At 39.2% G+C, this 121,896-nt stretch overlaps 3 protein-coding genes across 12 annotated transcripts; 1 reads left to right on the forward strand and 2 right to left on the reverse strand.

Moving 5' to 3' along the window:
* Positions 1–28,941: 28,941 nt before the first annotated feature.
* METTL18 (methyltransferase 18, RPL3 N3(tau)-histidine) lies at positions 28,942–31,390 on the reverse strand. 4 transcript variants are annotated; one of them, XM_057725696.1, is made up of 3 exons: positions 31,149–31,234; positions 30,604–30,777; positions 28,942–30,296 (listed from the first exon to the last, which is right to left on the reverse strand). In XM_057725696.1, exon 3 carries the CDS (start codon positions 30,092–30,094, stop codon positions 28,973–28,975), a length of 1,122 nt encoding a protein of 373 aa, XP_057581679.1. In that variant the 5' UTR covers positions 30,095–30,296; positions 30,604–30,777; positions 31,149–31,234; the 3' UTR covers positions 28,942–28,972. The 4 variants fall into 4 exon arrangements, with proteins under 4 accessions (XP_057581679.1, XP_057581680.1, XP_057581681.1 ...); XM_057725697.1 differs by lacking the exons at positions 30,604–30,777; positions 31,149–31,234 and adding an exon at positions 31,302–31,390; XM_057725698.1 differs by lacking the exon at positions 30,604–30,777 and having other exon boundaries at positions 31,186–31,297.
* FIRRM (FIGNL1 interacting regulator of recombination and mitosis) lies at positions 31,373–71,353 on the forward strand. Of its 5 annotated transcripts, XM_057725687.1 has the most exons (24): positions 31,373–31,531; positions 34,478–34,517; positions 35,684–35,772; positions 37,446–37,550; positions 38,255–38,395; positions 39,963–40,128; positions 41,847–41,931; positions 43,574–43,712; positions 48,615–48,695; positions 50,104–50,168; positions 53,068–53,216; positions 53,489–53,618; positions 54,701–54,887; positions 55,734–55,816; positions 56,175–56,226; positions 57,488–57,577; positions 61,560–61,745; positions 63,526–63,648; positions 64,745–64,840; positions 66,283–66,396; positions 67,996–68,100; positions 68,736–68,816; positions 69,724–69,843; positions 70,998–71,353. In XM_057725687.1, exons 1-24 carry the CDS (start codon positions 31,421–31,423, stop codon positions 71,184–71,186), a joined length of 2,727 nt encoding a protein of 908 aa, XP_057581670.1. In that variant the 5' UTR covers positions 31,373–31,420; the 3' UTR covers positions 71,187–71,353. The 5 variants fall into 5 exon arrangements, with proteins under 5 accessions (XP_057581670.1, XP_057581674.1, XP_057581672.1 ...); XM_057725689.1 differs by lacking the exons at positions 31,373–31,531; positions 34,478–34,517 and adding an exon at positions 31,576–31,818; XM_057725688.1 differs by lacking the exons at positions 31,373–31,531; positions 34,478–34,517 and adding an exon at positions 33,578–33,596.
* Positions 71,354–71,359: 6 nt separating this feature from the next.
* SCYL3 (SCY1 like pseudokinase 3) lies at positions 71,360–120,265 on the reverse strand. 3 transcript variants are annotated; one of them, XM_057725693.1, is made up of 14 exons: positions 119,984–120,264; positions 114,807–115,024; positions 98,699–98,884; positions 96,748–96,861; positions 94,753–94,809; positions 93,556–93,658; positions 92,232–92,343; positions 90,320–90,397; positions 87,830–87,969; positions 86,993–87,177; positions 76,665–76,836; positions 74,071–74,229; positions 72,567–73,255; positions 71,360–72,056 (listed from the first exon to the last, which is right to left on the reverse strand). In XM_057725693.1, exons 2-14 carry the CDS (start codon positions 114,969–114,971, stop codon positions 71,997–71,999), a joined length of 2,220 nt encoding a protein of 739 aa, XP_057581676.1. In that variant the 5' UTR covers positions 114,972–115,024; positions 119,984–120,264; the 3' UTR covers positions 71,360–71,996. The 3 variants fall into 3 exon arrangements, with proteins under 3 accessions (XP_057581676.1, XP_057581675.1, XP_057581677.1); XM_057725692.1 differs by having other exon boundaries at positions 119,869–120,263; XM_057725694.1 differs by lacking the exon at positions 74,071–74,229 and having other exon boundaries at positions 119,869–120,265.
* Positions 120,266–121,896: the final 1,631 nt, after the last annotated feature.

Genomic DNA, 121,896 nt, shown 5'->3' on the forward strand with positions numbered 1-121,896 from the left:
ATCATTATGTAGTGTCCTTCCTTGTTTCTTGTAATAGTCTTTACTTTAAAGTCTAATTTGTCTGATATGAGTATTGCTACTCCAGCTTTCTTTTGGCTTCCATTTGCATAGAGTATCTTTTTCCATTCCCTTACTTTCAGTCTATATGTGTCCCTTGGTCTCAGGTGGGTTTATTGTAGACAGCATATATAAGGGTCTTGTTTTTGTATCCATTCAGCCAGTCTGTGTCTTTTGGTTGGAGCATTTAATCCATTTACATTTAAGGTGATTATTGACATGTATGTTCCTATTACCATTTTTTAATTGTTTGGGGTTTGTTTTTATACGTCTTTTCCTTCTCTTGTGTTTCCTGCTTAGAAAAGTTCCTTTAGCAATTGTTGTAAGGCTAGTTTGGTAGTGCTGAATTCTCTTAACTTTTGTTTGTCTGTAAAGCTTTTGATTTCTCCTTCGAATCTGAATGAGATTCTTGCTGGGTAGACTATTCTTGGCTGTAGGTTTTTCTCTCTCCGGACTTTCAGTATATCCTGCCACTCCCTTCTGGCCTTCAGAGTTTCTGCAGAAAGATCAGCTGTTATCCTTATGGGTTTTCCCTTATATGTTATTTTTTGCTTTTCTCTTGCTGCTTTTAATATTTTTTCTTTGTGTTTAATTTTCGTTAGTTTGATTAATATGTGCCTTGGTGTATTTCTCCTTGGGTTTATTCTGTATGGGACTCTCTGTGCTTCTTGGACTTGATTAATTATTTCCTTTCCCATCTTGGGGAATTTTTCCACTATAACCTCTTCAAATAGTTTTTCAGACCCTTTCTTTTTTTCTTCTTCTTCTGGGTTGCCTATGATTTGAACGTTGTTACGCTTAATGTTCTCACCAAGGTCTCTGAGACTGTCTTCTAATCTTTTTATTCTTTTTTCTTTTTCATGCTCTGTGGCAGTTATTTCCCCCATTCTATCTTCCAACTCAGTTATTCGTTCTTCTGCCTCAGTTATGCTGCTGTTTATACCCTCTAGAGTATTTTTAATTTTGGTTATTTTGTTATCTATTACTGTTTGTTTGCTCTTTTGTTCTGATTCCTTATTAACTGTTTCTTGTATTTTCTTTATTTTGTTATTGAGATTTTGGATCATCTTTACTATCATAACTCTGAATTCTTTTTCAGGCAATTTTCCTATATCCTCTTCATTTATTTGGTCTTGTGTATTTTTACCTTGTTCCTTCATCTGTGACATATTTTTTTGTCATCTCATTTTCCCCCCACTTTGGATGGGCGGGATTGTGTTCCTGCTGGGTCTTGGTGTTAAGTTGAGAAACTCTGGGAGACCTCACGGTAACGGATATGCCCTGGGAACTGGGTTTCCCTGTTAGTCCAATGTTTTGGACTCAGAGCTCCCACCTCAGGAGCTCAGGCCTGACACTGGGCTTGTGTATCAAGATCCCACAAGCTGTGAGGAGCAGGGAAAATGAAAAAAAAAAAAATTAAAAAAAAAAAGGTAGGAGAACAATAGCAAGCTAAAAAATACAATAGTAGGAAACTAACAGATGTGTTAGAAAAAATTTTAAAAAATTGATGAAGTAAGTCAGAAAGAGAAAGACAAATATTGTATGCTAACTCACATATACGGAATCTAAAAATGGTACTGATGAACTCAGTGACAAGAACAAGGACGCAGATACAGAGAATGGACTGGAGAACTTGAGGTTTGGGAGGGGGCAGGGGGTGAAGGGGAAGCTGAGACGAAGTGAGAGAGTAGCACAGACATATATATACTACCAACTGTAAAATAGATAGTCAGTGGGAAGTTGTTGTATAACAAAGGGAGTCCAACTCGAGGATGGAAGATGCCTTAGAGGACTGGGGTGGGGGGGGGGCGGGGGACTCGAGGTGGGGGGAGTCAAGGAAGGGAGGGAACATGGGGATATGTGTATAAAAACAGATGATTGAACTTGGTGTACCCCCCCAAAAAAAAAATGATGGAGCAACAACTGGAAGGTAAAACAACTGCAATATCCTAAGTGAGGAGGTGGGAAGAAAAAGAAAGAAAAAGAAAAAAGAAAAAAAAAACAGAAAAGGCCTTGGCTGTGGGGATGTGGCTTAGACAAGGGTGGGGGGGGGGGTTGTGCAGGGGGGTGGAATTAGGCAATGGGCTGAGCCTACCCTTAGAGGAGGCCCTGGGGGTGGTGGGGAATGGGGCTTAGGTCCAGTGAGGTGGAAGAGCCCAGAAATGCCTCTGGTCCTGGAAGCAAAGGACCAGGTCAAGGTACCCAGCGGGCTCCCTGGGCCCAAGCTGATGAGAGAGATGCAAGCACCTGCCCTAGTCCTCCAGTCTCGGAGGGTCCCTCCCCCTTGGGTTCTTTTTTCCCACCTCCTCTCTCCTATCCCCCTAGAACCCTTACAGCTGCAGGGAGCACTGAAAGGCAGGAGACCAGACTCTGATGCTCAACAGGTTTCCCAGGGCCAGCTGGGCTAGGGTAATGCCTACCGCACTTCCCCAGATCTCCCAGTCTGGTAGGGTCCCTGTCTGCCTCTCTTCCTCTCCCCCGCCCCACCCCACACTCTCCTAGGTTCTAGGCAGCTGGAGGGGGCCTAGAGAATGAAGGACCAGGTCCGGGAGCCCAGTCGGCCTCCCTGGCCAAGAGAGCAGGTGAAATGCCCTCCAGCCTCCCCCAGCCCCCAATCTCAAAGCCCCCACCCCTTCCTGTCTGCCTCTCCACCTCCTTGCCCATCCTCCCTCCTTCCACACCCCCAGGACCCAGGCAGCCTGGAGGGGGCCGTGGAGGGTGGAGGACCCCGCTGGGGAGCCCAGCAGGGCCCCAAGCCAGGGAGCTCAGCAGGCCCCCCGGCCTCCTGGGCGGGAGAAACCCAGTCGCAGGTTCCCAATCTCCCCAGCCCCCAGCGGTCCCTCCAGGCAGGAACCTACCCCTCCCCCAGCCACCCCCCAGGGGCGCCGGTCCCATCAGGCTTCCCCTTCCCTGCCCCCCTGACTTCCCCCAGGTCCTACCTGGTTGCTGCAGGGTTCCTGCGGTCTGCTTGGGCCTCAGGTTCCCCGCTGGCCTCCGGTAACTGTTCTATTTGTGGGGAGACGCGGTCTCCGCGTCTTCCCACGCGGCCATCTTCAATACAGTAGCCTTTTGCTTGCATCTCTAGTGTAGCACTCATTTCAAGCCCTTTCAAGAATAATATCTATTTCATCTCTTTTCTACAGCAATTAGCACAGTGGCTGATACAAGAAAAAAAAAGGCTCAATAATAGCTGGGTGAGTTAACTAATAAAACCACTGAAGGTAAGAATATCAGATCTCATAGAAAGAAAACTATAGCCAAATATTGACATCATCCTGAAAGCAGATTCAGTGTATGCAGATAGCATGTATTTAGAATGTAGGAAATGTGGGTTTTATGGTCAGTAAGAACACATCTTTGTCTTATCTTACCCAAACACATTATCAGTTCCACATGTCATTGAGGATTTTTTCTTCTTTCTTCTTTTTTTTTTTCTGTTGTAAGCACTCTTTCTGTTCTTCACTTTAAGTAATTCTTATATAGCTAACTTCAAGTTCATTAATTCTATTTGGTCATCTGCAATCTACTGTTAAGCCTACACCGTGAATTTAAAAATTTTAGACACTATATTTTTTAGTTCTAGAATTTCCACACTTTTTTGTAGTTTCCATTTATCTGCTGAGATTTCTTATTTGTTCATTAATTATGACCATATTTTCCTCTACATTATTGAGCATAATTATAATAGCTGGTCTAAAATCTTTGTCTCAGTTTCCAACTGAGTTATTTTGGGTTCAGTCTCTATTACATTGCCTTTTTTAAAAGTGTGGGTCACATTTTCTTGTTTATTCATATGTATAATAATTTTTGTTGCCACCTGGACATTTTGATGTGTTCTTTGTGGAGATGCTGGATTCCCTGAAGAGTATGGAATATTTTTTCTACCAGGCAGGTAACTCAACTGAACTCAAACTCCAAACTCTCACTCCTTCATAATGGGCAGCAGCAGAAATCTTTGTTCAATTCTTAAGCCTTAGCCACATGCTTGACATCTACCATCCACGTGGTAGTTCATGAGCAGCTAGAGATTTGGGCACATTATATACAGAATTGGGGCTCCCTTTCTCTGGATTTCTCCTTTTCTAGATTTTTTTCCTTCAGCTGCTATGGCTGCCCTGAACTTTGCCTTCTGATTCTTCAGGTCAGTAAGATTTTGGATTTTCTATCTAAGTTTTAGCCTGGTCTGGGGCAAAAATTTGAAAAAATGGGAAAAATTTTCATCTTGGTGCTGTTCCCTTCTTCCAGGTGTAGACAGCCTGCCTCCCCAATGTCTACCTGCTTAGGGTTGCTCTCCAGAGTCCAGAGTTTATGGGTGTTTTCTTTTGGAGAGTTGGTTTGATAGGGACTACTTCCCCATAACTGGAAGTTGGAATCCTCTAGATATAACTGGCCTTTGAACAGCATTCTTCTTTGGAAAGGAATTTTAGCTACTTCCCTGTGTACTTCCTTAGATTCTGTTTTCCTCAACCATAATCTTTTTATTTCCTTCCTTCATAGTCAGCTACTTTTCTGCCTGAAGATTCAGTGATTGTTATCAAGTTCCCGCCATATTGTTAAATATAATGCCCCCTTGTATTTATAAAAATGAATGTATATTGTTGTTTATTAGTGAAAATGGTATGGTATAATAGAAAAAAGTACTGGTCTTTGCAGCCAGGGAATCAAGGTTAGCATCTCAGATTCTCACTTATTAGCTGAATGACCTTGAGAAACTCATTTATTCTGGACAAATAACAGTTTTCTAATTTGTAGAACAAAGTTAATAATACCTATTTTATGGATTGATGTGAGGACACGTGATAGCTAACATAGCCTGGCCTGGTGTCTGGCACAAGATAGGTGCTCAAAAAAATAGTAGCAATAGCATTTTTAATATTAGGCTTTATTTTTAGAGCAGTTTTAGGTTCATAGGAAAATTGATCAGAATGTACAGAGCTCCCATATAGCTCCTCACCCCTCCCCATGCACAGCCTACCCCGTTATCCATAGAACCTACCACTCTGGGATACATTTGTTACAACGGCTGGACCTACACTGACACCTCATTATCACCCAAAGTCCATAATTTACCTTAGGGTTCACTCTTGGTGGTGTACATTCTATGGGTTTGGATACATTTCTGATGATATATATCCACCATTGTAGGATTATACAGAATAGTTTCACTGCCCTAAAATGCTTCTGTGCCTCCAAACCCATGGCAACCACTGAACTTTTTCTGTCTCCATAGTTTTGATTTTTCCGAAATGTCATACAGTTGGAATCATACCTTATGTAGTCTTGAAAGATGGCTTCTTTCACTTAGTAATATACAGTCAAGTCTCCTTCATATATTTTCACGGCTTGATAGCTCATTTCTTTTCAGCACTTTTCCATTTTCTGAGTGTGCTGTAGTTTGATTATCCATTCACCTTCTGAAGGACATGCTGTTCGTTTCTGAGTCTTGACAAATATGAATGAGGCTGCTATAAACATCTGTGTGCAGGGTTTTATGTGGACATAAGTTTTCAATTCATTTGGGTGAACACCAGCAAGCAGGATTGCTGGATCAGACGGTAAGGGTATATTTAGTCTTGAAAGGAACTGCCAAAGTGCCTTTCAAAATGGCTACACAGTTTTGCACTTCCACTGGCAATGAGTGAGAGTTCCTGTTACTCTACATCCTCACCAGCATTTGGTGTTTTCAGTGTTTGAGTATTATATTTTGTGTAACTTTTCCTAGGTTTTCTTTTTCAAGGAAGATAATAGATGACAGCGAAAGGATATATAATGACAATGCTATCTTTTATTTGTAGTCCATCAATTAATGAGATGCTCTGGCTACAGCTGGTATTATTAACTCTGATCCTCCTCTCCTGCCACCACCACCACCACCCCTGCTGGTGACATACACAAGAAGGAAAGGAAGATTTCCTATATCTCATGCTTGCACTGGCTGTGCCCCTCTTAGGCTCCCTGTAAGTGAAGCATGACTTTTGCTTTAATTAAATAAAATATTGGTCTGAATTGCTATCAAACTATTTGAAGTGCCATATCTCCAAAATTAAATTGTAAGTCTTACAGGGAAAAGCCTGTATTTAGGAATGCTAGTGTGACACCATAGCACACATCATAAGCCCTTGTGTACTGATACAGGAATTGACTCTGAATTAAAGATCACTCCCACAGTAGCACATCCACATCATTCATTCCTCATTTCACACCAGCCCCTGATCTGTGAAAAGTGAATTGAATCAGCCTAGGAGTTAGAGGCGGATGACTGTGCCCCACAATTATGGTTGTTTGAGAGTCTCCTGTGTTGTCAGCTCCCTCCCAGACCTCGTCTCCTTGTGGATAATGTGTGGCACAAGAGGAAATTCAGCAGATAAATTTGCTCAATACACAAATTCTTTATCACCTTTCACAATTCACAAGTGAAATTGGACAGAACATCCAATGCCTTATAAATTGTCTGGTATAAAGTGGGCCCTAAATAAATGTTTGTTGAAAAAAATGAATAAATGAGTAACTCAAGGAATGAATTTTTACTTTTAGATAATTCAGTAGGCACAATAACGGACCTCCCAAAACCCCCAAACTCTAATTCCCAGAACTTGTGAGTATGTTGCATGACATAGCGAGAGGGAATTTCCTGATGTCATTAAGGGTACAGACCTTGCGACTGTGAGATTATCCTGCATTACCCATGTGGGCCCAGTCTAATCACATGGGACCTTCAAGGCCAAAAACCGTTCCTGGCTAGGTTGTAAAAGGATGAGACAGAGGAGAAAAGAGAGGAGATTCAAAGTGAGAAAATGAGCTGGCTTTGCAGATGGAGGAAGGGGGCCACAAACCTAAGAATTTGAGTAACCTTGAGAAACTGGGAAAAACCTGCAGCTCACAGCAAGCAAGAAGTTAGGGACCTGAGTCCTAAAACCACAATGAACTAAACTCTGTCAACAACTCAAACGAGCAAGGAAGTGGATCTTCCCCTAGAGCCTTCAGAAAGGAACGCAGCACTGTGACCCCTTGATTTTAGCCAGGTGAGACCTGTGTCAGACTTCTGACCTACAGAAGCGGAAGATAATACATTTGTGATAATTTATTACTGCACCGATAGAAAGCGAATACATAAAGACTTAAGTGAGAGAGAATGAGCTCTCCCCAGAAAATTTTGCAGGTATCTGGGCCTACGCTGGACAAACTTCTCAGAAGATTAGCTGATTCTACAGCAGACTGTTGTGTCTAGTCCTCCAGTCTCACTTTCTTAGGCTCACTGTATGTCTGGTATATTCATAGGAAAGTCAAAGCTGGATCCTGAGTAGCTGGGAAGAAAAGATGGGATTGGAAATGAGTTGTGCTCCAAGCAAGACGACAAGTGGTAGGAGTGTGGCATCTCTCTCCTGTGTAAGGCTGCAGCCTTGTGAGTGTTTCCCCTTCGTGACTGTTGTTGACAGTCCAGTAACCTGGTGGAACTTGGATCCTGTGAAGGATATAACAGCAATAATGTCTCTGACTTCCAAAGATTCCAGTGTCCCACAGCCCTCGCTGAACAAAGCTGGTTGGAAATGAGCTTAAATGGGGAATTTCCTGAACATATTCCCTATTGTTACAAAGCTGGGTTGGCTTCCTCACCTACAATTATGCCAAGCAGCCGCACTACGCAGTCTCTAGGGACATGATATTAGTGATTCCTTTCAAATTAGTGACTTCTTAATAGACTTTTATACTAAATGCAAAACAGTTGATGGCTTTTCCGCCAGAAGTGGAATTGGCTGCCCAACTGGAAAGGAAGACGGGAAGAGGGTGATCTCCAAGAAGCCACGAAGTGCATTGGCACCTGACTCTGCATTGTGCATTTCCTTATTTTACTTCTCAGCACTGCCGGGGCCTTTATTTCAGAACATCAGTTTGACGAGTATGAAGTCATGTCTCTGAGAATTTGATCGAAGGAAAATTTGTTCCTTGGACAAGGAAGAACTAGTTTGGGGTCTGGAGTCATGCGGTTGACCTAACTAGGCAAGTGTAGTGAGTAACCACATCGAGTTATGACTCTCAAATTCTGTTGAACGGCCAAAGTGCTGACCAGAAACAAGTGTTCTCTGGCCCATCTCACAAACAACTTAAACATTCCCTTCAAAATTTTTAAATGTAGACACTTAGTATCTAAGTCCTCAAGGCGCAATTATTATCAGCTAGACTCCTTGGTGACTTTTACAAATGTGTACACATTACTATACCTGATCCAAGCCAGCAGTCTATGCCACATATGATTGATTGGCGGTCTCCACGCTGCTAAAATACTTATCATAAATACAGTAGAATTCATTTGTGGTTTTGACCCAGATGTAAGGCTAGAGCCTGCCCAGAATAAGTCTGTGTTTTCCAATCTCCGACTACATAGAGGGATTTGAGTTCACCTGGCAATTTAGACCTGTTTATATGTGACCAGCTAGTCTATTTCACTTCTCCATGCCTTAAGCATTAATGTACCTACCAACGCTAAGTCACCTGCTCTTAACTTGACAAAAAGTACCCCAAGCTAGGACATCATTATGCAAATACTCAGATAGCAATAATTTTCGATGGATGTTAATGGTCTGTCTCCTGTGTTTGAGAGAGAGGAGATAAAATGGGCCTATCCAAGTGACGGATTTCATGTGGGGATAAACGAGAGAGAGGACTCTAAGGTGGCTCTCAGTGTCTGGATTGGGTAGTAAATGGTTATTAGTGAAGACAGAAAATATAGGAAGATAACTGCTGTGTCGGGGAAGATAACGAACTCACATTTTAACACGCTGAGTTCCAGGATGTGAGGCATCCAGGGCAATTCACCCAGCAAACAATTGGAATCAAAGGTCAGGAGCTTAAGAGGGAAATATAACCTAAAGCTGGTGGGATTGTAAAATGGAATAGGCACTCTGGAAAACAGTTTGTCAGTTTCTTTCTTTTTTTTTTTTTAGAATTTATTTTATTTTATTTTTAAATTTATTTATTTACTTATTTATTTATTGGCTGTGTCGGGTCTTCACTGCTGCACACGGGCTTTCTCTAGTTGCGGCAAGTGGGGGCTACTCTATATTTTGGTGCACGGGCTCCTCATTGCGGTGGCTTCTCTTGTTGCAGAGCACAGGCTCTACGTGTGCAGGCCTCAGTAGTGGTGGCATATAGGCTCAATAATTGTGGCGCATGGGCTTGGTTGCTCTGCAGCTTGTGGGATCTTCCTGGAGCAGGGATCGAACCCGTATCCCCTGGATTGGCAGGCAGATTCTCAACCACTGCGCCACCAGGGAAGTTTCAGTTTCTTAAACTAAACATGTACTTACCATACAACCCAGGAATTGAAGTCATTTCATTCCCATAGAAATGAAAAAAAAATCTGTTTGCCAAAAACCTATAAATGAATGTTTGTAGAAGCTTTATTCATAAAAAACTAGAACCAATCCAAATGTCCCTTAGCAGTTGAACAGTTAAGCATATATGGTATATCCATTCAATATATACCATGGAATATTTACTCAGCCATAAAAAAGGGATGAAATTTTGCCATTTGCAGCAACATGGACGGTCTTAGAGGCTATTACACTTAGCAAAATAAGCCAGACAAAGAAAGACAAATGCTGCGTTATTACTTACATGTGGAATCTAAAACATAAAACATTTACATGGATATAACAAAACAGAAACAGACTCACAGGTATAGAGAACAAACCAGTGGTTACCAGTGGGGAGAGGGAAGAAGGAGGGGAAGAGAGGGGTAAGTAATTAAGAGGTACAAACTACTATGTATAAAATAAAGAAGTTACAAAAATATCTTGTGCAGCACAGGGAACGTGGCCAATATTTTATAATAACTTTAAATGGAGTATAACCTATAAAAATATTGAATCACTATATTGTATTCCTGAAGCTAACATAATATGTAAATCAACTACACGTCAATTCTTTTAAAAAAAGAAATGAATTGTAGTTATGAACTACAATTTGATTAATACAGGCAAGAACATGGGTGATCTTAAGGTCATTCTCAAAACGGTACATGTTGTATGATTTCATTTATGTAACATTTAAAGTAACAAAATCCTAGAAACAGAGAACAGATTGATGGTTACCTATGATTTAGGATGGGGAGTGGGAGAAGTGGGTGTAACTATAGAGGGGTAGCAAAAGTGAGCCTTGTGGTTGAAAAGTTCTGTATCTGGATTGGGGTGGTAGTTACATAAATCTACACATGTGACAAAATTACGTACAACTACACACACACACAAGCATACAAAACTGGTGAAATCTGAATCAGCTCTATGTATTATAGCAATGTCAACATCCCAGTTTTGATATTGGACTATAGTTATACAAAATTAGTTGGTTTTAAGTAATGGAGATTACCTTCAATAATGTGAATGAACTTCAGCCAATAAGTTGAAGGTCTAACTTATTACAGGCAAGAACATGGATGATCTTAAAGTCATCCTTGAGATGTGGTTTCCCAGAGAGGAAGAAATTCTGCCTCAAGAGTAGCATCCAATCCTGCCCGAGTTTCCTGTCCACTGGCCTGCCCTACAGATTTCAAACTTGCCAGGCCCCATGAACACGTGAGCCAGTTCCTTAACAGAAATCTCTTTGTACCTGCTGGTACAATGATAATTAGAGCAGCTTCATTTGTAATAGCCACAAACTGGAAACAACCCAAATGTCCGTCAATAAGTGAATGTATAGACAAATTGTGGTTATCCATAAAATGAAATGCTACTCAGCAATGAAAAGAATTAAATTATTGATACACACAGCAAGGGTGGGTCTGAAAACAATAACAAAGTTAGACGAGAAGGAATACATACTGTATGATTCCATTAACATGAAACTCTAGAAAATGAAAACGAATCTATAATGACAAAAAGCCAAACAGTTGTTGTCTAGGTGGGGATGGGGGTGAGGGCTGCAGAATTTGTAAGGAGGAAAGACGGATTTAAAAGGGAGCACAGGAAACTTTGAGGGTGATGGATGTGCTCATAATGATGTTCGTGATGACGTTTTGTGGTTGTACGCGTACGTGAAAACTCACCAAACTGCAGGCTTTAAATTAAAATATTCTGTTTGTCATATATCTGTTCTTCAGTAAAGCTGTTGGAAGGAAGGAAAGAAGGAAGGGAGGGAGGGAGGAAGGAACTTCATAATCTTAAAGATTTTAGAGTCTTGAGACTTTGTGCCTATGAAGAACATAGGGAGAGGAGTCCACGAAGGCACCAGAAGTCCAGCACATTCACTCCTTTAAGGGAAGGACTTATGAATCATCACCTCCCTAAGGTGTTGCATCGCCACCATTGGTGGCTCTTCTTCTCCTCTGAATACTCTTTTCCAAGCCATTCACCTAATCTAAGCCTTCCCCTTACACTTCATGAGAGACTCCCAATTCGTTTCTTTACCTCCAGTTCCTCCTCCTCCCGATGCATCCTGCATTCTGTGACAAGATACATTTTCCTTAAATTGAATTTGCAGCCTATTACTTGTACCGTTAAAGAATTTTAACATGTTTCCACTATCTATGGATAAAAGGCTCTGACCCCTTAGCCTGGGTATCAGAGCTCCCCCCAAGCAGACCTCAGGCTGATTTCATGGCGCTGATTCCACTGCAGGACTTGCGCACTCACTGGCCCTGTGCCGCTTGCTTAAGTTTGCTCTGCCGCTGACTGTTTCTAGAGTACCGGCCTCTCTCCTTCTGGGTTACTCAACTGTATTCAACCTGCAAAGCCATCTTCTTATCCCACCTCCTACAAAGCCTCCCTTGACTGCTTCAGCCCACAATGATTTTTACCTGTTCTGAACTGGACACTCTTCTGACTCTTTAATTCACATTTACTCACAGGTGATCTTATATGCCATGTAGACCTGTTTACTTTCAATTTTCATTCAATCACCCATCCATTCAACAAATTCAACAAATATGCATTAAATTCCAAGTCACAATAAGATTACTGCCTTTAAGTAGATTACAGACATGTTTGAGATCTTATTTGCTAACTGACAAGTAGAAAAATAATTATAATGTAGTATGTTTTGTGATAGGAGAAGGATAATTGCACAGAGCAGGGGAAACAATCCAGTCTGGCAGCAGAAGAAAGATTCTTGTAAAATTAGAGTGAACTGGTATATATGATGATATTTGCTTGTTTTTTCGCCTTCAGTTGCCTGCCCTAAAGAAATATTCCATTCTTAAATTCAAGGATATTTCCCGGTTTAAATCATGTCTGACTTTGACTTAGAAATATGCTTATGAAACTTGGTAATTAAAGACCAGTTCCCAAAAACAATAACTCCTTAGAAAACATGCAGTGAACAGCAAAGGGGCCCAAAGGCAGAGGTGTAAGGAATGAAAAGCCATCAGTTTGCATAGGAAACACCTTGCTTAACCTAACCTTCAAAACTTTTATTACTACATTAGTCACTACAACTATTTTCTGATTGCTATGGTAATAGACTATTTAAAACAAGCCTTCATTAAGAATTGTCACACCATTGTCGCAGTTCAAAACCATCAGTGTTTTTTCTTGTTACGGACATTTATGGAAACATCCAATTCCAAGAAGACAAGGAGACCTCTGAACTTTCTAAATGAGGACTGCAAGGTTTCTGGTCTGAATAGGAAGCAGTTTGGCAAGATTATCAACCACCACCACCACCAGGGAAATGAACCCCAAGCTAAGAGTTAAAAGGTAAGTAGAAATGAGTCAGGCAAAGATGCACATAGAGGGAGAAGAGCATCCAAGGAAAGAGAACAACATACTTGAAAGTCCAGAAATGGTGAATAGTTGACAGTACATGGTCCAAGTCAAGAAGAGTTCAGAGAATCTGGGTAGTGAAAGATAAAACTAGATAAGGACTCGTAAGCCCTGGACCTTATCCTAAATGCAATAGGGAGCAGCTGAAGAATCTTTCAATCAGTTGTTCAACAAATACTGATTGAGAGCCTCTTATGTGCAGGCACCCTCCTAAGCACTGAGGATACAGCAGTGAGTAGGACAAAGTCCCAGATCTCATGAAACTGACATTTCGGAGAGGAAGACAGTAAATAAGTAAACGTATAATTGAACAAAGTGATTTCAGATAATCGTATCTATTGTGAAGAATATAAAACAAGGTATGGACAGTGAGAAGGTGAAGGAAAGAAATCTACTTATCTTTGGATGGTTAGCATAGGTCTCTTTGAGAAGGTGACCACATTTGAACTGAGACCCAAAGGATATCAAGAAGCTCGGTGTGCAGAGATATGGGACAGGTGTTTAGAGTGGCTAGTAAGTGCAAATGCCCTGAGGTGGGAGCAAGCTTGGCCTGCTCAAGGGACAAAGGAAAGACCAGGATGCCTGTAGTGCAGTGAGCTAGGAGGGGGGAAAGTGGTATATGCTGAGGCTGGGATTATAAAGAGTCCCTTATAGGTCATGATAAGGAAATTAGATTTTATTCCAAGGGCGGCTGAAAACCATTAAAGGTTTTAAGCTAGGGTAGGAGGTTTGGTTTTGTATCTTCGGTTCAATAGATATATTTCAAAGTGGCATGTGACCACTTGATTCAGAGTCCGGGTTTCTCTATAATAAAATCCCTTTGCCAAATGCAGACTTGCTACTGGCAAGAGTGAAGCAAATGAGTGAGTAAAACTATTGTGATGTGGGAGCATTTTCCTCTAGGAGTTCAGTCTTGATAAAAATGTCAGTGCAGTAATTGCACTCCTAGGAAGGTTACAGAATCACCTGAGAGGACCTGCAAACCATATCTGGGCAATAATGTTGGCGTTATTTGAGGTTGCAGGCAGGATGCCTACATTCTGATGTACTTGGGTAAGTAGCTGAGCCAGCCAAGGAGAGGTTGGATGATTGAGAAACAAAGGATTCTTGGTTAATCTGAAGACTTCATTTGGAAACCAAAAATCTTTTAACAAATAATCTTGTGGACCTTGAGCTACATATTTCCCCTGAAAAAAAAAGTATGCATTTTTTCCAGCAAAATTTTGTTGGGGGTTATGTTACTGAGGAATGAACTGAGATGAATATGTGGAAATGTTATTTCATGGCATAGAAATCTGAAGACCTGCAGGAGATTTAAAAATTCCAAACCTTGTTAGGACTTTTCACAGGATTGTGAAATTATCAAAATGCACATGAATCAAGTTTTAATATGCTGTATGATGGGTGGATGAGGCTGTCCATTGTACCATTTCTTTCTTTAAATTCTCAGGCATGGTTTGGCAGTGCAAAAACTCTGTAACATTAACATTCAATAAAAAGTAAATATATGGAAAAAAAAAAAAGATAATTATGGAGAATTAATTATGAAGAGTCAGAAATAAATCAGGGGCTATTTCAGTAGCCCAAACTAGGATTGGATTAGGATTGTAGCAGTGGAAATAAATAAAAGTGGCACATATTTAAGGTCTATTTTGGAGGTAGAGGTAATACGATTTGTTTATAAATCATTAGTAGGAGTAGGGAAAAGGGAGAAATTAATAATGTTTCCTAGGTTTGTGCCTGAGTAACTGAATGAATGGGAGCTAAGAATTGAGATAAGGAAGTTGGGAAGGAGAATAAGAATCACAAGCTTTGTTTTGCCAAATTAATTTTCAGAGGCCTATTAACTGGGCATATACCCTGAGAAAACTATAATTCGAAAGGACACATGTACCCCAATGTTCACTGAAGCACTATTTACAATAGCCAGGACATGGAAATAATCTAAATGTCAATGACAGATGAATGGATAAAAAAGATGTGGTACACATATACAGTGGACTGTTACTCAGCCATAAAAAGGAACAAAATTAGGTCATTTGTAGAGATGTGGATGGACCTAGACTTTGTCATACAGAGTGAAGTAAGCCAGAAAGAGAAAAACAAATATTGTGTATTAACGCATGTATGTGAAATCTGGAAAAATGGTACAGATGAACCTACTTGCAGGGCAGGAATAGAGACGTAGATGTAGAGAACGAACATGTGAACACAGTGAGAGAAGAGGAGGGTGGGATGAATTGGGAGATTAGGATTGACATGTACACTACCATGTGTAAAATAGATAGCTAGTGGGAACATGCTATAAAGCACAGGAAGCTCAGCTCAGTGCTCTGTGATGACCTAGATAGGTGGGAAAGGAGGTGGGGTGGAAGAGAGGTCTAAGAGGGAGGGAATATAGGTATACATACAGCTGATTCACTTTATTGTACAGCAGAAACTAACACAACATTGTAAAGCAGTTATACCTCAGTTAAAAAAATATACAAGTGAAGATTTCAAGCAGGTGGTTTCCTATGAGTGGAGTTCAGTAGAAAGGTAAGGGACAAAGAAAATAACTTGGGGATCATTGGCATATGCATGGCATTTAAACCCATGAGAGTAGAGGAGATACTTACTCTGAGTAGATGAAGACAAGTGATGAAGGCCTAGGACTTTGGGATGCATTTAGGTGGTTATCAGAGGAATAGGAACTGGCGAAGGAGATTGAGACTGAACAGGCAATGGGGTGGGGAGGAAAATCAGGAAGGTGTAGCATCATAGAAGGCAGGAGAAGGGAGGGTTTTTTTTTTTGTTTTTTTTTTTTATTTTATTTTATTTTTTTGGGGGGTACACCAGGTTCAATCAACTGTTTTTATACACATATCCCCATATTCCCTCCCTTCCTTGACGCCCCCCCCCTCGATTCCCCCCCACCCTCCCTGCCCCAGTCCTCTAAGGCATCTTCCAGAGAAGGGAGGGTTTTAACAAGGTAGTCATCAACCACTGGGCAATTGAGTAAAGTAAGGACAGAAAAGTGACCACTGGATTTGGAAATATGGAGTGAAGAGCACTTTGTGTAGTGTGGTGAGACAGAAGTTCAGTTAGAATAGGTTGAGGAAATAGTAGAAAATGAGACAATGTAACATTCCAGTAGGGACAATATTTTGGAGAGATTTTTCTGTAAAAGGGAACAGTGACATGGAGTCTTAGCATGGCTTGTCTTTCCATGGGAAATGTAAACAGTTTGGGACCAGGGACAGTATTTGATTCTTCCTTTTATACATACAGACTACTTAGCATACAGCTGTACTCTTAAGTGTATTCTCAATTCTTACTGGCTGAGCAGCTAGGTAGATGGATGGATGGATGGATGACATGATTTGCCAAGAAGAGAACACTGGCAACAGATATAAAGCAACACTGGAGATAGGAGGCTTTAGATTTTTGTTCTAACGTTGATACCAGTAAAACATTAAAGTAAGCACATGAAGGGTCCCTAGAAAAATGGATGCAATTAGTTGCTTAGAATTTCAAGAAGTGATCATTTATATTAATATGTTTCTGGTGGAAAAGTTTTGGTGTTTCATTGGTTGTGGTTAATATCTTGCAAAGTTGTTTCCTGTTCAGGATAAAAAGCTGGAAGCCCCATTTGGAAAGTCCCAAGGTTCACTGGGGTCCTTAGGATTAACTGTTTCCAAAACTCTGTCCGTAATAAGAAAATCGTTGATATACTTGACTAGTCTCGACAATGGAAAGATAATTCTCAAACAAGATTTGTTTTAAGAAGACAATTTCCATAGCAATCAGACAATGGTCCTCAGTGACTAAGAAGACAAAGAGTGTTAGCTGTTTCCCCCAACCTTTTGGCTTGCTGTATCTTACTTTTCCACCCTTTGTTCCTGAAATTGTCAAATCTATAAACTTACCAAGGGTTGACTAGCCTCTTGGGAATCACTGTACGTTCAGCAAACTTACAATGGACAGATTTATATGCCATGGTGACAACTAATAGAAAATAGCTTGAACTGAAAAATAAGAGTTTTTCATTTGCAAATGGATTTCTTTTCTCAGAGCAACTACTGGGGAAACTGTCATGCAAGCAAAATTAATCTTTGGAGTCCCTCTTTCCCTTCTTTTGTGTGTGCCTTCTCCTGCCATAGGCTCCAGAAGTATTGTGGTCCCTGAATCTCACCTTTTCAGAAAAAAAAGTGATTTGATAAAATAATTTACATGAAAGTATTATTGTTCAAATGTAATTGTTTTTTCAAAGGATTCCAAGGAGAGAGAAAGCTAAGTGTCCATCAACAGATGAACAAATAAAGAAAATGTGGTACATCACACACACACACACACACACACACACACACCTGAATATTACACAGCCATGAAAAAGAAAGGAAATCCTGGCATTTGAGACAACATAAACAAACTATGAAGGCATTATGCTAAGTAAAATAAGCCAGGCAGAGAGAGACAAATATTGTATGATCTCACTTATATATGGAATCTTAAAAAAAAATCTCATAGAAAAAGAGATCAGATTTGTGGTTACCAGAGGTGGTGGTGGTGGCGGGCGGGGTGGGGGGAGAATTGGATGAAGGTGGTCAAAAGTTACAAACTTCCAGTTTATATCTGGAAGATAAGGTATGTAAGTATTGGGGATGTAATGTACAACTTGATGGCTATATGCGGTATTGAAGAGTTGCTAAGAAAGTAAATCCTAAAAGTTCTTACCACAAGGAAAAAAATCTTTTTCTCTTTTTTCTTTCTTTTTTTTTTTATACTCATAGTTGTATGAAATGATGGATGTTCAATAAACTTGGGGTGATCATTTCACAGTGTATGTAAGTTGTCATTATGCTGTACACCTTAAACTTATACTGTGCTGTATGTTAATTAAAACTCAATAAAACTGAAAGAAGAAATAAAATTTAAAAAGAGAGAGAGAGAGAAGGAAATCCACGTAGTCATAATGGGGTAAGTAACCTTTGATAATGAAAGACTGCTTTAGGTGGAATAGTTAAAGCAGTGTTCTAGAGACAAGATGGAAATGGTAGTTTTGGCTAAATTAAGGAGAGTCTTGAATGCAGACTAAGAGATTTGAACTATACCCTTGAGATAATAAAGAGTTACTGAAAGTTTTTGAGTAAAGGAGTGATGCAATAAAACACTGACCCATCTCTCAGGCACTTCAGGCTTTTCTCCAGATGTCTGTTAGGGGGAGGCTACCCTTGGAATAATCAGGGCTACCAAAGTAAGTCATTCTCCAAATTTCCCCTGGAAAGTCTTTCATGATGACCCCAATTTTACCACTTCTTTATGAAGACATCCTGAGTCCTCTTTCCCATACACATGGTCCTTGTGATTCTGAGGTAATGTAAGTAAAGACAGAGACAGTTATGTTGGAAGAGTATTAGGAGATTATGCTGAACTCCTGGTGTGTCTTATGCCATGGGATAAAAATCAAGAATTAATTTCTTTCTTATGTTTTAGATTAAAAAAAAACTAATGCAAATGTATGGTCTAATATTTTCCTCCTTTTTCATTACAATGAGAGGTCTTATATACCCACTTTGGAGACCACAGTCTTTGAAAATGGGAAGCTATTAAAGAATTTAATGAGGGAAGAGATGAGGAGAAATGAAATCGGTGTGCTATGAAAACTGTTATCTGGTGGAATGGGTTGAAAGGATTAGTATTGGTCAAATTAGCATTGGGTGAATGGGGGAAATCCTTGATTAGAGAGAAAAAAGGAAGTAATTAACCAAATAATGGCAGTGGCAGCACTAGAAAAGTTTATTTTATCCAAATATGGGAACGAAGAGGAAACATGAATCAAGAACAGTGGTTTTTTTTTTTTTTTTTTTTGCACACAGGGTTAGTTGCTCCGTGGCATGTGGGATCTTCCTGGAGCAGGGATTGAACCTGTGTCCCCTGCATTGGCAGGCAGATTCTTAACCACTGCACCACCTAGGAAGCCCCAAGAACAGTGGTTTTAAATAAGACTAATGTCACCTGTTTACATGAGACTTTAATGTACAATGTTACATTTTGAAACTTATAGCTCAGTGGGGATAAACAGAACCAATACCCAACATTGTACTGAAGAGGAGCTATTAGAGGGATCTTGGCCATTTGATGAAGGGCATGCTCTCAGTTACTAAGGGCAAGAGTCAGGTCCAGGACTCAGGTGTCTGAATTCTGTTCCAGTGGCCTTCCCACCACACCATGCTACCTGCCGCTTCCTTGGATGCTCATCTTTGCTCTGTGCTACTGGTTCTGAGACGTGCTTAGTGTTAAGAAACAACAGAAGGGGACTCCCCTAGTGGCACAGTGGTTAAGAATCCGCCTGCTGATGCAGGGGACACAGGTTTGATCCCTGGTCCGGGAAGATCCCATGTGCTGTGGAGCAACTAAGCCCGTGCACCACAACTACTGAAGCCTGTGCACCCTAGGGCCCACGCACCACAACTACCCCTGCGCCTAGAGCCTATGCTCTGCAACAAAAGAAGCCACCACAATGAGAAGCCTGCGCACCACAACGAAGAGTAGCCCCCACTCTCAGCAACTAGAGAAAGCCGGCACACAGCAACGAAGACCCAATGCAGCTAAAATAAAATGTTTTTTTTTTTTAAAAGATACAACAGAAAGTCACAACACTCTGGTGTGAAGATGCCCCCAAGAAATATTCAGGCCTGAAAGGTTCCTATTGCTTTCCCTGAGAATTTTATGGACATACCAACAAAATAAATATCAACGAAATAAATACATCTTCACAGACTGATCGTTAATGTGTGGTAAGTATTGATAAAACCCAAGGGTTTATGCTCATAGTTCTTTTACAGGCTTAACAGATAGGAAGAATGGCATTTTCCTTGAATCTTGGTTGTAGGTTTTTAAAAAACTGAACCCACTCCCTAAAATATTTTTTTCTCAATACGACAATTTAAAACTAAACGACTAAACTGTATTAGCTAATTTTAAAAGAATGCCAATTTGTAAAGCGCCCATAGAACATGCAATTTAGATTGGTAAAATGAAGTTTTGAAGAAATGTAATTGATGGCCAATTTTAACAGGAAAAGCATTGAATTTAGAAGTTTTTTTTTTTTTTTTTTTTTTTATTATTATTTTATTTTATTTTTTTGGGGGGTACACCAGGTTCAATCAACTGTTTTTATACACATATCCCCATATTCCCTCCCTTCCTTGAGGCCCCCCCCTCGAGTCCCCCCCACGAATTTAGAAGTTTTTACCAGTCACCTTGAGACAGCTTCACATCTGGTGGAGGTCATGTGGCATCTTCATTTGGAGCTTTGCTTCCTACAGTGCCAGCCATAGTCAAGCAGCAGCAGCTCCTGAGCTTGTTAGAAATGCAGAATCTCCCCCACCCTCTCCTCCATCCCTGCCACAGCACCTAGAAATGTGTTTTCCAGATAGTAGGTGCTCAGTAAATACTCAATGACTCAAAGAATTATCGTACTCTCAGCATTCAGTGCTTTTTCAGAGACCAGTCTTTCTGCCCTTCAACCCCACTTCTCTAGCAATCTGATAAAAATCTACTTACATTTGAGGCTGTATCTCTTCTGAGAAGTCTTCCTTCACTATCCTCCTCTGTGTTAGCGCTGGCTCAACTGTGACTGCCATTACTGCTCTTCTCCTGTTGCATGTTAATTGTTTGCTTACATGTGTGTGTAAGGAAACTAGTAACTTCCTCGAATAAAATAAAACCCCTAGCCTTTGGGATTGGCAATGGGGAGACTCTAATTAGGAAGGGAGGTAGTACTCACCCCACATTCCCCTTATGAGATCTACGTTCTCACCTTTCGCCTATGGTCCCCCATATCTTGCCTCCACTTGGAAGAGGCTCTCTGTCCCTGCAGGACTGTCTCAATTTTTCACATTAAGAGTAAAAAAAAGAAAGGCAGGATCTCCTAGCTCTGTGACCAATCTTCCAACTTCTGTTTCTGTCTGAAAACCTACCAAGTCACCATCAGATGATTGACACTAGGAAATATCCACCTATCCTCTTCTCATCCACTTTCTCCCTTATATACCCAATCACAGGCATATGGTCTTAATTTAGAGCTCACAAAGACAACCCTATGAGAAACCCACACAGTGGCCTATGTGGGGAAAAAATCTAAAGAAAGAGTAGATATATGTATACATATAACTGATTCACTTTGCTGTACACCGGAAACTAACACAACATTGTAAATCAACTATACTCCAATAAAAATTTTTAAAAGGTAAATAAATAAAACAAAAAAGAAAAAAGAAAAAGGAACCCATGCTGTATGTGTGACATTTGCATAAATTCACTAGTTGTGTTACTATTTCTACCCCAGATTGGAAGTTCCCTAAAAACACAGAATGTATCATTTTATCTTTATATCTCATTGTCAAGCTCAGTCTGACATATAATAATAAGAGGGGCATTTTCCTTGATTCTCAGGTGTAGTTTTTGTTTTTTTTTAAAGACTGAACTTGGAAGTTAATACTGATTTATGGAGTGATTTTTGCAACTTATTCCACAAAATTATAAGGTTAAGAACTGTGCTACAGGATTGATATAAATGGCTGACCATATAATTATCATCCAAATCAGCAGAGTTCTGAGAATGTGAGAATATTAAACCAGATGGGACACTGGGACAACAGATGTGGACCTGGGACTGTCTCAGGTAAATTAGGATGTAGAGTCATTCCAGGTTCAAAGCTCAGCAGTGTTGCCCCATGAACCAAATCTCCAAGTGGGATGAAATGCTAGGGGCACAGACATACAGTGCTTCTCCTTGGCCTCTTACCTTGGTCGCATGACCCTGTGCCTTCATTGTTTTCTCTGCTGTGAGTCACCAGCAATCCCACCTCTAGTCACTTGTTTAAAGGTTCAACTATTGTGCAAATTCTAGGAAATCTCTTGACTTCCTGATTGGTCTTTTTCCTTGGGCTCCACCATCTTACCTTTCCCCAAACTCTTTCTGGTGCTCTAAATTTTAATTGATGTAACTCCATATATGTCTATCACTCTTTATTTCTCTCCTTTCCCTCCTACCTTCCCAGCTTTGTTTGTTTTGCTCTCATACATCTCTCTTCTTCTGAGAATCCTATCAGTTATCTAGCTCTCATACATCTCTCTTCTTCTGAGAATCCTATCAGTTATCTATTGTTCTGTTTCCCATTAGTTAACCTCTAACTTAATCTCCCTTCAGAGATTAAATTTGACGAAGTCTCTTGATTAACAAAGGAAATGCACGAGTCACAGTAAAGGGGGCACACAGAAGTCAACTATACTTGGGGCATTGTTTATTCATCACACCACTTCTATAAAGATCCAGGAGAAGGGGAAGGAGGCAATTGGAAGTGTGTTTGGTTACCAGAGAACCTAAGAGTAAACTTTTCTTAAAAGTATTACGTGTCTTTAATAGAAATTATTAAAGATGGAAATTGTCTTTTCTACATATACTAAGGACTTGATGAACTCTTGTTGCCATGATAATGCATTTGGGCTTTAGAATAGAACAGAATTCTGTTTGGTTTGTAAGTATTGGACAAACTTAAACATGAATGGACTGGCATGTAGGAAGTGGTTCCTAGGAGGGGCTCAGTTCTTCCTATTACTACAATACTCCTGAGAGGAAAAAACTTCACATACATGTTTGTGGTGACCAAACAGTTGGGCCCACATCAGATGTCTTTTTTTTAATAGAAGTATAATTGACATACAACATTATATTAGTTTCAGATGTACAACACAATGACTCAGTATTTGTATATATTTTGAAATGATCAGGAGTCTAGCTACCATCTGTCACCAGACAAGGTTACAACATTTTTTTCTTGTGATGAGAACTTGTAAGATTTATTTTCTTAGCAACTTTCCAATTTGAAATGCAGTATTATTGACTATAGTCGCCATGCTGTACATTACCTCCCCATGACTTATTTATTTTATAACTGGAAGTTCGTACCTCTTGATCCCCTTCACCTGCTTCACCCCAACCCTATTCCCCTCTGCCAATCTGTACTCTGTATCTATGAGTTTTGTTTTGTTTATTTGTCTTGTTTTTTAGATTAACAATGAACTATCAGAAAGAGAAATTAAGAAAACAAGCCCATTCACAATTGCATCAAAAAGAATAAGATACCTGGGAATAAATTTAACTAAGATGCCTCTTTACCAGTTATGGGTAGAGCAATTTACATTCAGCCTCTGACATTTGACCTTGTCCTTTACTTTTAAGGAATTGGGTAGAATGTCTATATAATAATAATAGAAGTTAGAAAACTAAAATTATCAGAGACATAAAAATGTCTAATGATTTTGACTCTAAGGTTATTTCTCTTTATGCTGAATTATAGGATTATAGGAGACAGGACAGAAGAGTTTCTGAAGTGTTTTGGGGGGAAATTACAGAGTAAGATATTTTTCCTACGCTGAGAAAATGAAAAATGTTTAAAATAAATTAACATTAAAACATTTAATGGTTAAAATAAAGGCCTGAACACATTTTCTGGTAAAGGTATAAAATGTCTCCACATTAGAAATACATGTGCCACTCTTCCAAGAAAATGTTTCTCTGAGGTATTTTCCTCAGAAGAGAGAATCTTTTTAGTTCTTATTATAAAAATCTTGGAGAAGCTTGAAAACGGCAAAGCAAACAGGAAACAGAGTTCAATTTGTGGAAAGCTCAGGGAAGAAAAGCAAATCACTGAAAATGTATTTCCCTCTGAAGATTCTTTAAACACAGAGGGTGGGAAAGCAATGATAATAAAAAAGCTGGCATAGAGGTTGGTTAATGAGAATGTGGTGTGCCAGTGACCGACTGGTGTGTTTTGAGTTTCTAGGGCTTTATTCTACTTTTTTACACAAAGTCCCCCCTAAAAAATGCCCCACCCCAAACCTTTTCATACTATTTAAAAGAAGTTCAGAGTTAAGTTTATAGAAATTCACCAGAAATAATTTAGCCTAGAAGAGCAAAGATCTAGAAGAAGTTTGAGTTCTAGGACATTTTAGATACACATAAAGAATGTGGTCAAGTCTTGACCTTTCCTACCTCAGGTTTCCATGAACAGAATGCGGGTAACTTTTTCTTTTTATCTCTTTGACTAAATAATTTTCTCAGAGTGCGTGGGTTTGTTGCCGACAGGTCCTGAGGCATTGTCTTCTCTGCAGCCTCAGATCTGAAAGACGACAGGGCTGGTCAAATGATTGTTCATGATACAGTATTGGGACCAGGGGTTGAACCTCACTGGTGGGGACCTGTGGAATTTCAGAATAGCCTGAGGAAATTGCTAGAGCTACACTCTTGCTATATGGTTAACTGGAAATGTTACATTAGGAGGCTTTCAGAATTGTGCAGCTGCTATGCAGCTACGACAGCCAAAGACCTCTGAGACTCCTGGATGGGGTACTAGGGACAGGTTTCAGTCGCCATCTGCCTTCAGTGCTCATGTTGATAACTCTGCTTCAGTGTCCGGTGTGCAGGGGGAGGTCACATGGGAATACTTGTCTCAGTAGCTCATCCCCCAGTTCAAACATTTCCTTTGAGTTTACCTGCTACACAATAAGATTCCTAAGACCTTATGCCATTGAACTGTGCTGGTTGCCACTGACAGAGAGGCTGTAAATCACCTTGAGAAAAAAAGAAAAGCACTGTCTCTGACAGCTCCCATTTCCTGTATTGGGTGGCTGTCACATGAATCTCTGATGCTCATCAGTTTATTGCCCATTTTCCAATATTTTATCAGTCAGAAAGTTGTGGAAGTTTTTAAGGCTAAGGCACGGGGCTACTAAGAAGTGCTGAGGGGGCAAATGGAGCTGAAAAACAGCCCTGTTCCACTTGCCCCATCCTGTTCTCTAACCTGAGGCTGAGTCTGCCTAGAGGGCAGAATATCTTTTTCTTTACACAAATGCCCCACAGTCCAGTGGCAGCATGGCCAGGGCACTTGGGGTCCGTGACACTGAGTACATCTGATTCTACTGCAAAGGCTTATGATACATACAGCCAAAGGCAAGCCTTCATATTGACTTGTTCCGTCCCGGCAGCATATACCATGGAAAAAGAGAGCGGCAGCATCCCCTTCATTGCATTTTTAAAGATCATAACCGTCCTGGCCACTTATCCTGTTCTGTAAGGGGTGAGAGTTGTCCTTTTTGGATGCTTTGGCATTGCAGAGCATTAAGGTTGAAGAAGAATGCATCCTGTAAATTTGTTGCTAAAAACTCAGTCACATGCAGGCTGTGCTGCCTTTAAACTTCCCATTTCTCAGCTGTGCCTATACCCTTAGTTCCATTTCTCTTGCCCCACAGAGGCTCTCTGCCTGTAGCTCAGAAACTGGGGTTGCTGGGGGTGGGGGATGTCTCCTTGCGGACCAGGAGCCAACACTCTGCATTTATAATACTTTCTTTAGTAGTATTTAGGTTACTAAGCTGTTTGTTATTACCCTATTTTTTACTGTTTCTTTCAAATAGAGTATTAGCCTTCTTCTGAAAAAGCATTTTGACAACTTCCTGCATAGATGATGAAGCTGCTTTTAAGGATTATCTGAGTTCACTTTTAATTCCTTAAGAAAACAATCGGAATTGTGAAAGCCTATCTAATGGTGATAAATGCACTGCGACTCCCCCAACCACCCTGGTTGACTAGAAGCTGCATCCCAGGGCTGCAGCAAAGGATTCTTTCATGGCACAGAGAACCTTCTCTGCTGGGCTGCACCCACTTAATGTGGCGATTTTGAATGTGAACTTTTATCCAAAGAAAAGACAGTATCAGCAAGCTCAATGCCACTATAACACAGTGTGAGAAATTCAGGAAATTCTGGCTGAAGTGCAGGCAAAGAGTCCAGTTTATGTTGTCACATAGTGTCCTTGCTGTTTCTTTTTTTCAAATAGGTATTTATGAAGGTATAATAAAGTCTGAATAAAACACTATGGAGGGTACCGAGAAGTGAAGGCGTGTCTTCTCCTCTAGCTGAGCTGCTGACCTCATCTCCCCTGAGGACAGTACAGCACGTGTCATCGGCGACTGCATTTGACAGAGGAAGTGTGTCAGCTCCTGGTCCGCATGGAGACACCCCCCCACCCCCACCCTCCCCAGTTTCTGAGCTACAGGCAGAGAGCCTCTGTGGGGCAGTGGAAATGGAACGAAGTGTACAGGCACATCTGAGAAACGGAACGTTTAAAGGCGGAACACACGTGTGACTGAGTTTTTAGCAACAACTTGACACGATACATTCTTCTTCATCCTTAACGCTCCGCAATGCCAAAGCATCCAAAAAAGACAACTTAGAAACTGCAAGGTGAAGTGGGGGTGGGGAGGGCTGTGGAGGGAGAGAATGGGAGTTGGCCTTGGGCGGTGAAAGTTCTGGCATCTATTTGTTTCTCCAAGTTCTGAACTGGGATTTGTACACTGTAAAGTCACAAACCCCATTTTTAACAAAGGTGAATAAGGCTTCCTATTTGAGAAAACAGGATGACTAAATATTATGAGAATTCATGAGCATGATAATTTCCATTTATACATAGGAATCATGTGGAAGTAACCATAAGTGCTCAATACTTTTTTTTTTCTTTTCCTGTTTTTTTCTTTGTGTGTGTGTGAAGGCAAGTGCGGCATTTATTGTAAGGTGCCAATACACGAATGGGTGGCTTATGCTCTAAAACTCCAAACTCCTTGAAAGGTTTCCAAAAGTAACTATTGTTCTTTAAAAAAAATTCTGTTAGGGAGATACTACTATAAACTCTGTTTTACAGTTGGGGAAACTGAATTTTAACCCAAGTATTGGAACTCCAAAGTTCATTGTCTTAACATACATGCCTCTTTAAATGATTAAACTATTTACGTGAGAACGTGTACGATGCAGCCTTCTCCTAGATTTATATCCATAATTTTATCTCAGGTCTCTTTTGCTGCCAGCTATCTTGCATAGATGTGTTCAGCTGTCACTTCCAGAATTATCTTTAATGCCCAGGATTATCTAGTTTCCAGGACTGGGCTTCTGCTTTGATTCCTGCTATTTTCACTGGATCCACACCCCCCCGCCCACCCCAGGCTGAAATTGGGCCCTGAGCCCCTGTTCAGGGCCTGTGTCTTTTCTACTGGAGAGGCCTCCTTGATGACCTCTTTGGGTGTCTGATTCATCATGAACTGACAGATACCTATTTGTCTCAATATTATTGATGCTAACTATTGTCAAGAGACGCTATCTGATGCTTTGTACCTCCTCTTTTAGCCAAAGCTGCTGTCAGAGCCTATTCTACCTTATCTAGTAGGTGGGTCTGGAATTGTAGCTGTGATACTTGCAGTAACAGTATCCTAGATACAAGCATCTGACTGCTACATGTCCTCTCATTAGCAACACCTGTGCATTTACCTGATAGAATACAAATTATTTGATTGTAAATGGCTTTCTTCATATTATAGTTATATACATATATGATATTATGCATTAGGGATTTATGTATAATACATATAACTTTTAATGATGTGTGTAAATAAGTTTCTTTAACTGTGATTTTCATTTCAGAATAATTAAAGGGTGCTAAGAAATGTATGTGATGAAAAATAGGCACTGTAAGACTACTGGGGTGGTGAAGAGTAAAGCTTTTATTTTTTATTTTTTAATTTTTTTGGTGGAAAGGAAAGTTTGCTTTATTGTGGATGCCCACAACCAGGGAGGGGATGGAGTACGGTGAGAGGGGAGGGACTCCTGTCCAAAGGCCAACTCTCCGCCACTGACTCTCAGTGGCCAAGAGGTTTTATAGACAGAGGGAGGGGGCTACATGTAAAAACTGCACAGTCAGCTCTGACAGTCATCTTGAAATTGGTCATATGGTGGTCTGACCAGCGTCATCTTGATTGTTTTAAGTATAGTTACTCTTCAGTTCTAGGGTTCGTTTGTTCTCATTTCTTGATTCCAATTCCCAGAATTGTGGCAGCTTATATCATGGCTACAATCTAAGAGTAAAGCTTTTAAAAAGACTTCAGTTCAGGTGCTGGTTCTGAATGTGAGGAATGTGATTGGGATCAAATTACTTTCTTGAGTCTCAAGTTCTTTCTAAAATGGAGATAGTAATTGTAACCTAATTCAGGGCTGTTATGAATATTAAATGTTAGTGTATGTAAATCTGTTCTACCCTGCATATAGCAAATGCTGAAAACTGTTAGCTATTATGATCATTATTAAAATGGGGATGATATATACCTTATGAAGCTATAAATATTAAGCACGATATATACAAACTGCCTAGTTAACAGATGTCCAGTAAATATCACATTTCATTGAATCTAAGTTGTACCATTATTTTAGGTACCTCCAAGAAAGGAAAAAAATACTGCCAGTTGTACAATAATTATCAGATACCAAGGCAGATCCCAATTTTAGATATGTTAACTGTGAATATTTTTGCATTGGAATCAAAATACTTTTTCTTCCATTCTCTGCCCTACTATTTAATGAATGAAAAGTCTTTACTGCCTAGAATCCGAAATTCTCTGTTTCCTATTCTTTTTCCTCCTACCAAGACCCCAAGATCTCCCACTTACTTGGCTAAAAAGGGCTACAAGCACTGGAAGTTTTCTGTATCATTTTTTTTACTGTCATGATTCCCCTTTATTTCCTCCATCTTAATGTGAATTCAACAGCTCAGCAGTCTATAATTCTTATTATATAAATGAATATAAAAATAAAACAAAACAAAAACTTCTTCCTAGCTACCTGCGGCCTTCAATCTAATATCTAGGTTCAGAATTATTTAGTGATGCATTATGTATGTCTTTAGAATTAACAGCATGGTGATAGACCAGGCACGTCATGTGAACATAAACTGATAAAGACTGGGAAGAAATTCAAACTTGAGGTAAGAAGTGGCAGATTTTCCTGGGAACAAATTTATATGCCAAAGGTGGCAGAAAGGTCAAATAGAATGAACGTGGAGAACAGAAAACTTTCCCACAAAATGAATTCCTAGATCTTTTCGAATGCTGAGGAACACTGTTTTCTCAGTCTCACCGGGCAAGTACAATATTGCTAATAAAGCTGGTCTCTTATTGGGATAAACAAAACTAAACAAACATCATAATTTCAGAAGAAAATCATAGCAAAGCAGAAATCAAACATTCAAAACAAGGTTTTGGTTATTTTGTTTATTTCACTTAAGACACTCAGTGGACATTAACTGGGGTACTTAAAAGTCATCTCAATGAGGAATCTCTTTAGTCCTTCATCAATTATTTCGAGTGTTCTAGTCTCAAATACATTCCTTTCTTCTACAAACTTCTGAAAGAGGTAAGTACCTCCACCCACACCAAAATAATGTGCTTTGCTGGCCAAAAGCACCCGTCCATTTTTATCTAACAATCTAAGGAATGTTTGGTGCAAAGGACCATAATAATCTGGATTGTAAATGGTTTCTGAGGTAAGAATGAGATCATATTTTTCAAAGAGTTCTTCACTGCTTAGTACAAGCTTACAAAACTCAGGCCACTCCCCAGAAAAGAACCGACATTTACATAGTTCTTGTGCTACTTCTGATTTCCTGCATCTTTTCACATCTGGTTCGTTTACACCATTTTCTTCATCTTCTGAAGTGGAATTCGCCGCTACATTAGGTAAGGTTACTTCATCAATCACCACACTGTTATAATCTTGGAAATGAATTTCTTTGGCGCCTCCCTTGAATGCCATTATACCCAGCAACCCTGACCCACAACCAAGATCCAACACTTTTTTCCCAGCAAATTTCACTTTGGCCTTTGTAAAATATGCCAGGAGGTCAAAGGTACATTCCCAGATTTTTAAGCCTCCTTCATAAACACCTGTAATCAGATCAGAGTGAGAAGAGAAACTTTTCGAAATGATGTTTTCTCCAGGGAAGTTCTCTTTCAACAAGATGGTTTTCACTACTGATATGTTCACATGCTGGAGACCTGGTAATGTTTCTATGACTTTATTTTCTAACACTTTCTTTAGATCTTTAGGCAAAGCATGCTCTTTGGCAACTCTCAAGCAGGGCTGTTTTTCATGTGGCTCCAAGCTATTTGAACTGTTAGCTGCACTGAGTGAGCTGTCTGTGTCATGAGAGGGAGCTGCATTTCCCGCTGACTTATGTTCCCACGACTGATCCTGAAGCAAGTCAAACTGTTCTCCAGAACATTTTTGGTCTCTAAGTGTACCTTTTTGTCTTTCTGAGACTGAAGGCACTTTTGATGAATTTAGGGCCAAAGCTCCATCTCCAAGGGATGTTAATTCATCTTCCAGATGGTCTTCTATAGTGAAATTAAATTGAAAAGTCATTCTGTCATAAAATACACACAATTGATAAAGAAAGATTCTTCAATTTCTGGATAGAACTGATGACACACACGTAAACCTGCTTCAATTATTCTCTTAGTTTTTCTGGAGGTCTATTCCTCTTGAGCTGGTTATACACAGTTACAAATATTCAGAGGTATTTCCAAATGACTTTTAGGAGGTCTTTGGTCTTCTTTCAATTTAGCTTTGGAGCAAGAAAAGAAAATTGTTACTAAAAAGCAAAATGACACATTTCACATAAATGTAATATTAAACATGCCCCCCCCCCAAAGAAAGCTGTGAGGGGAGGGGGGAGATAGAGATTTGGAAACATATACACCCTTCAGGGTTCAAAAGCTGGAGAAAAGAATAAACTGTAAAAACAAACAAAAAAAACAACAGCAGCAGGAACAACTAGAAATAACATAACGTCCAACATTCTCTGGCAGGAAATGACCAGCCTAACTACTTAGTGTCTTTCATCTGTCACGACCCTGCCCGCACATATTTACCTCCTAAACTGCCAGAATCTCTTCAGTCTGTTACCAGTTTCAAGTAACAGGACTTCAAAATTGCAAATATTTTGGTAAATAAGCATCCCTTTAAAAACATGCACAGGTGTGCTCTGATGTGTGTCGATTCATCCAAATGGCCTCAGTACAAACATTTCGCGGAGACCAGCAGCCCTAAGTGTATTGGGAGTAACGAGTAATTAGTAAAGATTAGCTTGACACAAAATCCGGGCATTGAACCCTGTGGAGAGGCCCGTAGAGAACGGAAGCAACTTAATAAAGAGACCTCTTCTCTGTATCGACTGTGCTAGACGCTTAATATATACCATCTGCTTCAATTTGCACAACCATTCTGGCAGGTGGGTTTTATCCCCATTATATATGATGTACAGAGTAGGGTCAACACACTAGTAGGAACCCAGGTTCAAACCCGAACCCAGATGTGCCACCTCAAAGCCCCAAGGGACGGAGGGTAGCAAATCTGGGGATTCCCGGCCCTCACCTCCCCCAAAGCGTCTCAAAGCAACCCTGATAGCGACCCACACCTGGGGTTGCTCGCCGTCCGGCAGGTGCCTAGCTCACCGCGCGGAGAACTCGGGCCAGACCCTCCGGACCGGAAGCCCGCACCAGTGAGTCGAGTCCTCCGCGGACCAGACACGCCCGGCCGTCTTCCCAGTCGCGTGGGGGCCCGGGCTCACCAAGGAAAACGGCGCGCTTCCTCTCTATGGTCTTGGCTCGCAAGGCCTGCCGGGACTGTGGGAGCTTCCGGTCTTGTCTCTGGCGGGAGTGTCTTGAAGCTTTGGTTCTGGGCGAAAGCATGTCTCAGGAACGCGCTGTGCCGGCGAGCGCGGTTCCCCTGGAAGAATTAAGTAGCTGGCCGGAGGAGCTCTGCCGCCGGGAACTGCCATCTGTCCTGCCTCGGCTCCTTATATCCTTGATGGTCACCTCCATCTAGACGGGGGTGTGGGGCGGGTCTCCAACCTCTCTCTTGTCGCATCACACCCGCTGCCAGGCCGTGTTGGGTTCCTGTATTTTCAGCCCTCTCCTTTCTCTGTTGATGAGCGAGATGAGTAAGCGAGGGAACCAAGGGCGAGCGCGAGCCGTGGGTGCCGAGACCAAAGGCATGCCTGGCTTTGGCATTGGAAGGGCTCGCAGAGGTGTTCTGCCAGTGGGTGTGGCGTTGTCTGCGGTTCCTCTGGGCCTTTGAGTTGCTCTGTACGTGCAGTTAAGTGTAAATACTTTTGCTTGGGGGGAGCGGGGAGCCAGGGACTCAGACTTAAGCTGTAAGGTGAGCTGACTGGATGAAGTAGAGAGCGAGGTACTCTGAGCGCTCATCTCTAAGATGGGTGGTGAAAATGAATACCTTCCTCGTTGTTTTGAGAATCAAATTAAAGGACGTAGTTCTGCCATGGTGCCAAGTCTGTAAAAGATGTTCAGTTAGTACAAATGTTCTTCCCCTCCCCCTTTTGAACCTCTGGAGTATTGTTGGTGAGGAGTTGCTTCCTTTGCTGATTGACTTTCATCTGCTGGGTTTGAGGTACTTAATGTCTCCATTGTCCAGGTGCAGACCATTTAGTAGTTGAATCCCTTTTTGGTTGTAAATGTACCTGGAGTCCTAGCCCTTCATGTTAAGGGGTATTTTTTTTAAACAGCTTTGAGCACGTAAGACTTCACCATAAAACTATACTCAGAAGAAAAAAAAAAATAGACCTTCACTTGAGAGACTCCTGAACACTGCACAGATAATTTTTCACAGCTAAAGCCAAATATTACTGTCACATAGAAATCATTCACCTGGGCACTGGTAAAACCCCACTTAGGTACCAAAGCCCTTCTTAGTCATTGTGCAGAGATGGAATTGCGGTCCTCAAGGATTTTTGATTTCGGTAACAAATAGCCATCCTTCTCAAAAACTTTTACTAGGTACATAATATGTACCAGACAGGGTGCTAGGCTTTGGGAGAACAAAGATAAGAAACATCGTTCCTCTTTTTACACCTCAACCTTATAGGGAGATTTCAATAATTGAAAGTCAAATTTGTTTATTTACATCAAAAAAAAAAAAAAAGTCAACATTCCCACCTGGTTTTGCATCTCAAACTTAACATTCAAAAGAACCCAAACCTGTTCTTTCCCCAGTCTTCTTCATCTGAATAAATGGTTTCACAAGCTAAAACCTTCAGTCCTCTCTTACATCCAGTCAGCAAGTTCTTTTGTTTCTGACCTCAGACTATATCTTGAATCCAATTGCTTATCTCCATCCCCATTGCTACTGCTCTGTTTCAAACTCCCATAGCCTCTCACCTGGGCTGTTGTTATTAGTTCCCTTGCTTCTACTCATGTCCTTTTATAATCTGTTCTCCAAAAAAAGTTCAGAGTGAAAAACATGTTTCCTTTTTAAAGCACCCCCAGTGGCTTCTTAACACATTGGGAGTAAAACAAGCCTCCTTATGTTCTAAGCCTTGGCCTCTCCTACTTAGCTCACTGCATTCTAACCACAGATACATGAAGCTCACCTACCTCAGGATCTTCATGTTCGCTGATCCTTCCCGTGTAGTTTGTTTTCTCTCTCTCTCTCTCTCTGGTACATCTCATTATTCAGGTCTCAGCTCAAATGTCACGTCTTAAGTGGGCCCTTTTCAGAGCCCTCAATCTTAGGTGATTCCCCCAAACCCAGTCAGTAATACTTGTCACATTGCGGTTTTTTTAAAGAGCAGTCGTAGTTACTCTTTTTACTTTGTTTCCTTTTTGCTTTTCCTCACTATGCTGTAAAGCTCATAAAGGCAAGAATTTTGTTTTCACTGCATTGGCTCCAGCACCTAGAATAGTGCCTGGCACAAAGTAAGCAGTCAGTGAAGGGCTAAAAAATGTTGTCATGTTTTAAAACTGGCCAGAAGTCTCATTAGATAATTTTCTTTTTCAACTTTTGGTCTTCAACACTTTTCAACAAATGAAAGAAATTTTCAATAAATCCACAGTCCCATCACCCAAACGTAATTATTTTCATTTTTTGCATTTTACGTATTATTTTCAAGTCTTCACCTGCATATCGGCGTAATCATGACTCATGTTTAATTTTGGAAGAGGCTAAAATTTTTTTAACCTTTACTGAAATTTATCCATGAGGGAAATTCTACCCTGCTGAATTAAAATGAGTTAATGACTATATCTCATTTTGATTGCTGCTGTAAAATATGTATATGCAAAGTAAAATTTTAGAAGAAGAATCAATTCTTGCATTACTGTGATGGGGTTATGGTTTATTCATTTTTCTTATTAAAGCATAATTCTTGTATTATTTTTACAGTAAAACATTAACATTTCTTAATGGTATGAAAGTGTATAGTTTACAATGTGATTACTGTTAACTTTTGTAATGAACATTGGATAATTTATTATCATGTATTTGTAAGTTCCTATGTGGGAAGAGTTTCAGTCTGATAGAGTGGTAAGATATATATGCTAATAACATGAAAAGAAGTTAGGAAGTGACCAGTGACTTAAGACAGGCACAGATAAAGTACTATAGAAGTGCTGAGGAGGAAGAAATTTCTGTTTCAGAAACCAGAAACCTGTGAATTATTGTAGACTGTTTCTCATCTGTCAGAAATGTGTCATAACTACACATAGTTTGAAAACATAAGTTTATCCCTAAGCAATTTTGAAAATATTTCCTTAAAGTATTCTCATTATATTGTTTGTTTACCTAATAAACATTACTTTTTTTTAAAAACAAAATTAAGGCAGTAATTTGAGTCTAGTTTCAGTCTCTTACTGATTGCTGCTTAAACTTCAAGAAAGTTCCTTTTAAAATCTGTTCTCGGTAGTGAATATCTTATTACTGTAATACTAGTATCTTCCTTAATTGTTTCACTCTATGTATCAGCGTTCTGACAGTTGGATTGAGCATATTCGTAAGTAAAATTATCTTAGTTGTATAATTTTACTTTGATGTCATTAAAGCCCAAGTCCCACATATCTCAATACAATTTCATATTCCCTTTAAATTTATTCTTCCTATTGTAGTGTTACCACCTTTGTAATCTTCAGTTACTTAAAATGACCAAATTACTTCAAATTACGGTACTTAAAGTTTTAAATTCCATTTTGGATAGATACCAAAAGTGTTCTGTTTGACAATGTGTATATAAGCACAGTGTAAATTTTAAATGTTAAGTTGTTAAACTGATTAGACCTATATAAAACATAATTTTCAGTCTACTGAATAACCTTAAGCTTCTTTAATATGTTTAGTGTCAATTAGAAAATACTTTCTAATTTACAAACAGCTGATTGTTTAGGCATGACAGGTTTGTCACTTACAAAGTTGACTTTCTTCATCTGTCTTCATTGCTCTTACTTGATGTAATTTACTTATTTAGTTAGGAGAAGAGGTAGAGAATTATGACTGTCCTGCATAGTTTACCCATGTATTTTGAGTTCTATTTACATTTCACTTGGTTGTGGAATATTTGTTTATAATCTTGAATCTGTGCTGCCTGTGGGGTCTAATTTTTATAAATAACAATTATTTTTTATCCTGAGTATAAGGTTATACATAGTATAGAAAATTTGTAACGTGAAGAAAAACAGAAAAGATAATAAAACAATCATAAATCTGAAATGTTTAAGATTTTGGCATAGGACATTCTCATCTTGATTTTATATGTTCCTGCCAGCCTATCTATTACTCTTTGTATATACATGCTTATATATATTAAAATTTGGGTTATACTACTTGGGACTTTTTTAGTTTAAAGTATTGTGGACATTTTATCATGGTTTTAAACCATCTCTAACAGTCATTTTAATGATAGCAGATCCTATTCAGTAGATGTACCCACATCCATTAACTGATCCTCAATTGTTGGACATGTACTTTTTTGTTTTTTTTAATTTTGCTATTATTTTAGGTTATTTAATTGTTAAGTTTCTCTACATAGACTATGGCATTTTGAAACTGGACAAAGCTTTTGATTGGTAGTACTTACATATTCTTGCATTTAGGAAAGGTTAGTGATGCTTGTTGGCGGACATGACTTAATATTGTTACAAAATATGTTACTATTTTCCTTTATAGAAATTCTGAAAATTATTGTAGAAATGTTTTTACCTCATATGAATCACCTGACATTGGAACAGACTTTCTTTTCACAAGTGCTGCCAAAGGTATAGTACTATTATTATCTTAATCAACTTCCATGTTATAAAGGCCGTTAAAATCTAGCCTGTTTTAAATCTTAATTTCTTAATGTATCACATATTTGAAATACAAATAAAGTAGTTAAAAATAGGTCTCGTGAGAATATGATGGTGTTAGTGTGATTGTAAGGTGATTAAACTTATTTTCAGAGAGTATGGATCCTTTACTAATTGAATTTACATTATTTGTTTTTGTATCTTCTCTGTAGAGTTTATTCAATTTCATTGTCTGGAAAAATGGAGCCAAAATTTATTAAAGAAGCCTTAGAATAAAGATAGCTCTAATATTGATAAAATCAAGTAACTTAAGAGAAGGCATCAAATTCACCAACTTCATTGTTACCTTTTAGATATATGTGGTATACCTTTTCTCTGAAAAGCAGTCATAATTTTTTTTTAATTATGGGAATTAAAGGTACTTTGCTGACAAAGGAGACATTTTTTATGATAACTTATCTCTTACTAGAATGGATTTCTAAGTTTAGCTTTGAAGCAGATAATTATCAGAACTCATTTTACTAATATTCACTCAATTGTTCTCTATCTAAAAAGTTACTTAAAATTTATTCTTGACCACCAAAAAAAGGTGAAAACGAGGCCTATGGAAAACAGTACCCTCTTTAATTACCATGTGTTGTTGACTGTGGATATTCTTGTAGTGTAGTGTTTAGGCCATTTAACTTGTTTAAAGTACTGAGATCTTAGGTTGGCTAACTTTTCACAGATAAAAACATGTAGTTCTGAGGTCACATATTATGTTTCTCACCTAGGAATGGTATTTTGAGTTGGTCAAAAAGGGGAGCTGGTTAGAAAGCAGGTGAATAGCTAATTCAGTACAAGTTCATTACCACTACCAGAAAATATCCTTGTAAATGTTTACATGGATGTTGATTGGTTAAGAGCATCATCTTTTATTTAAGTGTAAGAATTGAACTTGGTGTACCCCCCCAAAAATAATAAATAAATAAAATTAAAAAAAAAAAAGAATAGCACTTTTGTTACATCACCAAAAAGTGAACTTTGAGTGATTTTTTTTATGGATGTTATTAAATAGATTCAAATCACAGAAATGGGAGACAAACCAATTTATTTTATTTTTTAATTAAATTAATTAATTTATTGGCTGCATTGGGTCTTTGTTGCTGCGTGCGGGCTTTCTCTAGTTGCGGCGAGCAGGGGCTACTCTTTGTTGCAGTGGTCAGTTCTTATTGTGGCGGCTTCTCTTGTTGCGGAGCACAGGCTCTAGGCCCATGGGCTCTAGAGCGCAGGCTCAGTAGTTGTGGTGCACGGGCTTAGTTGCTCTGCGACATGAGGGATCTTCCCCGACCTGGGATCGAACCCGTGTCCCCTGCCTTGGCAGGCGGATTCTTAACCACTGCGCACCACCAGGGAAGTCTGACAAATCAATTTTTATTGGAGGCTTTATTTTTTTTTAAACGATTCTATTGTAGAAATACTATACAAAAAATATTATACTATATATATTTTGTTAACTTTATTAGGTGCAGTTGTTACACTAGACAATATCCCAGTGGCTGTTAATAATGCAAATTCAAATCTGATTTTTTTCTTTAAAGATATGTTTTTCCTTTTCTAGTGACTTCTATTACTACTATTTATGACCTGCTTTGTTTTCACAGACTGTGAGATTATTTGATGACATGATGTATGAGTTAACCAGTCAAGCCAGTGGACTGTCAAGCCAAAATTTAGAAATCCAGAGCACGCTAAGAAATATTTTACAGGTATGTCAAATATATTAGAAAGAGGGGTGGGGGACATCTTAAAGAGTGTGAGATATTGATTAGTTTTATACTCTTTATATAATGGCCCAATGCTAGAATTAAATTTGTAGAGTTAAAGATATAAAGATACTGCAAAAAACATAAATTCTCATTTTTTATACAATTTTGTGCTTAGTAAACATCTAAACTCGTATAAGAAGACAAGTAATCAAAATAGCATGCCCTACCTGTAATTCCAAAGCATATGTGTAGAACACCAGCTGTATACTTTGATGTGTGAGTTAGGATTCCAATTTCTTTTTTGCTTTTTTTTTTCTTTTAACCAGATGGCTAACCAGTTTTATTTCTTTGTTTTTAAGATTTTTTTCATATGGAGCATTTTTTAAGTTTTTATTGAATTTGTTACAATATTGCTTCTGTTTTTTATGTTTTGGTTTTTTGGCCATGAGACACATGGGATCTTAGCTCCCTGACCAGGGATCAAATCCACACCCCATGCATTGGTAGGTGAAGTCTTAAACATTGCACTGCCAGGAATGTCCCAGTTTTAATATTTGTAGTTGTGATAGACTGAAGTTATGTGTAAGGAGGAACAGAGGGTCCATTTTGTTCACTGCTGTATCCCTAGCACCCAGCATATCGTCTGACACCTTTTAGGTATGCAGAAAATATATTCTGAATGAAACTTCTTTCCTTATTTCCAGACAATGGTACAGCTATTAGGAGCTCTTACAGGATGTGTTCAGCATGTCTGTGCCACTCAGGAATCCATCATTCTAGAAAATATTCACAGTCTTCCCTCCTCAGTCCTACATGTAATCAAAAGTACATTTGTACATTGTAAGGTGAGTAACGGGTCTAGGTACACTTTAAATGGCCTAGAATCCATGGGCAAAGGGGCTGAGTTTGTGGTGTTTATAGTGTTTGTTCATAAGCTTACATTTTAACCTGTATTATTGCAATTAGTTTTCCCACAGAACAAAGAGCATGTGTGTTAATATTTGTGTCAAAATAAGTAGTTGTAGAGAAATCTTAAAAAGGGGGCTCTTGAGGTTTTGTTGTTGTCTTCTGCTGTTTCCTCTTGATGGGGAAAGAAGTGATATGGATGTGTGTTGAGTCACAGGGATCCTGAAATAGTTCTGTCATGGCATTGGTGGCTCAGATGAATTACTTACCAATTAGGTGTCTGTAAAGGGACGTTGACCCTTATTTAGTCCTGAGGCAGCTTTAAAGCACAAAAGCTGGCCTAGGATTTGTGGGTCACAGGCAGTTTTGATAATGCGGTTTGTTGGGTGAATGAAAATTGCTAGTTAACTAATGCTTCTCTTTGGTGATAAGTACTAAAATGTCATGTACTAGACCTAATGTTATTTAACTCCCTTTTAATTCTATATTTGTAAGATCTTGGAAGTTAGAAATCATATTTTATACATGCCTGTATCTCTCAAAGTACACTATATATAATGGAGGTTCATTAAACATTTGGTTAATGAATGAATGTCATTCAGTAACAAACATTAAATTTTTGTTTTGTTTTTTTGTTTTTTGCTGGTGAGAATTCTTTTTTAAATTGAAGTATAGTTGATTTACAGTGTTGTGTTAATTACTGTTGTACAGCAGTGATTCAGTTACACATATATATACATTACTCTTTTATTATTCTTTTCCATTATGATTTATCATAGGATATTGAATATAGTTTTCTGTGCTATACAGTAGGACCTTGTTTATCCATTCTGTGTATAAAAGTTATATCTGCTAACCCCTATCTCCCACTCCATCCCTCCTCCAACCCCCACCCCCTTGGCAACCACCAGTCTGTTCTCTGTGGTTCTTTTTCTGTTTCATAGATAGGTTCATTTGTGTCATGTTTTAGATATCACATGTAAATGATATATGGTTATTTGTCTTTTTCTGAGTTACTTCACTAAATATGATAATCTCTAGTTGCATCCATGTTGCTGCAAATGGCATTATTTTGTTCTTTTTTTATGCCTGAGTAGTATTCCATTATATACATGTGCCACATCTTCTTTATCCATTCATCTGTCAATGGACATTTGGATTGTTTCCATGTCTTGGCTATTGTGAATATTGCTACTATGAACATAGGGGTGCATGTATCTTTTTGAATTATAGTTTTGTCCAGATATATGCACAGGAGTGGGCTTGCTGGATCATATGGTAATTCTATTTTTAGTTTTCTGAAGAATGTCCATACTGTTCTCCACAGAGGCTGCACCAACTTAATTCTGATGCCATTCTGCACCCCATGTTTTGCATATGCTCCCCACTCACCCACCCTCTAATAACATTAAATTTATGAGCTCTGATAGAATGAGTTAAAATAAATTTGGCTCTTGAGCTTTTTTTGATTTGCTTTGTCTCTCATTTTTATTTCTTTGTGATCAGAATAGTGAATCCATCTATTCTGGGCGTTTACATCTAGTGTCAGACCTTCTGCAAGCTCTTTTCAAGGAGGCCTATTCTCTTCAAAAGCAGCTGATGGAACTGCTGGATATGGTTTGCATGGACCCCTTAATAGATGAGAATGATGATATTTTGAATATGGTAGTAGGTGAGTGAGTAAAAGTTACTACTTAGTATATGATGTATTTTGACTATAAACTGAACTCATTTAAATTATTGAACCCAATGTTTCTAATGATTCATGATATTATGTGTTAAAAAAATTTAAATCCTACCCAATAAATTTTTAATCTCTTAAATTTTAGATTTTGTAAAATTGATATTTGATGCATTAATATAGATTTATGTATTTAGTCAGTGTTCAAACTAGGTTGTTTCTGCACAATGATTAACAAAGAAAATTATGCAATTTTATGCCCTCTGAAATAGTCCCAATTCTGAAATAGTAGCTTCAGAGTTTTTAACCATAACTTCATAGTAAGCAATGAAGTTTGCATTCCTTCCTGGAACACATATAATTACATACATATGTGTATGTTTGTGAATGTGTGTGTATATACTAAATTTGTTTACTGTACATGAAATGATGTACTATATTACAGTCTATTTCATTTTTAAAGAATTGCTAATTGCTACTTTATTAATTTCATTACTTATCAATGGATCATGGCCCAGAGTTTGAAAAGCAATACTTTAACTAACGTATAAGGGCAAAGATTGCTTTCATAGCTTCAGCATAAAGAGAGTAAGGTGTTTTTGTGCAGTATTATCCTATATCTTTTGCTCTGTAACAAACTACCCCAAAATTTATTACATTGAAGCAACTATTAGGGAGTTCCCGGGCATCCCAGTTGTTAGGACTCGGCACTTTCACTGCCAGGGCCTGGGTCCAGTCCCTGGTTAGGGAACTAAGATCCCGCAAACTCTGTGGCATGGCAAAAAAGAAAGGAAGGAAGGTAGGGAGGGAGGAAGGAGTGGGAGGGAAAAAGAAAGACAGGGAGAGACAGAGAGGGAGAGAGAGGGAGGAAGAAAGGAAGAAAGAAATCAAGCAACTACTGTTTCATTTATTCACAATTCTTAGTTAGTGTTTTAGGCTGGGCTCAGGCAGGACAGCTTTCTGTGCTTCACGTGGAGTAACCGGCTCACTCTTGTGTTTGTGGTCATTGACCTCACTCACGTTTGGTTGTCAGCAGAGGAAGAAATAATGTACTGAGCCAGTCATGTGTAGCCCATCATCCAGCAGGTTAGCCCAGGCTCAGCTACCTGCTGATGGCCTCAGGGGTTCTAAGAGCAGCAAGAGAGGGCAGGCCCCAGTATGCAAGCACTTTTAGTCTCTACTTGCCTTATGTTTATTTTTGTCCTGTTGACCAAAAGTTGTGTGGCCAAGCCCAGGGTCTGCGGAAGGGAACTGCCCAAAAGCATGGACATAAAAAAGGGTTTATTGTGTTCATTTTTACAAATAATCTACCACAGGCAGAGTACAAGCCTTAATGAGTGTTGTGCAAATTTGTTTTGATTCTTCCTTGTTAGGTTTTCTTTCCTTAGCAGTATATTTTGTCATTTTTGATTAGAATATCTGTAGAATATTTCAATTAAAATAGGGCACAACTTTTATTCCACTGAACATTTTTAGTTTTATTTAGGTTGTAGAGTAGTTGTAAACATCAAACCTATTTTCCATCATTTATGAAAACCCTAAATCAAAAGCGTGACACTTTCACTAATTATTTTGACATAATTTTCTTCAAACTGTATTACCTATTTTAGCAAATGTCAATATTGTTCAGTAGATATTTTTAAATATAGAAGAAACTCACCCCATATGACATGTGAATGTCCTAAGAGTTCTGTTATCTTTCTTTGTAGTTATTCATTCATTGTTGGATATCTGCTCTGTTATTTCCAGTATGGACCATGCATTTCATGCCAATACTTGGAAATTTATAATTAAGTAAGTTTCTGTTTTGTTTTGTTTTTACTCTTTGTAATGTATTTTCCATATCCAAAGTCTTAATTATTTGTAAGTTTTCTTAGGTTGCATTTAAAACATTTTGTATGGGTGTGTATAATGTTTACTGATGCTGCTCTCTAATAATCCAGATGTTGTACATGTAGCTCCCAAACCAAATTGTACTTCTTTATCCTGCTGTCTCTAAAACTAAAAAAAAATTCTACTCAGTTAGCTAGTACATCTGAAATAATGGGCCAGGGGTCTTAACCACTCGCCGTTACTGTTGCTTAGCTGACTATCAAGTATCCTAATTCCAGGCTTAAATTAATAATTATAATCCCTTCATTATATACTTTTGAGTTGTTCAAATTTAATTCCGTTTATAGTTTTAACTACAGTGTTATGAAGGGTTACTAGGGAGAGTGTCCATAGCATTTATCAGATTCTTGGGGGTGGGAGGAGATATAGTTGAGATGTAAAAATGGTTAAGAACCTCTACTTTATAAATATGCATAAAACATTAAAGGTCAGTGTAATACTTTCAGGTCTTAGGTGCTTTTCTTGCACCCCCAGGTCCCTACGTTGCCAGCAGGTAATAGTGCAGTGGTTACAAGTGTCAGCTCAGAGCCACATCGCATATGCGTGAATCTGTTCTGAAATCACTCCTCTGAAACTCTTAGGCAATTTGGTTAACTTCTCTGAATCTTAGTTTGCTCATCTGAAAATGGGAGTTACAACAATAGCACCTTCTTTGTGGGGTTATAGTGAGAATTTAGTTTATCAGTGGGAAATGCTTGCAACTCTGCAAGGCACATAGTGAGTGCTCAATGAATTAACCACACCACCATCATTGTCATCATGGAATATCTTCCACTCTTGCCCCCTTTCAATTCATTTTCTATCCAGCATTCAGATTGATTGTCTGAAAATGTAAATCAGACCATGTCACTCCAGTGCTTCAAATCCATCCCAGTTTACTAAGAGTAGCAATCCAGTCCTTTCCGGCTCCTGCCTTCTTCACTAGCTGTGTCCATCGCGCTCTCCCTGCTCTCAGGTCATCAAACATACCAGACTCTCCTGTAGAGCCTTTTCACAGCTTTTTCCACTGCCTAGGATGTTTCTCTCCTGAACTCTACACCTTGCTAACTCCTGCTTATCTTTCAGTTCTCACTTTTAAGTGTTATGGCTTCGTGATAGCATTATTTTCATCCTTACCTTGAGAGTAGGTTAGGTTAGATCTCTCTTCTATAGCACCCTGGACTCTTCCATCTTAGCATTTATGATAGCCATAATCAATTAATTATTCTTACATTATTTAATGTTCTCTTTTGTGCTAGACCAGAAATTCATGCAGACAGGGTAGAGATTGTATCTTTTCATTCACCCCTCTATCTCCAGGGCTTCACAAAGTGCCTGGCATATAGTAAGAGTTCAATTAATATTTTATAAGGCAAAATAAAAAATTATCAACTTAAACTAACATGACAGCTTCAGAAGTAAAGTCAGCACATCTTAATTATGCCATGTCTAGTATGTATGATGCATTTGGTTTTTTCACATGTTCTTTCAAGTCATATTTTTATGATCCTAATTTACTTCATATGTCACTTGTGATTATACTCTTTTCTTTTTGTTCATTTAGGCAGAGCCTTAAGCACCAGTCTGTTATAAAGAGTCAGCTGAAACACAAAGATATAATTACTGGCTTGTGTGAAGACATTCTTTTCTCCTTCCATTCTTGTTTACAGTTAGCTGAGCAGATGACACGGTCAGATGCACAGGTAAAAATATGGTCCAACAGCACTGGGAACAGTAGCTCTTTTTCCTTTGGCAGTTACTAAATCTCATTAGAATCTGTGGATCGGCTTACCGAAAAGGGTTTTAATTCGTTTTGTTTTTGTTTTCAATCTGTGGGATTATTTATAGCCCATAATTACTTTTCACTCAGAACATTGCATTAGACTCCTCTCTGCTCTCATTCCCTCTACAGTATCTGTCCTTGCCTTTTTATGTACTGACTGGTTGGTCAAGGCATTCTCAGAATCTTTTCAATCTTTTTCTACCCTTGGAGAAAATCTAATTCCTTAGTCCTGTATCTCTTTAAGGTTGTCTTAATATAGCCACAGTCAACCTTTTTTTCACCAATCCGTTACAACCTGTAAAGATGCAGTGTGCAACTGTATGTGTATCTATCAGTCTTCTAAACTTGGTGTATACTTAAACTTATATTGATTTCAAAAAGTTATAGTGTTGAATTGGCATCCCTTTCATAAAAACAGATTGCATTCTAAAAATTTGTAATATGCTTACTGGGAATTACAGTTTATTTTCCAAAAACAATGTTTATACATAGTGCCTTCTGTTCTCAGACTAGCTCTTTAAAGTTTGTTTAACTCATAGTAGTCCTAAATTATAGGATTAATAGTACTAAGGACCTAACAGTTAAAATAATTATTTCAATGGGAAAATGAGTTAAATATTTCTCCGCAGAATAACAGTAACATCCCTTCCTGCTATAGACTGCAAACTGATACAGGGAATTCCTTTGTACCTTTGCCTTTCCTTGCCCAGCAGCTGTGGGGGTGGACATGTAAGGATTCATCTTGTTCCTAAACACTGGTCACAACTCATGGGGCAGAGATGATCTGGAAAGACAAACCCTAGAGCAGAATGGAAGTTTGAAAAAGGGTTCCGAAGTTGGTAAGAGGGAGTGAGGAGTAGCTTTAGGAAGAGGCAAACCCTTCCTTCTTGCTTCTCTGCTTTTTCTCTTTATCTATCCTCCCCTTACATCCTTTCTTTTTTCCTTTTCTTTTCTGTCCCCACTTCTTTCATATACCATTTCTGATTCCCCTCACCTTGCTGAAAGGAGAAGGCAGTTTGTTGGGTATCCTGTGTCAATGGCAGGAAGGATGTTCCCTTCCCCACCTTTATCCTATGCATCTATATCCTCAACCCCAACCTCTTGTTTTCCAAATTTCCGTTTTGCTTATCTTGACACCACAGATCCCCCAGTTAGTACTTTAGAGAGTAAGATTAGACAGAGATTCCTGGACAGGAGTGAGATGGGGAAAGTCCAAGCCACAGTATAGTCTGTAGTGGAAGAAGAAAGAGAAGTCCCAAGGGTACCTGACCAGGTCGGCTATTTGTACATGAAGTACATAAGCTTAGTGTATATAAACTGCTTGTATATGAAAATCACAGAATTTAGATTGTACACTTTCCTAACTGTCCGAGCAAATTTTCATGTTTTTCCTTACTTGTTTTTCTTTATTTTTTTTTTTGGCCATGCTGCACGGCATGTGGGGGATCCCCCACCAGGGATTGACTTCGTGCCTCCTGCAGTGGAAGCACGGAATCTTAACCACTGGACCACCAGGGAAGTCCCCTGTTTTTCTTTACTTATTTGGGACTGATAAATGTAGCTAGCACTACTTACTCTCCAGGGCCTGAAATGGAGCTTTGAGAAGATCTGTGTAGTTTCTCCGTTCTTAACTCTAAATTTTGATTAGCAACGCCCTCTGCTGTTTGCTACTGATATTTATTCAGGAATCAAACTATGTATTTTATTAAACTCTTCCAAGCAGGTTTTTCACCTTGTTTTTAAAAATATCAAAATAAAACCGCTAGATTTTATAGATAATACACTACTTATGGAAGCATATAGATGTATCAGTCCCTGAATTAGGTTCCTGGGACTGCTATAACAAATTACCACAAATTACCACAAATCAGGTGGCAGATTTATTCCCTCACAGTTCTAGAGGATAGAAGTCTGAAATGTGTCAGCAGGACCATGTTCTTTTGCAGGCTCTGTGGGAGAGTCTGCTCCATGCCTCTCTCTTAGTGTCTGCTGTCACTGGCATTCCTTGGCTTGCAGCTGTGTCACTTCAGTCTCTGCCTCCATCATCACATGGTGTTCCTTCCGTGTCTCTTCATATCATCTTCATAATAAGGACACCAGTCATGTTAGATTAAGTGCATATCCTACTCCAGTAGGACCGCATCTTAATTACATCTACAACATCCCTACTTCCAAATAAAGTCATATCCTGAAGCATTGAGGGTTAGCACTTCAACCTGTCTTTTTAGGGGATGCAGTTCAACCCATGACAGCCCCTAAAACTGATATTTATTCTCTCTTAAGTCTTGAACATGGTTTCAAAATGAGACTATTGTATTAGACTTTGTAAGAAGCTTTTTAGCCACCAATAATGATAGTTTATCTATAAAGATAGGGAAATTTATTTGTAAGGCTTTTAGATATAAATTTAATTTGCACTGTAATTCCTACTGTTCATATAATGCTTATAGAAGATTATATTCAGAAAATAAACTCATACTTTTATATCGATTACCTACACTTAGATATATTGCTCACTACATTTAGATTTTATCAGTATTTTTCTTGTTTTATTTAAAGAAAGGAAGACTGGATACTCATTATTTTGAAACATTAAAAATGGTCTTTCTTGTCTATATCCCCACTCTCCTTTTGTTGGTATTCAGATGCAAGCTTTCTGATTTAAACAGTTGAGTAAATCAAAGTGGGAAAATGTGAAGATTGCTTTTTGAAAATGTGAAAATCAGAGCTCTAGATTTAATTAGTATGCTACTTAGTAATGAAGTAAAGCTAGAGTCTTCAACCAAATCTTGTACAATGGAAATTGTATGAGAAAGAAAAATTTAAAGTAGGCAAACATGGTAAGTTGTGTGTCATCGTTTATTCATTCAACAAGTATTTCCAGGGTCCTTATTCTGTGCCAGAAAATGTATTGGGTGCTAAGTTAGTCACATTTTTCTGCCTTCAACAGCTTATAGTCTAGGTTGGAAGTCAAATAAGCAGATAAGTATAGAATAGTGTGATCTTTGGAGAATTGGGGGTTGGCCTATGGGAGTAAAGGTAGGAACTCAATCATGAAGTCAAGAGCGATTTCTTGTGATATGACATCTAAACCAAATAAAATTTTTTATTATAAGGTCAGTACAGATTTCATTTTTAATCTCTGTCCTTTTACATTTCCATAGCAGTGTATAAGAGAGTTCCTGTTCATAATTATCAAAGAGGTGAATTTTCATCTAACTTATTTTTGCTGAGGAAAATTGACTATTTCCAAATATTTTTATAAAAGGTCAAAATGAAGGGTCATGCTCAATTAGTGGATCATTCAGTTCCATTTTGACTGGTTTAATTAAGGTTTTTATATACTTTTGGAAAGAGATTGAACATAGACGGTTAACAAAGTTATAAAAATCACATATGAACATAGTTAACGTTATATAAAAATTTCATTTGAAATTTTTCTCCAAATTAAAGATAATAATGTATCTGACTTAATTTTAGGGGACTAATTTAAAGCTTTTTGGATTGTAGTGTATATTGCAGATTTGGATGACATAACCAATATTTATTAAGCTAAGTTGCCTAAGTATCAGACACTATTTAAACCTCACAGTAACCTTAGTGTAAGCCATGTTGCAACCTCACAGAGAGGCTTGGTAACTTTCCCAGGATCATGCAGAGGTTGTGGTAAGGCCAGGATTTCAATCCAGGCAGGGTGACTCCACTGTCCACTGCATACACATAGATATCTTGGCATTACCCAGTGTTTCATTAATTTACAAATGTAATACGTGCTCAGAAAACCCTCATACATTACACAAATATCTAACACGGACAGTGAAATCCTACTTTCATCTGCTACAGAGAACCACAGGTAAGATTCTGATTTATTTTGGTGCGGGAGGGTTGTTTAGGGAGGTAATATTAACACATAACATACATTTAAAAATAGTAAGAGGATTATATTATACATATTGTTTTGCAACATGTGTAATGTTAATATGTCTTAGGGCTTTCTATATTCAGGAAGGTATATCTACCTAATTCCTTTTAATAACTCTATGCTACTACAGTTTATGAATATACCTTGAATTTATTTAACCATTCTCCACTTGATGGATACTGGGTTCATTTCAATTTTCATTCTGTAAGAAAGATTGCATTGCATAACTGTGCTGGTGTTTCTAGAGGATATATTTGCAAAAGTGGGATTGCAACTGGGTTAAGGAGTTTTAACACTCTAGCTTTTAATAATAATGCAGAGTGTATTATTTTATGCTCCCATGAATGTTAAAATAGTTTATTATTCTACTTCCTCATCAACTCTGGGATATTATCAGTTTTTTAAATCTTTGCTAATCAAATAGTCCTCTCCCCTCCCCCTTCAGAAGATATGTAATTAGGTTGTAATTTGGAGTTTTTCAGTATTAGTTTTTGGCAGTTTGTATTTTCTGTGAACTGTGTTCTCTTATCTTTGACCTGTTTTCTTTTCTATCTCATTCTTTCATTTGTTTGTAAGACCTTTTTCTTTTGCCCATCTACTGATCCCCGTATAGCAAAGAACAATAAGGTATTAAAGTTTCTTTCACTTTCAGATCAATCAAAAATGATCACCTTTTTTGCTGTTAAAGATTAAAATCTCTTTTCGGGAATGTAGAGTTTAATTTTCTGAAATACCTTTATCATCATTTGGTGTGTGTATTGCTTCTAACAATTCAGAGAAGAATTTTTTATGGAAAATGTTTACACAGAGATCTTTTTTAGAAAATGTCTCATTAACAAGCTTAGCTAATTTCATATTCTTTTCCTATTTATTGTGCTTTATTTCATTTTTTTGGAACAGGATAATGCTGACTACAGATTATTTCAGAAAACACTCAAATTGTGTCGTTTCTTTGCTAACTCCCTTTTGCACTATACCAAGGTAAGGCTTATGTTTTTTAATAATGCATGAATGTGTAATCTATAATACATTGTAAGTTATCTTGTTTTTATTATTCTTGCCAAAAAGAGAATCTTTTTGAAGTTATTTTGTCAAGAGTGTATTTTGCAGGGTTTTTGGTTTAATATTGTTAATTGTTAAATATTGAGCATCTGTTATAGCATTTAAGTTGCTACCATCATATTGTTATTAGTTTTATTCAGTTTTCTGAAAAACTTATTTCTGTATGCATAAACAAAATTATTTCTATAAGCACAGATCAGTTTTCAGAAGATAATTCAATTTTCCTTTAAATACTGTTTATAAATTATTTCTAAATTAGGTTGTTAAAGTTTAAATGTTCAAACTATGTGATAATTTTAAGAAGACCTGCATATTTGGGAGTCATCAGGATAGCATAGTGATTGCTGAAAATATGTGAATAGAATAGATAAGTTGTCAAGGCAGATTATTTGGAAAGAAGAGCAGAGAATACTTATAGCAGCCAATGAAAGAAATACCATTAATAATAAATATTACTAATTAAAAAAAAACTTTTGTCCATGTTGAATTTGTTTTTGACCTTGTCTTCGCCCTTTTTGAGGAAAAGATAAGGGTCTCTGATGACTGTTTATTAGTCAGAATTCCCTGGCGGGCACACTGACTTCTAAGACACATCACCATCCTGTTGCTGTTCGAGTTCATTCTTCTGGGCCACCGCCACTTACCGTAGTTGGCTGCTCTAACACTGGGTTCCCTGCAGCTCTCAGGGTGTGTATTTCAGTGGCAGAGGTACATGGTGGGAGGGTCCTGGCACCAGTGATACTTGTTAGGTAGTTACCCATCTGATATTTGCTGGTGTTGTAGGAGGCAAAATTGTGCCTAATTATACCATTTTTAAATCAGTTATTTGCTTTCAGGGGAATTTAAATTTTTAAGATAATTATCAGCTTGTTTTCTATATCCTATAATACAATTAAAACTATTTCTTTGACATTCTAAGAGATAGCATAACCATACTGGATAGAGCAGTCATGACTGTACTTGAATCCCAGCCCTGTTGGTTTTTAGCTATGTGACTCAGCTTACTCGATACCTTTGCTTCAGCTTTCTAGTCTATGAAATAGGGACAATAATATGTCATAAAAGTTTTGAGAGGACTAAAATAATGTACATAAAGTCACTGTATGTCCACTGAGCACTTGGAGGTGGTCAGTAAATGATAGCTCCTAATTGTAGTTGTGTTGATAGTTTTAGCAGTGAAGGATTTTAGGTGCTTAGCCTCATCCCCTTGTTTTCCCGTATGTAGCACATCCAGGATTTGATTTTATTTTGCATGCCTTTGATAAGAGGATATGTATTAGCAAAGCACATTGTGTGCAAAGAGTGAATAGAGTTGCTTTATTTTTAGGAATTTCTTCCTTTCCTCTCTGATTCTTGCTGTACATTGCACCAGCTTTACCTTCAGATACACAGGTAAGAAGAATGCTAAGTGACCATTGAAATGTAATAGAGCCATTGGAGCCATGCAAACGCTTAGTGTATATCATTTAAAAATAAAATATCAGGGTAATTTTTTCTTAATGTTTTAGTGAATTTTTATCTGCTTGCTTAAAATTAATGGAGATGGAAGCTTTTAAGGAATAGGTTCTATATGAGTTTTACTTATTTTTATATTTGTAGCTAGTACTTTATACCCAAGTAGTGAGTAATTGGTATGATGATAAATACCAAAGGCAAAAAGAGGTTATATATACATGTATGTATTTTGAATCAGCATACTGTTTATCTTTCTTAATTTTTATTTTACTTCTGTGAGATTTAAGTCAAGTAGTAGTTGACTCCGTGTCAGAAAAAAAGTAAGTTACAGAAAGGGTATCATAATTTCGATAGGGCTGAATGACATCTAAAATTGATAGTAACCTCAGAAGAGCCCTTGATTTGAGACTAAAAGACTCTGTCACCTCATTCATCAGCAACCCTCTTACATCTCCTTCATCTGTTTAGTCTCCCAGACAACTTTTCACACCTCTCCCTCTTCAAACATCCTAAATCTGCAGCACCACCTCCCCATTTCTCATTGTCAATTAATGTCCTCACTCTGTGTGTCACTGAGAAAAATGGAAGCAAGTGAAAGAGAGCTTCCATATTCTCTTTCTGACACATGAACTATTCCGTCTGTATCTAGGCCCATATATTTCCTTGTTCCCATGAGTGAACTGTCTGTGTGCCTATCGAAGGCCAGCCTCTATTTCTGCTCTGGATTTCACCCTCTCTCACATGCTCAGGGACCTCACTCTAGCAGTTGTTCCTTTTCTCTCTTGCATCATCAATCTTCCCTGCCTTCTGGGTCATTCTCATGAATGTACCAACATGCTGTTATTTTTCCCATCTTAAGAACAATATAAAACAAAATCTCTTGACTCTACATCCTCCTCCAAATAAATGTCTTCCCATTTTTTCTGCATCTGTTTACAACAAAACTCCTGGAAAGAGCTGTCTATACCACTGTCTCTACTATCTTTTTTGAACCTACTCCAGTCAGGCTTTCCATTCCACTACTTCACCTGTTACAACTCTTGTCAAGGTCCTCAGTGACTTCATGTTGCTACATCTAGTGGGCAGTTTTAGGCCTCATCTTACATAACCTGTCAACAGCACTTAACCTTTCGTTTGGACTCTTTCTTCTGTTGGCTTCCAGGACACCTCTCCCTCCTCAGAAGGTTCCTCCTCATCTCTCCAGCTACTTTAAGTTGGGTGTGCCCCAGCACTCGGTCTTCAGGCCTCTCCTCTCTTCTCTATGGTCATTTAGTCTCAAGACTTTAAATTTGTCTCTCCCCCTTTAATGTCTAACTGCCAAGCAGGACATCTACACTTAAATAAACCCAAACCAAACTCTTAATTCCAACCCATTTCATCTATTCCTCCCCCCACCCCATCTTCCAACCCCCAAAATCTGCTTCTCTTGTAGTTTCCTCATTTCAGTTGTATTTGCTTCTTCAAATTGATCAGGCCAAAAAACCTTGCTGTCGTCTTTGATGTTTCTCTTGTTCTCATACCCCTCATCTGGTCCATTAGCAAATTCTGTTAGTATAAATGTGTATATGCAGCATATATATACAGAATCCAACCACTTCTCACCACCTGAACTGCTACCATTCAGTCCCATCCACTATTATTTTCTTGCCTGCATTTTTACAAAAGACCGTCTTATCTACTGCCTTGCTCTGGTTTGTTCTCTATACAGTAGCCGAAGTGAGTGATAAAACATAAGTGAGATCATGTGTCTTCTCTGCACAGACTCTCAAATGACTCATATTCAAACAGAATTCAATAGAATTTCAAATAGAAATTCAGTGGAATTTCCTGTCTACCTTACCTTGTTTTATTTTTTCTCTGTAGCACTTATTAACATCTACTGTATTGTGTATTTACTTACTTGTTAACTTCTCCCCTTCATTAGATTGTACGCTCTGTAAAAGCAGTGACGTTGTATATTCTGTTTACTGCTATATCATGCACTCCTAGAAAGGTACATAGCATATATATAGGCACTTAATAAACATTTGTCAAATAAATTTAAAAATTTATCATTTGATCGAACTCTGAATCAGCGTTACAAGTGAAGAAACTGAAGCTCAGGGAGGTCAAATGAATGAACTGAAGTCACGTAATTAGTAATTGACAGACTGGTGCTTCTTCTGTCACACTACAAAGGCCTCAAGTGTTTTAAATGCTGTCATCCCCTGCTAGACAGGGTTTTCTCATGTACTGTCAAGTTTGCCACAGTTAAAATGACATGGCGAAAAATACTGAATACATATCTTATTTCACGTAGGTTTTGATTGAAGTTTAGTTAAACCCCAGTTACTGAGACATTTTCCATGAAAGTCTTTGTATCATCCTTCAGTGTTAGTATACAGTTTGTTCTTATAAAGCTCTTGTTTCTGAGAAACTGAGCATTAATTCATAGTAAATTCAGCATTCTACCTATTTAAAACAGCTTTCAATAGAAGTAATTACCCCAGAATTTATCAGAAATATCTTTTTTACATGTTTTTACTTGTTATTTGATTTATATTTTACAGTATCTTTTATGAATATTATTGTCAACAATGTATTAAAACACATCAAAACAATAACATTTTGTCTAAAATTATCAACTTTTAATTTTGTAGAATTATAGCCATGTTATTTAATTTAGAGGTTCTTTATACAATTATGGTATCAATACAGTACTTTGAATTTTGTTTTATGAAACATATGCTACTTAATTTTTAAATATATTTTAATTGCTAGAAGAACATCAGTACTTGCCTCTACCTAAAATTAGAAGATAGCTGTTAATGAATGAGTTTTCCCTTTCCCTTCCCAGTAAGTTTCCTCCAAGCCTGTATGCTGCCGGAATTTCTAAAGCACAACAGGAAGAAATAGCAGGTGCTTTCCTGGTTACACTGGATCCACTTATCAGTCAGCTTCTCACATTCCCACCTTTTGTGGAAGTGGTTTTGGACAGTAAATTAGGTAAGCTTCAAAACAGATTTAATGTTAAATCATCTCTTATTAACTATGACATGTTAGAGACAGGGTAATTTTCCCTTATTTAGTAATCCTGTTTTTAAGTTTTCAAAATTTCATTTAAAATTTCTTTTACTTTCTTTTCTTAGAACATATTTCTGATTTTTAAAAATTATTCCTCTAATTTTTTAATATATTACAATCAGATTTCTGGTGAAAATATGTAGAGTATGTTTTCACCAATTTGTTGTAATTTAATGTGTTTTTACCACCTTAAGAGCTACCATGTGAACTACAGTTCCCACAGTGTCTACTGCTGGTTGTCATCATGGATGAGCTGCCCTCTCGGCCTGAGGATGTGCAGACCCTGTGGTGCACAGAGAGTGAGGTCTCCGAAGCTACAACCAGGTAGCAAACGTGGTGATGTTGATATCCAGTCACATTAAAATGGTTCAGAATGCCCTGTTGTTTGCAATGACCTTGAAATTAAGTTCTTTAGTTACTGGGTACACCTCATGCATATTGGTACTTAATAAAAATATAAAATATATAAATCTATGGTAGGCACTGAAAATAATTTAATTTTGTTCACTCTTTTGACAGGTATTGCCTAATAGTGTCATAAACGTTGAGTATAGTAGAGTAGATGTAGTTAGTAACATTTAAAAATGAGCTCTGATAAATAGAAGCTTAGACACTGTGAGATATCTCCAGGGAAATGTTACTCGTATTCATCCTCCGTGCCAACACCAGGCTCTAATTTCTTACTCCCTGAGTTATTGTTGTGCTCTAGTTTTTTTTATCCTTTCCTTTAGTGGCATCCAGTGTACCGCTACCAGGTTAGTCTCCCTACGCCCCAGCTCTGAGCTTCCCGTTCTCCTGCTCAGTAACTAAAGCATGATGTCCCAGCTCCTCAGCTTTGCATTTAAAACCCACCCATTCTGTTGTCATCATCTACTTTTGCTACCTATCCTTTCACTCCTTTTCTACACCTATACCTTGCTTCTGTCAGGCTGGTGATTCCTAGCTACCTTGTACTCAAGCTTTGTCTTCTTTACCTATTATATTTTGCCTATTTTTAATTTATTTAAATCTTCTGTGAAGAATTCTTAAACCATTTAAATCTTAAAATGACCCCTACCTGTCTGAATGATAATACCTGTTTTCTATTTTATATATGATACCTAGTTTAGCTATTGAAGTTTCAAGTTCCTTGATGAATTTTGTCTTAGACTTTGTGTAGTTCTAAATTATGATAAACACTGGGTAAGTGATAAAAGATATATAGGAAAATTCTTCTCCTAAAGGGATTTCTCTAACTATATTTTATTTTTACGAATACGTATTCACACATACTGGAAAGTGTTGCTGATATATACATCTTGAGACATTTGGCTTTGCTAAAATAACCCTCCGTATGTCATATTATTACACCCGCTAATTGTGAAATGTTAATAATTTTGGGTTCAATGTTCTCAATTTCCCTGCAGGGTGTCTCTACTCAAAGCCATTTTCTCCAGCTTTGAGCAGTGTTCTGGTGAACTCTCTCTCCCTGTTCGCTTACAGGGAGTACAGGGTAAAGGGCAGGCCGAGGTAGCCGTCACCTTGTATCAGCATGTTTGCGTTCATCTGTGTGCTTTTATTGCTTCCCTTCATCCCTCAGTGTTCCCTGAACTGGTAAGTGTGTGACTTGCTGGACTAAGCTGAGGTTACACTTTTGCTTTCTCTTTATTGAATTGTGATTCAGATACAGAAGAAAGTGTAGGGATAGAAAATGTGTATTTATTTTTGAGTGTCATTCCCTCAGCATGCACATTTTACCCTTTAATTCAGTTGGGTCCTAGGAAATGGTAATCCTAGAGTCCTATAGTATTCAGATGTAATATTTAGCTAAAATATTTGAGAAAACATTTTAAGTGGGAAGGTATAGAAAGACGTGTGAGAAGAGGAGAAACGGGTAGGATTTCACCTAATTCATTTGCATAAAAAGAAAAGGGGAAGTAACTAGTAGTATGTAGTACCAAGTCTCCTATAGATAGATCCTAGGCTTAATGTGGACCTTTTTTTAGTGGAATTGGATTTGAAAAGATGTTGAAAAAAATCTAGGAAAAATATTCTTAGCATTTACATAAGGACCAGTATCATTTAAGATACTATACAATGGGTAATATTCAGCACATATTAAATATTATATTTGAATAGCTTCAGGCAGAAACAAAAGTATAGGTGTGTGTATTGTATATATCGTTTTAAAGATTTCAGCCTACATAGAGAATTTTTATGAAGCCTAGTGATTGAGTTACTACATTGAAAACCACTTTTGAATCTCCATAGGCCAGCACAATGCTTAACATGTAGTAGATGCTCAATAAATGTTGAGGGGGTAGCAGCATAGGTTCTCTCAGATACTAGAAAGTAGAGCTTTCCTATTGAGGATGTGTTGTTTTTTGGACTGTGATAGTATTTTGTTTTACTTTGAGAAATATTAATGATAATTTACCGTAACTTTTCGTTTTTCATTAGGACACTGCTCTGTTGAATGCTGTGCTTAGTGCTAGTATGATCACCTCTTTGCTAGCTATGGACGCATGGTGCTTCCTTGCTCGGTACAACATACTTACTTGTTTTGATTTTTGGGTTGATTTATAGTAGTGATTGACAGTAAGTGACTTTATACTTGTAAGTATATAGAAAAATTCTGTCTTGATAATCCTTTAACAGCCCCCCAAAATGGTTTGATTTCATATCATAGCACTAAATTAGAGACCGAATTTCCTCTTTTCCTGTCTTGGATTCAAGTCAATAGAACCTGTTGCTTAGGTAGTTTTGTATATTATGGTATTGCTTGGCCATAGAATAACTGCGGTTTAGGATATTTAGTGCTTTATGGAAGTTCATTCTCCTTGCTTTTCTGAATAATTGTGTAAATAATTGTATGAAGATTGCTTTCTCTTTAAATCACAGATATGGGACTGCTGAACTTTGTGCCCACCATGTCACCATAGTGGCTCATCTGGTGAGTAGAATTAGAAGGCCTCAAACACCCACTTTCCATGCACTTCCTTTGGAGATATGATATCTTAAGGTGAATATCAAAAGAGAAATAGCATGGTAGCTAAATTATTGTGACATTTTCTTTACTCTGCATTAATGCTGATGCTATTGAGAAAGATAGACTAGAAAGAGTGTAACACTGGGGAAATTGTCTCATATTTTCAAAATTTTATGGAGTTTCATTGATTGTTCTGGGAAGGAAAGACTAGGTGGACTGGGGATAAATTTAACATTGAAGGCAAAGTAGAAAATAGGAGTTAGCTTTAATGTTGACTGTTTACTTTAATGTTTAGCTCCCTCCCCACCCCGACCCCCACCCCCCATCCCTACCTCCTTCTCTGATGACTTAGTCTGACTCTTGATTTTGTTGTATCTTTCTGAGAGGGACTAAATGTGATAGTGATCGATGCCTTTTGGGAAAAGAAGTAATGCTTTGTGAATGGATACAAGGAGAAAATTATTTAATGACGACTCATGTTAATCTTTTCATTGTTGACCTTTTTTTGCTTTTAAATTCCAAGATGTTTATGTTACATATAAGATAGTCATGACCTGTTTGTTTTGTTTTTTGTCCCTGGCCTTTGATAAAGATCTTATGTGAGTCCATGTGTCTTTTCTCTTTAGTAGAGTTATTGTGTCATACATTTCTTGGTTTACCTTATAGGGATTTTGTAGACTAAATCCAGTGAAGTGTATGATAACCAGATAGCTGACATCTCTGTCTCCATGCTAATGGTCTGGAGGGCTTACCCACTTTACTGAATCCTCAACACATCTGCACAAAACAGAGTGATTTTTATGTTATGTGTCATATCTCCTTTAAATAAAAGCTGTCCTAGTACATGATAGGAATTTATAAAATCTTTTAATGAAGCTCCCATCTTATAGAGTTATATTTACCTCTGCACTTTTGTGCTTAGATCTAGAAAAATTCCATGAATTATCTTTGAGTAGGGGAATTAACATACAAGTTATAATCAAAATGGTAATTAGAAATTCCCAAATATTGTTTTTAAGCATAATATCACAATTGTTTTCTCATAAACATAATCTAGGTTCATGGAAGAGAAAAAATTAAATAAAGAAAAGCTCTAAATTCAAAATTAAAATTACCCATGTAATTTCCCAGAAAGAGCTGCTGTTAATATTTTGGCATATAAAAGCTTGTAAAAGCTATGGGTTTAAGTCAGCCAATCTCGCCTCTCTCTCCTGTCTTTTCCCAGATAAAATCCTGCCCCGGAGAATGTTATCAGCTCAGCAACCTATCCATACTGTTGAGGCGCCTCTTCTTCTTCATGGCTCCACCCCAGCAGGCAAGGATATCATCTTTGTCCCTGTCCTTGAGCAGCTGCTGAAGATTGGATTCAGATACTTTTAAAGGCTTTTTCACTCCCATTTGTTCTACATTTAAATGTTGACATGATCTGAACATACATTTTTAATGTATTGATTGCTTTGCTTATTGCTTTTAGATGGGTTTAGATTTTGATGTTAAAGAAAAGCCAGAGCTATACATAGAGTGATAAAAAAAGATTTATTTGGAGCTGTTGCAGTAGGAGAAAAGAGACTTCAGTATAGAACTGGGCTGAATTCTGAATATAGCATAGACTGCTGTGGATCTAAAGTCAAGGATTAGGGTGGGGGTCAGTGGGTAAAAATTACTAAGATGAAACATCAGGGGTAAGCGGGTGATTCTGGCTCGACAAGATTCTTGCTGAACACAGACCAGGGTGATCAGATACCAAGGGTGAGGGATTCTTTCCAAATTGACTTAGCACGATTCTTACTAAAATGAATGATGCAGGCCCAGAAAAGATGGGCACAAGCCCGGGGTCAAAGGCTACTTGAGAAGAGGGCTAAGAAGAGGTTGACCTAAGTTTGATCAAGGAGAGAGTCCTTGTAAATGTCTTTGCTGCAAGTTACAGATAGTCATTCTGGCTTCTTTCTCCTTGTTTCTCATACATTTAAGATACTTGAAATGAAATGGTTCTGTATCCCCTGCCCCTTTTAACTTATTTTGAAGAACTAGAATGTTATGCTCTTAATGATAATGGTATCTTTTTTTCTTTTTTAAGTAAATAAGTTGAACTTTTTTGGGGAAAATTGAAAATATGATGAGTCTTAGTTGTTTGCTGCTGTGAGGAAAACAAGCTCTGCTGTGACAGGGGAGATTCTCCGGTTACAGGAACCTGTGTAGCCTGGCGCAGTCCCTTGGACTAGTCACTTTGGAGCTCCTATAGGAGCTTTTTAAAAAACACAGGTTCTGGGACCTAAACCTGTGAATGGAGTGGGTATAGAGTGGTGGCTGTGAGGTGAGGCTCAGTAACTTGTTTTTGTTATTATTATTAAATTCCTACATGATTCTGACATGGATACAAGCTCAGGAAACACTAAATTAGCGAAGGGGGTTATTTAGGCCTTGGTGTGAATCTTGGCTTACTATGACCTTGTGCAAGTCATCTTTTCTGAAACTGTTACCCTGTCTACAAAGTGATAGATATGTGTAACTCTTTTGAAAAATTTGTAAGGACTTAGAGATGTACAAAACACAGCCTAGTGCCACGCTGAGAGGGTGCTCAATAAATGCTGGGAGTGCTTTCTGACTATAGTGTTTACCCCAAGTCCACGCCTGCTTTCCTGCCCAAGAGAGGTTGGCCAGGCACCAGGGGAACCACACCAACCTCCTAGCCCTCTTCCTTACAGGTGTCTCCAAGGCAGAAAGCACACCAGGCCCACCTCACAGACCTCTAGAAAACATGTTAGAGTTGCTGTTCTTCCCTCCAAAACTCCTCAAGAGTTATCTGCTCCAGATCTCTTAGAATTTTAATACTTTTCACTCCCCTATCAAATGTCTTACTCTTGGCTCCCCGCACATTGTTCTTCCTTAGAAGCCCTTTTAACTGGGAGGCCCTTCCTGAAGAAGTGGGATTTGGAAGAGATCCTCAATTTTCTCACATAAGATAGGAATAAAATCCTTTTCCCAGGGTTGTGAAATTTTAACTTTTAGGATAATATATAACTCAGAATGAATTAGCCCTAAATGAGTTCTAGAAGCTTTGTTATAGATAAACTCTTGTTTTTGTTTAGAGATCTCTTACATACTTCCCAGTTTTCTAAATTTTTCCAAATAATTGCGGCTATCAGATATGTAAGTTATGGATAAATGAGGGATTACTTTAAACTTTTTCCTTCAGTTATCCAATGCTGTGGTCAAGTTACTGTAATAGAACTTAAAATTAAGGGACAAACCTGAATTTGAATCCCTGTTCTGAGAATCTTTGGGAGAGTTAGTTACTCCTAAAATTGAAATACTATTACTTAGATGGCAGTTGTGAGACTCGATGAGATAGAGAATTTATATATGCATCAAGTGAGCATTTAACAAGTATCAGTTCTTCTGTCATGCTCAGCTCTTTTTCCTTTTCTCTTAAGACATCCCTTTTCTTAAAGGAAGCAGGGAGGAAACCTGTATTTTTTTGAGACTGTAATATGGACCAGGCTTTGTACCAGGTACTTTAATTCTTTTAGTCTTTACACCAGCCTTGTGGGATAGATGATATTATGATGTCCATTTTACAGATGAAGAAACAGTAACTCAGGGAAATTAAAGAACTTCCCTGAACTCACACATAATAAATGACTGAGCCAGGATTCAGATCAGATCAGACTTGCTCCAAAATCTGTGTTCTTTCCACGGCCCCAGTGTTCTTTTCTTCTGTTCTTCATGCAGCTACTTCAGGGGCCTCCTCTGTTTGTGGGGTGTTGACTTTGCCTCCTTACTCCCTCTACCCTAGGAAATCTGCTTTTATTTAGACATACAAAGCTTGCTCACAAATTTTTAATAGTGTTTTGTTGCTTAAAATAAAAAACTTGGGATCCACTGCTCTATGTCATGTCATCTCTAGGAACATATAACCTAGTAGAAATTATACATTTATAAAAATACTCATAATAAAAGGTAGTTATGTGATGAGTGGCAAAACTGAGGCACAAATCAGGTTTTGGTGGGTGTTTACTGGGGAGGTGTGGTGTGGGAAGAGGTAGGAATGGGGAAGCTGTTGGAGATGGTGGCATTTGAGATTCATCTAAAGGAAGGGTGAAATTGGAGAGAGTCGGTGGGAATAGAGAGCAAAGGTGAGAGAGCACATGCTAAAGGAAAAGGAGAGCCAAGCAGTGAAGCTGGAAATTATTCAGTTCTTTTGCCTATAAGATGGTGTCTTTTTATTTTTTATTTTTTAAAATAAATTTATTTATTTTTGGCTTGTTGGGTCTTGGTTGCTGTGCACAGGCTTTCTCTAGTTGCAGCAAGCGGGGGCTATTCTTCATTGCTGTGTGTGGGCTTCTCATTGCAGTGGCTTCTCTTGTGGGAGCACAGGCTCTAGGTACGTGGGCTTCAGTAGTTGTGGCACGTGGGCTCAGTAGTTGTGGCGCATTGGGCTTAGCTGCTTTGCAGCATGTGGGCTTTTCCCAGACCAGGGCTTGAACCCATGTCCCCTGCATTGGCCTGCGGATTCTTAACCACGGTGTCACCAGGTAAGTCCAAGATGGTGTCTTTTTAGATAGTGAAATAAAAACCCAGATTTTGTATCCATGATGCAGCAGTAACGTAAATGAAAATAGTTAACTAACATTTTAACTTTTTTTTTTAAGGACTTTTGTTTTCCATTTCTATCTAATCTGTTGACACCACATTTTAAAACATTACTGTTTTCCTGTTAACCTGGCAAGCACTTTGAATTATTTCAGCGGTAGAATGGATTTGCCAACCATACTGTTCTGAACACTTTGTGAACGAGTTTCACATGTTGTCTAAAGTAGAGCAGGGCTGGAAAACTGAATGTATGACTTTTGCTTGTTTAAGTTCTCTGTGATAGTCAGCTGAGTAGTAAGCCACAAAGGTTGGCTAAATCAATCTTGCTGGCATATTTTGGAATATTACTTTTGACTTAGCTGTACAAGGTGACACAGATTCTTAGGAAAAAAACAGACTGAGTTGGGTAGGAGCATGTAAAATAGCTGATGTGACTAATAATGAAATACATTATTTAACATTTCTTAATGGATTTGTATCGTGCTTCGCTTAACCTGTGTTTTTCATTTTGGAAAAAAACGCAACAAGAAGAGTGACAGCTAAAATGTGTGTTCATTTAAGCTACCTTGGTCTGGTACCTTGTGGTGCTGCTCTTCAGTTAAGAGCTTTTTAAAAATATTAAATATGGAAGCTAATACTTAGCTTTGGTGTATCCATTCACTAGACTTTTATGTTACTCTTGTTTCTTTAATAATTTATTTCAGGTGGAGTTTATCCAGAAATTTTCCCCAAAAGAAGCAGAAAATCTGCTTCTGTGGCAATACATTTCCTTTCAGGCATTACCTGCTGAGCTTAGGAAACAAACTGCACTTGAGGTCCTCAGAGCAGGCACTGCACAGTGCAGGAAGTGGCTAGGCAGCAGTCGCACACTGGGAGAACTTGAGTCTCTGGTAAGATAATTTTGATGGCCTTGATTCATTCAGTAGCTGTTTATTAAGCTCTGTTTTAGTTACTGGGAATGTGTTTAAAAGATAGACAGTTTGTGCCCTCAGGTTAAAATCTAGCAAGAGTTTCGGATTTCTACATTGTAAAAGAGTCTATGAGAAACATACTATTATCTTGTTTGATGTAAATGCTGGGGGGAGAGAGTCTGTAGCTCAAAACACATTGGAACAGCATGAAACACATTATGAAATACTTTATTTGTAGTATTTTTGCTGACATATCTCTGGATTAGGTGGATATGATTCTTCTATATGATGTACAACCCTCATTTTATGCAAACCTCTTCTGAACCTTTATGTACCTTTCTATTTAGAATGTTCCCTCTTAAAATAATGGAATAAAAAAGAAATGCATCTATAAGTAAAGAAAAATAGTTTAAAAAATTGACTGAATATAGTGCGTGTAGCTGAGTGTTTATTTGCTCATTCTTTGATTCACTCATTCATATTTTGAGTGTTCATATGTGCCAAGCTCTGTTTTAGGCATTGGAGATATAAATACATCAGGGAATAAAACAAAAAAATTCCTGCTCTCAGGGACTTACATTCTAAGCTTAGCTGTGGACAAAGAAGTAATAAATACATATATGTGTGTATGTATATATATAATATATATATATCAGTTTGTGATAAGTAGAGAAAAATCAAAGCAAGGATGGAGACGGCATTCAAGGGGATGAGGGCCTATTTGCAATTTTAAATTATGAGTTCAGGGTTTTCTTAGGACTTAACCGAGTGTAAATGTTCTGATATTCTTAGACAGTGGCACTTGGCCATAATCAAGATAATTTAAAACATTTATATGTGTAGAAAGGAAACAAAATCTTACGTGCCTTTATTTTGGGATAACTATTAAATACCTAGTTAGGTAGGTGAAATTGTTTAGGTTTTGCATTTATTGTGCACAAATTTCTAGAGTAAAGATAAAAAGTCTTTTGTGTTAGATAAAATAAAAGCATCTATTTTCGAAAATTCAGCAGATCTTTGCTCTGTGACCAAAACTTCAGTTCAGCGGGTCATTTAACATGTTTTTTTTGTAAAAGCGAATAAGTAAATCATAAATTAAAAGCTGTGTGGCAATTACATAAAATTAAGTGTGGTTGTTGGAAGTATAATGGATGAAAGTCAAAGTTACGGATTGTTACCACATCCCAACCAACCCCGTTCCTGGCCAGAGAGAGATTTGATATGTAGAGAAGAGTGAGTCCAGGAAAAATTGTCTTTAGTTTCAGATTCTGGATAGTGTACTTAAGTACTATATGTGCTTATTGAATGCAGTGTTGCTGAAAAATTTTAAAGATTAGTTATGACAATAGCAACAATAATTTAGTAGTTTTAAAAGATTGCTAAGTACATAATGTGAAAAAAAATAATAGTTGATGGATATTATAAATTAGCTTGACGACACTGGCCGTTTGTATCAAACCTATTTATTAAAATATGATGCTGTTTCTATTTTGTTAAATTTTCAACCTACAAGGAAAAAAAAAGTTTGTTTCTTTAGAAAAATGAAGCAAATGTTTCTATGTATAAGGAAAATTAGTTTTAGGAAAATATACATGTATTAAAATAAATCGCTGAAGAGATGGCTTTGGGTCTTAGCAATATAATTCTGCATGGGTTTTTATGAAGGGTTGTAAGTAACTCAAAGCGTCTAGGTAATTGGGTTCCAGCTCCTTTAGAATGATATCTAAACTCAGATCCTTTCCCTGTCTCTCCCCTTTAGAACACAGTGCTCTCTGCTTTGCTTGCTGTATGTAATTCTGCAGGTGAAGCTCTGGATATGGGACAGCAAACTGTAGTTAAGGAAGTTGGGAGTCAGCTTTGGTCTCTTTTAAACATTAAACTGGTAAGGAAAGCAACTAATCATTTCCCTGAAGAACAAATAAAATATTTGAAAAAAGAGAATAATACTGAAATTTCCCTGTAGAGTAAAATGTATGTAATTTCTTTAGGTTCTTGGTAGAACTCGTGATTAGAACTTATAGTCTTTCAGCCAGTTCTATTTAAGAGTGTGACAGAATGATATTAGTAAAACTAGAACCTGGTAGAGTGACAGTGACATTCTAGCTATTTTTAAGACCAGTTGGACCTTTTTTTTTTTTTTTTTTAAATCTCTTCTGTTGTTTTCTTCTCTCTTTGGTTGGTATAGCTTGTTTCCGTTATTCTAAGGTCTTTTATAAAATCTTTTGGGCAATAGAGAGTGATCTGGCTTAAAGGTGGAAGGGGCAAGTAGATGGATGTGGCTAATTTGTGTTCCCCTTCTCCAGAAAAGCCAGAAAGCCACGTGATGATCAGGCTAGAATGAGAATGATATGTGTCCCACAGATCATTGTAATTTAAAAATCATATTTAGTTAAATATCTAAATATGACATTTGTTTTAAGTCAAAATAAACGTGTGACCTCTGGCTGTCCCGGACAGTGGAAGCTGAGGGCAACATTCACACTTGGGAATATTGATGTAGAAATGGTTTTGCAGATGATGTTTTATCATTAAAGTTTATGTATACAGTCAGATTTCACTACTGCAGCATTTTGACTTCAACACGTGCTTTTCTCTGATCCTCACAAATCATTCAATAAATATTCATTGAGGATCATGATAGAAACAAAAGTTATGGAGAGGAAAAGTGGAACTTTAAGACGAATAAGCAAGCTTTTTCAGTGATAGATAAAATTAATTAGATCCCCATCTGAGTTAAATCTTGGTTTGAAACATGGCTCTGCTGTTTCCTAGCTGTGTGATCTAGAGCAAATTACTTAACCTTTTGCCCCCTTTTCTTATTAGTAAAGTCAGGGTAATAATACCTATTTCATAGTTATAAGGAATAAGTGAGGTAATAAAGTGCTTAGCATATTGCCTGATATACAATAAATGCAAAGGTTGCTATTCTCATGTAATTGAAAATTTTCACCAAAATTATTTTGTGCTTCTTATTTAAGGTAACAGATCAACCTTATGTTCAACAGACACTCAGCCTTTTACTTCCGCTGCTAGGATTTTTCATTCAAACTCTAGATCCTCAGCTGATAAGTCAGGTGAGAATAGTGGGCACATTATCTGTTCTTCTCTGTCTCCTTGATACTGAATAGTCAGACTTGTTTTGTTGTTGCTGTTAACTGCTCAGGAAAAATCCTGGAGGTTAGGAGTCATAGTTCACTTGTGAACCCTGCATTCATAGCATTTTCAAAGGCATACCAGCAGCTGTGGAAGTGTGGGATATAACCAACATGGACTTAAGGATAATCCTCATTGTTTCTTTGAAGAAGTAAAATAACTGAGGAGGAGTGCTACTGAAGTTTCTCTCTGGCTCCCAGCTTGCGTGGCTGGACCAGGCAGAACCAGGGTCACTGGGGGATCCTTGTGGTGTTACCTCAGGTATGCCTCACTTTTGAAGGTTCTAGGTGATGGAGAGGGGGAAAAAGGAAGGCCTTCATCTTCCCTGAAGTGACTTGAGGTTTTGGGAATGAGTCCATGCTGGATGGACTTGATCCCCTAATTCAAGAGTTGGCTTAAGCTTACAGTCGCTTGAACAAAAACTGTTCCGAGGTAAAGCTAACCTCTCCTATTTAGGAGGATGGTAAAAGTAGTACCCTATCGTAGCATATTGCAGAGAGTGGGACTAGCAACACTCCATTTTTAATAGCTCTGGTTAGTGGTTGTGTACTTAATTCTAATGAAGAACTTAGCATTAACAAATATTTACTAATTAGGTCTATTTTAAATGACCACCTGTGTAATTACAGAGAATGAGAAAATAGTAAAATAACTCAAATTATGTTGATTCTGAAGATTCTAATATTCTTTTTTGAAAAATTGAATAGTGAGTTTTGATATAAATAATTGTGCCTACCTTTAAAAAATCCAAATAACATTTTAAAATTTCAACATAAGTAAACTGTTCATTTAGATACTGCTTGCTTTATAGAAGACTGTCTCAGTGTTCCTTTAAACCAGGGGTTGGCAAACTATGGCCTCCTGGCTAGATGCTGCCCTCCTGTTTGCAGCACAGCACTAAGGTTTGTTAAAAAAAAATATGTGTGTGTATGTATGTGTGTATATTGCAACAAGGAATATGTTGCCTGCAAAGCCTAAAATATTTACCATCTGGCCCTTTACAGGAAGTTTGCCCATCCATGTTTTAAATAATGAACTTCTCTCTCTAGAATTTAAAATACAAAATAATTTTTAAAGATTTAAAAGAAGAGCACTGGTATATCATTTTTCAGAAATACATGGATTTTTTATTTTTTTATTTTATTTTTTTACAGTAGTGGGTAGGACCAATGTTATAATAACTGACTCAATCATTTTATTGTTTTATTCAAATTCCACCTTTGAAGTGTAGGCTTTGTGGAGTGTTTGACTGCCCTGGGTTTGATTTTGTTTCCTCTCCTACCTACCCATCAAAATCTTAGCCATGTCTCTACAAAGCATTTGTTTTCGTTTATAACTATCCTTTGGTCTTCACACCTTTTAGGTAATAACCTTGCAGGCCTCACTTCTTAAATCAGAGCCTCCTGACCACGTTCGTTTGGCAGTTCTTGATTTTCTATCTTCCCTGGGAAAACTTTCCATACCTCAAGCCATCCAGGTAATACCCTCTTCATGTTACACAATCTCTTAAGAATTACTGAGGGATTTTCAGGCTTTAATTTCCGAAATTCTGTGGATTTGCTGACAATGAAAATTGGGGGAAAAATGAATTTTGTGAAGAGTCACTCTCTAGTGACTGTCAAAATAGAACTCACTTGATTTACTTTTAGAAAAATATATGTTGACGTACAAATAATTTATAGGGTTGGCTATGGTGTGAGATTTTTTTCCAGTTGGGTTCTAGCACACAAAGTTCCTGAGGAAGGAAAACATTTATATCTTCTAGGGAATAGTGTATAATGAGGAAATTGGGTGATTTATAAAAGTTATTCTCTTGGTTTTATACCCATGAAAGGGAGCCTGTTTGTTTTTTAAGATGATATTTTTGAAAACATTGCCAAGTATATATAGAGCTGACAAATGGATATTTATTTATAAAACTGTAAAGGCCTGACAATACACCTCTACTGAATTTTAAGACATACCTCACAGCAAAAGGTCTTCCTCATAAATTGAGTGTTTTCTTCCTTATTGTTGTGGTCAAAACAACAATTCTAGACAGTTGACTTTTTTTTCCACATCCATGGGAGATATTATACTATAAAGAGTTCAGATGAGAACTTTTTATGTAACTGGAACAAAAACATGATGGATGGGCATTATCTCAGTATGTGTTGATTAAAACCTTTGAAACCAAAAATTGAACTGGTTAGTTTCTAAAGGGCTCTGTTGTTCACAGGTAAACAGTACCATACCATTTGTTTTCATCACATAAGGTGTTTCATGAGACAAGTGTATACTTGACATCTTCTTTTCAACTCTCTGGACAAAAGTATTCAAAGATACCTGCATTTCAGCTCTCTTCTTTTTAGCATAAAATGAATGTATTCCAAAATGCTGCTTCATTAGTGCATAGCTACCAACCCTAATGGGCCCAGAACCTGTGGAACAGATGTTTTATTAGCAGACATTACCTTACATATTCCCAGCAGTGAAGTTAAGGGGTGAAGAAATTTGGGGGATTCATCAGCACATGAGAGGCATTTAAAGCCACGTGATGACATTCATTTATTCATTCAAGAAAAAAATTAAGAGTTCTTGCGATGTGTCAGGTGCTGTTTTAATCACTGGGGATTCAGTAATGAGCCAAACTAATAAATAGCGACCCTCAGCCTGTTGAGAGGCAACAGAGGGTCTTAGTCTTAGTCTTAAGCGAGGGGGGATGTATGTCACATACTAAAGGGTGGTGAGTGGTGCGGAGAGAAATAAAGCAGAGGAGGGGAAGAAAGAGTGTGTATCACTGGAGCCCTCACCACGGTGACATGTGGTTAAACCTGACGCTGAGGGAGCAAGCCAAGCGGGCATCTGGGGAAAGCGACTCCCAGGCAGGGGGAATAGTAAGTGGACGTCCCCGAGGCGGGAGCTCGCCTGAGGAGAGCTGACACAGAGGGCTGGGGCTTTGAGCAAAGGAGTGACCTGACTTAACATGTTTCAGCATGTCTTCACTGGGACAGAATTATGGAAACTTGACATTAGAATAATGAATGTACTCTGCTGAGGTTTTCCTCTATTTAATACGGTTTGGTTTTCTTTTTAGGACAAAATTCTGCCCAACCTATCTTCTGTTTTTGCCTTACTGCTAGCTGACAGGAATTGGCTACTAGAACAACATTCCTTGGAGGCGTTTACTCAGTTTGCTGAGGTAATTAGAAGGCCAGTCTATCACAGTGACCTCTAAAATATTTTAACATCTCAGATATTTGAAAACATTCCAAAAACATTTATTGAGCTGCTTTTGTATCTTAGTTATAAAATTTTCTGCTGGAGGAGATCTCACTAGTCATCTATTTTACAGGACCTAAAAATTGAGGTGATTTTCCTGAGGTCCTGTGAGTCGTAACCATCAGAACAGGCATTCAGACCAGGTGTACTGACTCAGATGCTGTTTAGGGTTGCATGAGAATACACTTCATCTCCAGCTGTCATAGGGGCTAGGTTGATGAACACAGACCTGATAGCTCAGTTCTGTAGAGAGGGCGACCCTGCCCTGGGTTACTTTTACTCTTACCCACTGTTGTGCCTGTGGTCACAAGGGGGCCCAGAGGCGTTGGGATGACTGGGCAGAAGTCATTACAGCTTACAGCTCTATTCTTGTGCGAGATACTGTATTATCCTAAGGCACCCTGAAATAACTATGAGCTTGTTATCTTTTGAATATCCTCTGGCACTGTTTTCTTTTAAAATGCATTTTTAATTAAGGTAGCTCTTATAACTCATGTACTTGTCTTTGCAGGTTGTTGAAATATATTGAAATTAGTTTTATTAATCTTTTAATAGGGAACAAATCATGAAGAGATAGTTCCACAATGTCTCTCTTCTGAAGAAACAAAGAACAAAGTTGTGTCCTTTCTGGAGAAGGTATTTTATTTATATAGAATCAACACAGCAGTGGCGCATATTTTGTTCTATATCATGTCACCTCTGTTTGAAATTATAATCAAGTTGAACATCTTTGTTAGCTCCAGTTTTTCACAGTGCTTATCACAGTGGTGACACATTGTTATTAAGCAGTTGAGACCTCAGTACAAATCAGAAGTAGATCACTTGGGAGTCACTCTGCCTGTAGTTGGGGATGCTGTTGCATTGATGAGGCAGTGAGAGGAAGGATGAGGATCCCTCACCTGTTACTCATCGTAATTAGATTCACACATAGAATGACAGGCCTGAGAGGATCATGTTCACCACTATAATCTAGTCATGGCTTTTCCAAATATGACCAAACCTGAATCACATGGCTCCCATATTTGTGCGTGCTTTGAAACTTACATGGGGATAGCAGTAGGGTGTGAGTGAAAGGTTAACTGAAGCACTAATAGAACAGTTAAACCACGAAGTTAGCACACGAGGAGAAAGTGAATGATGCTTAATTTTTTAATATAATCTCATTATTGAACTGGGCTATGTCTCTTATTATTTTTATATATGCATAGATGACGTATAAGCCAGATGTAAGTAAATGTGTGTACATGTTGCTTTTAACGATTTCTCACCCTATTCAGTAAAGGCTAGCAGACTATCATTTTTTTCTATAGGGAAGGAGGAGAACATTGTAGAATAATTTTACCCAAACTACACTTGAGGATACATTTACAGATGAGTTCAGCTTACTTCCAAACTTTGCCTAGTTCATAGGCTAAGCCAGAATAGTTTAACACTCAGCACTTACACACACAGGCCTTTTCACCTTCTGAGTATCACACCACTTTGATACTGAGTAGAGAATGCTGATGTTGATGTGTGCCTGGTTTTTCATGATTTCTGGCAGACGGGGTTTGTAGATGAAACTGCAGCTGCCAGAGTGGAACGTGTCAAACAGGAAAAAGGTACTTTCTGGGAGCCCTTTGCTAAAGTTACTGTAGAAGCAGCAAAGAGGTCATCTTTACAGGTATGGACTGATTTTCTGTGTGGATCAAGCTTTTATAAGAAATTCTGCCTTATTATTTACAGATAAAAGTAAAACAAACTAGCATGGTTCTTGGCCTCATACTGAATATCAAAATAAACAGATTTAGACATGTAAAATTGTTTTATGGTAGCTACTCTTTTAAAAATCACAGTTCTTCTTCCTGGAAGGTTATCAACACATGGAACAGAGGTGGGACTACAAAAAAAGTTTTAAACATCATACTAAATATACTCTTTTAATATAACTTTCAATTATTTGTAGTAACCTAAGTTATATCTTTGTACCAGTGACGCTACAGTAGTCTCTGAACCACAGAAGAAAACCAATTAACTTAACCTTCCGAAATGCTTGATCCTTTGCCTTATTCATCACATCAGCCTCAGAACTTCTGGCATTGTCTAGAAGTCACATCTGCCTATTGAACGGCAGAAATCTGACACCTCTAAGGATATTGAAAATTGTTTTGAGCAGTAAGAGTATATTTGGGATAGTAATCCATAATGGGAAGTTTAAGTTACAATTCTTATTTTTAAAAAAACTAATAATTTGCTTTCAAGACATGCCAGAAATCTATAAAGTAAAATATATAAGTAGTATAAATAAGCCCTCAAGAATTTATATATTATGACCTTCATTAGGAGGACAGTGATTATAAAACCTGTCTTGGCCCCAATGCTTCCTCCTGGTGCAGGGGTGTTAGAAACCCTGACAATTTACTGAACTGGCTCCAAAAGCATCATTATAAACTCAGCATTAAAAGGAAAACAGGAGGCATTTAGAAAATTCATATTTGGGGCTTTTTTGTAAGGACAGATTATCTGGCTAAAGAATACTCACTGCAAGTTACTGGACAAGGCAGCACTTCTTAGTTTCCTTGGACCTTGAGCATTAATGGTAGGAGTAGCCTGAATCCCTGTGACAAACCAAAAATGCCTTCACATCTCTCTCCAGATGTTTGCTGGGGCAGGGTGCCCTCCTGCCCTTGTGAACCAATGACTAGAATAAAATTTTCATATAAAACTTCATGGTTTCAGTTTGTCCTTTTAAGCTTTATTCTAGTCCAAAAGGAAAGTTCTTTATTTTTATCATTTTGGAATGGGTATCACAGCATTAGATGTTTTTCTCATTGCCAGCCTTGTGCGAAAAGAGCCCGTCATGAGCTCCCCTTGGAAGAAGAGTACAGGTCAGCACTGCAAGCAGCAACAACGGCCTTGGAGGCAATCGAGCATTTACTCCAAAAGTCTCCTCCTCCAGACTGGCTGCTGATGAAAATGGAGACACTCCAAGAAAGGATCGATAAGCTAAAACGTCATGTATTCTAGGGTGAAAACTCAATGGACTGGACCATGTTATCACTAGATAGACTTGGATATGATTTTTTGTCATCCTGCAGTACGTTTTATAAATGAAAATATTGATGTAATGTTATAAATGTAAACATTGATGTAATTATGTCTGTACATTTTCTAACACATAAAACTTTTCTAAAGTTGAATCTAGTGAAAATAGTCTTTATTGGACATTTAGAGAACAGGATTGCGGGGGGATATGTCTCATTAAGAACTTTGGTACAAGGTAATACAGGTGGAACAGTCAGTAACTGCCCAGGTCACCACAGGACCACTCACTCAGACAGTACATCTGTAAACAAATAAATAAGCTGCCTAAGGAAACCTTAGCAATTTAAAATCATTTATATACTTTATAGCTAAAATTTTTTCAGTAACTTGTATTTCATGATAGAGCTTACTCTTCTGACAAAGAAATGGCACAAAATTAAGCTAATCAGCTTGAATTTTTGTATTTATTTTCTTTACTTCCAGAATTGTCCTGGAAAAAAGCAGTAAGTTCAGCCTTTCCACAGCCACTTGCTCTTCACAGAAACTGGCCTCAGTCAGAGGCAAAGGCTCTTCCTCTAAGAAGGGCTGTGAACCTCTGCACCACCCAGGGCTCCCCACCAACACGCCAGGTCTCACACTTGTGTTGGCACTGACTGGAAAAAGAGCTCCTGGTATGAGAAAAACAGGATGCTTTGGGGTTTTCTTGTCTGCAGAGCCTGCTTTTGAGGTATTAGTTTTCTGTTTTTTTTTAAAAAGGAATCCATTTCCCTAAAGATTGACTCACAGCCATTGTCACCAGTTACTGTCTTCCCAGTTCAGATCGCCATCTTCTCCCCAGCCTGTAGACTCTCCCTGCAACAAGAAAGAGCAAACCAAGGGCGACCTGCTGAAACAAATCATGTTCATATTTGAAAGATCAGGAATTTATAAGGGGCCCAACACGTGTCTTTTGATGCCAGAATACATTTCCTTGTACTAAGTAATTTACTATAACAGGGACAGTACTGCAAAACCACAGCACTGAAAAATAAATTTCCAAGGACCATATAATTCAATAAAATCAGACTGATGATACCATATTCTTGGTTTGATCCCTCTTCTAAATAAAAAGATTATTACTGTAATAAGTGGCCCACTTATTGGCCTGAGCACTGCTACATTTTTCTAGGGAAGGAAAGATGCCATTTATAGGAATTGATTTGATTCATTTTATTATGCTTGATCACGTTAACCAATTGTGAACATTAGTCTTTTCTCTCACTGGGAAAACAGCACGCTATAAATGAGACAGTGTGCCTTCTATGGGGGTCGGGGGGGCCGTGGGGAATACATAACCTAACAGCACAATTGAATAATCCTCACCTCAGTAATCTCTGCTGCAGCAAATTTTGAGGAAAAGTGCATCACTGATGAGACATTATCCTTGCTGGGAACCATTGTTTCTGTCCTCAGTTCAGGTAAAATAAGAATGGCAGCTGAAGGCTTAATTTCTGGGATCATATCAGCAAACCAATCCAACTCTGGGTCTTTTACTGGCTTCTTTTTTACCTGAATGGTAAATTCCTCTCCTAAACCAAGTTCTGATGGAACTTTAAGGTGCCTTTCTTGTGACAACACTTTTGGTGGCTTGGTTTGGTCTGGGTCATCCCTGCTTTGTGCAAGACTGGTCTTTTGGGGTGGGCTTGATTTCAAAGTCTTGGCCTCTTCAGTGAGTGGAAGCAAAGCAGGAATGGCCGTTTGCTCCCCTGAGGTAACAGGTCTTGTAGTCACGATTCTACCTTCTATTTCCATGTCTGAGCTGCTGGGCCCAAAGTCATCCCAAGTCTCCTCTGCATTCGCGTTACTGAGCAGGGACTTGGTGGCAGCATGGGGCTCTGCAGGGCAGACCTCTATGCTGACAGTTTTGTTCTCAGGCTCCTCAGGCTCGCTCCAGTCAGGCCACTCCTCAGCCTTTTTAGAACTTGATGGGAACTTTTCATTGTCTCCTGAGGTAATTTTCACATCTGAGATTCCGTTGATGGGATATTTAATAGGCTGAGAAAATTGATCGCCTGTAGGGGATACGTACAAGAATTACTGTCATGAAATGTTGGTTAAGAACAAGCAATATACTTAGGAGAAAGTTAACACTAAAAAACATATAGATCCACTTCCTTGGAAATATCCATGTACACTGAAGTATGAGATATCCCAGCAGAACATAAATCAACAAAGATGCGATCTAAATTAAATACTTGAATTGTAATTAGATGGAAGCATACCAAGCAACAACGAACTGGAGCATCTAATTCTTTACAAAATATTCAAACATACTGTTTTCTGGCATAACTGTCTATAAACAAATATAAAAATGTTCTGGGCCAGGCAACGTCACCCTTGAGATGCTGATGATGGACACCCTGAAAAAGTGTCGCACGCGCAAGTAAGTGCCTCACCCAACACATCCTCATTTTAAACAGATTTTCTTAAGTGCAGTCTAGTCACTGAAGTCTTGTGCAGGGTGCTCTCATTCTGTGCTCAATTCCCCAAACTTATTTTAACCACAGAACTCCTCTTTCATGGCACACCTATTAACATCTTCCAGAACTATCATTCTTTGATATAATTTGGGAGAAGTCACAAAGTAAAGTATCTGGTGCAAAAAAAAATTCAAGCAATTGTCTTCACCAGTTATGAAGAAAAGACAGGCATATACCCTATAGTCCAGCGAAAAAAGATGGACCCAAGCTGAGTTCATAATTATAAATAATAAGAAAAATAAATCTTAATATTCCCAAAGTGCCCTCAGGTTTCAGAATTTAAACTTATTACTCAGGAAAACATTCACCCAAGCAGTGGAACAGCTATGCAAATTTAAGAAATCTACCTGTCTGTAAAAGAGCACTGTAGTAATCTCGCTGTATGTGCTTCTTGCTGTTGATGGGCACGTTGCCAGAAAAACATTTAGGGAATATGCTAGAGGAGGGGTTCTTCAAGACTGGCGAGAGCTGACTGCGCTGGCTGCAGATGACGTGCATGGCAGAATCTGAAGATAAATAAAAACTCCGAAAAATGACAGGGGTAGTAAATTGCTTCTTTTCCTATCACATGTTAGGTGAGCAATGGTTAAGGGAGAGGGGTATGTTTAACACAAATAAAAGACAGGTTGCAGGGATAGGGCATCTCCAAATATTTGAAGAAACATACCTACTACGAAAGGACTGCCTGTCCTAGAGGCGTTTAAGAATAGGCTGTGTCCACATGGTGGTAATGGAACAGAAAGGATTCAAGCATTAGCTGAGCAGTTGGAGCAGATAGAGAAAACCTTTAGGATACCTAGTTATAAAAGTTAACAGCCTTTAAAAACATCTTCGTGGTGATTCAAAACTGTACTTGATGCTACTTATTTTCCCTTTAAGAATAAAGAGTACAAACACACCAACGTGAATGTACTTAATGCCACAGAACTGTACACTTAAAAATGTTTAAAATGGTAAATTTTGTGGACATTTAACTCCCAACTGAGAAAAGAAAAATGTTTTAAGAAAATGTTGTCTTTAACAACTTATCAGACAGTTTATACTCAAAAGTTGGTATTGGTCAAAAGGATTCTAGCAAAATTTTTGGCTAAATACTTCCTCTACCTTAGAAACGAAGAGCGAGGGGGATGGCCTGGGCTAAGTCATCACAGGCCACATCTCCCCTCCTCACCCCAGTCTGACCTCCACCAGCCCTCCACCCTCTTGCTTATTTCTACCACTATCCTCCCTGCTAAAGTCCTGCTGCTCTTTCTTACACAAGATCCCCTTCTCTGAATTGTCTTCCCTAATTCTTGTTCATGCAGACGTTTCCCTTAGGTGCATGTTTCATAAAGCTGCACATAAGCCCTTATTCTTAGGTCTAACCATGCAGGTAAACTGCAAAAGGACAGAAGGAAAGAGATAAAGTCTGAGAGTACCTCCTTTACACACGCCCCTTCCCCAGCAGTCCCCTGTGTCCTGTAGAAGCAGAGCCTCTCTTTACTATAAACTTGGAATGTAGGCTCCCACCAGGGCTCCCAGCCGTCTTGGATGATGAGCCTAACGTGGCAAGTCAGTGGGATTAGACTTACAAAGTTTTCAGGAAAATCTATTTTAATAAAAACTCATCTGCTATTGCTGCTTTGGTACCTTTTCAGTTTCCTATTCAGATTACAGAGCAATCCAGATGGACAGCATATAAAATGTCTAGAACCAGAAAACTCCATCCAATAAATAAAAAAGATGTTGGGAGTGGGGACTTCTGCTAATTCAACACGTAAAGCTGCCCCCAGGGACTGACCCCTAAATTTCTCAAAATTACACATACCCTCTCCTCCTGGTATGAAATAGAAATAAATCTTTCATCTGCTCTTTGTGTGTTCTGCTAAAAGAAAAACTCGTAACAAGAGACCTCACTCAGTTTGGTATGGGCATTTCATGGCTGAAGAGGAGGCAACAGCTTCTACATCACCCATTTTAATCTCCTTGGGGCCACACTGACACCAATTCATTAGCACCAAGGAAGAACTGAACTCTCTTAAAAACGTCAGGAAGTCAGTGTTGCTTTAAAAATTCTCTTGGCATCAAAATTAGAGAACAGTCTATTGACAGTTCTTTTCTATTAATAACCATTTTCATGCTATCTACTCACTATCATTGAGAACTGAATTAGAGATCCAGAGCTTCATAACATGGCCATCATCCTTCAGGGTTATACAGAGGAGCAAAGAAGCAATGACACTGTTGGTACAAAATTCTTATTCTTGATTTTTATAGCCTATAAACCCAGAAATTATGGCTACTTCCCATATAATGTCCAGTGGGAACATACGGATTTTTTTTTCTCTTGATTTCTTGAAGTACCTAAAAATCAACAGCTTGTCACCTAACAGACCTTTAACATCAAAAGAACTTAAACATCTGGTACTGTTAAGAGCTGCTACAACCTTTTTGGAAACTGACACTATCTATTTAAAACTTACAACTTTCAATATATTCTTTGACTCAGTAAGAAATCCAGAAATGAGTGCACTAGCCATCAATAGGGAAATCACTGAATGAATTATGGTCAATGAAATATCAGGCAGCTGTCAAAAATAAAACTATTAGGCAGTTATATACTGACCTGGAGACAAGTCCCTGATAAGCTGCTACACGAAAAAAATCAAGTTGTATAATTATGCACAGCATTTTGTTTTTTTAAAAATCCTATACGTGTGTGTGTAAACATATATTTGTGTGTCTTTGTGGGTTTACAAAAAAGGATGAAAAAATTCCCACTAAACCATTAAAACTGGTTACCTTAGACGCCCCAGAAGGAGTTGGGAGAGGGAAATTATTAACTTTTTCCTTATAATTCTCTGTATCACTTGCATACAATCTATCTGCATTACGTGTATAATGTTTAAAATTTAATAAATTAAGACAACAACACCACACTAGGCCTTTTAATCATTCTTACCTTCTGGGGAAAGGTCTGTAGTTTTAGTAAAACTTGGGGCAGTGCGTTTGAAGATCTTGGTTCTTTCTCCTCCCACAACCACCTCTGGTCCAAGTAGAGAGACCAACAATGCTAGGCTGTGAAGAGTAATTGCCACAATAGAATCGCTGGTATCACGCAGGCCCAGTAATACCTAGGAGTGAATTGGGTAATAAGTGTACACAACCATATTGTCTGTCTCTTTCTCCCCCTGTAAACAAGTAGTTGGGCTGCAATGATTGTGTTTGCTCAGGTGAACTTCATTTCTTAGATATGTGTATTCCAAGTCACTAGCTCTCAACCTCTCTGCCATCAAAGACCAATATTTTCCTCTCTCGATCCATCACAGCCTAATAGTTTTTTGAAAATACAGTAAAAATGAAATTAAATAAATACATTAGAAATGTATTAGAAATAAGATTACTCTGTTAAGTTGCTATAAAAGGTTTTAGATTTGTCCATGATGCCTGTTGGCTCTTGCTTCCAAACCAAGGCCACAGAGTCCTCCCAAGAGCTCACCCTTTTAAGCCTATGGCACTGAGTATTCCCAGGTGATCTTCCACCCAAGTACTAACCAGGCCTGACCCTGCTTAGCATCAGATGAGATGGATGCATTCAGGGTGGGAAGGCTGTAGACAATTCCCCAACCAAATTGTAGGTGAATCTGAATACTCCAACAAAAAGACAGAGCTGCTGAATGGATAAAAAAAACCCAAGACTCATCTATACGATGCCATAAGAGATGTGCTTCAGGTGTAAAGACACACAGACTGAAAGTGAAGGAACAGAAAAAGATGTTCCATGCAAATGAAAACCAAAAGAAGGCTGAGGTAAATTATACCAGACAAAACTGACTTTAAAACAAAGATTGTAATAAGAGACAAAGAAGGCATTACATAATGATAAAGGGGTCAAATCCAACATTTATAACATTTATAAATACTTACGCACTAAACATAGGAACACCTAAATATATAAAGCATATATTAACAGACCCTAAAGGGAGAAACAGAGCAATACAGTCATAGGAGGGGACTTTAATATCCCATTTATATCAACGGACAGATCATCCAGATAGAAAGCCAGTAAGAAAACATTTGCCTTAAATGATACGTTAGATTGGATGGCTATAACAGATCTACAAAGAACATTTCATCCCAAAGCAACAGAACATGTATTCTTCTCAAGAGCACACAGAACACTCTCTAGGACAGATCATGTTAGGTGACAAAACAAATCCTGATAAATTTAAGAAGGCTGAAATCATAGCAAGCATCTTTTCTGACCCCAACAGTATTAAACTAGAAATCGATTACAAGAAGCTGGAAAATTCAAATATGAGAAGGTTAAACAGAGTGCCACTGAACAACCAATGACTCAAAGAAATCAAAGGAGAAATCAAAAAATACCTTAAGACAAATGAAAATGGAAATAAAACATACCAAAATCTATGGAATGCAGTACAAAGCAGTTCTAAGAGGGAAGTTAACAGTGATAAACGCCTGCCTGAAGAAACAAGAAAAATCCCAAATAAACAACTAATTCTGCACTTCAAGAAACTAGAAAAAGACGAACAAAGGAAGCTCAAAGTTAGCAGAAGGAAGCAAATAAATATCAGAGTAGAAGTAAGTGAAATAGAGACTAAATAGACAATAGAAAAAAAAATTCAATGAAACTAAGAGCTGGTTTATTCAAAAGATAAAACTGACAAACCTTTAGAGAGATTCACCAAGAGAAGAGAGGACTCAAACAAAATCAGAAATGAAAGAGGAGATGTTACAACTGATACCACACAAAGGATCACAAGAGATTACTATGAACACTTATATGCCAACAAATTTGACAAACTAGAAGAAATGGATAAACTCCTAGAAACATACAACCTATCAAGAATTAATCATAAAGAAACAGAAAATCTGGACAGGTCAAGTAAGGAGATGATTCAAAACCTACCAACAAACAAAAGTCCAGGAACAGATGGCTTCACTGATGAATTCTAACCAAACATTCAAAGAATAACAATCCTTCTCAAATTCTTCCAAAAAATAGGAAAGGAGGGAACTCATTTTAAAAGGCGAGCAGTAAAAAAAGAAAAGAAAAAAAAAAAAAAAAGGTGAGCAGTACACTGACACCAAAACCAGAGAAGGACACCACAAAAAAAATTACAAGCCTATATGCCTGATGAACATACATGCCAAAATCCTCAACAAAATTAGAAAACAAATTCAACAATACATTTAAAGGATCATATACCATGATCAAGTGAAATTTATTCCAGTGATGCCAGGATGGTTGAACATCCACAAATCAATCAGCACAGTACATCACATTAACAAAATGAAGGGTAAAAAATCATATGATCATCTTAATAAATCCTGAAAAACCATCTGACAAAATTCAACATCCATTCATGATAAAAACTCTCAACAAACTGGGTACAGAGGAAACATACCTCAACATAGTAAAGGTCATATACAAGCCCACAGCTAACATTGTACTGAAAAGCTGAAAGCCTTCTGAGATTTAGGAACAAGCCAAGGATGCCCACTCTTGCCAACATAGTACTGAAAGTCCTAGCCACACCAATTAGGCAAGGAAAAAAAAAAAAGACATTCAAATCAGAAAGTAAGAAGTAAAATGGTCACTTTTTGCAGATGACATAATACTCTATGTAGAAAACCTTAAAGACTCCAACAAAATACTTTTAGAACTAACATATGATTTCAGCAAAGTCACAGGATACACAATCAATGTACAGAAATCTGTAGCATTTCTATACACTAACAATGTTTTACTGTCAGGAAGAGAAAGAAAAACAATCCCATTTACAACTGCATTGAAGAATAAAATACCTAAAAATAAATTTAACCAAGGAAGTGAAAGACCTGTACACTGAAAATTATAGGACTTTGATGAAAGAAACTGAAGAAGACATAAATAAATGGAAGGATATTCTGTGCTCATGGACTGGAAGAATTAATACTGATAATAAACTGCCCATATACCCTAAGCAATCCACAGATCCAATGCAAGCCCTATCAAAATTCCAATGGCATTTTCCACAGAAATAGAACAAACAATCCTAAAATTTGTATGAAACCACAAAAGACTCTGAATAGCCAAATCAATCTTCAGAAAGAAGAACAAAGCTGGAAACATCACACGCCCTGATTTCAAACCATATTACAAAGCTATGGTAATCAAAACAGTATAGTATTGGCATAAAACAGACACATAGGTTAATGGAACAAAATGGAAAGCCCAGAAATAAACGTATACATATATGGTCAATTAATTTCCAACAAAAAGAGCCAAGAATATACAATGTGGAAAGGACACTCTATTCAATAAACAGTGTTGGGAAAACTGGACAGTTACACACAAAAGAATAAAACTGGACTACTAACTTATACCACATACAAAAATTAACTCAAAATGGATTAATAACTTAAATGTAAGACCTGAAACCATAAAACTCCCAGGAAAAAACATAGACAGTAAGCTTCTTGACACCAGTCTTGGTGATGAGTTTTTTGGATCTGACACCAGAAGTAAAGGTTACAAAAACAAAAAACAAAGAAGTGGGACTACATCAAACTAAAAAGCTTCTGCACAGCAAAGGAAAACATCAACAAAGAAAAAGGTAATCTACTGAACGGAAGAAAATATTTGCAAATCATATATCTGATAAGGGGTTAATACCCAAAATATACCAAAAAACTCATACAATTCAAAAGCAAAAACAATTTGATTAAAAAACAGATTGAAGATATGAAGACAGTTTTCCAAAGATGACATAAAGATAGTCACCAGGTACATGAAAAGATGCTCAACATCACTAAACATCAGGGAAATGCAAATCAAAATCACTGAGATATCACCACACACTTGTTAGAATGGCTATTATCAAAAAGACAAGGAGAAGAGAGGATTAAGATGGCAGAGTAGGAGGACACGCGCTCACTCCCTCTTGCAAGGGCACCGGAATTACAACTAACTGCCGAACAATCGTTGACAGAAAGACACTGGAACTCAGCAAAAAAGACACCCCACACCCAGAGACAAAGGAGAAGCCGCAATGAGATGGTAGGAGGGGCGCAATTGCGTTAAAACCAAATCCCATAAATGCTGGGTGGGTGACTCACAAACTGGAGAACAGTTATACTGCGGAAGTCCACCCACTAAAGTGAGGGTTCTGAGCCCCATGTCAGGCTTCCCAACCTGGGAGTTCAGCAACAGGAGAAATCCCCAGAGAATCAGACTCTGAAAGCCAGTGGGATTTGATTGCAGGACCTCCACAGGACTGGGGGAAACAGAGACTCCACTCTTGGAGGGCACACAAAAAAATGTGCTCACCAGGACCCAGGGGGAAGGAGCAGTGATCCCACAGGAGACTGAACCAGACCTACCTGCTGGTGTTGGGGGGTTGCCTGCAGAGGTGGGGGGTGGCTGTGGCTCACAGAGGAGACAGGGGCACTGGCAGCAGGGGTTCTGGGAAGTGCTCATTGGTGTGAGCCCTCCCAGAGTCTGCCATTAGCCCCACCAAAGAGCCTGTAAGCTCCAGTGCTGGGTAGCCTCAGGCCAAACAACCAACAAGGTGTGAACACAGCCCCACCCATTAGCAGACAAGCAGATTAAAGTTTTACTGAGCTCCACCCACCAAACTGGATTAAAGTCTTACTGAGCTGGGCCCACCCAGCCCTACCCACCATCAGTCCCTCCCATCAGGAAGCACCCACGAGCCTCCTAGATAGGTTCCTCCACAAGAGGGCAGACAGCAGTAAAAAGCAGTATCAGCAGCATTTTGTCTTGTGGAACTGAAAACCACAGCCACAGAAAGATAGAGAAAATGAAAAAGCAGAGGACTTTGTACCAGATGAAGGGACAGGATAAACCCCCAGAAAAACAATTAAATGAAGAGGAGAGAGGCACCCTGCCAGAAAAAGAATTCAGAATAATGATAGTGAAGATGATTCAGGACATTGAAAAAAGACTGGATGCAAAGATCGAAAAGTTTACCAAAGACCTAGAAGAATTAAAGAACAAACAAACAGAGATATGCAACACAATAACTGAAATGAAAAGTACACTAAAAAAAAAAAAAAGAAAAAAAGTACACTAGAAGGAACCAATAGCACATTAACTGAGGCAGAAGGGCGAATAAGTGACCTGGAAGACAGAATGGTGATCATCACTGATGCAGGAAAGAATAAAGAAAAAGGAATGAAAAGAACTGAAGACAGCCTAAGAGACCTCTGGGACAATGTTAAATGCACCAACATTCACATTATAGGTGTCCCAGAAGGAGAAGAGAGAGAGAAAGGACCTGAGAAAATACTGGAAGGGATTATAGTTGAAAACTTCCCTAATATGGGAAAGGAAATAGCTACCCAAGTCCAGGAAGCACAGAGAGTCCCAGGCAGGATAAACCCAAGGAGAAACATGCCAAGACATATAGTAGTCAAACTGACAAAAATTAAAGACAGAGAAATGTTATTAAAAGCAACAAGGGAAAAACGACAAATAACATACAAGGGAACTCCCATAAGGGTAACAGCTGATTTCTCAGCAGAAATGCTGCAAGCCAGAAGGGAGTGGCATGATATATTTCAAGTGATGGAAGGGAAGAACCTACAACCAAGAATACTCTACCCAGCAAAGATCTCACTCAGATTCGATGGAGAAATCAAAAGCTTTACAGACAAGCAACAGCTAAGAGAATTCAGCACCACCAAACCAGCTCTACAACAAATGCTAAAGGAACTTCTCTAAGCGGGAAACACAAGAGAAGGACCTACAGAAACAACAACAAAACAATTAAGAAAATGGTAATAGGAACATACATATCAATAATTACCTTGAATGTAAATGGATTAAATGCACCAACCAAAAGACACAGACTGGCTGAATGAATACAAAAACAAGACCCATATATATGCTGTCTCCAAGAGACCCACTTCAGACCTAGGCACACATACAGATGGAAAGTGAGGGGATGGAAAAAGATATTCCATGCAAATGGAAATCAAAAGAAAGCTGGAGTAGCAATAGTCATATCAGATAAAATAGACTTTAAAATAAAAAATGTTATAAGAGACAAGAAAGGACCTTACATAAAGATCAAGGGATCAATCCAAGAAGAGGAGATAACAATTATAAATATATATGCACCCAATATAGGAACACTTCAATACATAAGGCAAATGCTAACAACTATGAAAGAGGAAATGCAAGGCAGAAATAGAGACACAGGTGTAGAGAACAAACACATGGACGCCAAGTGGGGAAAGTGGGGATGGTTGGGGGGGAATGAATTGGGAGATTAGGATACCAAATTGTACACTCTAAATATATGTTGTTTATTGTCTGTTAACTGTATCTCAATAAAAGTTCTAAAAAAAAAGACAAGAAACAACAAGTGATGGTGAGGATGTGGAGCAAGGGGAAACTGTGTGTGCTGTTGGTAGGAATTTATATTGGTGTAACCACTATGGAAAACAGTATAGGTGTTCCTCAAAAAAATTAAAAATAGAACTACCACACCATTCAATGATTCTGCTTCTGGGTATTTATTTGAAGGAAAAAGTCACTAACTCAAAAAGATATATGCATTCCACTCCCATGCTTACTGCAGCATTATTTACAATAGCCATGATATGGAAGCAATTTAAGTGTCTATTGATGGATAAAGAAAACGTAGGGGGATGAACTGGGAGATTTGGATTGCCACATATACATTACTAATAAGAAAAAAAATCAAATTGTACGCTTTAAATATATTCAGTTTATTGTATGTCAATTGTATCTCCGTAAAAGTTCTTAAAGAAAAAAAAAAAAAAGAAAATGTGGTACACACAGGAAAATTATTCAGCCATAAAAAATAATAAAATCTTGCCATTTGCAACAACATGGATGGACCTGGAGGGCATTATGCTATGCTAAGTGAAGTAAGTCAGACAGAGAAAGACAAATATTCACTTATACATGTGTGTGGTGGTGCGGAGGTGGGGGAGAGGACAAACAAAAAAGCAACCTCATAGATACAGAGAACAGACCAGTGGTTGCCAGAGGTGGCAGTGAGGAGGTAGGGAGGAAACGAAATGGGTGAAGGGGCTCAAAAGGTACATACTTTCTATTATAAAATAAAAGTCATGGAGATATAATGTACGGCACGATGACTATAGTTAATACTGTACTGCATATTTCAAAGTTGCTAACAGAGTAACTCTTAAAAGTTCTCATCGCAAGAAAAATATTTTGTAACTCTGTATGGTGACACATGGTAACTAGGCTTCTTGTGGAGATCACTTGCAATATATATATACACACATATCAAATCATTCTCCTGTATACCTGAAACTAATGTATCAATAATATACCTCAATTTTTTAAAAAAAGACTTTAAATGTTAATTTTCCATATCTGTACTCACCTCACTGCAGAACCATAACAGACAGTTCATGGACTGGCAATGTTCTGCAGAGCACACTTAGAAACACTCATCTAGGTAACTAACTTCCAGTCCTTGGCCTCTTGGGTTTATGTACCCATAAGGACAGAATCTTGAAAACTTTCTTTACACCTGTTGCATACAACACCTGCCCCGAATAGAGCCAATTATGATCTTTCCTAGTAATAAAAACTGGAATTTAGAGAAACTGGTTATCTCTGTGGGTTGCTTAAAATGAGGACAGTAAACTTGGAAGCTATGGGGCAACCATGCCTGTCCACGTGTATGCCAAATAATTAAAGCTGGTCTTCAAAAGTCAAACGCGAAACAGATACAAAGAGAAAGGAACAGAATGAAGACCATATGGCTGAGTCCCAGCTGCACTTGATTTCCATGTAAGGTAGACTGACATCCTTTGATTAAAGTCTCTCTCTCTCTCTTGTTTTTTTTACTTTAGCTTGTTTAGGTGGGTTTCAGTTACTTGTAGCCAGAAGAACTAAGACATTCACATGGAGCTATCAGAAGATGTTCTGCTTTGAATTGGCAAACATATATATAAGGAAGGTGGCAGGCAAAGCCTCTGCACCAGCCAGACACAAGGCCAGGATGACTGGCCTGCCTGGTGGATGCAGCAGGGCATCGTGGGTACCAGGAATCCTGGGTTCTGGTCCTAGTTCTGCCAGGAATTTTCAATATGACTTGGCCAATTAATCGTTTCATTTTTCTGGTCCAGTTTCATTTATCCAAGATGAAGGTTTCCAACAGGACTCAATAAAATAACTATCAGGTCCAAAGCTAACAAACCAGGCACTTTCTCGAAACAAAGCTGTACAAGTAAACTAAATCATGGTCAGAATTCTATCAACTGAATATAGTAATCATAAAATAAGAAACCACCCAAGCTAAAAATCCAAGAGCCATCCTCAAAACTTTCCCATCTTCTACCCTTAACCACTGCCGCCACGATTTCCGCAGTCCTTGTTATCTCTTAGTGGGACTATTCTAATAGCTTCGTAGTTGAATTTCCTTTCTATAGTCCATCTTCCACACTGCTATCAAAGTGAACACGGAAATGAGCCAGGTTACTCCCCTACAGGGGAAGTAGCTCCTCTGAGAGTTTTCACTGCCTTTCACAGGCTGAATATCTACTTATTATTTGACCTCAGCTCAGTGCCAATTCTGAGACCTATGATGGCACCTCTATTTCAGAGATAGAGCGCTTCGTTCCTCTTCTAAATTTTTAGACACAAACAACTACGTGTAGGGTGACAACTGCTGCTGCGGATGTAAACACAAAGTTCTATGTTGTGGTAGCTAGGCTCTAAAGCCAGTCCCCCGTAAACCACACCCCCAGTATCCATGCCTTTGTGTAAAACCACCCCACAGTGAACCTGGCCTGACTTCTGTGACTCACTTCAACCAAGAGAAAGTGATAGAAGTAATGCTGTCAGTTCCCAATCTATGCCTTAAGAAGGCTGCTTGGGCCCTTCGGGTAGCCTTGCACACCACGTAAGAAGTCCACCCACCCTGCTAGAGAAATCATGTGATGTCACAAAGGGGGATGGGGGCCCTGGGATGTCCAGAGACTTCACGGAGAGAGAGGCCCAGCTGTCCCGATGTCCTGAGTTCAGCCTTTCAGCGCCCCCCTCCAAGGTGCCAAGGAGCTTTTGGATGTATTACGGGGCCCCAGAGGCCTGCTGCCTCAGCTGACGTCATGTGGAACAACAGAACCCCCAAGCTGAGCCCAATCAATGCAAAGAATCATGGGAAATGATTGTCACTTTAAGGTACTAAGTTTTGAGGTGGTTTGCTAAACAGACAGCAATCATCTATTATTTCCCATCTACTTGCTCATTGAAAGCAGGAGTGTGTTACATTCCTCTAGGGCCCCAGTACCTGAGCACAAGAATTGGTATAAAACCAGGTCTTATAATTTTTAAATAAATTAACCTCACAGAAAAACAAATTATTTGAAAAATACCATGTGGCCAATGAATATCTTTTAAAACCTTGTACTGAGTTGAATAGTGTCTCCCAAAAACTCATGTCCACCCAGAATGTGACCTTGAAATGAGTCATACCGGGTTAGAGTGGCCCTTAAATCCAATGACTAGTGTCCTTATAAAAAGGCCATGTGACAACAGAAGCAGAAGTTGGAGTGACACAGCTACAAGCCAAGAAACGCCAAAGGGCTACCAGAAGCTGGGAAGAAGGCAAGGAAGGATCCTCCACTACAGCCTTCAGAGGGAGCCCTGCGGACACCCTGATGGTGGATTTCTGGCCTCCAGAACCATAAGAGAATAGATTTCTATTGTTTCAAGTCACACGGGTTGTGGCAGTTGCGTCAGTCACAGGAAACCAATACAAACCTGGAGCCCTGGAGTGGGCGCCTCGAACAGGCTCCCTGGGGGCTGATCTACAGGCTGAAAACCACTGACAGGAATCATCCCCTGTTCTTCTCAGTTATCATCTAATTATTTTACAGTAATTAAATTATGACACTTGCAGCTACGTTCACAAAACACCCTGCACACAAATTTCGTTAGGTTTCCCCCAAAGAATAAGCAAAGAGAATTATAGTTTTTCAGGCTATAAACAAGTGAAGACCAAATACGTTAGTTTAACTGATTTGCCTATGTGAAGTGACTGGAAATACAACTTTAATTTCTGCCCTTTGGATTCCAGAAGGCTTTTAAACTGAAATGCTGCTGCAGGCCTTCTCAGCTACTGTCCACACACTCCAAAGCCCCCCTCTTCCTTCTGGCTCCCCCGTTACCAGCACCCATTCTGGCCCCCCGCTCCCGCCTCCCCCGGACGACTCTGTGGGCGCCCTCCTGCTGACCTGACTTGACCGCCCTACCTGGGGCAGGATGACTTTCTTCAGCTGCTCCTGGGTGAAGTGCTCCACGTAGGCCTCCAGGTGCGACAGCAGTACCACCCGCACGTGCTCCTCGTGCACCTCGAACAGCCGCAGCAGCACAGGGATCACCCGCGCCTGGAACAGCGGCAGCGAGAGCAGGCAGGGGGGCTCCCCCCGTGCACGGTCTTCCCCCAGATCAGACGGAAAAAAGAATCGTCATTTCAGTGAAAGGAGCAAGAAGCGTAACGCGTAAACTGAGCCCAGAACTTCACACACATTCTAAGTTCTCTTCTAAAGTCTTATGGCCCAAACCAAAAGAAAGTGCTTCTTTTTGACCCCAAATTACTCTAGGCTTACTTGTCTTAACTACACCCCACCCTGTAGAAGTGTTTCTGAAACACTCTATCATACTTAATGTACTATCTACAAAGAAACCTTATGTTTTAATAGACTCCTGAGTCAACAGTTCTTTATGCATTTACGTCTAATCAATGAGGAATTTCATATACTAGATTCAATTGATATTACTGGTGCAATTTTATCCGCAAAGCAAGAGTGTTAACGGCTACAGCAGGAGCTGCTGCTGCCAGTCCTCTCCCAGTAGTTATGGTAGCTTATTAGACAGAGACATGCGTCACAATCACTGGCTGACCTCTGAAAATACACACTTACTTACCTGTCCTCGCTCTGTCCCAGAACCAGGGATCACGCAGAGGCAAATTTTTAAAAAGCGCCCCAGGTGATCCAGATTAACGTGCAGCAATCTTGTATTGCTCAAATATGGACTAACAATTCCCCAACTCCGTAATTACCAATAATATTTTGAAAAACATTCACCTTTTTTGGGGCCAAGGAGGTAAGGAAGAAAACTCTTAACAGCCACTGGCTCTGCAAACACCAACTGATTAAGCAGAAGAGGCACCAACCGTGAAGCTATTAATTCCTCTGACAGGCAGCTGACTCTGTCCAGCAGGAACCTGAGAGCAAAGAAGGAAAGCCTGGGAAACTGACTGTGATACTGCATCCACTTACATGAACAGTTTAGAAACATGCAGACTTATCCCACTTCCTCAAAGTGATGAATCTGAAATGCAGCTAGGGAAAGTGAGCAGGCCGGTCCCCAGGTATTTAAGAAAAACCCCGGTGTGAGGCAAGGCCAGCTAGTCAGTACAGACACACCCTCCAATCCAAGCTGGGAAATTTTTTCAACAAATTGCCCCTCACTGATAGCAAGTGCTCTCTTTTCCCTCTCATAAGCCAGAGGCTTTTACTCAATAAGAGGTACTTTCTCAAATTTAAAAGATTTAAGATAATACATTATCTAAAGTTTCCATGGTAAACAAAATACTGGCTTTTGTTACTCAACCTATTAAAACAAGCTATACACAAGCATCTTGTAAAGAAATACAAAGGACTTCCCTGGTGGCGCAGTGGTTAAGAATCCGCCTCCCAGTGCAGGGGACACGGGTTTGATCCCTCGTTTGGGAAGATCCCACATGCTGCGGAGCAACTAAGCCAGTGCGCCACAACTACTGAGCCTGCGCGCTAGAGCCCATGAGCCACAACTACTGAACCTGCATGCCGCAACTACTGAAACTCATGGGCCTAGAGCCCGTGCTCTGCAACAAGAGAAGCCTCTGTAATGAAAAGCCCACACACCACAACGAAGAGTAGCCCCCACTCACCACAACTAGAGAGAGCCTGCACACAGCAATGAAGACCCAATGCAGCCAAAAAAAAACCCTGAGTAGGTAATCCTGCCTCCTACTTAATCAGGAAACAGAGCACACCCCATGCTTTATCTCCTTCAAGCTGCTCAGCCACTACTGACAAACAGAACCACGTCCAAACTCATTTCCACCTCCTTTCCAGGTACCAAGAATGTACGGGCTTCCTCTTATTTAAGGCCACCCCCACGGAGCCATTCTCCTGACATTCCCTTCTCCCTCAGGGCCATGTACCAACAGCCCCCAAAACACAACTGCAGCTTCAACTCCTCCCTCACTCCCCCACTAGCTCTATTCTCTCAGCCTACAAATGTGCTCCCATCTCTTCCAGACTTAAAAACATCCTTCCTTGACTCTATGAGCAATTCTTTAGCAATCCTATGTTCCTCTTCTCTGATCTTCTCAGGAGGTTTTACCCAAAGTCCACTTTCTCACCTTCCACCCACTTCTCAGTTCACTGCAGTCTGATTCGCTCTGCTGAAACAGCTCTAAGACAAGGTTACCAGTGCTTTCCTGACTGCTAAGTGAACAGGTGTTGATTCTTCCTGTCTTTCTGAAATTCTCTACTCCTTTGGGATACCGGCCTACCTGGCTCTCTCTCAATCTCCTCCAACCACTGCTTCCGTCTCATTCATCAGCCACTTTCTCCCTACTGACCCCCTTACAAGGTTGGGTGCCCCAGGGTTACATTTGGGCCTCTGTCTCTTTTCACGCTACCCACTTTCTATTGGAAAATGTCACCAACTACAGGCTGATGAACCCTAATGTTCACCTCTAGCTCATCAGTTTAAGACCTCTCTCCTGAGCTTCAGACCCGTCTGCTCCAATGCCCACATGCATCTCTACCTGAAGTCCCACAGCCACTTCAAACCAACACACTCAACACCAAAGTCCTCATCTTCCCTGTACGTAGGTCCTCTCCTCCGGTATTCTCTAACTCTTTTGGTGATAATCACTAAGGCTTGCCAGTTTTATGTTTTCATATTTCTTATCTGTGTCTTCTTCATTGTACCATCACTGCCCTTACATGAGGCCTCACATCTACTGCCTGGCCTACCACAGGGTCTACCAACCGATCCAAGTCTTATGTGAAATAAACCTATGCCCTCCATAGACAACAGAGTGATCCACCCAAAGGGAGACTTAGCCATCTCACAGATTGTTTTCACTCCTTTGATGGTTTCAAGGCCTGACGTCCACTGCTTACCAATAACATCAACAGTCCTCACTGCTACATGCAAGGGTGCCCACCCCTCGCCCTCCAAGTGCTCATCGTTCTGTGTCCTGCCTTTGTGCACTGGTTCCTGTTGCTCCTCTGCCTAGAACACCTTTTCTCTAACGCCCTCACAAACCCCTGTCCTCTGTGTTCTCAGGACGTACCCCCTCAAGCTCCATCACTGTTTAAGAATTACCCGTCTGTTATCTGTTTCCCTCACCAGAACTATCCATCCCAGGGTCTAGCGGAGAGCCTGACATATAGGAAATGTCACCAAACTTTAAGAAACCAAATGTCTGACTCATCCTCTTTAGGACCCCTGAAGTGACTACATGGACTTACTCCAAGTTACTGAATTTTAAGGCCTGAATTTTCTGAACTTACTTGAAAAATTCAGTTTTTTCCTCTTCACTCTTCAATGTTAAACTTTTCAAGAAATTCACAACTTCTAAAAAATCATTCCTAAATGCCAAAAGGAAAAAAAAAAAAAAAGCAGGACAATCGATTAAAGAAGGCAGGTTAAATTATTGAAGCCATAACCGCAGACCATACCATAATAATATTCAACAAAGAAACATTCCCCTGTGCCACCTGGAAGATTCTGTTACAACTAAGTAGCTGATGAGACAAGTACTACGGAACAAGCCCATAGGGAATTAAATATTTTAAGAACATCAAAGAGATCTGCGAAGAGGCTACACGCTTAACCACACACACATGTGCATACACAAATGCTAACAAATGCTGTGGTTTCAATCATCATCATAATCATCCCAATTTTTTGCTGTAATAGGATGTGGTTACGTGAAATATCTTGGGAGAAATGGTATCACCATTTCAAAACAGATGTTAATTCTCAAGTCTACTGTGGTGAAGTGAAAACTATTAAAGAGGGTTGGGGAAAGAGGAATTTCTGGTACAAGTCACAGGGACCTTCTCGCTTCTCCTGTTGTAAGTTGTCTGGTCACTTTTTCAGCCAGGCAGGGAAGCAGGTGAGAGGAGGTGTCCGTTTCCTGCAGGGCCTCAGCTCAGCTCCAAGCGAGCGCGCCGCGCCCGGGACAGAGGCTTCAGCAGCAGCCTGCAGCCGCCGCCAGCACAGCTGACCTCCTGGGTCTCCACTCCTCACTTTCACACTGGCTCCCCTCCGGCTCAGTAGCAGAGCAAAAGCACAGATGCCTTCCCTGAAGTGTGATCAGACTGGCTGGGCTGCCTCAGCAGGAGTGCCGGCCCCGCCGCCTCCTGCCGCCTCCCGGATTTGGGGAAGAGGCGGCTGGTGTGTGGTTTCGGCTTCCCTCTCCCTTCTCTGCTTAATACACAATTCTTTCTAAAGAACAGAGATTCTATATCAAGGTAAAGAAAGTATCGCTATGAATCACCCTAAAGACCTGGAAATACCTTGGTTAAAAGACTCTTAATGGGAAAGGTTTGAACCGTTTCTCTGGAACATAAATGACAAAACCCTTACAAGGAAACTACGCCCTCTTCCTTGTGAATAACATACCCCTCATCCTTAGAGGTAATCTTCCCCCTCCAGGGATAATAATAGCTTTCCCTTCACTCTGGTTTTTCTCAGGCTTTCCAACTGCAAACACATTAGGATTTTTAACTTCACAACTGACATAAAACTGATGTAGCTAATAAAAGTCATGAATGTGGAGGTAACCTGTGCAGAAGTTCTGCAGTCATGGACATAAAAAAGTGAAGGACACATAATTAAAACTAACCTTGAAGAGAGGTTCAAAAACATCTCTGAATCCAGTGACAGGATTAACACCTACACTGTGCCCTGCCTCTAAATTGACTTCTTTGCTCTTCCATCACCATATTACTAAACAAAGAAAACAATCTTCTGCCTGAGGAAAAATAAGCTCATTTCCACGCCCCACCCCACAACCAACAAGTAAAACTGAACAATAAACTCATATTCATAACACAATGGCAGCAGAAAGGAGAGACTGTGTTTAGTAATTAACTTCCGACTGTAAACCACTGGACACAGCCTAGCTTCTTCACATCCAGAAGCCCTAAGGAATCCAGCTATAATTTCTAGACCCAGGCCTCCACAACAATTAAGGATTTCTAAAACTTCCTATCTGTGATAGGAACCTGAGAGGCAATCCAATTTCTCCCTCTGTTTTCCCACGTGGACATGACTCAACCTCTCCTAATAATTAAGGGCAGCAGCAAAACGGACCGCATCCCTTGGTCCTCCAAAACCCACTGCTGGAGCATAACTACGAGGCAGCAGGCGGGCGGCCGCGGGGAGCAGCCGGCGTATCACACCGGGCGCCCTCACCTGAAGAAGTCATGGGACAGGAGGGTGCAGAGTGCTGGCCGACAGTTTGGAATGGGATTCAGCAGAGCTGAGTGCAAGGTCTGTTGAAAGCTGGAGAGAACATCCGCTGAAACTGAAATCCAGAGCGACAGTTAGTTTCCAATGCCTTCGCCCTCTTTTCTGGACCTCTACAGCTGGAGACTGACGAGAGCAAAAACCAACCTGTAAAAGCCCAAACAAACAGAGCCCTGGCTGTTGCTGAACAGCTTCCTGCTTGCCTGAAGCCAAACTCCTTGGCAGGTGTAGAAAATGGTCCTGCCAACACGTTCAACCCCCTGCTCACATGCCTTGGAGGCCCTCTCATTTCCTGACTGTCAGTTTAACTCAGCTCAGGCCTAGAGGAAGAGGTGTAATAAGTGGCAGGTTTGAGGGCCTTTTCAACAAGTCTCCTCACCCACAGAACACAGGAAGTTATCTGAATGACTGTATTTTCAATTCTCCCAAGGATGGTGCATATTTGCCACCATTCTAGACACAGTGAAGAGCAGTGAGTTCATCACCCACAAAGGATGCCTTAGGGTTTAATTCTCAAGTGCTCAGGCTGGGACAGCCCACAGCTGACAGCTGAATGGTGCTTGTAACTTCAGAGCACTGCATGATCCAGGCAGGAGAAACCGCGCTAGAACTACACAAAGCTGCAGCGATGTGAGATAGTGGTAAGGGGCTTCATGCGACATGGACCCCAGCACACTTAAAGGGTGGATGACTGAGGGCCTGGAGTGGCTGGAGGAGAGTGAAGCAGGCTGCCAAGCACGCCACCGGAGAACTCAGAAGAGAACTATGTGTTCAGTGGCTTGGGCTTCGAGGGCCAACAAAAGAAAAAAGTAATGAGTAAGTGAAATCACAAAGAAAAAAACCAAAAGGACTTTGAAAGAATAAAGAAATGTTAATCTTGATTTGGAAATTAATAAAAACTTTGAATCTTACTCTATTCTTCAGATCATTACATATACATCAGTAACAGCCTTCACTTACTTATTGGCTGGCTTGATAGGGAATAGGTCTTCAGACCATAAATATCAATACCAATGAATAAGATAATAACATATGATACTCGTAGCCATAGTTCAAAGTGCTTCCTACTTAAAATTCTTTTAACTATTCAAAGTAAAGAAACCTGAAGCTTCTTTCCTCACTGCTATTAGGATGTGCCCTAAACAAGCTATTTGGTAAGCAACAGCTCCTTACTGTGATCAGAGGCTGCAGTTCTCTGAATTCACACAGAACAGGCCATGGATGGTTTTCCTACTTAGTCTGCGGATGCAGTAGCATAACTCCAACTCACCCTGTTCACTTAAGATTGTGAGCAAACTTTCCACCAATGTCCCAAAAGAATAGGCATCCCGGGCATGTCCATGTGACTCTGGCAGAGTTGTGAATTCTGGAGACTAAAAGCGGTAAAGACCATTAAAATCAGAGGATCTGCTTTATAAACCATTTCTAATTTTCTCTGAAGCACTGTCTCCCACTTTTGCATTTATTATAATCAAAACTAACTACATAGTAACACACACTAATTTATAGGCTCTTTAAACTGTTAGTGAATAGAAGTTATCAAAGATGTTAATAATATCAAACAAGGGAAAAAAAAAAACAGGTCAGGATATATGTCTGTGGCTTTCAAAAATATTTTTTTGACTGCAAACCAGAGTAAAAAAATTAATGTATTATTATCATCATTATATGCATATATATGTATAAATACATATTAGAAACAAAAGTTTCATAAAATAATACTTAGCCTTATTACCCAAGATGTCCAATTATATTTTCTATTTTATTCCCTTTTTTCCTCCCTTAAAATGCTGGTCAGGACCCCTAAATTGACTCAAAACCCACAAATCATTGGTTTGAAACATACCTCTACATACACGTAACACTGATTTGAATAAACCCGAGTTATTTCAAGCCTTAGATTTATACTTAAGTTTACAGTTGGGTTTGTATTTCCTGTAAAGCACACTAAATATGTCTTTGGGGGTCAACGTATATAGTGGTTAAGAACAAATTTAGAGAAAGCAACTGCTTTTGAATTTACTGGTAAATATAATCTTTCTTTACCAGCACCATAATATTAATAATCACTCTTTCTCACTTCTTGGAATCCCACCTCATGGCCAGAGAGGCAGAGACTGGCTTGGGTGAAGCACAGGAAAGGGCTGGGGCCTTGCTTCCTCAGCTCTCATGGCTTCCAGTAAAGTCCAAAGACTTACCATGAAATAGCTATGAAGCCCCAATCCTGCTCACACCAAGGTACCTCTTATTTTAAGCAATATCACAGGTATCTGTACAACCAAAAATGTAAGCTGAGTGTCAAGACAAAGGCTCTTTGCAGTGATGTTACGATAAATCTCAGAAGCCTTCAAGGCCAGAGGAATTATAAGATGTCTATAACTTAGCAAAGAAAGAGGAAAGGTTTCTTTAAGTTTCATACTCAGTTACACAAAGAAGCCTTCATTACATCTGAAGTGTATCACCTTACCATCTCTTCAGGAGGAATAGATGCTGGGTCTCTCACTGACCGAATACTCCTTAGAAACTAGACAGAGAAATAAATTAAGGAAAGTAATGCAAGCAAATATTTGGTGAACCAATCTCTTACATCAAGTTACAAAAGCAAAGTGCAATGGAAACAGCAGCAATGAGACCTTCAAACCAATACCACATATTAAATACATAAATTTAAAATCTTCACAACTAAAAACTGTAGATATGTGGCAACAGCAAAGACAGTGGAAAATAAATATCAGTTCCCTTTCCTTTCCCCTTCAGCTGGTATAACAGACACCCTGCGGTGCTCAGAGGTATCTCTGTATCTGATTTCCTTATAAGGAGATTAGAAATACTTCTTTCTCATCCTGCACAGATATTAACAAATAAAAGACTTCTTCAAGCATAGAACAAATCTATCGTTAATCTGTTCACTGAATCAAGTCAATTATAAGGTTTGCTGCCACATGAGATATATGAGGACCTTATAAACTAGAGAGACAAAGCCAACATCCACAGCACAAGTACATTCATTCACTGATTCAAAGGTTATTTTTCAAGAGCTTATATGTCCCAAACACCATTTAGGGCACCAGGAATACAAAATGAATGCAATAAATCCCTGCCCCCAGCCAGGTGCTCACAACCTAGAATGTAAGCTAAGAACTTGGATAACGTGTGCTGGCTGAGTGCCATGGAAGCCCAGGAGGGGGGACCACTCTTGTTGGGCAGGTACACCAAGGGGAGGGCTTCACAAAGAGGACGCTTAGCCAGATCTAGACTTTAGCTAGGCGTCAGCCTCATCTCACATCCTGCAGGGAGCCCGGGGAAGAAAGACATCCCAGCAACACAATAGCACACAAAGAAAGAAGAGAATGAAGGAGGACCATACATGACAACACAGCTGGGCGGCGTGGAACAGGATGCAACCAGAGCATAGCTCAATAACTGAGTGGTACATGGAGCTGAAGGTAGGCTGGGGAGGAGATTGTGAAGGGCCTCGTACGCCACGGTAAAGAATCTGGGATAAACCCCACAGAAAGAACTACGTCCTATTATACCAATTAGATGTCAGCTGACTTCGGAGAAAAAAGTGATCAACAGGGGCAGAAATAACCAGGAAAGCCTTCATGGTGGAAGGAGCATTCGAACTGAGCCAGAGCCCCTGAAGGTGCACCTGCAACAAGGCCCCCATGTGGAAGCCACACACAAGGGAACAGGGGAAATGAGGCTGAGCCAGGAAGTCAGGGAGCCGCCCCGTCAGGAGGGAAATTATGACGGGAGCGGTTTTTCTCTTTTAAAAAGAGTAAGTCTAGTGGCAACATGGAAAATGGTAGAAACAAGAAACAAAACAGAGAATAGTAAGGTTGCTCAATCCAGGAGGGAAATCTGTAGATCTCTGTCGGACAAAATTACAAGTACCAGAGGCAGCAACAGCACAGCCCACTAGGAGGAGTTAAGATGCACGACTCCTGATGCCAGCTCTTAAGACATCATGTATGGCTCTGGACAACTTGAACGATTGTTCGATGAACGCTTCTCATGTACCTAACACGTGCCAGGCACTATTCTAGGCGGGTGTATAAAGATAAACACATGAGACTATCACCCTCAAGAAGCTCAGCCCCTGGTAAAGAAGACAGACACACGAAGGTCATTTCAACATTAAACTTTCAGTGGGAAAACTAAGCACAGGCTACTACAGGAGCACAGAGGACGGGCATTTAATTAAAACTTTGACTAAGCTCCTTTACCTCTTTCAGTCTCAGATTCCTCAGCTATAAAATGAGGAGACAAGAATAAACGACCCCTAGTCCCCCTTTGGAGACTAAAATCCTACAATTCTATGAATATGTGTATTGACAAAAAACATCAAGTCTCTGAATCTAAGATCACACTAACACTGAAGGAAAGTCCTGAGGGGAGAACCTCACACCGAAATGCGATCAAATTCTGAGTAACAAAGAGGGCCCGTCACTTGGCTTACCTCTGGTGTGGCCTGGGGAACTTTACACACTGTTTCCATTCCTCCCAGCTTCCAGTGCCCATCTTCACTCACAAACACAGATGACAAACAGACATTGTTGTGTGTGAGGTGTCCCTGGGGAAAAAGAACAGGAAGGAGATTGCCACTCCAATTTTCTGAGTAGACGTTTTAAAAACTTATCACCAAAAAAAAAAAAAGGGCAAGTGTCCCTACTTGTGGCATAATAAACGGAACTACAACTTGTGGAATGAATCACAAATTGAATGAGGCTGCTTAAGCATCATGAGGTTAGAAAAAAGGAAAAACGCAATGGAAAGGCTTATCTCCCCTGCCTGGTGAGGCAGGTTAATGAAGACATAGACGCCACTGCACAGGTACTGCACGTCCCCATCTCCACGACAGTCAGGAGATACAAGTGTCCTTAAACAAATTTACGAGTCTTTTGTAACCTACAGTGTACTTCAAATGCCTTTAAACGTATAAGTTATCTTTGCTCCCATAGGTTATTATATTAATTTTCTCCTCTAAATTCTTTCTCACCTACATTCTATCACGAACCCAGATCCACGTCACCTGAAATCTTGTCAGTAGGCATTAAAAAAACTCTGCCTGAAGAAGAGGAAAATGGAATGATAAGGACCACCAGAAATATCCCACAGACCACAGAAGAGCCAAATTTAAAACGACAAAAAACAGTACAGTCAAATAAAGGAGAGGGAAGAAGAAAATGAGAACAGGGCTGAAGTATGGTTTTTTTCCAAACCAGAAATTATTTCAGTAGATAAGTGCATTTTAAATATTCTACCCACCAGATCAAATACGTACACATCTTTATATAAAACACTCTAAGATATATATACTTTTTAAAGGAAAGCTTAGAATAGCATGCATGGTGTGTTTCTGCTTGAGAAGAGGTAAAGGAGAATAAGCACAGAGATATCTGCTTTTTACACACAAGGAACATCTCTGGACTAACACACCGATCACCGTGGTCATCTATGGAGAGAAACAGGGCACTGGATTCAAGCATGGGACAGGGACTTGTTTTTCCCTATTTGCACTTCTATACTATTCAAACTTTTTACCACATTCATGCACTTCTCCAACAAAGAAAATATTCCTCTACAGCGGAGCATTAATAATTCTACCTATGTGAATCTTAGACATATTTTTAAGAGAAGATAAATCCAAAGTGATATTTGGAAAGTCCGTCTCCCATTAACAGAAAATTTTTTTAGAACACATTAAAAATGCAAGTGCTCCTAACCTGTAACTGGCATTTTTTAATCTTGGGGGGCTGGCAAAGGCCTTAATACTTCAGAATGTAAGTATTAAGAATTTAAATTCCTTAAGAAACAGTAGCTCAATAATACTATTAAGAAACAGACCGGAAGTAAACATACCACTTTATCCCCTTAACAGCAAACACTGCCACAGTGTTATGGGGCTGTCTCTCTTTGGTACCACCTATTTGAATGGGAAGGGATGTGTAAAACTCTGCCTCTTTTTAAGAAATGGTAATTTCTTTCTTTAAAATCTAAAATAGAGAAAAACTCCTGAAAACAAAATAGGAACATTGGTCCACAGCAGCACTGATGTTATTAAACCTTTACCTTGTCTTAACAACAAATACCAGCTGTAGCTACTTTTAGCTATGTAGCTATCCAAAACTAGAGAGAGAGAGACAATAGTAAACTGAAATAAAGTTCTATAAATAACTGCCCAGGGACAAAGAACTTGTTTCCTGTCCCACAAACCACTTGTCTGTCTGTAGCATCTCATGTGCTCTTTTCCCTCAGGAAGCTTTCTGATAAGAAGAGTAACTTATGATTTCTATAGATACCATAATTTGCAAGCACTACCCCACACATCAGCCTCCACCCCCCGCCCCCCACCCCCACCCCCGGTCTACATGAAAGCCTGTGAGGCAGACTGTGTCCAGGTTACTTACTCTGTCATGAAGGAAGATAAGCGCCAGCAATAGGTCATAGATCCCAGCACAGACCTCTGCAGAAGACAATGTTTCCAAAGCCACTTCTAGAGGCTGCACTCGCTCAGTGACAAGATGAATGCCATCTGCTTCCACAGCGCAAGACAAAAATCTTAGCAAGCACGGGTGACGAAGTGTCTTCAAGTGCTTTAAAAACATAAACAGAAGAGTTGGTGAAGTTAATGACTCAAAACAAGATTAATTATAGTTTAATATACATTGTAGTCAAGTCTGAAAATGTATACTTATATTCAAGGTCTTTTCCAGTTCCTGACCTCCCCAACTTACAACCACGCCTCCACCCCCCACCCCTTGCCAAGTTTCAAATAAGGCAAAGAAGCCATGACTTGTTTTGACAGTATTCACTTTACTAACATTTACATTACTCTACAGAGACTTCCAGTTCCATTATGGGAGTGTAAGCCCCCCAAGGGCCCAGATATCCAATGGTTACTGCTATAAACTCCTAACAAAGTGGCAAAAACAAGCACCTGAGAATTTTGAAAAGTAAACAAGAACATGCAGATTATTGAGGGGAGTCACCCATTGGAGTGAGTTTCCTGGTTCAAGGAATATCCCTTCTCACAACTTTGCACTGAAGGCAGGCCCCAGTTGCAAAGCAGTGTAGCAAAGGTGGCTAAAACTTTGATAGAAACCTTGCCATCTTTCTGGCCAGAATCACAGAAAGGAACCAAAGCAGGCCTGAGTACGATGAAGTTGTCCCAGAGGAGAGAAAGCCAAGGGAGGGAGAAGGAGATGCCCTAGTTATCTGTTTACCTACATACGTCTCAGACTAACCCCTGAACCAAACACGCATAGGACAGATCCAAACTACCACAGCGATGAACTAAGGTTTGAACTACTATGCACAGGAAGGAAGGGTGGGAGAAGAGTAATTTAAATAAATAAAAAAAGAAGAAGAAGAAGAAGAAGAAGAAGAAGAAGGTTGAACCCAGGGGGATTGACTGCTTACAAACGAAAAACATCAACATTCTCCAGAGGATTATAGCAGAACCAAGAGTCTATGCAACAGAACATTCAAAATGTCCAGGATGCAATCCAAAATCACTCAACAAAGAACCATGAAAATGTGAAGTCAACCAACAAATATCAACTCCAAGATTAACCAAATATACCAGATATTAGAATTATCAGAAGGAATTTCAAGCAATTATTATAACCATTCTCTCCTGGAGGTAAAGGAAATAGTTATAAAATAAATGGAAAGGCAGAAGTTCTCAGAAGAGAAATGTTTATTACATAAAAGAACTAAACAGAAATTTTAGAAATTAAAAATATTACAAATAAAAAATTCAATGGATGGACTCAATAACAGGATGATAACAGAGGCAAGAGTCAGTGAACCTGAAGATGTTAACCAACCTAAAGAACAAAGAGGAAAAAGTATTTTTTTAAAAAAAGATCAGAGCTTCAGAAACCTGGGTGAAAATACAAAAAAAATTAATGTATATAATTGGAGTTCCAAAAAAGAAAGAAGAAAGAATTAGGACATAGAAAATATAATGGCTGAAAACTTGCCAAATTTGGCCAAATACTTAAGTTTACAGATTTAAGAACTTCAATGAACACTAAATAGGATGAATCAAAGAAAACTACATCTAAACACATTATGATCAAACTGCTGAAAATCATAGATAAATTAAAAAATCTTGAAAGCAGCTAGAGAAAAACAACACAGGTGGAGAGAAATAACAAACTGAATGATAATTTCTCATAAGAAAATAGAGTCCAAAAGACAAAGGGGAACTATCTTCAAAGCAATGAAATAAAAAAAATTATCAACCCTGAGTTCTGTATTTAGCAAAAATATCCTTCAGGAAAGAAGGCAAAATAAAGGCATTTTTTTTTTGACATCAGAAAAGCAAAGAAAAGTTTAATACCCTATGTACAGAGGAAAGACCCAGGAAAACTGAGTAACCTGCCAAAGTGTCCAAAGACCTCACCTTAAATACCATCTTAATAAAGATAAAAGAGGATGTTGCAGGTAGTGATTTGGGACTTCAAAGGGGAGAAAGGCAATTCACATGGAGATAGAAAAGCAAGAGTTTAGCACATTAATGTTTGCTGGGCCTGGCAGAGACAATGGGACACAGAAAGGAATTTTAATAAACAGACTTCCAATAAAGGCATTTTTGATCATGGAAAACAGAAAAGCTGTTGCTAGAAGATCTGCTCTACAAAAATGCTGAAGAAAGTTCTTCAAGCTGAGGAGAAAATGATATCAAAGGGAAACTTGGATCTTCAGGATTAAAGGAAGAGCATCAGAAATAGTAAATATCAGGATAAATTTGAAGGCTACATTTTTACCTCTTATTTAAAATATGCATGACTACATAAAGTAAATATTTTAACATTGACTGGTGAGGTTTTCAATGTGTGTGATGTATATGTATGCCTGTGTGCTTGTGTACACATACAGTTGGTATACACGTAACAGAAGAACAGCAGGGTTCGGGGCTGGAGACACTTATATGATGCCAAGGCTTCTACATTCTATGTGACTGTGGTACAATACTAACCACAAGTAGACTATTAAAAGTTAGTTATGTATACTGAAGTCCTTAGTGCAACCATTCAAAAAAATAAAGAAATAAAGCCCCCAAATCAAGGTACATTAAAATAGAATACTAAAAAATATTAAAATAATCCACAAGAAGAAAAAGGGGAACAGAACAAAAACCAGAAGGGGATGAAAAGAAAACAAGTAATAAAATTCAACCATATTAATAATTACATTAAATTTTAATGATCTAAACACTCCAATTAAGAACAGATAAAAAAAGAAGACCCAACTATATGCTGCCTATAAAAGATATACTTTAAACATGAAGACAGAGATAGGTAAATGGATAGAAAGTAAATGAATTTGATAGAAAAGGATATACCACAAAAAAGTAACCAAAAGAAGGCTGGAGTGGATATACTCCCATCAGACAAAATACACTTCAAGACAAAGAATATGGCCAGAGACAATATGTGACATTACTTAAAGAATAAAAGGGACAATTCAAAAGACATTTATAAATGTATATGTGCATAATAGCAGAAACTCAAAATACACATGAAGCAAAAACTGGGGAAATGAAATGGAAAAACATACAATTCCACAATCACAGTATCACAGTTGGAGATTTTAAAGCCCCAGTCTCAACAGTCAACAGAACTAGCAAAAAAAAATCCCAAAAAACAAACAAAAAACTAACTAAAATAAAGACATACATACATAGAAAACCTGAATAATATCAACTACGTGAATCAAACTGATATTTAGAAAACACTGTATCTAACAACTGCATAATATACATTCTTTACAAGTGTACATGAAACATTCACAAAAACAGACCATATGCTGGACTATAAAACGATTTTGAATTGGGTTAGTACCCAGATGCAGAGCAAATATTTTAATTTTGTTGATCTTGTTTTCTTATTTTTTGCCTTTTTACTTATCAAGCATTTACTCCCCTTAAAAATACTGGACAGATGCATTGGGAATGCACGGAAGGACGCAGTAATTCCCACAGAGAACCAGCTGAACACCAGCAGACGGCCTTGGACACCAGAAAGGGCTGCGGGGAGCCCGATATAGCCGGTAGGGAGGCATCTACGAGGGCTCAAAGAGGGTGAAGCGGCGGAGCTGTGGCGGACGGGAGGGAGTGAGAAACATACGGAGGGCCCGCAGCGCAGCTCAGCGTTCCTGGACCGAGACATCGATCCGCGGCTGAACGGAGGGTCCAGGAGCGGGAGCGTGGGAACCGGAGAGCTGGGTCAGGGTGAGAAACATTGTTGCCGGTAGGGTGACGGCCCGAAAGGACAGGAGGGAGGAGGTCCGCGGAGAGGAGTGCCCGTCCCTGAGAGCTGCCCGGCCATGATGGCGGCTGCAGGCTGCAGGCTCAAGGGCAGGGGGGAGGAGCCGCGCGAGTAGCCTCTCCCTCTCTTTCGGTGCCTCTGCAACAGGCAGTGGAGAGACGCCCTGCGGGCCACCTAAGGCGCTCAGGGATAACAAGCACCCTCAGGCACTCGGGCGGGGCTAGATTAAAACCCCTTACAACACCAGCAGCAGGGAGGCTGCGAGAGAAAAAAAAAAATAACAGCATCAAAAAGAAAAAAACCCCGAGAGAGGCCCAACTCTAAGACTTTCTGTGTACGCCTGAGCCACCAGCGCCCTCTGCAACAGGCACCTCCAAGCCTGACTGAAACAACAGTGCGCCACTGCTCTCTCACTCCCAGAAGGAGCCACTATTGTACCCTCTCCCTCCCCACACACTGACGCTTACAGACGAACAATAAAGGAACCTCTGCTGGTCACAGAATAATGCAAAACAACCCAAGGCAAGGAGAAGGACACTTACAGCTGAGACGCTAAGGAAACAGAAATAGTAGTATCAATACCTATTGAACTGGTCCATTCTGGGATCAGTTCTGGACTTTTTTTTTTTTTTCTCTCTCTCTCTCTTTTTTTTTTTTTTTTGATTTATTAAATACGATCTTAGCCCTAAGGGATCTACAAGTTTTATAACATAATTTTTTAACGATATTTTTTATTCTTTTTTTTTTGATTTATTAAATACGCTCTTAGCCCTAAGGGATCTGCAAGTTTTATAACATAATTTTTTAATGATATTTTTTATTCTTTCTTTCTTTTTTTTTTTTTTTGTTTTTTTGCCTTTTTATATACTTCTATATCTAGCTAAGTTTTTGGTAGTACGGACAAAATATCTCTCATACTTTCCTTTCATCCCTATCTTTTATACATTTCTATTCCTTTCTTTTTATTTGCATATTTCCAACCACATTACGCTCTTCTGTTCCCCTTTCTTCCAGCCTTTTTAAGTGTATTTTATCTTAACATACTTATAAGCAACACTATCGATCTGCTCAGACTCCTTGCTCTATTCTCCAGATGACGCACTGCTTTGGTATTTAATATTAAGCTTTTGTCTTTATCTTAGTTCTTAGTACAGTTGTCTAATTACATTCTGAGAATCTCCATTCTCTCTGGTGGTACTCCAGTTCTTTTCTATATTTGATCCTAGCTTACAAAATCTCCCTGGATTGATGTTTGTATGTGTAGGGTGTTATTTGTTGTTTGTTTGCTTTTGCTTTTGTCTCTGATTTGTTCTGTTTCAGTTGTCAATTTCTGCTGGGTTTCTCTTTGAATATCTGATAGCACACTGGGGTTCTGTCAGGTCTTTCTAGAGCCTTATGTCCTAACGGATTCAGTAATTGTGTGTCTTATACATGTATGTGTTCCCTAGACTTAATATTCGTTTAATCCAATACTTGGACATTAGTCTGAGGCTTGGACAGTCTTCTATAAACACCTCTATCGCCAGGACAAGCAACCCCAAAAGTTTGGACAACCATGAGGAAACAAAGAAACCCCATGCAGGCAAAGGAGCAGGAAAAAATCCCACAAGACCAAATAAATGAGGAGGAAATAGGAAAAATGCCTGAAAAAGAATTTAGAGTAATGATAGTAAAAATGATACAAAATCTCGATAACAAAATAGAGAAAGTACAAGAAACAGTTCATAAGAACTCAGAAAAACAAACAGCAAGGGATAACAAAATAACTGAAATTAAAAATACTCTAGATGCTATAACCAGCAGAATGACTGAGGCAGAAGAACGAATAAGTGAGTTGGAAGATAGAATGGGGGAAATAAACGCCACAGAGCAGAAAAAAGAAAAAAGAATAAAAAGATTAGAAGACAGTCTCAGAGACCTCAGTGATAACCTTAAACGTACCAACATTCGAATTATAGGCATCCCAGAAGAAGAAGAAAACAAGAAAGGGTCTGAGAAAATCTTTGAAGAGGTTATAGTGGAAAACTTCCCCAACATGGGAAAGGAAATAATTCACCAAGTCCAAGAAGCACAGAGAGTCCCATACAGAATAAACCCAAGGAGAAATACACCAAGACACATATTAATCAAACTAATGACAATTAAACACAAAGAAAAAATATTAAAAGCAGCAAGAGAAAAGCAACAAACAACATATAAGGGAAAACCCATAAGGATAACAGCTGACCTTTCTACAGAAACTCTGCAGGCCAGAAGGGAATGGCAGGATATACTGAAAGTCCTGAAAGAGAGAAACCTACAGCCAAGAATACTCTACCCAGCAAGAATCTCATTCAGATTTGAGGGAGAAATCAAAAGCTTTCCAGACAAGCAAAAGTTAAGAGAATTCAGCACCACCAAACCAGCCTTACAACAAGTGCTAAAGGAACTTCTCTAAGTAGGAAACACAAGAAAAGGAAAACACCTACAAATACAAACCCAAAACAATGAAGAAAATGGTCATTGGAACACACATGTCAATAATCACTTTAAATGTCAATGGATTAAATGCTCCAACCAAAAGACACAGACTGGCTGAATGGATACAAAAACAAGACCCTTCTATATGCTGCCTACAAGAAACCCACTTCAGACCAAGGGATACATATAGACTGAAAGTCAAGGGATGGAAAAAGATATTCCATGCAAACGGAAGTCAAAAGAAAGCTGGAGTAGCAATACTCATATCAGACAAATTAGACTTGAAAGTAAAGACTATTAAAAAAGACAAGGAAGGACACTACATAATGATCAAGGGATCCATTCAAGAAGAACATATCACAATGGTAAATATCTATGCCCCCAATATAGGAGCACCTCAATACATAAGGCAAATGCTAACAGCTCTAAAAGGGGACATCGACAGTAACACAACAATAGTGGGAGACTTGAACACCCCACTTACATCAATGGACAGATCATCCAAACAGAAAATAAATAAAGACACACAAGCTTTAAATGACACATTAGACCATCTCGACTTAATTGATATTTATAGGACATTCCATCCAAAAACGACAGACTACACTTTCTTCTCAAGTGCACACGGAACATTTTCCAGGATAGATCACATCTTGGGTCACAAATCAAACCTCAGCAAATTCAAGAAAACTGAAATCACATCAAGCATCTTCTCAGACCACAACGCCATGAGACTAGATATCAATTATAGGAAAAAAACTGCAAAAAATACAAACACATGGAGGCTAAACAATTCACTCTTAAACAACCAAGGAATCACTACAGAAATCAAAGAGGAAATAAAAAAATATCTAGAAACAAATGACAACGAAAACACAACAACCCAAAACCTATGGGATGCAGCAAAAGCAGTTCTAAGAGGGAAGTTTATAGCAATACAGTCCTACCTTAAGAAACAAGAAAATGATCGAATAAACAACCTAACCTTACACCTCAAACAACTAGAGAAAGAAAAACAAAGAAACCCCAAAGTGAGCAGAAGGAAAGAAATCATAAAGATCAGAGCAGAAATAAATGAAAAAGAAAGGAAAGAAACCATAAGAAAAATAAATGAAACTAAAAGCTGGTTCTTTGAGAAGATTAACAAAATTGATAAACCATTAGCCAGACTCATCAAGAAAAAAAGGGAGAAGATGCAAATCAACAGAATTAGAAATGAAAAAGGAGAAGTCACAACAGACACCTCAGAAATACAAAACATCATGAGAGACTATTACAAGCAACTATATGCCAATCAATTGGATAACCTGGAAGAAATGGATACATTCTTAGAAAAATACAATCTTCCAAGACTGAACCAGGAAGGAATAGAAACCATGAACAGACCAATCACAAGTACGGAAATTGAGGCAGTGATTAAAAATCTCCCAACACACAAAAGCCCAGGACCAGATGGGTTCACAGGCGAATTGTATCAAACATTTTGAGAAGAGTTAACACCTATCCTTCTCAAACTCTTCCAAAATATTGCAGAAGGCGGAACACTCCCAAACTCATTCTACGAGGCTACCATCACCCTGATACCAAAACCAGGCAAAGATGTCACACAAAAAGAAAATTACAGACCAATATCACTGATGAATATAGATGCAAAAATCCTCAACAAAATACTGGCTAACAGACTCCAACAGCACATTAAAAAAATCATACACCATGATCAAGTGGGGTTTATCCCTGGGATGCAAGGATTCTTCAATATACGCAAATCAATCAACGTGATACATCATATCAACAAATTGAAGGATAAAAACCATATGATCATTTCAATAGATGCAGAAAAAGCTTTTGACAAAGTTCAACATCCATTTATGATAAAAGCTCTCCAGAAAATGGGCATAGAAGGAAATTACCTCAACATAATAAAAGCCATATATGAAAAACCAAAAGCCAACATTGTTCTCAACGGGGAAAAACTGGAAGAATTCCCTCTAAGAACAGGAACAAGACAAGGGTGTCCACTCTCACCACTGTTATTCAACATAGTTTTGGAAGTTTTAGCCACAGCAATCAGAGAAGAAAAAGAAATCAAAGGAATCCAAATTGGAAAAGAAGAAGTAAAATTGTCACTCTTTGCAGATGACATGATATTATATATAGAAAAGCCTAAAGACTCTACCAGAAAACTGCTAGCACTAATTGATGAGTTTAGTAAAGTAGCAGGATACAAAATTAATGCACAGAAATCTCTTGCATTCCTATACACTAACAACGGAAGAGCAGAAAGAGAAATTAAGGAAACTCTCCCATTCACCACTGCAACCAAAAGAATAAAATACCTAGGAATAAACCTGTCTAAGGAGGCAAAAGATCTGTATGCAGAAAACTTTAAGACATTGATGAAAGAAATCAAAGACGACACAAACAGATGGAGGGACATACAATGTTCCTGGATTGGAAGAATCAACATAGTGAAAATGTCTGTACTACCCAAAGCAATTTACAGATTCAATGCAATCCCGATCAAATTACCAATGGCATTTTTCACAGAACTAGAGCAAGAAATCTTACGATTTGTATGGAAACGCAAAAGACCCCGAATAGCCAAAGCAATCTTGAGAAGGAAAAATGGAGTTGGTGGAATTAGGCTTCCTGACTTCTAACTATACTACAAGGCCATAGTGATCAAGACAGTATGGTACTGGCACAAAAACAGAAAGGACGATCAATGGAATAGAATAGAGAACTCAGAAGTAAGCCCAAACACATATGGGCACCTTATCTTTGACAAAGGTGGCACGAGTATACAATGGAAAAAAGACAGCCTCTTCAATAAGTGGTGCTGGGAAAATTGGACAGCAACATGTAAAAGAATGAAATTAGAACAATTCCTAACACCATACACAAAAATAAACTCAACATGGATTAAAGACCTACATGTAAGGCCAGACACTATCAAACTCCTAGAGGAAAACATAGGCAGAACACTCTATGACATACATCAAAGCAACATCCTTTTTGACCCACCTCCTAGAATCAGGGAAATCAAATCAAGAATAAACGAACAGGACCTCATGAAACTTAAAAGCTTTTGCACAGCAAAAGAAACCATAAACAAGACTAAAAGGCAACCCTCAGAATGGGAAAAAATAATTGCCTATGAAACAACGGACAAAGGATTAACCTCCAAAATATACAAGCAGCTCATGCAGCTTAATACCAAAAAAGCAAATAACCCAATCCACAAATGGGCAGAAGACCTAAATAGACATTTCTCCAAAGAAGACATACAGATGGCCAACAAACACATGAAAAGATGCTCAACATCACTCATCATCAGAGAAATGCAAGTCAAAGCCACAATGAGGTATCACCTCACACCAATCAGAATGGCCATCATCACAAAGTCTGGAAACCACAAATGTTGGAGAGGGTGTGGAGAAAAGGGAACTCTCCTGCACTGTTGGTGGGACTGTAAGTTGGTACAGCCACTATGGAAAACAATTTGGAGGTTCCTTAAAAAACTACACATAGAACTACCATATGATCCAGTAATCCCACTCCTGGGCATATACCCAAAGAAAACCATAATCCCAAAAGAAACTTGTACCATAATGTTTACTGCAGCACTCTTTACAATAGCCAGGACATGGAAGCAACCTAAATGCCCATCAACAAATGAATGGATACAGAAGATGTGGCATATATATACAATGGAATATTACTCAGCTATAAAAAGGGATGAGATGGAGCTATATGTCATGAGGTGGATAGACCTAGAGTCTGTCATACAGAGTGAAGTAAGTCAGAAAGAGAAGGACAAATATTGTATGCTAACTCACATATACGGAATCTAAAAATGGTACTGATGAACTCAGTGACAAGAATAAGGATGCAGATACAGAGAATGGACTGGAGAACTCGAGGTATGGGAGGGGGCGGGGGGTGAAGGGGAAACTGAGACGAAGCGAGAGAGTAGCACAGACATATATATACTACCAACTGTAAAACAGTCAGTGGGAAGTTGTTGTATAACAAAGGGAGTCCAACTCAAGGATGGAAGATGCCTTAGAGGACTGGGGCAGGGAGGGTGGGGGGGACTCGAGGGGGGGGAGTCAAGGAAGGGAGGGAATACGGGGATATGTGTATAAAAACAGATGATTGAACCTGGTGTAGCCCCCAAAAAATAAAAAATAAATAAATAAATAAAAAATATTAAAAAAAAAAAAATACTGAACCACCTTTAAAACTTTTCTCATTTTATTATCTAGAAAAGTGATCGTCAGAGGTTTCTGTTCACATGCTTCACACCAGTGAAAAGGTTAGATAAGTAGCTTAAGCATAACATATATGAATATATAATACATATTTTGTATATACATGTGTGTATATATATATATAATATATATACTACTATAAAAGACCCACAAAATAGAAAGCACCAAAATAAAAGATTAAAAGTAAATTTAAACAATCTCAATATTTCTCCCCCAAATGGCAATGAATCACGTTGCATAATCCTCAGGGTATGGATAACCCACTTAAAAAAATCCCTAATATGGAGTATTTTCCACCCTTACCCACCTCCCCCCACCCCCACTGCCGCCAACACACACACATTTTTCCTTTGTCCTATTTTCTTAGCACACAAAAGAGTATACGAAGAGTACACAGATGGATGACAAATATAAGACAGTTTCGTGTCTGAACATGAGAGGTTAAATCTATGGAGTTGCTTTGCTTCCCTGGCTGGTTTTACAACAGCTCTATCAGATCCAGATTTTCTATCCTCCACCCGTGCTATTTATCCCCCAACATTTGACATAATTTAGGAGACCCACAATGCAAAATTCCCAACCTAGGTAATAATCTTATCATGTATTTACAGCAAAACTTAAAATGCTGGAATGGTGGTTTTCCTTACAAATCATTCAGTTCTTCTAAAAGAAATTACATGACTTTAAATCTCTAAGGTCTACACTGTACAATCCAGTGGACACTGGGGAAGCCTTGTAAACTAATCATCAAATTAGGAGAGACTGAGGGAGGATTTCATTTGGAGAATAACCCTCAATATCATATCAGGTTTCATTTTCACAGATACGCACTTAGTATGGAATGTTCTAAAACACCATCTTGGAAGAATATGGGATCGTCCAAGAGCCCATAACCCAATACTGCTATAAGTTTTACATCAGTTACCTTCAACTTTCTATTAAACTTCTCCTAGGTAAGATCATAGGAGAATCTTCTGAGTGGATCAATTTGTCCAATTTATTTTCTTATCTCAAATTCTGCCAACTCTGGGGATAGCGCCAATAGGGCTTTTTGTTTATTCGTAAGAAGGAAGCTGTTACCCTCCCCTGGGTTACTCTAATAAACAAAAAAAGAGTTAATAAAAATTTAACTAGCAACTATAAACTATTAATTTGTATATCTAACTTTAAAACAATCCATACATACCTATATAAAAGCAACAAAGGCCCTGATAAACCAAGAACTGTGCTAGCAGGTTGGCTGAATGAGCGTGGTTAAATAAAGAGAACTTACAAGTATCTTTGGAGCTATAGTTTCTAAGTAAAATTATGCCACGTCTTTCATATTTTCATCATGATGAACGTTTCAAATAATTTGCAAGCCAAACATGAAATACTTTACTTTCGCCTGTTCAGGAAAAACTCTTCATTCAGCTTTTATATCTTAGGGCTCTAATTATATTCCTTTGGTTTTAAACCTTCTTTTATATTCCTTCTAATACTCAGCGTAGACTAGTAAGTCAGAAGGAATGCTACCTGGTTCACTGCTGGCATGAAAACACACAGTCAATAAATGTTCACCTGACTAATAAATAAAACAATATATTCCATGTTGCTTCTGTTTGTTCTTTTAATCTTATATGCCCAGCAGAATTCCTTGTCCAAAGTGACTTCCTGTTTGCTTAGAGAAGGAAGAAAGAACAGAGAATGGAGTAACTGTTGCATGATTCTGAACAAGCCACTTACACTTAGCAAAAACCTTCTGTGCCACTCCCCTCTGGCACACACAACAGCATACATAAAATTATGCTAGACTCACAGGAAAGGTTAGCAGTAAAGAATACAACAGAAATATTTCTTGATTCAAGCTTCTACTGCTTCAAGAACAGAGGGAACAACAAGAGGTACCTGCTAAGTGTAACTAGGATATTTTCTCAATGAACAACAATTAAAGAGATAAACTGCTCTTGTTCTGGTGAAGAAAGGTGACTGCTGTCGAATGAGAATGACTTGAAAGCACCTGTCCCAAAGTTATTGAATACCTATCACGTCTCGTTCACTGTCCTAGGTGCTGGTCTTTGAAAGAGGATTCCGAATAAGGACGTTTATTATTAAATATGAGTAGTACTAAATAATGTGCCAATATGTATATTTATCTATGCCCACACAGAGATGTTAAGTGTGTGATTCTAGTCCTGAATATAAACTGTCCCTACTTTCATCAATTAGTTATGACTTAGCTACTCAGAGAATTAATTCAAGCCTCAGAGGCTTTTCACTACAATTTTACCTTTGATTTCCCGCTTCACTTTGAAAACAACATAAAGTAGTAGTTCTTATAGCTCAAATTCACTTGCAAGTTTTTAGGCAGGGAGACAGCCTTAATTTCACTCTGTTAAAGAAATAATGACAAAATAACACAATGCCTAAACCAGAGAGCAAGAATCTTCAGGGAAAAATATTCATCCTTGTACCCCTAAGATGCAAATCTGAGACAAAGATGGAAGTACGTTCTGTCTTTAAATGCCTACTGCCTGCAGGTTACATCATAAACTAGGAATAAAATGCAGAAAGGTAAAAGGATAAAGGATTCTATGTTGGAAAGCTCGCATTTGGGTGCTGGAGGAATACCCTGATAGAGATATTGAATAGGCAGGTGGAAATATAGATCTGGGGCTCAGACAAGAGGTTTTGACAGATATTTAGAGAAGAAAGGATGAGTATGTGGAGTCTGAAACTGTGGTGGAAGCTGGCAAAGGGCCAGTTCCACCTGGTGACCCTATCACACCTGAGGGAGAGGGAAATACTTCCCAAGTTCTTCTGCACAGATGATGCTTAGAAGCCGTGTAAGAGAATGAGATCTTGATGAGGGGAAGGAAATAATTTTTTTAAAAGCTGACAATGTAGGGAAGTTGATTTACTGGAATGAGGGTTGTAAATAGCATAGAAAAGGGTTGAGAGAAAGAGGAACAGAAAGAAAATGTCAATATAAGGAAGAGCAGTAAAGCACTCCCCAAATAGAATGCAAGCTCCTTTAAGCACAGCAACATTCCTTCTTTCTTTCTCGTGCCCACACAATGTGGGTTCTCAAAGATGTTGACCAACACTTCCATGAAGCAGCCTGAACCCATTATGGAGAAGAGCATGTCTCCTCAGGCACTAAACAGAGCACTTACATAGGGTCTATAGAACTACTGCGATGTGGCTGCTTGGTATCAACTCAGGAATCACTCTTTGAGCTTGTACTCACTATGAAGCCCTAACTAAGCACTTAGATTATATTACAGCAAACCACAGTAACCAAGTTTCAACTTAGGATGTATCATTCCTTACAGGCTATTGGTTAGAAGTGAGTCATAACCACCAGTGAGAAAATTATACTACGTTAGCTAATGAATTCAAGATAAAATGAGAAGGTATGACAAAGTATTTCTCATGCTGTTTTGCGGCCAAAGGTTATACTTGCGTTTCATCTTATTTCAGAGGTTGAACAGTGTGCTGTGATTGTTATTTTTTATGTACAACGGTGGAGGAAGAGTATAATCACTACCTAACAATATGTGGCAGGGAAAACACTGTATATCTGCTTGAAATGTTCATTAAAACTATCGCTGGTAGGATTAGGAACTGAATTCTAGAGAAAGCGAGGCAAGCTAACTATGTTGTTTTAATATTTCAGGTATCTAAGAAATCGAGCTCCTAAACCTGACCTAAAATCTAAACCATACATTTCTCAAGTACTGTGACCAACATCTAAACTCCACATCATTTTGTTGCCATTTCAAATTTCTCAGATTCATGGCTCAGGTATTCAAAGCCACATGATGGCCTGAAGAACATAAGAGACAAGTATGAACTACTAGAAAAGACTCAGTCATGGCTTAGAAGAGTATGTATAGATACCAAGGGGGGAAAAAAGTCTTCCTTCTCAAGCTTTGCAATTCCTACAGCATGGAAGTTCTCAAACACTGAGTGATCTTTGCCTTTTTCCTTTAAAACATTTATGAAGTTGAACAACTTTGGTACATACACCATAAAGATTACTGTAATTTTTAAAAATCTTATGGTCTTATAAAAAACTAAAAATGATTATAAATCTCTAGTACTTGACCAGTAATAATCACTAAATTATTTAAAAAATGCAGTCTTATCAGATGAAAATGACAAGACGTATGTCAGATATTAACTGCACCTAAAAATAAGACAGGGAGGCAAGGCATTTTATCTTTTGCAAAATCACAATAAAAAATTATTAACAATTGCTAGACAGGATGGAAAAGAGACAAACACGTAGTCTTACCAAAAAGCACAATTACTTAGCAATACGACAGCCAGCCAGCTATACTTTTTATCACAGTACAGTAATGGAAAATGCATCCTAAGAGGAAGATTTTTCTTAGGAACCATCTTACAACTGTTAACTTCATGCCTGATCAGAGAAATCAAATAATGAACTGGTGTGACAAACAAAATGCCAAAATTTTATTACTAATATTACATATTATAACATAGCCCTTTATAATCATGAAAAAGGTACAAACCATTTAAACAGACCTATGAAGTAGGTACCAATGTTTCATTCTTGTTGATAGTACAAAGTGACTCGAGGTAATACAGATCATAACTCCAACAAAATAAAGATACCAAATCAATCTGAAAAGTATGCCTGCCATAGTAAACAATGAGCAGTTAATTAATGCTTTTTAAAACCTTCCTGAAGATAATCTGAATGCCTGAATACCCAAGGAAATGGCTAGCTATTGAAGGAAATATCAGCTAATACCCTTGTTTTCTCTAAATTTGAAAAGACACCCAGTGCTGTTTTCTTGAATTATATTCCAGGGTGGAATCATTTTTTTTGAATAGGGGGCCAGGGTCCCCTGACGCTAGGTCAGCCAGCATGCTAACGCACTGGCACCCTTTACTGGGAGCAGCGCTTAGGAGGTGTGAGATAGGAGGACCCTTTTCCTAAGGAGGAAACTGAAGCTGCCAGAAGTTAATTAACACTCTAAGGTCCCTCGGCAAGAACTAGAGCCCAGGTCACATTCTTTCTGGGGCATCCAGTCCCACATTCCAGTTTTACATTCCCTCTGGGAGCATCACAATGCTTCAGGAAGAGAAAAAACAGCTACAGTTCCTAAAATATTTAATTTCCAGGTCCATCATCAATATACCAATTAAAACATTGTGCATACTTACAGCATTTTTGCTAAGCTAGGTTAAGTCCCTTTATCTTCTATAAGCCATGTAAAATCACCTCCCAAACTTTCCCACTAAAAAAATAAAATATGATGAGAAGAGCTATCACACTGAGTTGCATAAAGCTTCTGGCTTATCTATGGTACCTGACCTTGCCGAGCAAGTTGGTGATGTTCCCATGAAGTAAGGACAACTATATTTTTAAAGGACGTGAATAAAAATACTATTCCTTATGACCTACTCCCTTTGAACTTTATTAATTTCACACTTTTTAAAAGAAAACAAGACACTAAAAAGTACTATTAGGTAGTCACTTATTACGGTACCTTGGCAGCTTTATTAACCTTGTCTTCATTTTCTCTCTTATACACAAAAACCGAAGCGAATTTGCCATCCTGCAGCACAGCGGGGTAAACAGCAAGTCCGGAGGGTAAGGTGAACGGTGGTTCCTTCAGTGCACAGCTCTTCAAAGCGCTGTTCTCTGAGCCCATCCCTTATGCCGTGAGGCAGGGGTGCTGCAGCTCCTCCTCAAAGCCAAGCAGACCTGAAAGAAAACATTTCCAAACATTGAGTCTCTATCTGAGACATGAGCCAGAGACAGCCAAGGACCCAGACCCAGACACTCAAACCTACTAGTTCCTACAATCCTCATAAACTAGGCCATTTGACAATAAAAATAGTAAATGTTCAGCAAGTTACCTGCAAAACTTGTCAATGAACAACTAACAGCTCTAGAGAAAATGCACTTAACCAAACAGCCACATGCAGCTACTACTGCTCCCACCCCCCATCAAACACACACAGGACTTCCCTAGCGGGAAGGCGATCAGAATCAGAATAAGAGCTCTCTTTCTCCCTAACCCACTCATATCCTGCCTCACAGAGGAAAAACTCGATCATTCCAAAATGATAAACTTCTGCATGTCTAAAATAACCTACAATTATAAGGAAAACAATACAAACTGGAGAATATTTCTAACAATGAAGAAAAACATGTTAACAAATGGAGAGCTCACATAAACCAAGAAAACACACAACACACCAGCGGATTAATGGGAAAGGAAACAGACTACTCGTTGAACACAAATGACAACAGACATAAGAAAAAGTACAATTCAAAGTTATGCTAAAAAGGGGAAAATGCAAAACTGTATCATCTCAAATGTTAAAGAGACAACCCACACATATATGAGATTCTAGAAAATGCAGACTATAATGACAGAAAATAGATCAGTGGTTGCCTGGGGTGAGGGCAGTTAAAGGGGCCATGGGAGAGGAAAGGATTACAAAGGGGTATGAGGAAATATTTGGGGGGAATGGATATATTCAGTATCTTGATTACGACTATGGTGAGTGAGTGATTACCATACACACACACACAGAGTCTAGAAAAAACATGTAAAGTATTAACAGAGGTTTGTTGTGGGCACCAGTTCACATACATATAAACACACATACATTTGCCTGCACCTCCCAAATCTTCCACAAGAAGAGCAAATCTTTGAACAGGGATACAAACTCACATGGTTTCAACAGACAATGCATAGCAGTCCCGCGGTATTGGTGGCGTGGCAAAAGGCCTACTGTGTGCATACGCACCTACTGACAGGGCTTGCACTCTGACGGGAGCTGCTATTGCAAGTCCCAACCAGGACTGCCATTTCAGAGCTGCCAGATCACACCATTTACCATAAAGAGCCAAAAGCCTGAATGTGGAAATGTCCATATTTTTCAACGTTGGCTCCAATGTTTTTAAACCTGTGTAGGCCAAACACATGTCTGAAAAGTTTGTGGCAGTCAGTTTTCAGTTTTGGCGTTACCATAATTTTAAAAAATAAAAGATACAGAGTTCTTACTAACTCTGGCAGTGTCGGAAGCAAGTTGCCAGTTCTAAAAAACAGCCCCAAATTCTATGTAGATCTTTTAAAAAAAATCAGTTTAAAATTTATATCCTTTGGGTAAATATAAACCCAAGAACCACTATATGCTGACTCCCTCCTTGGATTTTTTTCCACTTTGGTGAAGTTCCATACAACGCTTACTAGGTTATCAGAGTATGCAATGCTGCTCAAAACACACACCCAGAACAGAGAATTTCAAGGGCCTACAGAACCACACACATCACTGAATAAGGACACAACACTTATGAGGGCTAAAGCTATCTAAAATTGATGTTTTTTTAAAACCCCAGAATGTTTCTGAGGATTAGTTGGTTTTGTAACAAAATCCACTGAGTTCCTACCTAACAGCAATTTATCTTTCTTAAGAATAATAGAAGTTAAAATAAAACAAAACAAAATAAAACACAGTATTAAGATGTATCTCAACTACAGTGGACCATCAAAAAAACACAGGGGTTAGGGGCACCAACACCCTCAGGCAAAAACCTGAGTATAGCTTTACAGCTGACCCTCCGTATCTGCGGTTCCACATCTGTGGATTCAACCAACCAAGGGGATTCAACCAACTGTAGATCCATCATGAAGTACTGCAGCGCATATTTATGGAAAAAAAATCTGCGTATAAATGGACCTGTGTGGTTCGAACCCATGTTGTTCGAGGGTCACCTGTGTATGTAACACTCACCTTTCTACTGGGACTACAGATAAAATTAGCGTTTGTGTAGGATCATGGAGGAAAGCAACTACTGTTACTCCCCTGTTCTGGAGATGGTGTGGTGCCTGTGCAGCCTGTGGCAACCCCCCACCCCCACCCCAGTTGGGAGGGTCATGTTTAGCGCTTAGATCTTGCTTCCCTCTTCTTGGGCACAGTTAATGGGTCAGGTGCCTACCCTGGGCCAAAGGGCAGTCAATTCACACATTATCCATCTCCAGGACCCATGACCTAGATGAAGAGCTAAGCTGGACAATCACTGTCTGCCCCAGGACTCTGAATGAACAAGAGAGATTTTTGCCTATTAGCAGCACAGCTGAAGGTAAAAGGATGCCATAAGGTAGAGATGGGACTATAGCAAGCCAAAGCCATGTAAAAGCAGAAACCTGGCAAGTACAGAGAACGCCAGCTGACAGCAGGAGAGGGAAAAGCAAACACTGGGAGAGTAACGGGTAGATTTAGAGGGGCACATTACTACTCCAACTCGAGACTACAGGAAGCCCAGCCTCAAATCCACTTCCTCACTGGCACCCTTACAATCAGGGGTAGCCTGAGGTACACCTGAGGTAGCCTGAATGGGTCCATGTTCTTTGAAACCAATTTCATAGGCAGGAGTTCTTTCTAACTCCTCCTGTCTGAAAAACCAGTCAGACTAAAGGAAGAAGCTAGAGAAGTGCTACTTTGAAAAGCATATATCTGAAGCTAGTCTAACTTCCTTCTCTCTTTTAGCCACAAAATACAGTTTTCCAAAATCCACACATAAGGAACTGCTGCAAGAAAATAATCTTCTTGGCAGAAAATCATGCTGTTCACTTAGTTTTAATATTAGTCTCTGAAGGAGATAAAATGGTCACTAGAGTTCAGGGGAAGGTTCTGACTGAATGAATGGCAGTCAGCAGAGGTACAGCAATGGATATTTAATGAACCTAGTTATTTCTAAATGGCAAAATACCTTCTTGCAGGAATAATGGGCTTACAACACCTATTAACCTTTCATTTAATATTATGAATTCCACTATAGATCATTAACAATTCAGGGTTATAAAAGTTTTAGGCAGAGGTTAACACTGGCAGTTTTTCTTAGCAGTGTATATTTGGGTCTAAGACCCCAAGAAATACCACTTAAAATTTGAAAGGAATGAACCCCTTCCTTGTGAGAACTCAAAAGGATTACATTTTATTGGCTTGAAAAGCATGATTTATGCTGACAGAAGTCTACTGATACCATCCATGCAATGCTTACAGAGTAGTTGGGTTATAGCCTATGTGCAGTGCAAACTTCATTGGGGGGAAATAAAAAGATGTGCCGTTGACTGCAATTTGAGGATCTCTTAAAAGCAGTAATTCTTAACTTCACAAAATTGTATCCTAAGAGGCACAAAAACTGTTGCTATAACAGTAATTTAAAAATGATAATTCAGCTAAAATGGACTTACTGAAGTGTAATACTGATAAACAAAAAACCTTGGACTTCCAAAATGCTCTTTTTGTTTTGAGGAGCAAAGGGGAAAACACCAAATCGTTTAACTTGGAAATTAAAAAGTCACAAAAAGATATTCTAATCTTAGCATGGGTATTTTGCAGAATTTACCATCTCCACTCTCTATAATAAAATGTTGGGTAGACAGCTTCTACCTTAAATATGCACCATGATCTTCTCTTTAAAAAGTTGTTCACCTAATCACCCACCATCCTTTTGCTTCTTCGGGCAGCACAGCAAGTTTCTGGGCCACCTGTGGGATTAAAAGCCTTTGTCCAGCTCACTGGGAAATTCATACATTAAACTATGAAATCAGTGTCCTCTGGGGAACTCTCTCTCCCTCTGTTCTTCTCACAGCAAGTAATCGAGATGATCGTGATCCTGCCTCCCTCAGCTTGGAAGTCCCAACGATAAGGGCTTGCACTATGAGTTCAAAGGATACCCAGCACTGGCTGGTATTCTGTTATCTGGTGATAGCATTACTTCGGGCCCTTTGCTTTGATCTGTTCCACGTATATATTCCCATATTGAACTCAGTCCAGCAATACATAATGAAGCCTTTGCGTACCTAAAGAAGTATGATTTCAGCTAAAACATGGGATGTTATGTGGGTATGCACCCGGGTTCTTAAAAAGAGCCGTAACGGGGATTCCAAAATTCAGCACCCAACTCTTAGTATTCACACGGTCTCCTATATATCATTTATCTGAGAAATGTTACATCTTTACTCTAAACAAAACGCACTACCCAAAGACAGGAGCCAGCCGGGCCTCTGGGGACCTGGCAGTAGTCTCGGATCGAGAACGGAGGCAGCATCCCGGCGCGGGCGCGACCCCAGGCTCTCGCGGTCCGGCCCCGCCGCGCACACTCGCCCTGCCCGCGGCGAGGAGGGCGGCCCGGGAGCGGGGGCTGGCGGCCAGCGGGGGTCCCACCGCGCCTCCCCGGGGTCGCTGAGGGGCGGGGGCGGCGCTCCCGCCGCGCTGGCCCCTCACCTTCCACACCTGCCCGCGCGGCCGGGCTCCGCGGCTTCCTCCGATCGCTCCGGCCGCCAGCGGCGCACCGGCCGGGGGCCGCCGCGGAGCCCAGGTTAGCAGGGCGCCCCGCAACCAGCAGGCGGAGGCGGCGGCGAGCAGAGCTCAACCGGCAGCGGCGCCGCGCCGAGCTCGCCCCCGCGCGGGCCCCAAGCGTAGACCCGCGAGCGGGGCGCGCGCCCCCAGCCTCGCTCCCGGCCCGGCCCCCTCCCCCGCGGCCCGGGCCCGCACGGACGGAGGACGCAGCGCCGGGCTCCCCGTTACCTGCGGGAGGGCGGCGTGGGAGGCAGCCGAGGGTCTTGGCTCCGGTCACCTCTTCGCCCCCGGCTGACACCAACCACCCTCGCCTCCCCCGTGACGCTCTGGCCACTATACCCACAGTCTTCTGAGGTCCGGTCTCTCCGGCACCATAGAGACGAGTCCGGAAGCCGGACAGGATGCCAGCCCTCAGCCCTCGGCGAAAGAACCCGGAACCAAGATAGAGCGGCCGCGCAGGGGATTCTCAGGCCGCTGCCATCTTGAGTGTGGGCGCCGGGGTCGACCCCGCGGTTCACTCTCTGTCCCCAGCTGCCTAGTTGGTCCGTGAAGCTGTCTCCTCTCTTGGGCTCTGAGTTGAATGTGCAAATTTGCCTTGATTTGACTTTTCAGGCTTTTAACCGCAGGGTCTTAACTGGATTTCCGCCCGAATCTAAAATGGCCGCCGGAGGCCTCTGACAAATAGAAAAGGGGCGGGTCCGAGAATAGGAGTACGCTGGAAATTAGCGAGGACTTTTAGGAGAGTGACGTGGCTCTCCCCGCAGCCCTGATTGGCTGCGCTGCGTGGGCTGAAGTCGGAGGGATCCGAGGCTGAAGTTGGCGGGCGATTCCGGCTGAAGCCCTTTCACAGGGAAAATCTGAAGTTACACTTAAATCAGCAGAGTCAAATTGGGACTGTTCATGTCCATAGTACTTATTATTAATATTGATGGTTTCTACTTAATGGGGTGTTGTGAGTATAAAGTGAATATACGTGATAGTTTTAAAACTACATGACTCAAACCCAATATATTTTCTCTGTGATCTTGCACATGATCTTAGTAGTAGTCATGGCTACTGTTTGATGCTTTTGAAACCGTGCACCACAGATTGGGCCTTGAACCCACAGGGCTGGGACTCAAACCTGGCCAAAACCCACCGTCATCCAACTGAGATCACATACCTGGTTTTAGGAGTTAATGAAGCTCTCAGGTTCTTGATATCTCATTGCAGAAAGACTTCAGTGAGAGACAAAGTGATAGGTAAGAAGTGGGTTTATTTGGAGAGACACACACTCCACAAGGTGTGGGCCATCTGAGAAGGTGAGAAAGGCACCAGGGTGTGGGGTTATCAGTTTTGATAGGGGTGAGTAATTTCCTAGGGTAAAGAATGGGAAACATAGTCTAGCTATTTGGGGGAAAGGGTGGGGCTTTCCAGGAGTTGGGCCACTGTCCATTTTTTGATCCTTATGGTTGGCCTTGGAACTGTCTTGGCGCCTGTGGGTGTGTCATTTAACTTGCTGATGTGTTACAGTGAGCATGTACTGAGCCTCTAGGTCTCAGGAAATTTGACTTGTCAGCCATATTGGACCCTTTTGATTCTAATCAGTCTATATCATATCCTCAGGCTATGTTATTCTTTCAAAGGTTGTGCCCTGCCTCCTTCCCTCCTGTTTCACTTTTACAACTTCACAGATGACAGCTGACCTAAATCATTTGATCACCTAAAAGTTTTAAATTCTTTCTGGCCTATTACAGTATCGATAAGGACCCCACAATTTCGTCACCAGATTAAGTGAAAGCAAATATTAAACCAAATTTTGTCCCTTATTCAGAAATGAAAATTTATTAGAAAGCGGGCACAAATAGCATTTAATCTGTCCTATTAGCTTGTTGAAAGTTGAGCTCTCCGTCTCAGGTCAGCACTGTGCTATAGAAAGAGAATTTGAGCCACATGTGTAATTTAAAATTTTCTAGTAGCCACATTTAAAACAGTAAAAAGAAGGGTTTCCCTGGTGGTCCAGTGGTTAAGACTTGAGCTCCCACTGCAGGGGGCATGGGTGCGATCCCTGATGGGGGAACTAAGATCCTGCATGGCATGTGTCACAGCCAAAAAACAAACAAACAAAAAAACAAAAACAAAACAAAACAGTAAAAAGGATGAGGTAGGGTCAATTTTAGTATTATATTTTAACACATATCCAGAAAGTTGTCATTTTAAACAGGCACCCAATATACAAAATTATTATGGAGATATTTTACATTTTTTGTACTGTCT

The sequence above is a fragment of the Hippopotamus amphibius genome, chromosome 3 (assembly GCF_030028045.1).
Source record: "Hippopotamus amphibius kiboko isolate mHipAmp2 chromosome 3, mHipAmp2.hap2, whole genome shotgun sequence".
Taxonomy (NCBI): domain Eukaryota; kingdom Metazoa; phylum Chordata; class Mammalia; order Artiodactyla; family Hippopotamidae; genus Hippopotamus; species Hippopotamus amphibius.

Bases quoted from the DNA above. Each gene is read 5' to 3' on its own strand.
- METTL18 (XM_057725697.1), bottom strand. From the start codon at position 30,094: ATGACTTTTCAATTTAATTTCACTATAGAAGACCATCTGGAAGATGAA.
- FIRRM (XM_057725687.1), top strand. From the start codon at position 31,421: ATGTCTCAGGAACGCGCTGTGCCGGCGAGCGCGGTTCCCCTGGAAGAA. The intron at 38,396-39,962 runs GTGAGTAACGGG...CTTTGTGATCAG, and splicing joins GTACATTTGTACATTGTAAG to AATAGTGAATCCATCTATTC. The intron at 53,619-54,700 runs GTAGCAAACGTG...ATTTCCCTGCAG, and splicing joins GTCTCCGAAGCTACAACCAG to GGTGTCTCTACTCAAAGCCA.
- SCYL3 (XM_057725693.1), bottom strand. From the start codon at position 114,971: ATGGGCTCAGAGAACAGCGCTTTGAAGAGCTGTGCACTGAAGGAACCA. The intron at 94,810-96,747 runs GTAAGCCAAGTG...TTCTCTGTCTAG, and splicing joins TTCCCCAGGCCACACCAGAG to TTTCTAAGGAGTATTCGGTC. The intron at 72,057-72,566 runs GTGAGGATTATT...TTCTTGTTGCAG, and splicing joins CTGCAGCAGAGATTACTGAG to GGAGAGTCTACAGGCTGGGG.